At 40.6% G+C, this 144,179-nt stretch overlaps 2 pseudogenes; both read left to right on the top strand.

The window, feature by feature from the left end:
• Positions 1-27,159: 27,159 nt before the first annotated feature.
• LOC112809253 (low molecular weight phosphotyrosine protein phosphatase pseudogene) lies at positions 27,160-113,934 on the top strand (annotated as a pseudogene).
• Positions 113,935-131,865: 17,931 nt separating this feature from the next.
• Positions 131,866-133,179, top strand: LOC112809254 (E3 ubiquitin-protein ligase Hakai pseudogene; annotated as a pseudogene).
• The last annotated feature ends 11,000 nt before the right edge of the window (positions 133,180-144,179 follow it).

Raw genomic sequence — 144,179 nt, forward strand, 5'->3', positions numbered from 1 at the left:
CTAGCATCCATTTTGCCTTTCTAGGCAGTAATTCTCAGGATTCTGGCTACAAAGATGTTGAATACTGCATTTCACAGGACGAGAAACAACCAACCAATCTCAATGCCCTGAGATTGCCAAGACCCTTGAACCACATTCAAACTAGTAACAAAGCTTTCAAAGCCTCTACTCATCTTTAATACAGGCCCCCCTGGAGCCCTTAGCCATCACACCCTCCCCATCAGTGTTTTATGAAAGCTAAATTAAAGGCTGTTTTTAAACTCTTAATTGTAAAGCATTACTTTCAATTTTCATAATGACTGAGACCAAATTTAGCTTCTGGGCATTGCTTAGGCTGTCCCTAGTTGGAGAGAGGCAAGGGCTGTTTAAACCTATAATCTTAGTTTCAATCCACACTCTATAATTTTCTGGAATGACGGCTCTGACAAGAAAAATGCCTAGAAAGACACCAACCTCAGGGTCTCAGAACTCTGCAAAAGCCTTCTGTTGACAGATTTTGACAAAAGGTCCCCTTGGGGCAAGTTTCCATATGAAACAGACAGCGGCTGGTTTGGCCCCAACTTTGTCAAATGCAGGCTTCTGTGCACTATTTAAGCCCCGCTGGCATTGGTCCCCCAATCACAGAACACCAACAAGCAAAGGAACACTTTGTCCAAATTCAACTTTACCAGTAGAGATCTGCTGCCTAATGAGCTCCAAAATGGGAGAGTTACAGTGAGAATCTTTCTGGAAGTAAATCACATGGACTCTAAAGAGTTAGGATCACTTCAGATCATTTCAGGCAAAACCAGCCATCATACAGTACTAACAATCCTGACCACTATCCTTGACTCAGCAGAGGTAGAAGTTACAAAGGAGGAACAAAGAGTTAAGGTAAACCACATTGCAAAGAAAGAAAGTGCACAGGAAAGACCTAAAAACCTCTCCTTCTTCCACCCCCACATAAAAATCTGTCCCTCACAGACCTGCCACAATTCTTAAAATTCCCATCCCAGGAATTACTCTTTTAGGTTAAAGGTATTGAATATCCTTGTTAAAATTTAACTGGGTAACCCAGAAAAGGTAACTCAAAACCGTTACCAAAAACCTTGGGGGGCCTAAAGGAACTTGTTTGCTATATTAGGCAAATTCCTAGAAAAACCTAATAACAAACATAATTTGTAAAATGCTTTATAATGTACACATTGATACTTTGAGAAGGAAATATTATCCTTGTTATTTGTTAAGAAAATTGAGACTCAAAGAGGTAAGGTGACCCCATCCAGGGAGCAACTGACATCAGTGTCCACTGAGAGTGGGTCAAAGGATAGAGAAAATGTGAGAGCAGGGATATGGAAAGATCTTGAACACTGAGGTGCAGGCCATGATGAGGCCCAGGGTGGGGGCACTAAGCCACGAGAGAACACAGACTAAGTGAGATTCAGCTCGAGGTAGAAAGGGGGTTGCATATATAGACAAAGAGGATGAACTTTTCCCACTCCAGAACTTTGCAAGATGGTTGGCTCTTTCAGTGGCCTTAGATCATGCAGAGCCACGTTCAAGGATCTTTCTAAAACACAGCATTGCATGGGTCGGCCAGTGTCCAAAAATAAAATAAAGTAACACAAATCTACTGAGAAGTAAACAACCCGGGTTCTGGTGCAGTCTTCATTAATTACTAGCTGCGTGACCATTTGTGCATTTTTCCATCTATCTCTTGGAACACTGGCAAAAGAAGAGTGGCCACAGAGAATTAAAAAGACCACAGGACTTGTAACATGAAGACTGAGTCTTCAAGATTCAACAAAGCATTTACGATACGGCCATGCACTGACCCATTCTCTGGGGATATAGACCTGAACATGACAGGTAAGACCCCTATTAATATTTAATTTGCATTCTAGTGGCAGTGAAGACAGATGATAATCAAGCAAATAAACAAATAATATGAATGATATGGAGGAATGATATGTGCTTGGCAGAAAATAGATTGAGTTCTGAATACAAAAATGTGGGGCAAGTAACAATCCTTCTGCCGTTCAATCTCCTGTCTCTAAAAAAAAGTGCTAATACCTCAGCCCAGGACTACTGTACAGATTTGCTGTTGGGATCAAATAAATGAAAGAATGGATTCAAAAGCTCGTTGTGAAATGCAAGCTGTTTACATAATCTTTACCAGAAAGGAAAGAAAATCTTCTGACCACTTCACTGCTGGGAGCAAGCAAAGAAACTGAGCACGCAAGAGATTCTGTTGTTCCCAAAGACAAGATATAAAGGGGCATGCTCGATAGCAACATACAAAAGGATACCAATCAGTATAGACCACAGTGGCTCAGTGGGTAACTAGAAATGAGCATTAGAAGAAAATGAATCGAGACTCAAGCTAAATCAGAGAAGATTCCCATTTCACATATTTGGGGGTTTCTCTCTTGTTCATAATATGCATTTATTCTTTAACTTATAAACAGCATTTAATTTGTCTTTCAAAAGTTAATTATAATTGGCAACAGCTTTTCTCAGATACTTCTCTCAGGTCCAAGAAAAAGGAGGAAGGAGGAATTTAGCCCTTCCTTAAAACACACACACACACACACACACACACACATATACACATACATTCTCTCTCTCTCTCTCTCTCTCTCTCTCTCTCTCTCTCAAGAGGAGGAGGGAATGACCTTAACTTGTAATAACATTCCACTGTTACATGATTGTATAAAACTTCCAAGCTGGCTGTTCTTCAGATGCTCTCGCCTGAAGGACATAACAGCTCAAAGCTTTATATTTACACATTCAGAACAATGCTTCTATTTCATTCATAGATTCTCTGAGGCTCCTGCAGAACCACACCACCTTCTGCCAGGGCCCTCTGTACTCATTTCATGGAGTCTGAGGCTGCCTCCCAGGGCGTGGGTTGGTAGACCATGAAGCTGATTCCTGCCTCTAAGGATCCTTCTGCCAGGACTCATCCTTTACTCTCACAGGCCACCACATTTTTGGTGCTGTAACGGTGCTTTTTAAGAGCCCATTCTGAGTGGATGCTGAAACCACAACCTAGCCGCTGCAATTTTCAACAAGTGCTACTACATGATACTGAGTCTTTATAACTCGCAACTCAGGAGAGGGCCACGTTGTCCCCCAATCCTGCTCTCTCCTGGCTACAGCTATGAGCTCCAGATGGTTGGTGAACACTGGATCAAAAGCTTCTTTTTCCAGAGGGTCCACTTCAGGCTTCACCACTGGCTTGGAACTGGTTGACAGCCCTGCGACGGCATACCTGGTGTTCCTGCAAAACAGCCACTTCCAGAACCACCCTTGCCAGCTGCAGCCATATGAACTCTCCATGTTCAGTTTTTATTGCTGGAATTCAGAGGACATGCAAAAGCTATCAGCAAGTGGACTCAAGGCCTGCACCTACAATAAAGGCCAAAACCCTCTTGATTGCTTTAAAGCAGATCCATATCATTCAAACACTAAAACTGAGTATTATATACCACTGGTGGGAACAGAGAACGGAGCCTAGGTAAAAGGACACCCAGGCAAGAGAGCCTAGGTATATACAGGGAAGCTGGCATTATAGGCACATGCTTTCTAAGTAAGGTTATAACCCACAGTTCAGGACAGAGGGAGGGAGGGAACATGGAAAACAAACTCTCAGGCCTATTTTACCAGGACAGTACTAGTCCGCAGCTTGGCAACATACAAGAAGACGACTCATTTAAGTCTTATTTGGGATGCCTTGGTGGCTCAGTCGGTTAAGCGGCACCTTTGGTTCGGATCACGATCCCCGAGTCCTAGGATCAAGTCCCGCATCAGGGTCCTTGCTCAGTGGGGAGCCTGCTTCTCCCTCTGTCCACTGCTCCCGCTGCTTGTGCTCTCTCTGTCAAATAAATAAAATCTTAAAAAAAAAAATTAGTCTTATTATTTCTCTCATTTCTACAAGTAAACTCTATAGCAGTGGTTCTCAACATTGGTTGCACGTTACATTCACCTGGTATATTTTAAAAGAAGCTGATGCCAACAACCACTCTCAGAGACTTGAATGTAATTAGTGTACAGCATGGTCAAGGTGTTAATTCTTATAGGCCACCCAGGGGATTCGAATGTGCAGCCAGATGGAGAACAAATGGGTCTACAACTGATCTGAATGGCCACCTCAGTAGCATCTCTCACTACTTGTGTTCGATCAGACCTTCCAAATACAAGTTAGAAAATCACAAATCAGATAACAAGTCAGAAGATATAAAACCAGGAGCATTTAGTACACAACACATCAGAAGTCCCTCAACCAGACATCTGCTCCTCTGTGACTCACCCCACCCCACGGAGTTTAGAGCTCTCTCAAAACGTGCATCCCATGTGTCTCACATGACTAGGAAATGAATATAGTGTTTCTCCACCCAAGAACAAGGAATGTGGCTTAGCTGTCCCTGTCTCTCACCAAGTGCCAAGATAGAGCCCATGTGGTAAGTACTTTCAGAGTCAGTGTTCACTGACTGGATCATTCCCATCCTTGCCGGAGCCAAATAATGCCTTGTGGATGAGGGCGTGGGCCAAGGGGAAAAGGTGGGAGGAGAGGGAGGAATAGGAACAAAGAAAGTGAAAGAGAGATGGAAAAGGAAGGCATACAAATGGTTTGTTACAAAACAAAGGTAAGGCCACCAGAAATAATTTTTAGAGGGGCGCCTGGGTGGCTCAGTCGGTTGGGCGACTGCCTTCGGCTCAGGTCGTGACCCTGGAGTCCCGGGATCGAGTCCCACATCAGGGTCCCTGCTCGGCGGGGAGTCTGCTTCTCCCTCTGACCCTCTTCCCTCTCGTGCTCTCTGTCTCTCATTCTCTCTCTCTCAAATAAATAAATAAAATCTTTAAAAAAAAAAAAAAAGAAATAATTTTTAGAGCTGGAAAAGACCTCAGAAATCATCGAATCTAGTTTCTCAAACAATGATCCTTAAACTATATAGACCCTTCAAGTTACTTCTTAATACCAAGATTCCCTGGCCTCATCTAAACTTACTGACTCAAAGGATAAAGAAATGAAGGACAACCAAAAAGTCTGCATTTTTAACACATTCCTTGGCACAGTTCTTCCTAGTCTAAATTCACTCATTTTTCAAAAAGGAACAAGGAGATTTGCTTGAGGTCATAATGCTAATTATTGGCAGAAATGGAACTTGAAAGAAAATGCAGTTTTCCAACTCCAGTCTAGGGCTATTTCTACTACTCTATGCAGATGCTGCCAGTGCTGAGTAATATGAACGCTGAGACATACTCTTCTTGTTCCAGAATAAGTCCCTCTTCAGTGTCACATTTCCTCAGACGTCCTATACCTGGTCGCCAAAATACATGTCTAATTAAAAACAACAGCAACAAAAACCTCCATGCAAAGGCAGCCACGACTGATAATGTTCCTAAGTGTTGCCCTTCCCAGCACTATATACATAATCAACTAAATTCCCAAAAGCAGCAGTAACCCAACCACCCAAGTCATGACTCAACACTGACAACAGTGCAGGCATCAAATGAACCACAGTGGAGAGAGAGGTTTAGAGGGCAGGAAGTTTTCTTTCATAGTTTCCATTAACCCCCGATGTGTATAAAGTCACTGCTGATTACCAATAATTTTACAGATGCTAGTTTAAAGACATCAATTTTTCTGTCATTATTATCTCCTGGGGATTCTATGAATCACATTAACTAACATCTTCTTCAGGAGGACTTTAGACTGCTCTCTGGTCATCTCAGAAGGAGTTTCTCCATTCCCTTTCCAGAAGTGGCCATCTGGTACTGAGAAGGCATTTCTAACTAGATTTATGGCTCCGGAACTTGGGTTGATCCATCCAACTGATTACAATTTTATATTATGCAAGATCGGATGCCTTTAGGGCCCAGCCGGCCCAGGAATTTCTAATTGGCATCTGCTGAGATTGACACTCCATTACCTGCTACTGCACATGTATATGAATAACCTTCATGCACTGACATAAACTGTAAATCAAGGACAGGCTGTGGCATTTGGATACATTAAAAAACATGCAGTACTTCAGATTTTGTTCAGAGACCATAGCAAAGAATCAGCAAGTTCAAAAGCACATCTCCACCTCTACTCAACATGTGCGCATTGCAGTGAAACACCAACAACCTAAAGAAACACAATTTTGTAATCATCCAGAAGATTAAAATACATGAAATAAAATATTATATAAATCAGGTATATAATTGAGAAACATAAATTCAACTTCTATATGTTCTTTAACTATATAAACATGACAAAATTTTTATAATTCAAATTCAAAACAAAAAAAAAATGATGAGTATCACATTCTGGAAAAGTCTATTACCATGACAGAACATATACCCAAAATGTGTTTTGGAGAGCACAACCTCTGTTCAAAGGTGTATTGTCCTCTAACTGGCAAAAGGGGATTTATTAAGCACTTAGAACACGAAGAAGTAAAACTCTGGGCACATAACCAAGAGCTATTTATAAATTACTTTGGAAGATACAACATATAGAATAAAACTTTGTTCTGCAGAGTGCTTTCTCTCATAGACAGTGTGACATTTGGAAAGGTTCAACTGTATATTTATTATTACGTTTCATGTATCTATGAGTCTGTTTCTGTTTTGCTCATTTCTTTATATTTTAGATTCCACATATTAAGTGAAATCATACACTATTTGTATTCCTCTATCTTACTTCACTTAGCATAGTACCCTCTAGGTTTATCGATGTTGTCACAAATGTCAAGATTTCATTATTTCCTATGGCTGAGTAATCTTCCAGTGTGTGTGTGTGTGTGTGTGTGTGTGTGTGTGTGTACACACATATACAACATATCTTCTTTATCCATGCATCTACGGATTGACAGTAACATTGCTTTCATATATTGGCTATTATAAATTATCCTGCAACGAACATAGGGGTGCATATCACTTTGAATTAGTATTTTCATTTCCTTGAGATAAATACCCAAAATTGGATTCTCTGGATCATAGGGTAGTTCTATCTTGAATTTTGGAGGGACCCTCCATACTGTTTGCCACAGTGGCTGCACCAGTTTACGTTCCCACTAACAGTGTACAAAGCTTCCCTTTACTCCACACATCTTCACCAACACTTGATATTTCTTGTCTTTTTGACACTAGCCATAATGACAGGCATGAGGTGATATCTCATTGTGATTTTGATGTGCATTATCCTAACGATTGGTGATGCTGAGCATCAATTCATGTCTCTGGTGTTCATCTGTAGGTCTTCTTTCAAAAAATGTCTATTCAAGGCCTCTACCCATTTTCTAATTGAGTTGTTTCTTTTTTGATATTAAGTTGTCTAAGTTCTTTATATATTTTGGATACTAACCCCTTATCAGATATATCATTAACAAATATCCTCCCCCATCCACTAGGTTGCCTGTTCATTTTCTTGATGATTTCCTTCACTGTGCAAAGTGTTTTTAGTTTGATATAATCCCATTTGCTTATATGAGCTTTTGTTGCCCTGGCCTGCAGAAGCCGGTCTAAGAAATTATTGCTAAGACCAATGTCTTAGGAGCTTACTGCCTATGTTCTGTTACTTAGGAGTTTTATAGTTTCAAGACTTACACTCAAGACTATAATCCATGTAGAATTTATTTTATGGTCTCAGATCTTACACTTGAGACTTTGATCAATTTTTAATTTATTTTTATATATAAGATAGTACTCTATTTTCATTCTTTTGCATGTAGCTGTCTACTTTTCCCAGCACCATTTACTGAAAAGTATTTTTCCTCATTGTATATTCTTGACTCTTTGTCATAGATTAATTGACCAGATATGTGTGGATTTATTGCTAGGCACCATATTCTATTCCATTGATCTATATGTCTGTTTTCCAACCAGCACCACACCTTTTAGTAGGATTATTTGAATTCAAGAAAAATTATACCTCCTAGCTTTGTTCTTCTTTCTCAAGATGGCTTTGGCTTTTCGGGGTCTTTGGTGGTGCTACACAAATTGTAAGATGCTTTGTCCTAGTTCTATGAAAAATGCTACTGGTACTTTGATGAGAAATGCATTGAATCCGGGTAGTATGGACATTTTAACAATACTAATTTTTCCAATCTATGAGCATGTATATCCTCCCATTTATTTGTGTTCTCTCCAGTATTTTTACTCAATGCCTTAGGATTTTCAGAGTACAAATCCTTCATCTCCTTGGCTAATTTATGCCTGGATATTTTATTCCTTTTGATGCAATTGTAAATGGGATCATTTTCTTAATTCGTCTTTCTGATAGCTCATTATTAAAGTATACAGAAATGCAAATGATTTCTGTATGCTAATTTTGTATCCTGTGACTTTACTGAATTCATTTATTAGTTCTAATAGATTTTTGGTGGAATCTATAGTTTTCTGTATATAATACCATGTCATCTGTCATTCTTTCTGCTTTGGATGCCTTTTATTTCTTTTTCATGCCTAATCACTGTGAAAAGGACTTCCAAAACTATGCTGAATCAAAATGAGTGGGCATCCTTGTTCCTGATCTTATAGGAAAAACATTTGGCTTTTCACCACTGAGTATTAGGTTAGCTGTGGGCCACACTGGCTTTTAATGGTGGCTGAAGTTTCCAATATTACTAAAACATTAAGACAATGACTCTCATCTCATTTGAGGACAATGGACATAGGAAAATCTTTATGAGAAAAGGGCCTGACATAATCTGTTGAAAAAAATACACCTGGGGGTACCTGGGTGTCTCAGTTGGTTAAGCGTCCACCTTCAGCTTGGGTCATGCATGATCCCAGAGTACTGGGATTGAGCCCCACATCAGGCACCCTGCTCAGCAGGGAACCTGCTTCTCTTTCTCCCTCTGCCAGCCGCTCTGCCAACTTGTGTGCTATCAAATAAATAAATAAAATCTTTTAAAAAAGAAAAAATACACCTGATAATGATTAAGAGCATGAGCTCTGAACATGCCGGCCTGAGTTAATACCTGTGAATCCATATCACTTCCTATCTGTATGGATTCCCTAAAATCTGCACCAGGTAAGCTTCTACCGTCATCAATTCACAACACTACCCTTGTCAAGGTCAAGTATACTCTGTTGCTAATCCAATGGTAAATTATCAGTCTTCACCTTATTTGACTATCAGTAGTATTTAACATTATATCTCTCAAACTTGAAATACCTTCTTTCCTGGATTTCAGGGCAACACACTCGTGGTTTTCCTCCTTCCTCACTGATTTCTCCTTCTTAGTTTCCCATTTTGGCTCTCCTTCCTCTTCCCATTTCTATACACTTAAATGCCCCAGGACTCACTTCTGAACTTTCTTCTCCTCTCCTTCTATATATACACACCCTTGCTGAACTCTTTTAGTCTCATCACGTTGAATCACTTATACCTCCCAAATTTATAATTCTACTCAGTGCACCTCCCCTGAACTCCATATGTGTATATGCAACCACTTCCATAATACCTCCAACTTCACAATCTGATAGGCCTCTAAAACCTAACACACCCAAAACCAAACTCTGGCTCTTCTTTCTCAAACCTGCTCATCCCACCATCATTTCCATTTCAGTTGTTAGAAATTCCCAACTGTTGAGGCTAAAAACACTGAGGTCATTTTTGACTCCTACCTTTTTTTCATATCCCAATCCCTTTGGGTAGCAAATTCCACTGGTCTACTTTAATAATATCTCCAAAATTCAACCTCTTCTCCAGTCCTATACCATCATCACTCTGGTCTAAGTCACCATCATTTCTTACAAGAATTATTTATGATAGCCTCCAACTGACCTACCTGCTCTTGTCACTGACCCCCTATAGTCAGTTCTCAACACAGTAGCTAAGGATCTTATTAAAATGTACACCAGGTCATATCTTCCTCAGCTCAAAACCCTCCTATGACTTTCTCATGCAGGTAAAAGCTAAAATCTTTACAAGAGGCTACTAAGGGCCCTATGACCTCACTACTATCCCTCTGACCTTATCTCCCACTAGTCTTCATCTAACTCTCTCCATGCTAACTATGGTGGCCTCCTTGCTCTTCCCTCAATAAACTAAGCAAGATTCTACCTCAGCTTCTTTGTACTTTCTATTTACTCTACCTGGAAAACTCTTATCACACATATCTACATAGTTCCTTCCATGACTCAAGTATTGCTAAAATATAATTAGAAATGAGGCCTAGCCTACCCCTATTTAATACTGTAACCACACCCTCCATCCCAGGCCTTGATACGCCTTCCCTCAATTATTTTCCTCTTGCAATAAATTTGATTTTTCTGCTTATTGTCTATCCCCAGATGTATATACCGGAATATAAGATACATTAGGACATTAACTATCATCTGCTTTGTTCACAAGCATATCCCCAGTGTCCAGAGTTGTTCCTGGAAGTTAGAAAGTGCTCAGAGCATATTTCTGAGTGCATAAATGGTCATAGGTAAGTTATATAAACTCCCTCTATCATAGTTGCCTCATCTATAAAATGAGATCAGTGCTACCTACCTCGTTCAGTTGCAGTGAGGATTAAATGAGTAAACACATGTAAGGTGCTGCAAAGTAACTAAACACAATAAGGACTCAATATTTGTGCTTATTACTCTTATTAGGAGGATATGAGTAAGTATATGTAGGAAAGGAGGAAGGAAAGACATGGGCCAGGAACTCTGAAATCCAGGCCACTGGTGTCCAGTGATGGGAGTGGGGTAGGCTGGGAGACACAGTGCAAAAAGTCCTCGCTGGAAACTTTGGAAAATGTATGGGATCCGAACAAAAAAGTACATGGGATTTAGGATGTGATACAAGCTGCCTTAAGGTGGTCCTGAGTCTGTCCATGGGCCCACTTTTCCTTTTGGCGACTAGCAGCAAAAAGTGGCTGATTAAGTAACCCTGGCTGTTCCCATGGCTTATATGATGCTGACACCCAGAAAAGAAGAGCTTGTCCAAGCTCTCTATACATCACATGCACACGCAAAAGTGCAACACAATAATCTCCAAATACAAATGGGGAAAATTTCTATAAGGAAAAGTCATAATTTTCAAATAGCAAAAAGCAACTAGAGACCAGGAGTAGCAAATTTTTAAGCATTTAGAAACATGTGAGTGAAAGCCTGTTTGAGGTATTCTGCCTTCCTTAGGGTCAGAGTTTAAATAACGTCTCAAATTCAGCTTTGCAGATTTTGTCAGTGCTGGTTTAGAGTTTGGATATTTTCTCCCTGACTTATTATGCTGGGAAAGGGGCCATGGGTAGTTCTTCCAGCACCTGAAAACATTTCTATAAAAAATTCATTAACCATTAATTTGTTTCAATGACACATTTAGATTTTCAATTCCAAGGCTGCACCTGCTGCCATGGTGTGAAGAAAACACTTTCAGGTGATTTTATTCTGCCTGCTAAAGGGCAAACATGACCTTACCTAACCACTGAGACACTTTATCACAATTTTAAAAGGAGTGGAATATTTAGAAAGAATACACACAGAGGTGAACACATTGAAATATCACCAAAGTCCCCCCTGGGGGGAGAGGATATGGATCCCCAAGTAAGACACCAAGAACACTAGAAATACTAAGGTGGAAAGAAATCTAGAATTGACTGTGGAGGGGAAATGATGAGCATCAGTGAAAGCCCTGAGATCATCTACAGTTGTGGGAGCTGTAATTTTTACCAACAACCTTTTATTTCTGTATTCCCTCCAGGAAGAGAGGGCTATAAGAATCCTGAAAAAAGAATCTGCAAACAAAACATATTTGAAAAAGTGAATCTAAGACAACAAGCAGTAGACACCGTGATGTACTCAAATGAAATATCTAATTTCTGGTTGCTGAAGCAACTGTGCAGACAGGTATTAGTCCCTTCAAAGATTACCTCAATTGCGAAGAGCCATCTTGTCCAAAGTCATGATGGTTCTTAGAGCAGCCCACATCTAATAAATGACTGATGAAGGGGTAAGGACCTGGACATTCTGCCCCAACTCAGGAAAATTCTGAAGGACTTTCTTGTTCCAGATTTCCCTGTGGGGTTAACTGAGGCTACTGTTGAACTATAGCTCAATTCTTCCTCTGTCCATTACTACTTCCTTCCTTTCCCTTCCACAGGTATTGATCCAAAGGGTATTCCTAAATAAACAATTCCTAAATAAATTCCTATAGTCTAAATGCCATATCAGAGACTTCATCCAAGGGAACCCAAACCATGAAAACATAGGCAATACTATAAGAAATGTCCAATGCTGGGGCACCTGGGTGGCTCAGTTGTTTAGTGTCTGCCTTCGGCTCAGGTCATGCTCTCTCATGCAAGGGGAGTGGGAGAGGGAGAAGCAGGCCTCCCACAGGGCATGGAGCCCGACGTGGGGCTCGATCCCAGGACCCCGGGATCATGACCTGAGCCGAAGGCAGATGCCTAATGACTGAGCCACCCAGGCGTCCCGAATAAATAAAATCTTTAAAAAAAAAAAAAAAGAAATGTCCAATGCATTCTAAGTCATTCAACACCCATTCAATTAATGTCCATTAAAGACCTACTGTATACCAAGCACTTTTCCTAGGTATCAGGGATGCAGCACTGAACAAGAGAGATAAGTTTTTGGTCTTATGGAGCCTATTTTTAGTAAAGGGACAGAAGTAATGGACAAATGAATAAATAACATTATTTCAAACAGTGATAAATATTGTGAGAAAAAAGATAAAAGTGACATGACAGAAATTGAATTGGAGGTGTGGCTAAATAAATTGTGTGGTCACAAAATGGGTTCAATGAAAAAGTGACCTAAGAGCCATCCTGACATACACACATATACAGTAAGAGCATTCCAGACAGAGGGAAGCACAAGTGCAAGGTCTTACTGTGCAAATGGACTAGGCATGTTCTTGAAACTGAAAGAAAGTCAAAGTAGTATTGCATGGAGCACTGGGTATTATACGCAAACAATGCATCATGGAACACTACATCAAGAACTAATGATGTACTGTACGGTGACTAACATAACATAATAAAAAAATAAAAATAAAATAAATAAAATAAAATGAAAAAAGAAAGTCAAAGTAGTAAAAGATGAAGGTGGACAGGTGCCCAGGGGCCAAATCACTGTAAGGAGTTTCTGTTTCATTCTATGTATACTTGGAAATTATTTTCAAGCAGGGCAGTGATATTATTAAATTTATATGTTTAATATAGAACTCTACTGTGAAAAAATAGATTATAAAAAAGAATAAAAACGGGAAAATCAATTAGAAGGCTACTGCAGAAGTCCAATGTTAGGGAAAATGGCGGCTTAGTCTGGGTGCCAAGAATAGAGATGAAGAAAGGAACCTGAAATCTAGATAAATTTTAGAGCTACAACAACCAAACTCGCTGATGAATTAGATATAAGGAATAAAGGAAGAGAGGACTTAGAGAAGATTCTGGAGCTAGGACTTGAGATGCTGAATTATAGCTTACTTTCTTGTATTCCACTTGGAACACATATTGAGCACCTTCTATGTATCAAACACTATGTTGAGGGGCACCTGGTGGCTCACTCAGTTAATTATCCAACTCTTGATTTCAGCTCAGGTCACGATCTCACAGGTCATGGGATTGAGCCACGCAACAACGGGCTCCACGCTCAGCGGGGGTCTGCTCAAAGATTTTTTCCTCTGCCCCTCCCCCCATTCATGATTGTGAGTTCTCTAAAATAAAGATATAAATCATTAAAAAAAAACCACGATGTTGAGTACTGAAGATGTCAAACTGATGAATCATGTGTGGCCCACATATTCAAAGAGTTCAGAGACAAGATATAGGATACATATAAATGGTTAATAAAGTGATGAGAGTGTTTGGCAAAGGTCAAAGAAATATAATTTTTATTGTTTTCTACTTGCTTCATACATATTAATCTTGTTCCTCTAACACATATGCGCACTTGCAACGGAGCCAGGCAATTATTTGTTGCTAAAGAAATACGTGTTGGCTGCTGATTAATCCAGCAACTCTCCCCAGGATATTTATGGATGCCCCACTCTTTGAAGAATTGAAATAATTAACTATTTTATACTTGCCATGAAATGCTTCAAGAATCTCAGTTCCAAATTTACGTTCTACCTGAAAGTGGGGGAAATGGATTGCTTTGTCTTAATTCACTGACGAGAGTCTAATCAAAAAGAAAAATGACACTAGTTCAAACACTATAGTACTGACCATGGCAGAGACTAGTTCTTCCCCAATATTTTTTCTCTACATCCTTCTTAAAAATAGAACCTCTAACTTTGTGCTAGTAACATGGTCATCATGGGGGAAAAAAAAAAAAAGGGTATTTTCCATACTGCCCTACAGCAAGGTTTGGCCTCATGACTAAGTTCTGTCCAACAGGATGAAAATAGAAATGTCCTCCAACCACTTCCTCTTTCCAGCTGGCTACAACGTATCCATGATGTCTATAGCTGGAACAACCCTTTTGGACTATGATGTAAAAGTGTTGAGAATTCAGAGGCAAAACACAGAAAGAGACTATTTCCTGGTTGATCACAGGGCTGCCAGAATGCTTATCTAATCATGTAATTTACATAAGAAAAAATAAAAATTTTGTCATGTTTAAGCCAATATTATTTTGGGTTTTCTGTGTCTTGCAGCAAATCCCAATCCCAATACGATGAACATGCACCAATTCAGTTAAAACAAATTAAGTGGTTTGTGTGTTAAAATAGCTTAAGACTGAGACTAGACAAATGTATACAGAACAAAAAAGTATTCTGAAAATGAATATTCCTTTAAATATTTCTATTACAATCAGAATTCCCATATTTTTTTCCAGAAATCCTGCACATGCCAAAAGTTATTTCATCTGCTAATTCTTACTAAGGGAAATGAAGAGAATTCCTACTGCCTCTCCAGAAGGCAACAGAGTCTATAAACAGAGTTAAAAGAACAGGTGATAGGAAGGGGACCATAAGGGAGCTACAGTGACCTTCTCTCTAGAAAAATAACCATCACTGGTGAAAATTATAAAGGACAACCATTTGATGGCATTAGAAATTGTCCTAATGCCATTCAGTAAAAAGACAAACATGTACTCAAGAAAAACTACTAAAACAACAAGAGTGTGCAGCATTTGAGCCATGACCTGCTCTCTCCCATCCCTCATCCATACTCAACACCACTCCTGGTGAATGCAGCAAAGAACACAGAGCTCCCTCTCCCTGAACTTCCAATCCAGAGCTACAGTTTCTCCATAAGAATTCCATTCACCCATAACTCCATGTTGCAGAAAGATTATTCTAGGCAAGAGCAGCTGAGAAGTCTGCAACTCCCTTTCTCCATTCAGCCCACACTGATAAAATGCTATCTCTACCCCAGGCACAGCAAGAGAGGTACACTGGGCTTCAATTACCTCCAAGCCAGTTTGCTCATAGGGCCGTGCCAGGAGAGGCAAGCTGGGATGACCAGAAGCTACCACTCTTGCCTAGTGCCAAACTAAAAAACCTGGAGTGTCACTCCAAGAGAAATGGGCTACTGTCCCACCCTCAGCCCCAGAACATTGGCACAGAGCTTGCGATGGGGGGTGGGCGGTACTTACGAGAGGACTACATAGGTCTCCCCACGGGGGAGCTCTATTTGGAATAAACCACAGAGAATTTCAAGCCTAAGCATGCTATCAAAAACAAGGGATATCATTGCCATAGGAAATTAAGAGGAGGTTGGTAGTTCCACAAGAGCAACAACTTAAACCATACACTAGATAGTAGTTTAATAGAATGAACAAGGGAGAAAACTAAAAACAGTCCTACCAGGGTCAAAATGAGCTTCAAAAATGCCTCCAAGACAATCTCTACAAAAGGGCCCACATTTAATCGGATGAGATGAAGCAATATATGATGTAATTTATCCACATATATGGTTATTAAAAACAATACCCCACATCAAAAACTAATGATGTAATATATGGTGATTAACATAACAATAAAAAATTAAAAAAAAAACAATACCCCAGTCAGCTGACATTAGTTGAGGGTAATGCTAAAAGCGAAACCAACAGAGGAAGGCAGTTTATCATAGATCAAGGAACACAACACACCAAAACATAGGATGCAGAGAAAGTACTGGTAATAGGAAAATTAACAGCTGTACATGTTTATTTTTAAAAAAAGAAATCCCAAAGCAATACCCTAACTTTACACCTTAAGGAACTAGAAAAATAAGAACACTCTAAACCCAAATATAGAAAAAGAAATTAAAAAAAAGAGTAGAGCAGAAATAAACAAAGAATAGAAAACCAATAGAAAAAAATTGATAGAAACAAAAGATGATTCTTTGAAAACGTAAACAATATTGACAAACTTTTAGCTAGACTTATGGAGAACAAAGAGGAAACACAAATAACTAAAACCAAAAATGAAAATAGGGACATTACTACTGATCTTGCAAAGATAAAAGGGATTATAAGAGAATACTATGAACAATGTATACCAACAAAGCATATAACCTAGAAAACATGGACAAATGCCTCCAAACATACAAATTGCCTAAACTGATTCAAGAAGAAATATAAAATTTCAACAGACCTATAACAAAGAGATTGAATCAATAATCAAAAAACTCCCAAGAAAGAAAAGTCTTGGACCTGATGGATTCAGAGGTGAATTCTACCAAATACTTAAATAAGACTCCCAGGGGCACCTGGCTGGCTCAGTTGGTTAAGCACCTGACTCTTGATTTCAGCTCAGGTCTTGATCTCAGGGTCATGGGTTCAAGCCCCCTGCTGGGCTCCACACTAGGCATGGAAACTACTGAAAAAAAAAAAAAAAAGAAGAAGAAGAAGAAGAAGGAAAGGACGCCTGGGTGGCTCAGTCAGTTAAGCACCTGCCTTTGGCTTCGGTCATGATCCAAGGGTCCTGGGATCAAGTCCCACATCGGGTTCCTTGCTCAGTGGGGAGCCTGTTTCTCCCTCTGCCTGCTGCTCTCCCTGCTTGTGCTCCCTCTCTCTCATAAATAAATAAAATCTTTAAAAAAAAAAAGAATTAACCCCAATCTTCCTCGAAACTTCACTCTTTCAAAAACTAAAGTACAGGGAATACTTCAGAATTCCTTCTATGAAGCCAGCATTATTGTGCTACCAAAGACACATAAAAACATCACAAGACAAAGGAATCACAGATTGATATACCATACATAGATTCAAACATCCCCAACAAAAGATCAGTATATCGAATCCAACAGGATTATTCACTAAGACCAAGTGAGATTTAACCCAGGAAAGCAAGAATGGTTCAACATTTAAAAAAAAAAAATCAAACATTGTAAAACATCACAATAATGAAATAAGGGAAAACAAACACATGATAATTTCAATGCAGAAAAGTCACTTGACAAAATCTAACACCATTTCATATTAAAAACTTTCAGAAAACTAGGACTAGGGGAAAAACTGCTCAACAGCATATAGACTATTTATGAAAAAACCACATGTAACATCATACATAATGGTGAAGGACAGCAAGCTATCTCCCTAAGATCAGCAGCAAAACAAAGATACTGGCTTTTATCATTGTTAGTCAACAATTTAGTGGAAGTTTTAGCCAGAGATACAACAGAAGAAAAATACATATAAGACATCCAGATTTAAAACAAAGAGGTAATATCTCTATTTATATTTGACATGATTTTATATATAGAAACCAACAAAGAATCCACGAGAAAACTATTGGAGCTAATAAAAGAATTCAGCATAGATATAGGACACAATATCGACAGGCAAAATTCAGCTGTGTTTCTATACCATTGACCCTTGAATATGGGTTTGAAATGTGCAGGGACACTTACACAGGCACATTTTCAGTAAATACTAGTACTATGAATGTATTTTCTCTATCCTTACAATTTTCTTAATAACATTTTCTTTCTTCTGGCTTACTTTAAGAATACAGTTTATCATATGACATACAAAATATGTGTTAATCAACCGTTTATGTTATTGGCAAGACTTCCAGTCAACAGTAGGCAATTAGTAAAGTTTTTGGAGGAGTCAAAAGTTTATACATAGAGGTCGGTACCTCTAACCCCCCATGTTGTTCAAGTCAAATGTACACCAACAATGTGTAATTCAAAACTGACATTATGAAAGCATGTCCACTCACAGTAACATCTAAAAGAAATAAACACTCAGGAATAAATGAACCAAAGATCTGAAAGTCTTATATACATAAAACTACAAAATATTAGTGAAAGAAATTAAAGAAGACTTAAATATATGGAAAGTCATCCCATGTTCATGGATAGGAAGTCTTAACATTGCTAAATAATTAAATATTATGATACTACCATCAGGACAAATTGACCAAAAGAATAAAATAGGGAGGCCAAAAATAAACTCTCCCACATATGGTTAATTGATTTTAAACAAGGGTGCTAGATTATTCAATGGAGAAAGAATAGTCTATTCAAGAGATATTGCTGGGAAAGCTAGATATTCATATGCAAGAGAATGAAGATGAACAAAAATTAACTCAAAATGGATCAAAGACCTGAGCTCAAGAGTTTAAAGTGTAAAACCCTTAGAAGAAAACAGTGAAGAAAACTGTTTTCTGACATTACATTTGGCAATAACTTCAAAGAAAAGATGCAAAAAGTACAAGCAACTAATTAAAAAAATAGATAAATTGGACTTCATAAAAATTAAAACATTTATCCATGAAAAAACATTATGAACAGAACGAAGATTCAAACTACTAAATGGGAGAAAATATTTATAAATTTAATATTTGATAATGAATTAATGTCCAGAATATACAGAACTCCTAAAACTCAATAACAATAAAAAAACTGATTCAAAAATGGGCAAAGAATTTGAATAGACATTTCTCCAAAAATAAAAATATACAAATGGTTAATAAGCACATGAAACGGTACTTAGTATCATCACTCATCAGGAAAAATGGAAATTAAAACTAAAAGATACCACATTAACCCTCCTAGGATGGCTATAATTTTAAAAAATGGAAATTAAGTTTTGGAGAGGATGTATAGAAACTGCAACCCTACTATAAGGGTATTGCTAAAGGGAATGTTAAATGGTGCAGCCACTGTGAAAAACACTTTGTCTGATTCTCAAAGGATCAAACAGAACTATCATATGACCCAACAATTCTACTCGTAGGTATATATCCAAAAGAATTTAAAGCAGGGACTAGAACAGATATTTGTATACCAATGTTCATAGAACCATTATTCACAACAACGAAAATGTGGCAACAACCCATGTTGTCTCCTGTATGACTTTTATCTCTCCAAAATTTAACTGCTGATAGCTTACGGTTGACTGGAAGCCTTACCAATAATGGAAACAGTCAATACATAATTATAGATATATATATCATGTTGTTTCTTACCATAAAGTAAAAGCTAGAGAAAAGAAAATGTCATTAAGAAAATCATAAGGAGGGACGCCTGGGTGGCTCAGTCAGTTAAGCGTCTGCCTTCGGCTCAGGTCATGATTCCAGGGTCCTGGGATCGAGCCCCACATTGGGCTCCCTGCTCAGCGGGGAGCCTGCTTCTCCCTCTCCCTCTGCCTGCCGCTGCCCCCGCTTGTGTTCTCTATTTCTCTGTGTGTCAAATAAATAAATAAATAAATAAATAAATAAATAAATAAATAAAATCTTTAAAAAGAAAAGAAAATCCTAAGGAAAATACATTTACAGTCCTGCACTGTATTTGTTGAAAGAAATCCACATAAGTGAATCCATGCAGTTTGAACCAGTTTTTGAAGGGACCACTCACTGTAAACAAATATAATTTCTTACTCTAAGAAATAAGGCATTCATAAATTAGAAGGATGAGCAAATGAATGCTGTCTCAACACAGATCCTTCTGTGAAATACTACACAGCAGGGATCAGTAAAGGTTTTCTATAAAGAGTCAGAGCATAACTATAAATATTAAGAATTGCAGGTCATACTCTGTCCATTAAAACTACTTGACTATGCTGTTGTACCATGAAAACAGCCATAGATAATACCTTAAAAAAATGGTGTGAACATTCCAATAAAACATTCACAAAAAGATGTGGTGGCCATATCTGCCTCACAGACTAATTGTAGACTCAGAGATAGACACTTGGCTTACATAAACTACTAATACATTTTAATAAATTCGGACATATTTTTGTTTCGTTCTTAAGGAATGGCTTTGAAGAATACTGATCCTCTATTTCCCTTAAAGAAATAGTTAACTATGACTAGGGAATTTACTGGTTGCTTTTTCCTTGCTAAACCCAATAGCTAATGCTGATGCTTTACCAGATGCGCATGAAGAACCAAAAAACAATTCAGAAACATATATCTAGATCCCTTCATGACATTTTGCCATGTTATGCCTATCATGAAACTAATATTTACTTAACCACTTCCACTGTGGAAATTAATATCTACAAATTACTTAGAGTATTATTATATGGTTCTCCATCCAGGACCCTTTTATTAATTATGCAACAATGCATAATTAGGTACATCACAATAAATTTAATCTGACTTGTTTATCTTTTGTTTTATCAGCGCATTCATATATAATATGGCCATGAGTTACCAAAACGAAAACCTGAATTCCTCTACAATTAGACAGTTGATTAGAGAGGTCTGGTCTTGGCCCACAATTACCAAAGATAGCCACCAAAAGGCACGGTTCCAACAAAGCAGCGGCGACTGCCTACGATTTTCCTAAAAGATTCTCCTTGAGATTTTCCCTCTAGAGCATGTCTTAAACACTCTCCCTCATCCAACACACTCTTCTCAGGCACTCTGCACTGTATTTTTAAACATAAGATGCTTCACAGACCTGACCTAATTGAATTATGGTCAGAATCCCCATGGAATTTATCAGAAATCCAGCATACCAGAAGTTACTTCACCTGCCATTGTTTCTCATTAAGAAGAAAACAGACAAGCTGTTCTGTTCACATTGCTGAGGAAAGACAGTCTCTCCCAGAAACTGGCTCTTCTTTCCTCCACATTCCCCTTGGCATTTTACTGTAGTTGGAAATAAAATTAAAATCCCATTACAATAAATTGAGGGCCTGCCTACAGTTTGTGTGTGTTGATCTGCTCCCCCTTATGTTGTTCAATAGACAAAAATTCAAGCTTATGAAAACAACTCAACTGGGGGGTTATCTGCTTTATTTTCAAAAGGATGAATCAAAGGATTTTGATAACAGCTTCACAATCACCAGATAACAATTCAATTGGAAAATATACTTAAGCTCTCCAAATTCCAGATTTATCTTCTGTATAATCAGGATATATATTTACCACTCACCACCCAGGGCAGTTATAAGATAAGCACTGACCAAGTTGAGCCCCAATTAACAGTAGTAATTCTTACTGAAATGTTTTAGAAATAGTTTCAACCAAAAGAGAAAGAGAACCAGAATTTAAAAGCAATCCTGAAAAATCCCACTAATCATAACCTTCCATGCTTTCCTTCTTCCTACACCCCAGCATTAGGGTTAATAGAGGTTTCCTTATCACAGGTGCAGGAAAAAGTCAAAGTAGTCCAGAAGCAGTTGGCTTCTCTCTTCTGACTCATGTAAAAAATGGAATACCACTTCCAACAGCTATTAGAGCTCTACCTCCCACATTATCCAAACCTGTTTGCAACCAGTGATTTAAAAAAAAAAAAAAAGTCATCTCTCCCAGAAAGCAGCTCTCTGCGGATTCTTCAGTTATTTTTCATGCATTGAGGAGTGGCTGAGCCAATCATATATTAAGATATTAACATCAGACATTAAGCCAATCAGATACCGGGCTCTAGGCTGCTTCTTCCCTAACCTGCTCTTGGCTCCCATAGCTTCCAGACTAGAGAAACAAAATGGGGTGAGCTCCAAATATGAAAGATAGATGGATGCTTAACAACTCTGTGTAAAGCTTTATAGGTAGGGTGAAGCCTCAGTAAAAATGGAGTCTGCTTTGAAAGATTAGTCTTTATTATCCATGACTCATTAGTGTGGTTAGTAAAAAAAAAAAAGAAAAAAAATGATGATACATCTCCTCCTCCTTCCTAACATGAGTCTGGAGGGACACAATATTTAGCGATGCATATGAAATAAGAAGAAAATATTTAACAGAAAACTGAGGGTGGGTTGGGGGAGGACCTGGCTTGATTTTTAATAAAATAGAATTATTGCAGGTTTTTCAACCAATAAACTATTGTATACTTCCAAGAGTGATTTCTAAATTGTCTAAAATCTTGCTATATTTAAGGCTGACACACAAAATACCATCTATTCCTAAGCATTTCATCAAAGTGGTCTTCTATCTGTCACGGGATCGTGAAATTTGATAAATTACAAATGGAGGCAATATTTGCTACTACAGGGCAGACTGCAGATGAAATGGCATCTTTAACCTCAACTCTGTCTCCGAATGATCTTGAAGAACGTATTTCAAGAGCTCTTACTGGAGTTTGCTCTCCTGAAAGAAATCGAAGTTCTTTTTTAACAAAACTATGCTTCTCAAGATAAATGATTTAAACCTTTTCCCCCGAGTCTGAAGCATCAAAAAAGGGAAATACCTTGAAGTTCTTATGGGCTACTCCAAGGTCCACCCTGAGATTTTAAAATTTTCAGATTCTGGACATGAATAAGCATTTTTCCAAAGAAGATATACAGATGGCCAAAAGACACGAGAAAAGATACTCAGCATCACTCATCAGGGAAATGCAAATCAAAACTACAATGAGATAACACCCCATACCCGTCAGAATGGCTAAAATTAACAGCACAAAAAACAACAGGTGTTGGTGAGGATGTGTAGGAAAAGGAACCCTTGTGCACTGTTCGTGGGAATACAAACTGGTGCAGCCACTGTGGAAAACAGTATGGAGGTTCCTCAAAAAGTTAAAAATAAAACTACCCTATGGTCCAACAATCACACTACTAGGTATTTACCCAAAGAATACAAAAGTACTCATTCAAACAGATACATTCACTCTGATGTTTATAGTAGCATTGTCAACAATAACCAGTTATGGAAATAGCCCTAGTGTCCATCAATTGATGAATGGATAAAGATGTGGTATGTATTTATATATATACAATGGAATATTACTTAGCCATTAAAAAATGAAATCTTTCCATTTGCAATGACATGGATGGAGCTAGATTATTATGCTAAGTTAAATACGTCAGTCAGAGGAAGACAAGTACCCTGTGATTTCACTCCTGTGGAATTTAAGAAACAAAACAAATGAGCAAAGGGGGTAAAAGAGAGAGACAAACCAAGAAACAGACTTTTACCTATAGAGAACAAACTGATGGTTACCAGAAGGAAGGGTGGTGGGGGGTGGGGAGATGAGTCAAATAGATGACGGGGATTAAGGAGTGCATATATTATGATGAACACTAGGTGATGTATGGAAATGCTGAATTGCTATATTATACAACTGAAACTAATATAACACTGTATGTTAACCGGAATTTAAATAAAAACTTAAAATTTTTTTCATATTCTTTTCCATTTTGTTTTACAAGATTCCGTCATTTTGTAATCCAATCTCCCTCCATTAAAGGGTAATTGCTCAGGAAAAATGCTAGGATGCCAGGAAACTCTAGATGAATTAGAATTAGAGAATTAGATGCTCTCCATCCTCCTGGTGGAGGTATGTGGGATTTCTAGTGCTCTCACAGGTCTAAAGATCAAGCCTCTTGGGCTTTCCAAGTCAGAATGCAAAGGGTAGAACACAAATGAGAGTCCACCTAAAAGAGAGTAGCAGCCATCAACCACAAAATAGTTTCTGAGTAGTAAACCAAAGCTTAAATAAGATCTGAGACTTGTGAAGAAGAATCCAATAAATGGTGCATGTGTGTACAGTAAGGTGGCCACTCTCTTCTAGGACCAAATTTTAATGAATTGTAAGAGTACACTTAATGGCTAAGAAAAGATATCTATGAAGGGTTCCCTAATAAGCATCCCAGGACATCTTATTTCCCCAAGTATATTGTAGTCATAATAGAGCACTCATTAGGAAGTTTTGCTTCAGTAAATAAGAGCTATTTATTAAAAGCCTCCATTACACTGAGCCAAAATCTACTTTCTCTATAATTTTTATGTATTAGCTCTAGTTCAGCCCTTAAGTACAAAAGAGAGCAATCCAAGTCCCACTTCATGACAATCATTGGATGCTCACATTTTTGAAGATACTTCTCTCATCTCCGTAAGTCTCCTCGCTGTAGGTGAAACAACCTTAATTCTTTCAGCCATTTTTTTTGTATGACATGGTCTGTAGGGGCTCTATGTCATTGTGATTTTGTCCCATAAGGAAGTCTTTAAAAATTAAGACTCATATTATTTAAGAGTTTTTCTAAGAGTACTTTAATTTAAAAAGGACATGTGGACATTTTGCTTTCTGCCTCAAGCCTTATGAATCACATGATTTATAGCTCTCTTCAACTACCTGGTGGCAGAATACTGCTTGAAAATTACAGGGTTTGGTGGCGCCTGGGTGGCTCAGTCATTAAGCGTCTGCCTTCAGCTCAGGTCATGATCCCGGGGTCCTGGGATCGAGCCCCACGTTGGGCTCCCTGCTCCGCGGGAAGCCTGCCTTTCCCTCTCCCACTCCCCCTGCTTGTGTTCCCTCTCTTGCTGTGTCTCTCTTTGTCAAATAAATCAATCAATCAATAAATAAATAAAATCTTTTTAAAAACTTAAAAAGAAAATTACAGTATTGGTTACTAAAGAGTAAGTGAAATGTTGAAACAATAAAAATACTGCAATACTGAAACAAAAACTGCAGTTTCAGAGTGACAGCTTTCGGACATCACCTAACCTCACCACAAATCAATTCCTTAAATTTTCATTAATAAAGATCAGTTGGGGGCGACTGGGTGGCTCAGTCGTTAAGTGTCTGCCTTTGGCTCAGGCCATGATCCCAGGGTCCTGGGATCGAGCCCGCATAGGGCTCCCTGCTCAGCGGGAGGCCTGCTTCTCCCTCTCCCACCCTCCCTGCTTGTGTTCCCTCTCTCGCTGTCTCTCTCTGTCAAATGAATAAATAAATGAAATCTTTAAAAAAAAGAAAAAACTCGGTTTTCAAACTTATTTTTAAAAAGGATGAGACAACTTTTTCTTCAAACAGAAGCAATACAGTATAGGAGCAAAGACTACTGCCTGGGCTTGAATCCCAATTCAAGCACTTACTAGCCATTTGGCCTTGAACAAGTTACTTGTCTGTGCTTTAACTACTTCTGTAAAATGAGGATAATGTCTACTTCATAGGTTATCGTGGGGTTTAAATGAAATAATATTTAGTGTTGAGAACAAGGTCAGGCACAAAGTACTTACTATGTAAGTGTTTGCTATTTTTATAATTCCAACAAATTTTTACCAGGAAGCTAAAGGTATGCATAAAAGATAGAAAAGTGGCCCCACTCTATTTGAATAAAACATGCTTTCCTCCTAACTATACCACAAACCACCCCACGCCTTATTCCATTCAAGTTCAGAGCACCAAAAATTAAAATCTATACTAAGTGATTTTACCTCTTGAGGAACAGTGTCATCAGAAACTTGAAGTCAAACATAAAGCATCTACTTCTACCCCAGAATGAGTTAATTCATCTTGGAAGGATGAGTCACCTTGGAAAGTACAGAATTATGACTCTCTGAAAAGAAGACATACAACAAAGAGCTTGTTTGTTTCTTTGTTTAATAAGGAAGAAAACATCTGGAACATAGCCAATCAGCTACACAGAACAGGTCCGGGGAAAACCACTGTGGGGAAATAACGCGGCGGCTGATGATGGTGAGAGCTATGCTCACTGAGGGTTGACAATGTGTTACGCAAATGTACTGTATCTATATTAACTGGTTAAGCCCCACAACAAACCTATGGGGTGGAAGCTGTTCTCATCCTTTATCATCCCCATTTCACGGACACGACAGACACAAAACGGTTAAATAACCGGCCCAAATTTAGGTAGTCAGTAAATGGCTGAGCTGAAATTCAAACTCAGACACTCCTAGTCATGCATCAGCCCCAAATTAGTGGATGTCTTAAGAGGAGATACAAATCAGTGAGAACACCCAGTTGTGCCCAGTACCACCCTGAGCTTGCGTAACAAAATCCTAAGAGTGTAACCTCTGGAGACAGACAGAAGTATGTTCAAATCTTTGTTCCATCGCTTATAAAGCTGTGTGGTCTTGAGCAAGAAACTGATGCTCTCTGAGCCTCAAATGACTCAATGTTGTCTTGGGGAGTAGAGCTCACGTGTGCGAACAACCTACCATCCGTGCGCAATAGCAAGCTTTCAGCAAGCAGTATCCTTATTGTCAAAGTTCTTTTTAGTGTCAAAATATGGTATCCATTGCTCCTGTCCTCCATCCCAGCTTAGAAATAAAACATCATTCCCGTAGGAAAGAGGACAAGATAGAGTAAGTAATTCACACAGAACTGACAGCAGGTCAGCCCAAGGCAGGAACTCAAATCCAAACTTTCCCAGCATCCAGCCCAATCATTTCAACTTTCAGCCTCCTCTGCCAAATTCTTAAATTGTTCCTCTTCTTCTTAAGTCTGCCTTCCTCACCCAAAGAAAAAAGTGAGTACTTGCAACCAATGTCAGAGGAAAATTAGACAGATTTCCTGAGTGACAGGATGATCCTCTTGCATTTTCTGGGGGAGACTGGAGCCTGACAACCAACTGGCAGAGAAAAAGGTGACAGCAAGCCACATAAGTGCAAGTATCAGTGGGTGGAGAAATGTCAGAAACAAAGAAAACTCTTTAAAATATTAAATGCGAACTCATTGACTGGTGGCCGCAGATAAGATGCAAGAGTTGCCATCGACAGGGACCGTGACAGTGATGAATGAAAGCATTCTGGAACTGTGAAGTAAAGTAGCCACCGAGAAGGGGGGCAGGCATTGGAGGGGGGAGCAGGAGGATGCTGTGGGTGGGGGAACAAGAAGAGAATGAGAGCTAGTTATGTGTGGGCTGAGGCATTTTCAGTGGCAGAACAAAAAATACAGAAATAATGTTGCTGCTGGTACTTAAAAAGCCCAGTCAGGCACCACCTCCCACCCACCCCGAGTCCCCCCGCCCCCACTCTAAATCAGGGAAGCTGTGGCTTCAAAGGAAGAACGATGGGGGAAGGGAGAAATGGGGAAGATGCATTTTGACAAATGAAATCAAACAGGGTCAGTTATCAAATCCCAAAAGGAGGAAAAAGAGCCCATGGCGAACCGGATAATGGATGATGTCATCAGTGAATGCACCACCGGCTATCTCTCAGGACTTAAGAGGGACGATTATCGAAGGACTAGGGAAGTTTGAAAGTCATTGTTCCAAGTTCTTTTCACTGCCCAGTTAAAAGACAACATGCTGCTAGAAATAAAGCGAGCCTGAGTCATAGTTGGAATTGAAAGAAAGTGTTGAAAATGGAAGGCGAATTATAGAAATGGGTTTCTCATAAATGAAAATAAAGAATTTGGACTCACTGCAATTCTCTAAAAGCTACTGAGAAGATGGAGAACTTTGCACACTTCATTTTTAAGAACTTGACTATTTTAGTGAATATAAGCGCATGTTTTAGGTTCACTTTCCCCTTTATTCCTCAACATAGCTTTGGCATTTGTCTTTCTCAAGCAAAGCTACAGCATGTCCTCTAAAATTCTTTCATTTGCCTTGCAAGCATTTATGATGCTCCTACTGGATGACAAGCATGGTGTCAGGAGCTACAGGAGTGGCGTGGAAAGAAGAACAAACTACAGCCTAAGGACTTTAGAGACTAGTTGGAGAGACAACATCAACAGGCATGAAGCAGGTAAATCCCAAATCCAAATTCAAGGGCAAAGTCACCACCAATTCAAGGGCAACCTGACACACAAGAGGCCCCGAGGCTAAAAGTTCGGAAAAGTAAGGAACAACCAGGAAGTGAAGGCAGCTCTGAAAACCACGAAAATCTTCACTCGCTCCAATGGTCCTGGAACACGTATGAGGGGAGGTGAGCCTTGAGGAATGGGTCAGATTTGTACAGGGAGAGACAAAGAAGAAAGACCTTTCCAGAACAGGAAGGTCCTTCTACCACAAGTTACTCTTCTTCGACCTAAAAATTCCTCGCTTGACGAACTAAAAGAAAAAATCCAAAAGGCCAAGTGTTCTAGACTTTTCAAAACTCCTTTTAATAGCCTTATGATCTACCTTTTTTCCTACCTTATGATCTCCCTTTTAAATTAAAAACTCAGTTTCTTGGCTTTTAATCTTTTCCTATTTGAGTGGTCCTCAAGCCTGAGCATGCATCTGAATCACCTAAGGAGCTTAAGTCAACAAGTAGATACCTGGTCTCTAATTGAGGCGATCTAGGGCAGGGCCCTAAACCTGCATTTTTAACCAGATTCCTCCTTCGGTGAATTCTGTTACACGTGGTCCAGAAAGCCACGCTTTGATAAACACTAGGGCTACTCCAACCAAAAACATACCCCATAAGCCTCTTAGTAGCACTAGGCCAGAAGGAACTTGGGAGGAAAAAAATACAGATACTTCAGATATGATCCCACATCCTCCTCACCGCCACCCCCAAACTCCAGCTGTTCTCTTCCATGGGACACCAAAAAACTGAGGAAAAAAAAAATCAAAACAATACACGCACATATATACACACTCACAAAATAAAAAAGGACATCAAACTAATATTGAAAACTTGGCCCAGGTTTAACTCAAAACCCATAAAGTTCACACAGTTTCAAACTCTAACAGAAAAATGTCCCCTCCGTGCCACCTGGGCTAGCTGTCTTACCCTGAGCAGTGACCTCAGGGTTATCAATATAGTAGCAAATAATAAAATAAAAATATAGTTCTAAGTCTCTAAAACCCAATGCATCATGTCTTGATTAGCAGAAACCATGAATCCCTTTCTCCCTCTCCTGAGGTTAGAGAAAACAGCTCAGGACTTAACCCTCACTTCCTAAGGCGCCCAAATAATCCTCCCTGGGCACAGCTCTGAACGAGGTATTGATACTATAAATCCTGCCACCGACAACCCATTGTCTATAGAATAAAATGCTGACCTCTTAATCTGACAGTCACGTAATGCCCTTCATCTGACCTCAACCCACCAACTTTTATTTCCACATCCCCTAATCCTATAGCACCAGACTATTCCCATTGTGCAGACAGATGCTGGACTTTGGCACCTCAATCGGCACTGAACATGCGAGTCCCTCTAGCAGAGTGCCCACACTTCCCGCCCCTGTCCCCTGCCTTCAGATGCCTGCATCAAAATTTCCCTGGCCCCGGGGGGCACCTGGGTGGCTCAGTCATTAAGCGTCTGCCTTCAGCTCAGGTCATGATCCCAGGGTCCCGGGATCAAGTCCCGCATCGGGCTCCCCGCTCAGCGGGAAGCCTGCTTCTCCCTCTCCCACTCCCCCTGCTTGTGTTCCCTCTCTCTCTGTCTCTCTGTCAAATGAATAAATAAAATCTTTTTTTAAAAAAAGGAAATTTCCCCAGCCCCTAGCCAGAAGTAATCACCCTCTCACTGGCGCTTCTACCACATTTGGCAACTATTGCACTTAGTATGTTTGGCCAACTTTATCCCTGAGCCTCTAGTTCTTGTCTCTCCTCAAATGTTAAGCCCCTTGAAGGCAGGCACCATGTCTTATCCCCCACAGCTTCCAAGGCAACTTCCTAGATTAGTGAATTCTTTTCTGCTGGTACAGAAGGGGTTAAACACAGACTGCTATAACTGACAGATGGTCTGAGAAAATCTTTTCCATCAGTAGAACTGGCATTTCTCCAATAAGGACAGACTGGATCTTGCTACTTAAAGCACATTTTCCTACAGATACTATAAGATATGAGTCCTTCCATTTAATTGTTCAGTAAGAATCATTTAAAATTTCTGAGAAATGATAATGTGATGAGAGCAGCCAAGTCTGATGGTCCATCCATCCATCCATCTCCATCCTTCACTTCCCTTGCGCTGGCTCTTATTTAAGACTTAGTAAAGACAGCGCCTTGGGAATTGAAGCACAGGACAACCAATCTTGGTTGAACTGTATCAAAATGTTGCCTCCATGCTGGTTTAGGTATAATGCAAAAAGATAAACCTTCCAATAAATCAGCAGGATTGGCCAGAACCCCCTCAGAGCCTCTCCCGTATTACAGAGCCCTCTGAGAGCGCCCAGACAAGTTGGAGACCATCTTTTTCCTCAAGAACCTCACACTCTAGCTAGAGCCCTAGAATCAATATGCCCATATTTTGTTCTCCTAAAAGACAAATTAACTGAGTATTCACAGATCACTACGGTGATCAGAGTTCATTGGGTTGAGGGTTGACCCTAAACACGGGCTTCGTGGATAGCTTCCTACAGCATGCAGCCCATGGGCCAAGGAAAATGTCTCTACATCAGCCTGCCTTAGGACCTGAAATTCCATTGTTCCCTAAAAGGAAGGCACTAAAAGCACCCATTTAAATGGTAAACATTTCCTAGAGCCAGGAGTCCAGTGAATAATTGCATGGACAACTTTTCACAAATATTTAAAGGCAGTGAGAAAGCAGGCATCTGCTGAACAGGAAGGAAGCCCAAACCATGGCAACTTCTGAAAGGTACATAAGACCACTGCCTTGGCCCTCTCTGTATCACTCACCACCATCTCAAATACTGAATGCTTTTAGTCCCATCCTCCAAGAAGCTCTCGGTCTAGTGGGGAAGACAGACACGTAAATAAACAATTTCAGTATAATGGGCTAAGCACAGGTGCCATGGAACTCAGAGGAGAAACAGAAACCCCCCTGAAGGGCTTGGAAAAATGCTTCTTAGAGGAGGTAGTATCTGAGCTGTGTCTTGGAAGTATAAACAGGAATTCGCAAAGAAAGGTGGACACAGGGTCCGATGCAGAAGGACTTGCATAGGCAAGGACATGGGGGCTGCCTTTTGTGTGTCTAAGAGTGTAGCAGGGGAGGCAAGGTAGAAAGATCTGTAAGCCATTCAATATTACCGGAGCATCAAGTGTGATACAGAAAGTAGGTAGAGGTGAGATAGATCATGGTAAGAAACAGATGGTGAAGGGCCTTATACATCATGTCAGGGAGCTTGGACTTGATGTTCAGCTTAATAGGCAACACTGAAGAGTTTAGAGCAAGGGAATGAGACAATCAAATTTATGCTTAGGAAAATCAATGGTGGCTGTGTGAAAAATGGATTAAAGAGAGGCAGGACCGCCGGCAGGAAACACAATAGGCTGGTTCAATAAGCTCAGATCCCATCCCCTCTGCCTTTCCCCTCTTCACCTCCCTTCTCACCTGCTTCCCTTCTAACTCGCCTGTCCCCTGCCTTCAAACCAGTGTCTCAAGCCTGCCTTGGTCCTTGGCAGAAATGCAGCTGGCTCTGCAGGCTGGAGAGAGAATTTCCCAACGAAGAGTCTTTCTTCATGGAAACTATTCAACCAACTTGGCACCTAGATGCCAACCAAAGTGACAACCACAGGGAGAGCTAAAGAGAGAACAGCAAAATTACCCACTCCCTAGGATGTGGCTCTTCCCTGAAAATCTCCCAAAGACCCTCCTTGGATTCTTCCTTTATTCAGTGTGGCAAAAATAATGTGAGTTTGAATAACCTCTGCTATTTGACTAGAGTGACAGAGAAGTTTAGAAATGAGGCGTCCTATACTGTTGGTGGGAATGCAAGCTGGTGCAGCCATTCTGGAAAACAGTATGGAGGTTCCTCAAAAAGTTGAAAATAGAGCTACCGTACAACCCAGCAATTGCACTACTGGCTATTTACCCCAAAGATACAAGTGTAGGGATCCGAAGGGGTACATGCACCCCGATGTTTATAGCAGCAGTGTCCACAATAGCCAAACTCTGTAAAGAGCCAAGATGTCCATCGACAGATGAATGGATAAAGAAGATGTGGTATATATATATACATACACACACACACACACACACACACACACACACACACACACACACACACAAATGGAATATTATGCAGCCATCAAAAGGAATGAAATCTTGCCATTTGCAACGACGTGGATGGAACTGGAGGGTATTATGCTGAGCGAAATAAGTCAATCAGAAAAAGACACGTATCATATGATCTCACTGATATGAGGAATTCATAATCTCAGGAAACAAACAGGGTTGCTAGAGTGGTGGGGGTGGGAGGGATGGGGTGGCTGGGTGACGGACATTGGGGAGGGTATGTGCTATGGTGAGCACTGTAAATTGTGTGAGACTGCTGAATCGCAGACCTGTACCTCTGAAATAAATAATACATTATATGTTAAAAAAAAAAAAAGAAGATAGCAGGAAGGAAAAAATGAAGGGGGGGAATCGGAGGGGGAGATGAACCATGAGAGATTATGGACTCTGAGAAACACACTGAGGGTTCTAGAGGGGAGGGGGGTGGGGGGGATGGGTTACCCTGGTGATGGGTATTAAAGAGGACACGTACTGCATGGAGCACTGGGTGTTATACGCAAACAATGAATCATGGAACACTACATCAAAAACTAATGATGTAATGTATGGTGATTAACATGACATAATAAAAAAAAAGAAATGAGGCAAACCAAGCTTTTTGTTCATTTATCGAAGAAGCCCTATTTTCATTTCCCCCTGTATTTTGCAAAGCCCTGGTAACCAACTGATTTTCCCTTAATAATGCCCTACTGTGTCCCTTTTTTGCCCCAACAGGCTACCTACAAGCTGCTCACCATTTAACCTGAGCATTGTCTCATAACTGATTTTTCACCTTAGATAGGATCTTTAACTGCAAAACACCTGAGAAAAGTAGCCCAGGCTGAAGGTTAACAACTTCAGTCTGAGCGATACCACCACCCAATGGTGATCCATAGGAGAATCTTAAAGTGAAGCTGATCTTAGCCTAGCTCAGTTCTGCTCGGCTGGACGCGCTGTCAGTCTACACCCAAGAAGAGGCCCCAGTGGCTTCCCTTGAGGCTGACCGAACCTAATACAGTGTTTCCCCAAATAAAATGAGCCCCCAGCACAGGGACGGTACAGGCAGAGAAGCCTTAGGTTGCATGAGAACATTCTTTCACCTTCATCAGTCCTTAGGGATGGAATCTATTACATTGGGCATATTAGATAGATTTTACCAGATTGTATTATTAGTGGGGCAGCAAAAGCTAGGAAAGAGAGTGGATACCTGGACTCCAGTGGAGACAAAAGTCAACTCCAAACAGTCTCTGGATAAGTTGCTGAAGCCCAAAGCCCAGTCTTCACTCCCACGAGTATGTGATTAGTATTTCCTGGGTGCCCAGCTTTGTGCCAGGAAGAGCCCACCTGGGCCCTCAGGTGATTACAATCTAGGTGATTTGAGAGACACCACCATAAAAAACCTAGAGCTCACCTGGCAATCACCTCAAATGTGCCAAGCAATGTGACATCAAAGCAGGCAACATGAGATGGGGGTTCAAGAAAAGGTCTTCAAAGGTGTGATGGATTAAGAGAGATTGGCGAGGTTTTGGGGGGAAGACAAGTAACTTTTTCAAAACCTACCATTTATTGAATGTTTATCATGTTTCAGGCAATATGCCTTCACATTATTTCTACTGAGCACGTATCACTTTTATCCCCCATTTTACAGATAAAAATCTGAGGATCAGAGAGCTTATATTAGTTGCCCAAGCTCACATAAGGTGATATGTAGTGGGCCCAGAAGTCAAACCCAAATTAGCCTGACTCTAGAGTCCATGCTCTTAACTACACTTTTTTCTTTTAAGATTTTTTTTTTCTTTAATTTGAGAGGAGTGGGGGGAGAGAGAGCCCAAGCGGGGGTGAGGGGGGAGCAGAGGGGAGAGGGAAGAACAAGCAGACTCGGTGCTGAGCATGGAGACTGACACAGGTCTCGATCCCATGACCTGGGCCAAAACCAAGAGTCAAACACTTAACCGACTGAAGCACCCAGACGTCCCTTAACTACACTCTTGCCTCCAAAATGATCCTCTAGTCTGGGGCAAAATGGCTGAGCGGAATGGAAAGACTGAGTTGGAAAAGATCTGGAAGAAGATTGATTCACACACGCAGGCATCTCTCTCTCCACTGATATCAAGAGTTAGGGCAAATCTGACTCTACAGAGTCCTTGTGCCTTCTTTCCCCTCAGAGCACACAGACTCCACTAACTGCCAGTAGAATGGAATGCCAGGAAACTCTCCCCCCGTTTTGATACAGTTAGCACAAGTTTCAAACAAATCTAAGAATTTTTAGTTCAAGCAACAATTCTGTTTCTATGGAAACATATAAGGGCAGACTGTAGGAACTACAGCACAGGCAGGCTTCACCTCCACCCTAGGAGCTACAAAGCTCTTTTTCCCTTTAAAATAAAGGAACCCTGTGTAAACAAGCCCTTATGGCTGGCAGCTTGTGGGTTGTTGGGAAGGAAGGGATTTAACAATAATGGAATTATAAGCACAGCTTGAATTCAACAGAGTTCCAAGCCCTTTGAACTATTTAACTCAGGCCTCTCCTTTGATATATCAGGTTTCCTTGGTGTATAAATATCAGACTCCTCAATCTCTAGCAAAACACTACTATGAAATGCAATTATTTGTGGACAGTAAGGGGCTAATTTGTGCCTGAGCTGAATCATCTGCAACCTCATATGAAAGCCAAACCTCAGTTACCCAGAATCCAATTAAGTGAGGTCCTCAGCTAACTGCATCCAACTTTTGCAGAGAGACAGTGCCCATGATAAGAAAAAAACTATCACATAAACTTAGTACAAAACGCGTGTATTGGCAGGAGGTAACCTGTAGAGCTGTGTGATTTGATGCAACTTCTTTATACTCTCTGGTCCTCTATTTTTTCATCTAGGTAGTGGTTGTTACCAGGGTTAAATGACAACCGATGTAGGGTACTTCACACAGCAACTGGAACTTAGTAAGAACGCAAATCTTAGCATATATTTATACTCTATAAAGTCATCCAAAACCATCTTCCAGAGGACATTTTGGTGTGAGTCCCCATCCATCCCTCTCCTTTTCCATACCCATTTCCAAGAATAGACAGTGATCTCTGATAGTGTGAACAATGCTCCTGATGCCTAGCAAAGGCTTTCTTTATCATCGAAGAATCTGTGACATTACTTTCTGAAGCAAGAAAGAGAACCTAAACATGTCTGAATATCTGATAAGGAGTAAAGCCAAAGTAATATTCAGGTTCCATTTGCCTTCAGACTTTTAATCTCACTGCCCCTTATTCCCTGATGAACTGACCTTTAGCCTGTGTGACGTGGACCACACATTTAGCATCAACTGACTTAGTATTACCATTGAATAACCCGGTCTCTATAACTGTGTCTTAGGCTCAATGCAGAAATGGATACGTCTGTGAAGTTCTCTTAAGTACAGCATCATGCCCAATTAGGCACTTAATTGGGCACCACTTGCTGATAATTATCATTATTATCCCCACTACCAGCCTGAGGCAAAACTGTTGAAAAGGCAAGTTGTTTTCCTAGCCTCAAACACCCAATGGGCACTTTTTTCCCCCTAGTCTGTCCTCTCCTTGTTCCCTCAGGTGACCAGTGCCCAAAACCTTCTCCCACACCCATTCACACTGAAGTATAGAGGACAGGACCAGTGACGGTTAAAAGTGGATTTAAAGAGAGAGATGGAGGGAAGGGTCTTCAGATGAGTTACAACATCACTAAAAGTATTCCAGGAGATAGTAAAAAGACAAAAAGACCTCGGGGAACCCGTGATCTCATACAACCTAGGCTTGTGCTCCTCCAAAGTCAGCAGAATCAGCCTCAAAAACTGAAGCATAGAGCTACACAGTATACTCTGAATTTCTCAACGAGTCAACATTACACCAAGAAGGGCTAGGAAAATTAAACCAATATGCAGATGATGGCAACTGTTACCTGATGTCACAGAAGGAATACCAAAATATCTAACCCATTGGTCATCAAGGGCAATTTCAAATGGTTAAGTTATATACGTGATATGTTAAATCATTCAGAGCCATGAAAACCATAGTTCAGATTTTCCTATAGGTTCCCAAGCGAAGAAAATACCCTGGAAGAGAAGGGATATCAGGAATGGTCTGAATTTGAGATCACAATTTGTGGGGGAGTTACGAGGCTTGAGTGCCTTCCTTCTTCCTTCCTTCATTCCTTCTAGCAGTGGGGGAAACAGGGCAAGATGACCACAAAAGAAAACTACTTCCGTTTGCTTCGGACCAGGCCTGCCCTGGACTCAGGTCTCCTTTCTCAAATTAGTGGTCTACCCACACGCTTTCATTCCTAACAAATCCCCCAAATCCACTTAACACAGTTAAAAATCTCCAGCTGAGTTTCCATCGGCACCCTGTGGAAAGAAGATACCAAATGAAAGTGAAACTGTGCACCTCTGGCCCCATGAAGGCTGAAATATCTGGATAATGTATTGGACATTTCAAATACCTTCCATTTTCTGCTGAGCCAGCTGACTTGCTGGGAACATGTTCTCTGAGAAGTAAAAAGTTAAATGCTCTATTCCAAATCCTCAGTGGGGCAGTGAGCCTGACAGAACATCAACCAGAGGAACCCAATTAGCGTAGTTTTTACCATGACAACCAGTGCATCTTCCTAAGAAATCAGTGGGGTTCACACACTGAAGGGGAAGGAGGGAGAAGAATGTCAGAGAATGTGCTGACTTGGAAAGACCCCTTTCTGAAATGAGCCAATATTAGTCATTTCCTCAAAGTGTCTAGAAATGGAGAATTATTCCCATCGATGACATGACATTTGTTTAGCTCATGTATGCATAGTTTCTGGATGGTGGAAAGCATCAGCAAGAGCAGGAATCCGAGAAAGTGCCCCACAAACAAGCATGGTTTATAAATCACCCGGAGCAAGAGCATTAGGACAGCAGCGAACCAAACACAGCTCTCTGCAAATATCACTCAGCTGAAGAGATGTGGAAATCACTGACATTTTAATCCATGAATTAAAAGACATGATCTTTATTCATTCGTTCATGAATTACCAGCACTGCTAAAAAAAAAACTTCCCCATCTCAAATGCTCTCCTCTCCCCTCCCCTACATCAATCCAAAACTCAAACTCCTACCCCATGAAGCCATCTTTCCAAAATCATCCCAGGTTCCACTGATCAATCTTTTTTTCAGAACTTATTTGAGATAAGGAGTCCACACCACAGACCTGAATATTAGATTCTATATTATTTTATAATACTATCCAGTGTATTCATGTTGTATTTCCCATTGTGACCATAGTTTCTTCATGGGCATACTACTTCTGTACCCCCAAAGCAAAGCACCACACAATATTAGGTTAGAGTAAATACCTAATAAAAATGTACATGGTGCTTGATTACTTAGAGAGTTCGTGCACCTGAATCTAATTTAAGGCCGACTACATGACCTTGAACTTAGTGCCTCTATTACTGCAGCAGGAAGTAAGACTGCCCTTCTATGTTCTCCAGAGAAAACGAAGGGGAAGGAACACTAGTCGGTAAGAATTTGCTACCACTGTGGATTTCCTTACTGCACGTTGCTAGGATTAAGAAGAAAAGGGGGGCGCCTGGGTGGCTCAGTCGTTAAGCGTCTGCCTTCGGCTCAGGTCATGATCCCAGGGTCCTGGGATTGAGCCCCACGTCGGGCTCCCTGCTCCGCGGGAAGCCTGCTTCTCCCTCTCCTGCTCCCCCTGCTTGTGTTCCCTCTCTCGCTGCGTCTCTCTCTGTCAAATAAATAAAATCTTAAAATAAAAAAAAAAAAGAAGAAAAGGATGACTCATCACTTGCAGTCCACTCTCAGTAGGTATTTATAGCCGACTCTAGAAATAGTGTTCTCACAACTGCAGGCCTTAATTCTATCCTTCCTTCAAGGCTCAGCTTAGCTGTTACTTCCTCCATGACTCCTTCCTTACTTCTTCATCCAGGATTCTTATACTCTTCTGAAGTACCAGAGCATTTTCTCTTTCCTCCTTTCACGACACAGGACCTTCTGCCTTGTGTTGTTTCTATTTATGTTCTTGTTTCCTCTCCCCGGTAGACAGACACAATGACATGATAGATACGATACACCATACTAGTAATAGCTAACACTTATTGAATACGTACTATTTCCTTGGCTAAGTGTCAGTTAATATTCAAAGCCATCATGTTGAGGTGAATATTATTATTATTCACAATATCTCAGTTTTATAAAGGAGTAACTAAGGCTTGGGAAGATTAATTTTTTTTTAAGATTTTTTATTTATTTGACAGAGAGACACACAGTGAGAGAGGGAACACAGCAGGGGGAGTGGGAGAGGGAGAAGCAGGCTTCCCGCCGAGCAGGGAGCCTGATGTGGGGCCCGATCCCAGGACCCTGGGACCATGACCTGAGCCGAAGGCAGACCCTTAACGACTGAGCCACCCAGGCGCCCCGGAAAGATTAATTTGTCCCAGCCATACAACTACTAAGTGTCATAGGTAGAATTTGATTTGAGAGTCAACAGTGTTAAAAACTATGTTACAATGACTCCTTATAAATGGTGAATGAGCCTTTGCCCTAGGGGGACTCTGGGTGGCTCAGTCACGATAAGAGTCTGCCTTTGGCTCAAGTCATGATCCCGGGATCCTAGGATCGAGCCCCGCATTGGGCTCCCTGCTAAGTGGGGAGTCTGCTTTTCCATCTCCCTCTGCCCTCCCCCACCCCCGCTAGTGCTCTCTCTCTCCCTCTCTATCTCTCTCTCTCAAATAAATAAATGAATAATCTTTTTTTAAAAATGGTGAATGAATGAAGGAAGAAATGTAATGAGTTAAAATACAGAACTGTCTTACCCAAAACAGGCTTTCTAGCCATGTGTTCTCCTTTAGGCTAAGACTGATCAAGGGTCTGGTACCACTTACTAGTAAAAGAATCATCAGACCCAATCTCAAAAGCAAGAGATCAAACAATAGTCTTTAATGTCACCTGTTATTTATCCAAACAGAGGCCTGGGTTATGTTTTCAGCAACTCCTTGATCTGTAAACTACCCAAAGTTCGTATCTGAAAATTTTGCATAACTGCCCACCAAGAATACATTGGAATTTTGGAACTATCCTCACTCCTCAGGCTGGGTAATCAAGTTCTGGGCAAGCTGAGTCTACCAAGATCAGTTACAATTTCATTATTTTTCATAAAACTACTGAAATACAATCCCACCATCAGTGTTTAACTCTAGAGCCAGCATAAGATGAGCCCTGCCAGAACATATGCCATACTCAGTCTATCAAATACCAGCATTTTCACTGACTCAATCAAAAGTAGTGACCAAAAGAGGAGACCTACAAATGTTTGGTATAAAAAACAAGTACAGGGACCCCTGGCTGGCTCAGTCGGTAGAGCTTGAGACTCCTGATCTCAGGATTGTGAATTCGAGCCCCCACATTGGGTGTAGAGATTACTTAAGAAAATAATATAAAATAAAATAAAATCAGGGTGCCCAGCTGGCTCAGTCAGTGGAGCACGCGACTCTTGAGATCTTGCGGTTGTGAGTTCAAGCCCCACTTTGGGTGTAGAGATTAGTTAAAAATAAAATCTTTAAGGGGCGCCTGGGTGGCTCAGTCGTTAGGCATCTGCCTTCAGCTCAGGTCGTGATTCCGGGGTCCTGGGATCGAGCCCCGCATCGGGCTCCCTGCTCGGCGGGAAACCTGCTTCTCCCTCTCCCACTCCCCCTGCTTGTGTTCCCGCTCTCGCTGTGTCTCTCTCGCTGTCAAATAAATAAATAAAATCTTTTAAAATAAAATAAAATCTTTAAAAAAATAAAATCTAAAAAAAATTTTTTTAACTGTACTACTTTAGCCTTTATCTGAAGTCCTTTACAGTGGCAGGCCCCACAACTGACCATGCACAACATCCCTCTGGATGGTTCAATGTGGCTAAGTATGAAAGAACACAAATGCTTCTCCAGAAAAATATTCTGTTATCTGGCCATTCCATTGTACAGATAGTGCAGTGTGTTTCAGAGGACAGATGCTGATGCCACTCAGGCTGGATTCAAATCCTGGCTCTACAACAATCTTTAACTACTTAACCACTCTGTGCCCCCATTACCCTGTCTCTAAAATGGGATGATGGGGCACCTGGATGGCTCATTCAGTTAAGCGTCCGACTCTAGTTATCAGCTCAGGTCTTAATTCTGGGGTTGTGAGCTCGAGCCCCGCATTGGGCTCCACGCTGGGCATGGAGCATACTTAATTAAAAAAAAAAAAAGATAAAATGGGATGATAATAATAGTATCTACTTTACAGAACTGCAAGGATTAAATAAGTTACATATGCAAAACACTGGCCAAAGTGTTATAGAAGTACTGCTATAATTATTCTGATATATAAGTACTTCCCAATATTCAAGATCTCTATGGTTTAGTAGTCCTCAACCAAGGACTATTTTGCCTCTCAGGGGACATTTAGCAATCTCTGGAGATATTTTTGTCACCAAAAAAGGGGGTGGGAGGATGCTACTGGCTTCTAGGAAGGAGCGTCCAGGGAGCTAAATATCGTACAATGCACAAAACACACCTCTACAACAAAGAATGATCTGGCCCAAGATGCTACTAGAACCAACGTTGAAGACACCTGCACAGAGGCAATCACCACTTTATTGAAAACTCAATGGAGCAAAACTCCAAGGGACAAATGCCAATAAATAACAGATGATAATTTCATTTCAAAAAGTCTTTACCAAAGGATCTTTTCAATACCAGAACTCAATACATTTATGGGTGGCTGACAGATTAGTCATAGCTTCCTTCATAGAATAGATTTGATTATAAATAGAGACATATTCTTACATATTTTATAAATATATATCAGGAGAAATTTTATAAATTTAATCCTAGTTAATATATTTAAGGCAAACTGTGCATAGAAATCTTGTCAGTGATTTCAAAATGCAAATCGTTACTCCCTCATTTCAATATTTTATGGATTTAGCTCTTCTTAAAGAAGTCACCTGTAATTGACAGGGAAGTGAGTCACATTTGAAAAACTTAAAGCTAACATCTTTTTTTTAAGATTTTATGTGTTTATTTAAGGGGGAGCAAGAGAGAGCACGAGCAGGGGTTGGGGAGAAACAGCGGGTGGGGACAAAGAGAAGCAAGCTCCCCACTGAGCAGAGCTCGATCCCAGGACCCCAGGATCATGACCTGAGCTGAAGGCAGACGCTTAACCGACTGAGCCACCCAGGCGCTCCTAATGCCAAGATCTTATACATCATTGTCAGTCGAATACAAAGCACATCTGAAACAATAACCAAAGTTAAAGAGCAAAGAGAGGGTCTGCATCAACATCTACTTCACAGGATCAACTTGCAGAATGTGGCTCCTCTATAAAGCCAACTTTATTTTTTTTTTTAAGATTTTATTTATTTATTTGAAAGAGAGAGAATGAGAGACAGAGAGCACGAGAGGGAAGAGGGTCAGAGGGAGAAGCGGACCCCCCTGCTGAGCAGGGAGCAACCGATGTGGGACTCGATCCCGGGACTCCAGGATCATGACCTGAGCCGAAGGCAGTCGCTTAACCAACTGAGCCACCCAGGCGCCCTAAAGCCAACTTTAATTACCTAGATATCGTCTCATCTACCTTTTGATTGGTTACTGACTGAAGGATTCAACCAACATAGTCAAAACACTGTGTGTCCGAGATGCCGCTACATCGCTGGTCAATCAATGAAGAAAAAAAAAAATCAACTACATTATCTTCTTGCAGAGTCTCACCCCAACTCTTCCCAAACAGACCATATACCACACTTATTTGGATTGGTTTTAGGTCTCATCCACTTGTTTGGGCTTTAAGTAAACAAAGACTCCTTGTTCCAGGAATTTCCATTTTCAGAACCACAGCTTGATTTTCCATCTTCTTCAAGGTGAACTGTATGTCAAATGTACCTCTTATACACCCAGCATTATATATAAAAGAAGTTTAGTCTAGAGGTAAAAATCAAGCTTATTCACATGAAACAAACAATATACGAGAGTGTATATTCAAGTTTTCGATTCGGTAGTTCAGACTGTGCTTGTGAGTTCAGATTATTAACCAATTTACAGAGCTAGAGTTCTCAAAGTGGGCTTTAATGAGCTGGATCTTGAGAACTAGAGGGCAGAATGTAAATTGGACTTTGAAATAATACTGACAATGAGTTCAAATTCCAACTCCACTATTCCTTAGCTACTTCACGTTGAGCAAGTTACTTAACCTCTCTGAACCTCAGGATCCCCATCTGTTTTAGAATGAAGATAACGATATCTCCTCACTGGGTGGTTGTGAGGATTAATCAAGATAATGAAGATTAAATAAAATAGCATAGTGCAAGTCACATTATATCGGGTGGCCACAGGTCCCTGTGCATACCAGTTACACATCACCTGTACGTTCCCTTCCACTGCATAAATTTAAATTTTCTTCATTTTTCTGGAATATTCCTTCCTGTTAATGGTTGGAAATCATTTAACCAGTACCTGAGAGCTATTTTGGGTCTTAAACTATTGTTCTACAGACTCCTTATGCATAAGATCATAAAAGAAAACATTTTCTCAAAAAGAGAGATCATTGAGGTAACTTCTATTTAGTGTGTATAGGGACTGTGTGACAATTCTTTTAAGTAATCATTAATTGCAAGCCATTGTTTTTATTATCCTTGGTGTTTTGTCGTTCTTCAGAAGAGAAGAAGGATTGCAAGAAAAATGGAAAGAGAAAGAGGTGGAGGAGAAAGAGAGAAAAAGGAGAAAATAGAGAAAGGGAAAGACACAGACCGAATGATAACCCAGGCAAAGATCAGCATAAACAGAAACAAAGAAAAGAATGAGGAGGTTAAGCATAAACTGACCCGTCTGATTGGATCACAAGGAGCATTTCCAGTACAATGAGGCATCTTTTTTTTAAAGATTTATTTATTTGAGAGAGAGCACGCATGTGTGAGCAGGGGGAGGGGCCAAGGGAGAGGGAGAGAATCCTAAAACAGACTCCCCACTGAGTCCCATGCAGGGCTTGATCTCAGGACCTGAGCCAAAACCAAGAGTCAGATCACTTAACTCAGCTACCCAGGCACCCCAGGAGGCATCTTTTGCTGCACAAAGAGAAGGGAAGTAGTTACTTGTTCTACTTTCCTTTTGGGGAGTTAAAACTTTGAAGTAACACATGTCAGCTCCTCTGTAATTCTCTCTTCCTTCTTGAAAGGAAAAGGCAAATGCCCATTAATTTTGGAAAGCATATTCAAAATCTGACAGGCTCACCACCAGTCCTGGTCAATGAACTGACTGCCCCCAGGTACTTGTCCTTGGACTAAAGGTCATTGGCTTCCCACTACTCTAAACACCTGCCATCAATTTCTACTCACAGGAGGTTATGCCACTCCTCCTTGAAATGTATTACCTTCCTGGGTAAAAAGCAAGAATGTTGATAAACTGTCAATTAACCCATAATGTCCACCACCTCAACATCTGTGAAAGCTAACACAAGCCAGGTATGTGAATTGATTTCCCCCACAATCCATCATTTCCTTTGAGTTTCAGGCAGTTTATTAAAAAATCGACCACAATTACCTTTGTGTTTTGGCTCACTTCCCATTCGAATTGCACCAAATAGAATAAATTACCCAAAAAGGTTTTCAACATATTTATTGCTGAGGGGGGGGAGAGAGGGGGGGAGAAAGGGAAAGGGAGAGGGAGAAAAAGAAGGAAAAAGGAAGAAAGGAAGAACAAATTTCATATTATGAATTAATCTGAGGGTTTTTTCTTGTGGAACCAAGCAGATAATCCTAAATTAATGAAACTATTTCCCTCAACTTACAATCCTATATAAGCACTAACTCCCAGCACCCTGACCAGCTTACACAGAGCAGTCGTGAACAACAGAGAGCCACCTCCCAGCACAGACACTGATGCCTGTCCATCCTAGCGCCCTCTCTGCTCTCAGTACTTACTGAGCCATAGACTTCTCAGAGGTGGACAGCCTGACTCTTCCGGGTGTAGCACAACCTCCAATTCAAAGGGCAACAGAGCTGGTACTTGGCAAATACGTCAAGCAATGGAGTCTATTTTTAGTACCCATACCACCTCCCTTATCCATCTGTGCCCCCTAAATTGCCAGCCCACTACCACCTGTGCAGCACTCTATTATATGTAAAGTTTGGGGGCCCTGGAATCAACAATATGGATTTGTTCTACCACTTAGTATGTGACCTTAGTCATGCTGCTGACCTCCCTAAGCCTCATTTAGTAATCAGTAAAATGGAGATAATACCACCTGCTTCCTGACATCGTTATGTCAAGTAGAAAAAAATTTTTTAAATGCCTAACACACCACTTGGCACAGAATGCTCAAACAATAAATGGTAGCTATGAGAGCTATTAATACTACTGCCCAAGACCAGCCCCCTCGCAACAGCAGGCATGCCTTCCCAGGAAAGGGCTCCATCAGTCATTCGTTCAAGGGGAATGAACTGAAAACCTACTCTGTGTCAGGGACTATTCTGGACATCAGAAGTATAGCAATGAACAAAAAAGGTACCTGACAGTGAGAAGCTCACACTCTAAACAGAGAATTATAATTCAACCTTGTGATAAGAGAACCATAACCAGAATCTCAGGATACAAGAAGCACAATTCAATCCCACGAAGGTGAAGGAGGGAAACTGGCAAGAACCAATCAGGGTTCATCTGAAATTCAGAAGTTAGCAGGCATGCAGAGACTCCTTAAGCACCCAGATGTTCTGAGGTGGGGCCTGTGTGCCCTCTCTCTCGGCCCTCTCATTACCAGGCTTGGGAATCAAACCAAATTAGAGCTCCAGGTAGTGATACAGAACCCACAGTGGTCAGTTTTGATGCTAGGCAGGACCGTGCGGGTGGAACCCTGAGGTTTAATGTACCTCAGCTCTAATGAGGATGAAAACCAGAGTCTGACAACCTGTCAATAAACTAATGGTGTTCGACGATACAAGGCCTATAAATATGTACAAAGTAAATATGAGCACAGAATCATTTCGTCAACAAATACTATTAAACACCTATTATAAGTCAGGAGCTACAGTGGGTACTGAGTAAACCAAAGGAGACAGATCTTCACCTTCATGGAGCTCACAGCACAGTGTGGCGGACAGCCGCCAGACACATGGACAGATAAATAATTACAGACAAGGAAAATTCTACCCACTACACCTCCCTCACTGCAACCCAAATTCACCCATTCCGTATACTATATATCCCATTCCCAGCAAAATCCAAGTGCGTGGGGGAAAAGCGATCATTTGGAGGGCTACCTCTGTCAGGTAACATATGTACAATTTTAGGAGTGGCCATTTGGAGACAGTATTCATCCCAGAGAAATGGCTGTGATGGTGGCAACAGCGTGGTACCCCAGTGGAAGTTGTACAGTTTAGGCCCTCATTTAGCACACCTCACAGCACAGTGAGGACATCTGTTCCTGCCCTAATGCTCCCTAAAGGGTTGACAGGGGAGGGAGCTGAGTCAAGTGTCGAGCATGAACATATTTTCATGCTCTATTCCCTTGAGAAAAGATAACAGGTCTCTGATATGGGGATACATTTTTATTTTGCTGGTCATTCATTTATTTATGCATTCACATATTCCACAAATAACTTACTGAGTGCTTACATCATGCCAAGCACTGCCAGGCACCAGGAGCAAAGAAAGAAATGGTCCCTTCCCTCGGGGAGCTCAGAGTCTATCAGGAAGATGGACCACTAAACACACAGTTATAAGAGAGTATGATAAATCCTAGAATGAAATAGTCAGAAAGTGCTGAAGACACAACGTTAGAACAACTTGATTGAGCCTGGGGGGAAAGGAAGAGACTGAGCAGGAGGGCTTCACAGAGCAGGAAGCATTTGAAAGATTAGTAAGAGCAGGCTAGACAAAGAAGGAAACATTTCGGGCAGGGGAACAAGGCAAAGAAATGGATACAAGAGAGACAACACATCATGTATGTATGGGTAGGAAAACCATGCCTGGTACCCAAGATAGGCCCAATTTACTTCTGTTACCCAGGCAGAATTATAAAGAGCAGCCTTTTTTCATTTTCAAAACTGTCCCAGTTTGGACAATACATTATGCAGTCACCCTGCATATATGAGGAACTCCCAAGTAGTTGGGAGGGGCAGCATGATAAAGCAGAAACAGCACAGACTCCGGAGTCCTAAGTCTGAACCAAAACAAGGCAAGATAGTCACTGAATGACTCTAGGTTTGATTTGCCATTTTTAAACTTCTAACCACAAAGTCAAGTTTCCAGCCCATGCATGCTACCTGCCTTCCTACACAAGTCTCGGCCATCAGATTCTATTAGGATCAGCTCTGCCACTTACTAACTGTAATGGCCCAGCGCAAGTTGATTCAACATTCTGATCCTCAGCTTCCCACCTATAGCATGAGTATTCCCTCAAACATTCAGCAAATAATTATATATTGATTTTAATGTGCCATTTACTGTGCTAGAATTATCTCTAAATATGGTTTCCTTACCTCAAGGAGCTTATAATCTAATGGGGGAGACAGATATAGAACAAGCACTTTTAAGTTTACCAATTTATTTTATGAGGGTAGCACAACTCTGATAGCAAAAATGATAAAGCCAACATTCGATGTGCACGCACACTCGTACATAAGGCATCGACCTATCTCAGTTATGAATAGATCTAAAAATGCTAAATAAAGTACTAGTCAATCAAATATAGCAGTATATTAAGATTAAAGTACAATGACCCAAGTAAGGTTAATTCCTCAAATTCCTTTAATGTTAGCAATCTGCAATCACAATATATCCCACATCAATACAGCAATGGAAAAGTATCTATATAACCCCCTTGATGGATATCAAAATATATTTATTGAATCCCAAGTGTAGTAAACTTCAAATAGAAGAATAAGCACTTAACATTATAAAGAATATTTTTATTTTGAACGAAGAGCCAAGAGCTAGCATCCCAATCAATACTGAACCTAGAGCAGTGGTTCTAGAATACCTAAATAGAAAGATTATTTTCAGAATTAAAGATATTTAAAGAGCTGGTACCTTAAAGATGGTTAATAATTGATAACCGCTAGTACTAGTGGGGATTATTATTATTGTTATCATAATTATTGTTCAAGCTACAGCACAAGGCAAATGAATACTGCGGCATGAGTGAAAATTATAGGGATAAGAGCCAGATCATGGAAGGCCCTGTGTGCTCTACTGAAAAGATGACGTTTTGTGCTATATATGAAAGGAATGGCGAAACAGAGCAGTTACACGAGCACAATGCAGTTGCATTGTAAGAAGGTTAAGGGTAGAATCAGGAAAACCAGTTAGTCACCCAAAAAATGAACATAAGGTAAAGAAAAAATGGTAGCTTGAAATGGAGGCACTAGAAAAACGGTGGCAGAGATATGTAGATATGTTCAGAATATATATCCAGAAGGCAAAGTATCCATGACTGTCAGTGGACAGGACATGGGGAAAGAAGAAAAAGGAGAGGAAGTATAGAGGTAGACAAACTAGTCAGGGTTTTCAGGGCATGTTGAGCTGATTTATATTTACTCCAACAGCAATGTGAGGCCACTAAAAGAGATATAAGCACGAATTTGATGTGATAAGGTTTATGTCTTCTGTAGCTCTTTCAACTGCTGGGTAGAGAATAGTTTGGAGAGGAACAGGGGTAGAAGCAAGAAGGCCACAGTAAGGAGGCTGTTACAATAGTCAAGGAAATGACTGACACTGATTAGCGCCTTTCTGGAGGTGGGTGGTCATCTTCCAAAAGAAGAAATTCGGGAAGGAAAGTAGGTTTCAGAGAAAGGATTAGGAGTTTTGTTTTGCAGCATCCAAAAGATGTCACATAGGTAGTTGTACACATGGGTCAGAAGCTCAGCCCAAAGCCTAGGCTGGAGATAGAGACAAGGGAGTCAAATCACACTGGCTACAGTGAAGAGTGTGATGGGTAGGGCACAAAGACTGGGACCAAAAAGATCAGACCCTCCCCAGCCCCCGGCTCATGTGCCTTCTCTCTCTCTAAAATAAATAAAAGACAGGGAATATACAAGAAATCCCAACAAATGATCAGCCATGGAAGTAAAATATATAGGAAATTTAAAAGGACTACCCTATGGTGGCACTCTACACACAAAACCTGTTCCCCAAGGCTCTCAGTCCAATTACAATAGTCTCTGTACTCTCCTTCTTAGGAACAAAGGGTGAAATTGGGTTGCTGATACTCTTAGACTAAATTTCTGAGGGTGAGGGTGAAAGACAGAGATGCAACATTCTAGATTACAGAGCTGATAATATGATAATTGCAAATTTCAATTCCCCCCCCCCCCGCCCCGCCCAGAGTAGCAGCCACAGAGCCCTTCTAATTGATTAGGCTGAAAGAACTGAGGCTTTGGCAGAAGCTACTCTCTCCTTCCTCCAAGATTCCCATTGGAATTAACACCCCAATGTCCAGGAGAGTACTAGCATCACAATAAGTAGAAAAAAATCGGGGCACTTGTGACACTCATGAAAATCATATACGGTAAGAGGTTTCTACTGATAATGAGAAACTCAATGAATAAAGGGCGGATAGGTCAAACGTCCAAGAATGAGGTTATCATCGGGGCGCCTGGGTGGCTCAGTCGTTAAGCGTCTGCCTTCAGCTCAGGTCATGATCCCAGGGTCCTGGGATCGAGCCCCGCATCGGGCTCCCTGCTCGGCGGGAAGCCTGCTTCTCCCTCTCCCACTCCCCCTCCCACTCCCCCTGCTTGTGTTCCCTCTCTCACTGTGTCTCTCTCTGTCAAATAAATAAATAAAATCTTTAAAAAGAAGAATGAGGTTATCATCTATTAAAACATATTATGTAGTTCAATAGTTTAAACCATTTGTTAATAAAGAAAAATTAGACACATAGATCACTGAGAGAGAATAGACAGAATGAAAACAGATCTAACCAAAATATAGAAAGTGTCTGAGATAAAAGTGGCATTCTGAGTTGGTAAAGAGGGATTATTCAATAAATAGTTTGCATCAAGTGGCTAATTATTTGAAATATGAGAAAGGCTGTACCCCTACCCCCATTCCTTAAATCCAAATAAATTCAATTGGATTGAAATACCTACAACACTAAAAATAAGAGAGATCAGGAGTTGTGGAAAGAAGATAATTTCAGCTTTCGGGTGCCTTGGACCATCCAAGTTGAGCTACTGGGGAGGTACTTAAGATGAGTATGACACTCAGGAAAAAGGTACGAGCTGAAAACAGAGATTTCGAAATCATCTGCATATATAGGGTAATTTAAGCCATCAGGACAGATGAGATTGAGAAATTATGTGGAGTGAGAATGGGGTCTACAACGGAACCCCCCAAACAACACCTACATTTAAGAGATGGACAGAAGAGGTAGCAACAAGGAGAAAGAGCTCCTAGAACTATAGGTAAGACGTTTGTCCAAGGTCCTAGGAAAAGAGGTGTGAGAAGGGAGTGTCCAGTCATGTCAAACGTGTCTAGGAGGACAAGTAAGATAAAAAAGAGAAAAGCAGGGGCACCTGGGTGGCTCAGTCAGTTAAGCATCAGGACTCGTGATTCCGGCAGAGGTCATAATCTCATGGGTCATGAGATCGAGCCCTGTGTCAGGCCTCCACGCTCAGTGCGGCATCTGCTTGAGATTCTCTCTCCCTCTCCCTCGGCCCCTCCCCGCACTCGAGTGGGCGCTCTCTCTCTCTCTCTCCCTCTCTCTCTCTCTAATAAATATCTTTTTAAAAAAGAGAGAAAAGTATCCACTGGGCATTGTACAAGGAAGATAGTAAAAGTAGATTTAGATGAGTGATGACAGTAACAGCTTATTTAAGTGCACTGAGGACTGAAAAGTATAGACAGTGAGTACAGAGAAATCATTCCCCAAGTGCAGAATTAAGGAGTAACCTGATTATATATTACAATATACAAAATTACATATTACAATAATATTGTAATAACTTTGTATGGTGACAGATGGTAACTACGCTTGTTGGGGAAAAAAAGAGGAGCATTATACAGGGCAACTAAAGATGGTGTTGTGGGTTGACTCGTGTTCCCCAAAAAGATATGCTGAAGCCCTACTCCTGAGTACCTCAAAACGTGACCTTATTCAGAAAGAGTCACTGCAGATGTAATCAGTTAAGATCACATCATGGAGTAGGGTAAGTCCTTAATCCAAAATGATAGGTGTCCTTATAAGAAAAAGAAAATGCCATGTGAAGACAGACACGCACGGGGAGAATGTCATGAGGAAAGAGGAGCGATCAGAGGGCTGCAGCTTACAAGTGAAAGAACACCAAGGATCCAAATGGCTGCCACCAGAAACTACGGCAGAGGCAAGGAAGAATTCTAGCTAGAAGAGAGTTTCAGAGGGAGTGTGGCCCTGTCAACATCTTGATTTCAGAGTTCCAGCCTCCAGAAGGGTGAGAGAATCGATTTCTATCGTTTTAAGCCACCCAGTTTGTGGTACTTTGTTACAAAAGCCCTACGAAACTAATACAGAGGGGGATGCAAAGAAAGTGCCATTGTTGCTTGTTTTGTTTTAAAAATTGGGAGAAACTTCATCATGCTTTTAAAAATCTGATGGAACGAGCCAGTCTAGAAGATGACGGTAAAAACACAGCAGATAAAACAAACTAAATAGGATGAGAGAGACTGGCTACATGTTTGCCATTTCCTTTCTTGTTGGGCATGCAAAAAGAATGCATTTCTCAGACTCCTGTATGGTTATAAGTGGCCATGTGCCTGGGTTCTGGTCCATTTTCCAGATCTGACCCATACAAGCTTTCAAGCATCATCTTCTCTCCCTTCCCTCATCTGCTGGCTGGATATCTCTAAACGCAGGGCAACACTAGAAACCGCCTGCTGACAAGGAAAGAGCCTATGTTAGCCCGAGTCTGCAAGGAACAGAGCAACTTTCACTCCCGCCCCACGTTGCCCACTGGATTTGACCTGAGCGAGACATAAATGTATTTTATTAAGCCAATAAGCTTTCCAGGTTTATCTATCACAGGAGCTACCATTATCTTAACTAATATAACACAAGTCCCTGAAATGACAGGAAGTGAGAGGCTACAAAGCGAAAATTGGAGGACTTGGCCTTAGACAGAAAAGGGACACTTCTATTGTAACAGTAGAGAAATAAGAAAAGATGAAAGCGAATAAAAGTCTGTGGGTTGGAGAGAGAGGTTGAGGAAATTCCCATCTGATGCCTTCTATTTTTTTCTGCAATGTAGGAAATGGCATGTTTTACTGCAAAGATTGGAGGCTCAAGGAGAGCGAAGAAGTAGAGTAGAAAAAGTAACTCATGTGGTGAAAAGGAGAAAGAACTGAGTGGGGAAACAGACTGACAAGAATCACTGTAGGCCTGCAGTGTTTATGTTCCCCGAACAAACATTTACTGACCTCCTCTATGCAAAGCACCTGTTCTAGGAGTTAGCGTTACCACAGTACACAAAACAAACAAGAGGCATACTCTCGTGAAAAGACAAACAGAAAGGAAAATAACCTATAATAAAATTACTCATTGAGTTACCAAGTTCCATTCAAGCCAGATACCAATGGGCATAAATACTATTTGAATCTAGATGACTTGTGAGATGATTCTTACAAGGCCTATCACAAACCCCAGAGGAACAAAATAAACAGAAGAGTTCCTATAGGTCACACACGTCCCAAATATCACGAGGATTTGCACTCTGTCACTCTTAACGTTAGCTGGCTGGGCCATGGAAGTGTGTCTAACTTCAAGTCAGCTTGGCATGAATGCAACCTCAGCTTTATCATCTATTGAGCTTTAAATTCTGTGTTTGGGCCTCAAGGTAAGAGGGTCTAGTTGTCCTTGGTCTGAAATGTTAAGGAAAGCTTTGATATCCTTGGTTTCTTATGCCATCTACTAAGTCTTCACCTGAGGTCTTTTTGAACGTACATATATAGTAAAATGAGCACAGGTGTGAGAGTCTCATAGATTTGGACTTAAATCTAGACTTGCACTTAGCCATGTGGCCTTAGGCCCATTGACAAATTTGCATCTGACTTTATTATTTCTTCTATAAAATATGGACTCTCCATAACAGTTTGTGAGGATTAAATGGGACTACATACGTTAAACACTCATTAGGATTGTTCATTCAGTTCCCTCCTTATATCTATAATCTCTCTGCAGGTAATGGAAGTCTTCTTAAGCACACTCCCCATCTCACTGCCTTTGGTCCTGAAAAGACCACCTTCAATCCTAATCTAATCTAATCCTAGCCTTCTAGGACTTGACAACCAGACAGCTTGGAAATTTTATCATCTTAGATCCCAGATATCTCTAAGCCTTCATCTTTAGAGATAGAATTCTTAATTTTAAAATATATGTAAATTCTTCAGTTAAAGCAAAGTTTCAAAAGTGGCTTCTCAGGACAAAATTCAACCTCAGTTACTTAAAGCTACACACAATTACCTACCTTTAAAAGAGACCTCAGGTCCTTGGGGGAACCCTTCTTTTCTTTATGGGGGCATCTGCATTCGGAATATTTGCTGTTTTACCAAAGGGGGAAAAATGGGTTAAAAAATAAAAGATCATTTTATAAAACTACATTTTAACACTTTGAAAATTGGAATTTACAAAATAAATTACATTGGAGATACTGAGAAGCTGGGGAATACCCAACACTCTCCAGGAGTTAAAAGAAAGCCTTTGTCCCTTCTGGAACGATCTGCTAAATAAATACTTCCTACTGTGTAACTTTAGGAGACACATTACAGTTAAAGGAACCCAATACCTGCATTGAACTGATAACACACATCTCTGTAACTTAGGGAAAAAAGTATTAAGTACGGCTGTGGAGCCCTATTCCCGCCGTGTCTACTGGGAAAGATAACTTTTTACGCAAACTCATTTTTCATTTCTACCACATTGTCTTCCTTTTCCAAACAGGATATAAAGTGATTTCACAGGCACCTCTCAAAATGAGCACTGAGAAAAGCTTCCCCTCACACAAAAGCCTACCCACCTCTTAAAAGACTCTAAAATTAGAAAGGCATTCTCTTTCACAAAAATGGAAGCAAGGCTGCTAACCTACTTTGCACAATTCTTCAAGGCAGGCATAACTACCTTTCCTCGGCTTCCTTGAGCTATGACATTCTGTGAAATACTTCAGCCTACCAAGGCACTAATTGGCCCCTTGGAAAGACCATGCTCTTGCCATTAATGTTCGGCTTTCGAATGATTCGAGCCTTTCCAGAGTTCCTCGTTGGAGGGTAGTAGACTCCTTTCCCTGGCCTGGTTTGCAGGCACAATCCCAGCTGTGGCCTGGGGAATTGAAAATGATCTTTTTCCTCTTTCAAGGGGGCAATTTTTTCATTTCTCCTGGTACACTGAAGTTACACCCAAGAAATGTGACTGAAGAGGCAGCACCGTGCGGTGGGAAGAGAACTGACCCTTTAAGAGTTACAGGCTGCAGTTCTAGCCCCTGTTTACGAACCACATCATCATGGGGAGTACTTTTAATAAGACTCCCGAGTTTCCTCCACCATCAGTAAAGACAATGAAAACTAGAGTCACGCACACAGTACTGGGTCTATCTCACGGGGTAATCGGAAGGATCAAATGAGATCATGTGACAAGAAGAAGAAGAAAAAGTTAAATTTGCAAAATGCTTATCAGTTACAGAAAGCTCCTTCATATGCACTAGTTCATTTAATTCTGTAGGAGCACTATGAAAATTATAAATAGCTGTGTTAGGCATTGCAACAATCACATGCATGAAATTACTCTGAAATCAGCCACGCCCAAAAGGCATAGCAAACCTCTTTAAATGTTTATGGCATTCATTCCAATTTATATATAATCCCGTTTGTTGTTCTTTCATTCCTTCTAGTGTCATTTTTTTCTTCTAATGTATTTCAGGAGGGTAAAAACCTTACCCTTCTAGGACAAGAAATCCACATTAAAATATATCAGCTTAAACAGCTCAGATCCTTATTCATTTCTTTTATTGTTTTATTGACATATCATTCTATATTTTTATTTTTTTTAAAGATTTTATTTATTTATTTGAGAGAGAGAGAGAATGAGAGAAAGAAAGCACGAGAGGGAAGAGGGTCAGAGGGAGAAGCAGACTCCCTGCTGAGCAGGAAGCCCGATGTGGGACTCGATCCCGGGACTCCAGGATCATGACCTGAGCTGAAGGCAGTCGCTTAACCAACTGAGCCACCCAGGCGCCCTCTATATTTTTAATTGTAAATTGTAGCATATATGCAGACTTTACGTATGACTTGTAAAAGAGACTGTTGCAAAAAATGTGGACGAAAATCTACCTCACTGCTTCTTAGGTAAGAACAATCGTCAGTCATAATAACACCTCACTGCTTCTTAGGTGAGAATAATATTCAAAGGCATAATAATAATAGTGTTATATCAATAAACACATTCGAAACATGTGGTATTCATTAGTGCTGCTCACCAAATATTTATATTTCTCCTCCTTCCCACATAGTGGGACTGCTTTCCCTACACACATACACACATTAGGTATGGCCATGTGACGAGCTTCGGTCACCAATGCCCAAGTGGAAGTGACATGGCTCACTTCTGGGTGGAAGCTCAAAGAGCCAGTGCATGATACATCACCCACTCTTTCTGTCAAGGCAAGGGAGCCCACAATACCAGAGATGGCAGTTACCCTGTCAACCTGGGTCCTGGAATGCTGATGCCCGGAATCAGACCCTCAAGCAACCAAAACCATACAGCCAAGACAAGAAATTAACATTTGTTACTTTAATCCCTAAGACTCACGGTTTGTTCCTGCAACACAATGTCCTATACTAGGTAATACAGATTTAATGATTACAAATTTGGACTCTGAAGTCAAAAAGATCAAGTTGAAGTTCCATTTCAGATGTATCTTAAATGAATGATGGAAACTCACTGAGCTGATTTCTTCATATGTAAAGGGGGCAAGAACAATACCTACGTCAGAGGGTAGTTTTGAGGATTAAATGAAGGAGTATAGGTCTAGGCAAAGTGTCTAGCACATGGTAGGTGTTCAGTGTTGATTATGTGATTCTCATAATCCTGCAAGGTGAAAAGGCGCCCACATCAAAGATGACAAAATAGAAGCCAACAAAAAATAGATTTGTCTTGAATAACGTAAGAGTTTGTTACCAGCACAACTACACCTAGACTGAAAATCTCCTAATGCCTAGCCCATTGTCAATTTTAAAATGTAAATTATACCCTGAATTTAGAATAACTGTTTTAAGGTTATGATTAATAACCTAAGGGCTCCTAACACCCAGGAGTCCATAACAGTAGTAATAAAAAGTCTGGGATCTCTTTTACTACTTTCAACAACCTAATATATATCATACATTTACCCACAAAAGGACCCAACAAATTTACAAAAACATCAAGTTTCTTATCTTTAGCAGCAATCATATACGCTCCACTTGGAAACACTGGTTATCTAATGATGAACAAAAATGTTATCGATGGGGCACCTGGGTGGCTCAGTCGTTAAGCGTCTGCCTTCGGCTCAGGTCCTGATCCCATGGTCCTGGGATCGAGCCCCATATCAGGCTCCTGGCTCAGCAGGGAGCCTACTTCTCCCTCTCCCTCTATCTCGCCCCCTGCTCATGCTCTCTCTCTCTATCTCTGTGTCTCAAATGAATAAATAAAATCTTTTAAAAAAATGTTATTGATAATACCTATGCCTGTGATTTTAAAAGAATGAGAACAGTAATCAATGAGTGAATGAATGCCACCTGTAATAGGAAAAAATGGTCAAACCAGGATAACCAAGGGGGAAAAAGCGAAGCAGGTAACAAGAAGAGGCATGCTAGGGGTGCCTGGGTGGCTCAGTCAGTTAAGCGTCTGCCTTCAGCTCAGGTCAGGATCCCAGGGTCCTGAATCGAGCCCCACTTCGGGCTCTCTGTTCAGCATGGACCCTGCTTCTCCCTCTCCCTCTGCAGCTTCCCCTGCTTGTGCTCTCTCACTCTCCCTGTTAAATAAATAAATAAAATCTCTAAAACAAAACAAAAAAAAAGTCATGCTTACTAGTGAAAGGGTTGTGGACCACTATTTTTTCAAGCATCTTTGAGATGTAACTCATATACCATAAAATTATCCTTTTAAAGTATATAATGTAGGGCGCCTGAGTGGCTCAGTCGGTTAAGCGTCTGCCTTTGGCTCAGGTCATGATCTCCAGGTCCTGGGATCGAGCCCCACAACAGGCTCCCAGGTCAGCGGTGAGTCTGCTTCTGCCTCTCCCCCTGCTTGTGCTCTCTCTCTCTCTCTCTCTCTCTCTCTCTCAAATGAATAAATAAAATCTTTAAAAATAAAATAAAATATATAATGTAATGGTTTTTACTATATACACAGAGTTGTGTATCAATCACCTCTATCTAATTACAAAATATTTTTATCACCCCAAAAACAAACCCCAGGCCCTGGCAAACACTAATCTACTTTCTATCTCTATAGATTTTCCTATTCTGGATATTTCACATAAGTGGAATCATATAATACGTGGCCTTTTATGTGGGGGTTTCTTTCACTTGCCATAATATATTCAAAGTTCATCCATGTGGTAGCATGCATCAATACTTCCTTCTGTTTTATAGCCAAATAATATCATATTATATGCATATATATTTTGTTTATCCATTCACCACTTGATAGACATCTGGGTCATTACCACTTATTGGCCATTATGAATACTGCTGCTCTAAATATGCATGTACAATATTTTTATGTAGACATGTTTTATTTCTCTTGGGTATACATCTAGTAGTGGAATTGCCTGATTATGTTAACCCTGTGCTTAACTTTTTGAAGAACTACCAGACTGTTTTCCAAAGCAACTATGCCATTTTACATTTCAAACAGCAATGTATAAGAGATTCTAATTTCTCCATATCATCACCAACACTTGTTGTCTGTCTTTTCTTTTATAGCCATCCTAGTAGATATGAAGCCCTATTTCATTGTCGTTTTGATTTGCATGTGTGGGCCACTATTTCAAAACTAAACTGTTTTAGTAGAAACTGAATGACAGAACCTAAGATACCTTTCAGAACCAAACACAGAAAAAGGAAAAAACAAGTTACTTTACAGAAGAGTCCACTGCCCTTCTTCCAAGGGTAAAAAAAAAACTGGGTTTACATAGGTCCAATAAATAAGAACTATTTAAATAACTACTTCTTTGTTTATATTTTAATTTACACCCTACCTCATTCAAAAGAAGTGAAAGCAACTAAAAAAAAATAGACAGTTAGGGTACAATAAGAGAAAAGATTAAAGTGAAGGAAAAACTCCAAAGTAAAATGAAGGCAAGGGTAACACAAAACTCTTACAAACACAAAAGTGTAAAACAGAAGGTTCTAGACAATTGTCAAAAGTAGGCCACAAATGTGGTGTTTGTAAATTAATGAGGGATACATGTTAACTTATATAGTATTCATATCGTTACTGCGTATCAGTTACCCAGAAGAAATAAAGTTTTTCCTGGTACTAAAACTTGAAGAAATAAAAATCCCTGCAGATTTTAAGGAAGAGACATAAGAGAGCATAAAACTACTAGTGGGTGGACCTGCATCACCAAAATCACCATGACTACTTGTTATAACAGTACTTGTTCCCAGGCAGTACCTCAGATCACTGGTTTACAAACACCTATGATGATTCTTTTATACAATCTGGCCTTGAAACCACCTATGTGGTGTTATAATAGGCTCAGAAGTATCTAGCAATAAATACAATAAATTTCAACAGCTGCTTTTCACAATGCTCTTCAGTGCAAATAAATGAGATACAAAACTAAAGCGTGCCCTGTGAAAAAATGAGACAATGGCTGGGCACTACACAGCTTTCCAATGGTATGGCCTGATCCAGGAGTAAAATATGTTAGTAGTATGAGGGCGCCTGGGTGGCTCAGTCGGTTGAGCGACTGCCTTCAGCTCAGGTCATGATCCCGGAGTCCTGGGATCGAGCGCCACATCGGGCTCCCTGCTCTCGGGGAGCCTGCTTCTCCCTCTGCCACTCCCCCTGCTCATCCTTTCTCTCACTCTCTCTCAAATTAAATAAATAAAATCTTGAAAATATATGTAGTAGTATGACCTAAAAAATATTCATACCCACAAACTCAAAATTTTACATAAAATTTCAGTAAGTGTATAGACTTCCTGAAGCCCAGCCCCTTTTGAGGCCCTTCCAGTAAGGAAGGACCTCTACTCTAAACTAACTCCTTCTCCAACATTAATGTGCACACAAAACACCGACAGGAATCCGGTTAAAATGCAGATTCTGATACAATACTTCTGAAACAGGTTCTGAGATCCTCCATTCCCTCCAAGCTCTCAATTGATGCTGATGTTTCTGGACCTCCAAATTCTTTTTAGAAGGACTGATCCTGAGGAACTGGATATCTCTGAGACAATCCTCCAAGAATATATGGTCTTAACATTAAGCTTTCACAAAAAGGTCAAAATTCTAATGTCAGAGAAAAACCTGGAACTGCAGCTACACTGTGTTTCCATGCCAAATTAAATGTTTGTGTTAAGTTTTTGGTTCCTATCTACATGACAGAGAAAGAGTTTTCTGAGAATGTATATATAAAATTCTCAGAAAACTATATATATATACACACACGCTGAGCCAGAGCAGAGCAGCTATGGAGCATTTGAGTCCTTAATACAACCACTGCAATTACACAGCTAACCATTCTATTGCACAGACTGGCCCAGTGGGGTTCTCGGGGTCCTTACATTTTATACCTGCTATCTTCTCTATTTTAGCCACTATCCAATCAAATACCAGGGTACACATTAACTATATTTCATCATAGTTACTATGCTTTTCAGTAATTTTGGTAGTTGTCAACAGATTTTTTCAAAGCTTAAGTAAAATATGTAGAGAATAATTAATTCCACTTTTTTCACCAATAAACAACCTAGTAGAAATCTTCTACAAAATGTATTTATTGTTTAATCCCACTAGTCTAAGGTTCATTTGTTTGGAACATCCAGGATGTACAAAAATGGGTCCTTAATCAAAACTTGCTATCATGATTGCTCCATGCAGGCACTGTTTTATTTACTTACTGATGAATCTATTCTTTCAATAATATTATAAACCCATGATCCCACTAACTCAATCTAAGAACTAGAACATTAGCAATAACTTGTAGCTATCAGCTTCTCCCTATCCTACTCCAGGCTCTTACTGATAACCAACCTGCATTTTATGATGTTAACCATCTCTTACTTTTTCTTTAATTTTAGTTCCTATGTGTATGTGTGCCTGCATACATGCTCATACAAGTAAGCAATATATTTTTCTGGGATTCGCACTTTATATAAATGGGATGATACTGTAGAGAGTATCTTGTAAGACTTACATCTTTATATTTTTAAGATTACCAAGGATAGGGGCGCCTGGGTGGCTCAGTCGTTAAGGGTCTGCCTTCGGCTCAGGTCATGATCCCGGGGTCCTGGGATCGAGCCCCGCATCGGGCTGCCTGCTCCGCGGGAAGCCTGCTTCTCTCTCTCCCACTCCCCCTGCTTGCGTTCCCTCTCTCGCTGTCTCTCTGTCAAATGAATAAATAAAATCTTTAAAAAAAAAAAAAAAAGATTACACCCAGGCTATTAAATATTGTGTAGTTCATTCATTTTTTTAGTACTTTATAATATTCTACTCTGTCAATATATCACAATTTACCCATTCCTTTTTTTGTTAAGATTTTATTTATTTGACAGAGAGAGACACAGCGAGAGAGGGAACACAAGCAGGGGAAGTGGGAGAGGGAGAAGCAGGCTTCCCGCCGAGCAGGGAGCCCGATGCGGGGCTCGATCCCAGGACCCTGGGATCACGACCCGAGCTGAAAGCGGACGCTTAACGACTGAGCCACCCAGGCGCCCCTCAATTTACCTATTCTCCTCTTGATGAGGATTTGGGCTACTTCTGGGTTTCTTACTATTATAATAAATGTTGCTGTGAATATTTGTGGATATGACTCCTGGTTTACAGTTACTAACATATTTCCTAGGAATATACCTAGGAGTGGAATTGCTAGGTCATAGTGAATGTGAATATTCAACTTTACAAGATAATGCCAATTTGTTTTCTGAAATAATTATAACCAATTTATAATTCTAGCATCAACATACAGATGATATTGTTTATCCTCCTCTTCTTCAACATTTGGCAATGTCAAACTTCTTAATCATTTTTAAATGAGTAGTAAAAAATATTTTATTTCTTGATTTTAATTTTTCTAATAATCAGTTAACATTGACTGGCTTATGTACTATCCTTATTTATTTCCTCCTCTACAAAATTTATGACGTTTGTCCATTTTTCTGTTAGGCTATCCTTTTGAATGATTTTTACAGGTTCTTTATATATTCTTGATACCAACAATGTGTTGATTTTTATGTGTTGGAAATAATTTCTCAGAATCTGTAGATTATCTTTTCACTTTTGACAAGTTGTCTTTCCATTAACAAAAATTTATAATTGAATGTGATTTGTTTTATCAGGCTTATTAGCTTCTTGATTGTGCTATATGTCATGTTTAGAAAATAGTTTGCTACCCCAAGATCAAGATGTTCACTGATGTTTTTTACTAAAACATGTAGTTTTCCCTTTCACATTTAACTTAGTAATTCTTCTGAAATTAACATTCATACATCCCATGAGATAGAAATCCTTATTGTTTCCATTTTGAATAACCAATGTTTCCTGCTTCATTTATTTAACAGTCTCTCCATAACAGAGTGCTCTCCACTCCAAATCAGTCATATGTCAAAGTTCCATATATAGGTGAGTTTGTTTTTAGACTGTTTTCACTTCCATAGACTCATATCTCTGAGACAAGAATCTCACAGACCCATAGACTCCTGTTTTCTGTTCTATTTCTCCATTCTTGACAAATACCACACTATGTTTTACTGGATACCCTAAGACGTTATAAACCTAGATATTGGGCGTCTGGGTGGCTCAGTCGTTAAAAGAGTCTGCCTTCGGCTCAGGTCATGATACCAGGGTCCTGGGATCGAGCCCCGCATCGGGCTCCCTGCTCAGCGGGAAGCCTGCTTCTCCCTCTCCCACTCCCCCTGCTTGTGTTCCCTCTCACGCTGTGTCTCTCTCTGTCAAATAAATAAATAAAATCTTTAAAAAAAAAAAAAAAAGTCTGCCTTTGGCTCAGGTCATGTTCCTGGGGTCCTGGGATCGAGCCCCGCATCGGGCTCCCTGCTCGGCAGGAAGCCTGCTTCTCCCTCTTCCACTCCCCCTGCTTGTGTTCCCTCTCACGCTGTGTCTCTCTCTGTCAAATAAATAAATAAATAAACCGTTTTCAAAAATAAATAAATAAATAAAAATAAACCTAGATATTTGATGGCATACAAATGTTCTTGCACTGTTCTTCAAGATTTTTTCTTAGTGAACTTAGGGTATTTATATTTCCACATACATTTTGTTTCAAAAGATTTTATTTATTTATTTGAGAGAGAGAGAATGAGAGAGAGAGAGAGAGAGAAAACACATGAAAGGGGGAGGGTCAGAGGGAGAAGCAGACTCCCTGCTGAGCAGGGAGCCTAATGTGGGATTCGATCCTGGGACTCCAGGATCATGACCTGAGCCGAAGGCAGTCGCTTAACCAACTAAGCCACCCAGGTGCCCCTCCACATACATTTTAGAAACAGCTTATCAATTTCCATTTTTAAAAAAAGAGCTGGGATCATGATTAATTTTCCTTCAATCAATAGATCAACTTAGTGAAAACAGACTTCTAAAAACAATAAACATATTATTCCTCACATTTATTTATTCTCTCACCAAAATTTACAGTTTTTGTTTAAAAGACTTGATCATCTTTCATTAGATTAATTTATGTCTTTTGTCCTAGGTTGTGACGTTTTTAGATGATTCTGTAAGATCAGTAAAATTAACAAACTTCTAACACAACTAATAAAGAGAGAAAATAAATATTAATATCAAGAATGAAAGAGGGCTATTACCACAGGTCTCATAAACATTAAAAGTATAACAAAACTATACTATGAACAACTCTATGTACCAAAATTTGACATCATAGATAAAATTAACCAATTCCTCAGAAATCACATACTATGAAAATTCAAGATGAAGTAATCTAAACAGTCCTATAATTTTTTTAAGATTTTTTAAATTTATTTATTTGAGAGAGAGAGAGCACGGAGGGAGAGGGAAAGGGAGAAGCAGACCCCCGCTGAGCATAGAGCCCAATGCGGGACTCGATCCCAGGACCCTGAGATCACGACCCGAGCCGAAGGCAGACGCTTAACTGACTGAGCCACCCAGGCGCCCCTAAATAGTCCTGTAATTAAAGAAACTGAGTATGTAGTTGTGAAACTTGTCCAAAAATGGTATCTCTGGGGGGCACCTGGGTGGCTCAGTCAGTTAAATACCCAATTCTTGATTTCGGGTCAGGTCATGATCTCAGAGTTGTGAGATCCAGGCCCCTCGACTAGGTGCTGGGCGTGGAGCGGGCTTAAGTTTCTCCCTCTCCCTCTACCTCTGCCCCTGCCACCCACCTCCACTCATGCATGCATTCTCGCTCTCTCTCAAAAAAAGTGGGGGGGCACTTGGGTGGCTCAGTCATTAAGCATCTGCCTTCGGCTCAGGTCATGATCCTGGAGTCCTGGAATCAAGCCCCGCATCAGACTTCCTGCTCGGTGGGAAGCCTGCTTCTCCCTCTCCCACTCCCCCTGCTTGTGTTCCCTCTCTCACTGTGTCTCTCTCTGCCAAATAAATAAATAAATAAATCTTAAAAAAAAAAAAAAAAATTGGGTACTCTAAGCCCAGAAGGTTTCACTGGCAATTTCTACCAAACATTTAAAGAAGAAATAAGGCCAATCTACACAACCTTCACTAGAAAATAGAGGAAGAAGGAATAATTCCCAACTCATTTTATGAGGTCAACATTATCCTCATACCGAAATCAGACAATAGTACAAGAAAGGAAAACTACAGATCAATATGCCTCATGAATACAAATGTAGAAATCCTCCACAAACTATTAGAAAATTCAATCAGGCAATATATAAAAATAGTATCTTATAACCAAATGGGGTTTATACCAGGAATACAAGTCTGGTTCAAAGCTCTAAAATTAATCAATGTATCCAACATATTAAATGGCTTAAAGCAGAAAATCACATTATCATATCAATGGATGTAGAAAAAGCATTTGACAAAATTTGATATTAAAATGTGATTTTTTTTAAACACACCAAACTAAGAACAGAAGGGAATTTCTTCAACCTGATATAAGGCATCGATAAAATCTACAGCTAACATTGCACCTAATGGAGACAGAGTATATGGTTTCCCTCCTGTGATCAGGAATAAAGCGAGGATGCTCTTGCTCACATCCTAGGCAGTACAAAAAGGGAATAAAAATAACATGCATACCTACTGGAAAGGAAGAAATTAAATGATCCCCATTTGCTAATAACATACTTGTCTAAGTACAAAATTCCAAACAATCTAAAAGCAAACACCACCAAAAAGAGCCTCCTAGTACATGTAATAAGATTGTAAAACAGAAGGTCAGTTAACAAAAAAAAAAAAAAAATCTATCACATCTCTATATACTAGCAATGTACAATTGGAAACTGAAATATTTTTTTATTTTTATTTATTTTTTTCAAAGACTTTTATTTATTTATTTGACAAAGAGAGACACAGCGAGAGAGGGAACACAAGCAGGGGGAGTGGGAGAGGGAGAAGCAGGCTTCCTGCCGAGCAGGGAGCCCGATGTGGGGCTCGATCCCAGGACCCTGGGATCATGACCTGAGACAAAGGCAGACGCTTAACTGAGCCACCCAGGCGCCCCCTGAAATTTTTTTTAAATTCCATTAAAAATAGCTCTAAACCATGAGACACTTAAATATAAACCCAACAAAAAATGTACAAGATATAAATGCAGAAAACTTCAAAATTTAAATGAAAAAAATCAACAAAAACCTAAATAAAGGTAGAGACACAATGTTTTCATGGATGCAAAGACTCAATATAGTTTAGATGCCAATTATCCCCTAAGTGATAAGTTTAATTCAATCCCATTAGGACTTTTGTAGATGTAGACAAGCTGATTCTAAAACTACACGGAAGTGTTAAAAAAAAAAAAAAGAGTAGCCAAAAATACCTTGGAAAGAAAAAAAACTAAGTTAAAAGACACAACCCAAATTTAAATTTTTCATTTTTTAATAAAGATTTTTATTTATTTATTGAGAGAGAGAGAAAGGTAGAGAGAGAGCATGAAGAGGGAAGAAGGTCAGAGGGAGAAGCAGACTCCCCACTGAGCAGGGAGCCCGATGCGGGACTCGATCCCGGGACTCCAGGATCATGACCTGAGCCGAAGGCAGTCGCTTAACCAACTGAGCCACCCAGGCAACCGACACAACCCAAATTTAAAACATGTTATAAAACTACAATAATCAAGATTGTTTGGTATTGGCAAAAGGATAAACAGATCAACAGAATAAACAGTCTAGAATTAGATCTACACACACGGCAAATTTATTTTTATAAAAGGTGAAGGGGCTCCTGGGTGGCTCAGTCGGTTAAGTGTCTGCCTTCGGCTCAGGTCATGATCCCAGGGTTCTGGGATCGAGCCCTCCATCGGGCTCCCTGCTCCAAGGGGAGCCTGCTTCTCCCTCTCCAGCTCCCCCTGCTTGTGCACTCTCTCTCTCTCTCTCTTTCTCTCTCTCTGTGTCAAATAAATAAATAAAAATTCTTTAAAAAAATAAAGTAAAATAAAAGGTGAAAATGCTGTTTTGTGGGGAAAATATACTCTTTTTAAGAAAAATGGTGCTGCAGTTCTCAAAGATATTTACACTATATGCCCATGTTCACAGCATTAGTCAAAGTCTCGAAAAGGCAGACAAAACCGAAGTGCCCAACACATGAACGGGTAAGCAAAATGTACTGTGAACATAAAATAGAATATTATTTGGCTTTAAAAAGGAAGTAAATACTGGGCTTCTGGGTGGCTCAGTCGCTTAAGCATCTGCCTTCGGCTCAGGTCATGATGCCACCCACAGTCCTGGGATCAATTCCCACACTGGGCTCCCTTCTCAGCAGGGAGTCTGCTTCTTCCTCTCTTGCTGCCCCTCCTTCTCCTCCCTGCTTGAGCGCGGGCTCTCTGTCAAATAAATAAAATCTTAACAAAAAAAAAGAAGAGGTAAATTCTGACACATGCTATAATACAGGTAAATCTTGAAGATATTATAAGTGATAAGTCACAAAAAAGACATATACTATAAAATTCCACTTATATGAGGTATCTATAGTAGTCAAATTCATATAAACAAAAAATAGAATGGTGGTTGGCAATAAATGGGGGAGAGAGGAAATGGGGAGTTGCTTAATGGGTATAGAGTTTCAGGTTTGCAAGATAAAATTCTGGAGATTGGTCACAGAACAATGTGAATATACTTAACCCTATTGAACTGTACACGTAGAAATGGTAAGATGGTACATTTTATGTTTATTACTATTTTTTAAATTGTTAAATTAAAAATGGGTGCTGGGGGCACCTGGCTGGCTCAGTCAGTTGAGCATGTGATTCTTGATCTTGGGGTCCTGAGATCAAGCCCCATGTTGGGCATAGAGCTTACTTTAAAAAAAAAAAAAAAACAGGGCACCTGGGTGGCTCAGTTGGTTAAGCGACTGCCTTCGGCTCAGGTCATGATCCTGGAGTCCCGGGATCGAGTCCCACATCGGGCTCCCTGCTCAGCGGGGAGTCTGCTTCTCCTTCTCACCCTCCTCCCTCTCATGCTCTCTGTCTCTCATTCTCTCTCTCAAATAAATAAATAAAATCTTAAAAAAAAAATCAACTAATAAAAAACGTAAAAATGAAAAATGAAAATGGGTACTGGAAAAAACTATCAAAAACCTGGGGGCACCTGGGTGGCTCAGTTGTTAGGCATCTGCCCTTGGCTCAGGAATGATCCAAGGATCCAGGGATCGAGCCCCTCGTTGGGCTCCTTGCTCAGCAGGGAGCTTGCTTCTCCCTCTCCCTCTGCCCCTCTCTGCTGCTCGTACTCTCTCTCTTGCTCCCTCTCTCTCTACCTCAAATAAATAAATAAAATCTTTAAAAAAAAAAATCTGCCAAAGTTTCCTAGAGAGGGGTTAAAGATCAATGAAGATAAATAGTAAATATGCATGAGGAATCTATGCGGATGATGAATATATTATGAAACTATTCATGGGAATGGTTGGAGAACTTGGGAAATTTATTTTTTTTAATTACTGAACTGTGTATGTTTTTTTAAAGATTTTGTTTATTTACTTGACAGAGAGAGACACAGCGAGAGGGAACACAAGCAGGGAGAGTGGGAGAGGGAGAAGCTGGCTTCCCCGCTGAGCCGGGAGCCCGACTCGGGGCTCGATCCCAGGACCCCGGGACCATGACCTGAGCTGAAGGCAGACACCTAATGACTGCGCCACCCAGGCACCCCTGAACTGTATACTGTAGAAGGGTGAATTATGACATGTAAAATATGCCTCCATAAAGGAATTATTTTTTAAAAATGATGCAGGAACACTATTCCTACGCAATCTCCTATCTGCTTTCCATTATTATAAAGTATTCTTAGATATGATACCAAATGCATGATCCATAAAAGAAAAACCTGATAAAGTGCACTTTATAAAATTTAAAATGAAAAACGTTTTCTTTGCAAAAGACTCTGTGAAGGGCATAAAAAGACAGTTATAGACAGGGAGAAAATACTTGCAAATCACATATCTGACAAAAGACTTATATCCAGAATGTATAAAGAACTCTCAAAGCTCAACAGTAAGAAAACAAATAATCCAATTTTAAAATGTGTAAAAGACTTGACCAGACACTTCACCAAAGAAGATATTCAAATGGCAAAAAGAAAAAAAAATATGTTCAACATCATTAGCCACTGGGAAATGCAAATTGAAACCGCGATGAAATATCACTACATACCTCTTAGAATGACAAAAATTAAAAAATACTGGCAATACCAAAAGTTGGTGATGATGCAACTATAACTCCCATGTACTGCTTGTAGGAACGCACAATTGTATGGCCTCTCTGAAAAACGATTTGACCATTTCTTTTTTTTTTAAGATTTTATTTATTTATTTGACAGAGAGAGAGAGACAGCAAGAGAGGGAACACAAGCAGGGGGAGTGGGAGAGGGAGAAGCAGGCTCCTGGCTGAGCAGGGAGCCCGATGTGGGGCTCGATCCCAGGACCCTGGGACCACGACCTGAGCCAAAAGCAGACGCTTAATGACTGAGCCACCCATGTGCCTCTTTTCTTTTCTTTTTTTTTTTTTTTTTTGGACCATTTCTTATAAAATTAAGCATACACTTAACTGTATGACCTAGCAAACCCACTGCTAGGTATTTACCTTAAAGAAAATAGGTGTTCACAGCAAAACCTCTACATGAATATTTATAGAGGTTCTACTCATAACTGCCCCAAATCAGAAGCAATGCAAATGGCTCTGAACAGATGAACGGATAAACAAACTGTGGTATATCCATACAGTGTAATACTACTCGGCAATAAAAAGGAATGAGCATGCAACAACTTGAATGACTTCCCAGAGAATTTTGCTGAGTGAAAGAAGCCATTTTCAAAAGGTTACATACTGCATGATTCCATGTATTTGACATTCTGGAAAAGACAAAACTATGGTGAAGAAAAACTGAGCACTGCTTTCTGGAGGACAGAAGCGGGAAAGGGTATGCGAAGGAATAGCAGGAGGAAGTTTTCAGGGGAGATGAAACTGTTCTGTATCCTCGTCACAGTGAGAGCTTCATGAACAGGAAGCTTATGTGTTAAAATTCATAGAAGCGTGCACTAAAAAAAGACCACTTTCACTGAGTGATAATTTTAAAAATAAAATTAAAAACAAATCCTGGTTCAAAATGGTTAAGATGGTAAGTTTTATGTTATGTATCTTTACCACAATAAAAAGAAAATCAATCAATCCATCCTAGTTCAACCACTTACCAACTCTGTGTCCTTGGGCAATTTTACTTCATTTTACCAGTATTTAAGATGTAAAAAATGAGTGGCATAGTGGGTTAAGCGTCCAACTCTGGTTTCGGCTCAGGTCATGATCTCAGGGTCGTTGAGATCGAGCCCCACATCGGGCTCCACACTCATCTTGGAGTCGGCTTGAGATTTTCTCTCCCTCTCTCTCTCTCTGCCCCTCCCCCTAGCTCTCTCTCTCTCTAATAAATAAATCTTTTTTAAAATGATTTTTTAAATGTGAATAATAAAACTACCTACCTCATAGGCGTCTCATGAGAATTAGATGAGAACTTTATTTTTTTTAAGATTTTATTTATTTATTTGACAGAGAGAGAGAGAAAGCGAGAGCAGGAACACAAGCAGGGGGAGCGGGAGAGCGAGAAGCAGGCTTCCCACTGAGCAGGGAGCCTGATGCGGAATTCGATCCCAGGACCCTGGGACCATGAGCTGAGCGGAAGGCAGACGCTTAATGACTGAGCCACCCAGGTGCCCCAGATGAGAAGTTTATATAAAATGCTTGGCATACAGTAAGGTCTCAGTAAGTGTTAGCAAATAATTTTTTACCCTGTAGATACTAATATCTCCCCCACTGAATCCATCCTAAACAAACTCCGTGAGATCATTTTTCTTAATCGCCACTTTCATTATTTTCCTATCAAAGTATGTCTGCACCTTGTCCATTCAGCAGAACAGATGGGCCCTCAGGAGGAGCACAAATTCCTGCTAATGAGTAAATCCCTTAATTCATATCCTTGGGCATACACAACGGCCTATAATGAACAAGAATTTGCTACATCCTCAGGATATCATGCTTTGGCTGCTGCCTACTGTTCTTGAGACAGAGCCACCATCCCTGCATCCCTACAAGTTACTACTGGGGTCTCAGTGTAGACTTAACAGAGGGGGATTCTTGATTGCGCAGGGGACAAGACCAAGAGGGAAGAGGGAAAACCAAAAGGAAGGTGGAAAAATAACAGACATATTTTGCCACATTCGCAGTTGGCCAATGGCCAACCATCTCAGCCCATTTTTGTTTAACAGTCCCCTCCCCCAAACTGAGAAATGGAATCTTACCTCAATTCACCCTAGCATGTAGGAAAATCTTTGGAAAAGTAGAACACAAAGTGAGGCAACTGGGTTTGATACTGGATGCAACATTTCTGCAGGCCACAGCTCCAACAAATCTATGTTATTCAATAAATTATTTCCCCTGCTTTAGCCCATCCTGTCCTCTGCCCCTCTTGCAAAAACATGTTTTGGGTGCTGTTTGTTCCATTATGTTCCACTGAAAAATGAGGCATACATCATGCCCCCGACAATAGCTCCCAGAACTTAAGAGTTGCCTGCATCAGAAACCATCACAGAGAAGAGAAAGAAATTTCCATCTCCCGCCCCCTCATGATCAAACTGGGGCTTCAGCCCACACAGATCTGTCACTCTGAGAAGGCTCCCCAGTCACAGCATCATCTTTGCCAAGGAAGAACAGAGAAAATTGCATCTCACAGCTACACAAAGTTAACTTTTCTATTCTAGCCTGTATTTTAGCAGCCCTTCCTCCTTAGAACAATTATCTCAAAAGTACAAACTCGGTTTTCACCTGGAGTGGAAATCTGACTTGGGAAAGGAGTCTCCTGAGCTAAGTTCACATCGGAGCCTAAGATCATGCTGCAAAAGAGCCAAACTGTAGCACTGGGCAAGATGTGACAGGATTTTAAAAGCCTGCTTTGATAAGCCCCTTCCTGAATTTGTCACCTGAGATGGCGAGAAACGCTCTGGGAAAAAGAATTAAATATGGGGTTTCTATCATGCCCTTCTGCCATCCCAGGATATCCGCACTAACCTTGACTCACACACACTCTGCGATCGAACTCTTACCCATTCTCTAAGGCTCAATTCAAATATCATCTTTCAGGAAGCTTCTTTAAGTAGCCAGGCCTATATCTCGTTTTCTATCCCAACCTTCTCAGCATAGATTTATAACCATGTTGTGTGCTTGCTCAGTCAAGCTAGAAAAAAATGTTAGGCTTCTCTTCCCAACTAGATGGTAGGCTCAAGTGTAAGGAGACTGTATAGAACATCCCTGGTATGTGGTAGGAGTTTTACAAGTAGTTGCTAATCAACCATAAAACACTGAGGTGCTACAGGAGCTTAAGCAAACTGGCCCCCACTGGGTCCACAGGAACTCATGGACACAGGGCTACCTGTTAAACCATTTCAGTACTGAGAAGGCACCTATCAACAATTTATATACTCCTGAAAGCTCTTTTGCTACCATATAAATGAAAATAAGTCCAAAATGGTCAGTCCAAACATTTGAATCAGGAAATTCATGGACTCACAGGGAGAAAAAGGCTCAGGCAATGCAGCCCATTGAGAACCTTAAATGAGAAAGGTGTCAGAGAGGACACAGGCTGTGGGTTGGGAGGCTTGCCTTGCTCATCATGTCTTCTTTTTCTTTTTCCTTTTTATCTTATTATTATGTTATGTTAATCACCATACATTACAGCATCGTCATGTCTTCTTTCACTGCCCATATCCACAAATTAAATATTTTGCAAGCAACAGAGCCCAAAAGGCCAATATTTCCTCGGGTCAGGTTTTGTTCCAACAGCCTGACAGTGGGTGTTCCTTTATGTTCATAGGAGGAAAAGTTCCAGGGCCACAGATCCATCTGCAAGTCCTGCTGCGTCACTGCCAGGACTGTGGGTACACAAGGATTACAGAGACAGGGCAGGCTGCCCAGACCCAGAAAGCCAAAACAGAGATGAATATACAGGGTACAGGGCAAAGTATAGGTCTCAGCAAGGGAGCTAACTGAAAGCAGAAGGTCACAGTGGACTTGAGGCACAGCTAAGCAAGCACTGGAGATCAGAACCTGGCAGGGGACAGAAATCACACCATGAGGAGTCTGGAAGCACATGGGTGCCAGAGAGCAGGGCGTGGATGGGGACTGCGTAACTAAAGCACAGCGGATATGGAAGCAACCCAGCGTCCCAGTTATTATACCACTTACTAGATCTGTGGTCTCTGACACCACTGCCTTAAATTCCTTTATGAAATGGACAATTAAACCTATTTTCACTGCCTACATGTCAGAGTTTGTTAATAGGGATCAAAGCAGATAAAGTATGTCAGAACATGCCTTATAAACTCCAAATCACTGTTCAAATGTGTGTGATGGTTATTAAATGATTATTATACGTTTGGACAAGGATCCGAGATATATAGCACTAACAAGAAAGGCAAGCTGAGGAGTGAGTCCAGAACCTGCACCAGAGACACAGAAATGCAAAAATAGATCAGAGCACCAAAGGAAAGGGTCATAAAGTAGTAGCAACAAAGAGGCCAGGAAACGTAGATCCTTTCCACTGCAGGAAGTTATCTTATATAAGCTGAGGCAGGACACAAAGAAAAGGTAAGACCTTCTCCTCTCTCTTAATGAGTAGAATTGAATAAATGCTCAGCATTTTTGAGCATCTACTGTGCACCCACACGGGATTGCAGGGGGGGAGGGGAGTGGAAGAGAGCCATGAGAGAGTGGGCTTACTTCTCCGTTTTCTGCCTCAGTGAATGGCACTACCACCCACGCGGTGCTCCAAACCAGAAACCTGACAGTCATTCTAGACTTCTCCTCCCTGTCTCTGGCTCTCTGTCTCCAATCGATCACTAAACGCTATCTATTTGGCTGCCTACCACCTTTAAAACCTGTGCTTCCTCTCAATTCCTATTGCCATGGGTACTCACTGCATCAGTCCCTCATTATCTCAACCTCCTAATCAGCCTCCATGCCATCTATCAGAGTAATCTTTTTCCATCACTAATCAGACCATGTAACTCCTCCACACAAAACTCCACAGTGGCTCACCATTGCCTGTAGCCAAAAGTTCAATGTCCTTAATGTGACAAGGCTGTCCAGATTCTGGCCCCTAACACTTCTCCAGTTCTCTCTCTCCCTACTTGATCTACCCACCTCCACCCAACTGCCTTCTAGTCATGCCAAACCACCTATAGTTTCTCTAATGTTTTATCCTTTTGCAAGCCTCTGCGACTTTTCTCCTGATGCTCTTACTGTTTGGAATATTCTTCTTTTCTCCCAAGTAAAAATGGACTATGTGTTGAAAACTAAGCTGAATCAATCACCTCTATTATGAAGCCTTTCCTGCTTCAAGGAGAACTGGCCCCTATTCCTTCCTTTATGCTTTCCTTATACTCTCTTTTGACTCCTATCCTAGCACCTAGAATACATTATTACACTTATATGTTTATTTATCTCCCCTTCTAGACTGGGCACTCCTTAAAGGCAGGCATTGTGTGTCAATCAGTATCTTCAAAGATCCAGGACCTACTATATTAAGTATTCCATCAATGTTTGTTGAATAGATGAGTTAATAAAGTAATCGCCAGGAGAATTATAAGATATGGACTGAGCCCTCTAAGAATTTACACTCCAACTGGAGAAGAGAGTACAAGACAGTATAATAAGCAAGTATGAGACTGTGTGTTGCAGACATTATATACCGTAGGAGAGAAGAAAATACACTGCAGGTTCCCTAACTGGAGAAGAGTCCATGGCGAGGATAAGCCTTTAAAGTGAGCCTCAAAGAACTACTAGAATTTGGAGTTGCAAGTATGTATGTGTGTCTGTGTCTTGAGGACGTCTGTGGGGGTCGGGGTGGGAGAGTTGCAGAGAGATTCTGAGAAGGAAAATTAAACCTCAGGAACAAGATGAGCTTCCTAAGATTCAGAGGGATAATGTCAGCCCCCACACAGCACCAAATAAGCACATCTCCAGTTAATAAGGTGGCTTGCTCTTTGCTTTCTGAAAATGGAGAAATAAAATTATCTGGTTTGGAAACGCTGCCTCAGAAGCACTTGGCACACAGACTGAATATGGAGCCACCATCCTGGCAGAAGATAAATCAAACACAGAACGGCTCTGACAAAGCTCAGAACACGCAACGAAAACTGAGACAGGACCTGGATTCCAGCCATAACCAGTGAGTCAAGGTCTCTGAGGGGCAGCTGCAAGCAGGATGCTCAAAGAAAGAAGAAGGAAGCAGTACTTTTTAAAGAGACTAGCATCTCCAGAAACAACTCCAACACCCCCCCCCCCAGGAAACAGAGCAGCAATGAGATGCATTTAAAAAGTCCTTTAATATGCAAGTGAGACAAAGAGCAGGCAGATGTGCAGAAGCTGACATAGTTGTTTCTGGAATTTAAAAACTGGGAAGCATTTGGAGAACTGAGTCATTCCAATTCCTGGTACTGCGACATCCGCATGATACCAATGTAACTGGCTTGAGTTGACAAGTTCGTGCAATCATCCTGACTTTTTGCCCATTTCTAGGATACCCAGGAGGTAGTTTTCATCGGCAGTTTTTACTGACATGACTATCAGTCAAGTCAAATTCATCTTCTGGAGACTCTGGTGTCTCTCTCTGCAAAGTGAAAAGGAAATACCCCTAGCTCGTGAAGCCAACGGTGGCAAAACAGCCCGCCTTCCCACACCTCGCTCCGTGGTGCCCAAGTCAGAAAAAGAATCTGAGCCCGAGAAGGACACACAGAAAGGAAGGATCTGGGAGGTGTATAGCATCGGAAATCCCGCCTAGGACTTCTGGAGAACAGATCTAGATATATAACAGATGATAGTAAGAGGTGATAGAGGTAGATGCAGACCAAAATGATGAGATAGAGATCGACGACAATATGGGGGTCACATGTCATTCTAATTAATTTAAAGATACACCAACTTGCCCCCCCAGGTTGTATCTTGGCCAGCTGATGAACTCGAACTGGACTTCCTGCCTGCAGAGGCGTGAGTATCTAAATACCTTTCACCTCTCCAATGCAGGCCGGAGAGGAAGCTCCTGGAGCAAGTACCTCCCGACACGGCACATGCACCCAAACACAAACACCTTTCTCCCCTGCTCAGCCTTTTTCTCCGACTTTGCCCAGAATATCCTGAATCATATGACTGTTTTGTCAAATCTAATATTGATGCCTAGGCTTGGATCTCCCCAAAATATTGCAAAGAAAGATATAGAATTGTTTCACAGAGCACCAAAACTGAAGGCAGGTCCTCACTTGCCGCGATTCATGGCCTCAGGGTCTACTGTCCTGCCTGAAAACAGGCACAGATGTGAGACGGCTCTGTACCTTCCTCAGGTCTATTCTCTCTTGCTTAGCCAAGGCTGGGTCCATTGAGGGCAGAAGGTAGGTGTCTTTATACCTTGACAAGTTGAACAAATCCACCTCACTGCTGTAATTCTATGAGAGTTACTTTACCTAACATCAGGGAGTACTTGTGGAAGAATCACGGCCTAGGAATGTTGGCTTACCTACTTCTGACTGAAAGCTGGCTCAAAAGTTACTTGCCTCAGGAAAGCCTCCCAAACTAGCTCCCCCATTAAAAATAACTGAACACATGGGACTCCTGGGTGGCTCAGTCAGTTGAGCATCCAACTCTTGATTTCAGCTCAGGTCATGATCTCGCGGTTGTGAGATCGAGCCCTGCATCGGGCTCCGTGCTCAGTGCAGAGTCTGCTTGAGATGCTCTCCCTCACCCTTGGAACCCTCCCCGAGCTTGCTCTCGTGCACTCTCTCTCAAACAAATAAAATCTTTAATAATAATAACACATTGTCCTCTTTTTTCACAACACAATTGTTATTATCTAAGTACTATCCAATAGAACTTTCCATGATAATGGAACTGTTCTCTATCTATAACTGTTGTCTAGTACACTGGCCCCTAGCTGCAGGTCACTATTGAGCACTTGAAATGTAGCTAGTGTGACCAAGACACTGAGTTTTTAATTGTATTTAATTTTAATTAATTTAATTTTAAATTGTTGCTCTTAGCTAGTGGCTATCATTGTAGACAGCACCAGCAATTAGATTCTGTGTTTCATGAGGGCAAGGATTATTCTGATATTTTTGGAATACTGTACCCCCAGAGCTTGCACAAGTAAGAACTCAATGAATACTTAATTACTTGATCAGTTAATCAGTCTACTGTTATTTATTTAGCCCACGTATTAACTCTCTTGGAAACTACTTCACAAATGACTCCACAAGATAAATCACTAGATACTCAGGCTGAGTGGGAACGGTGTAAACAGAGCAGGTAAGGGAGAAGGGAACAGAAGAGGAGGACTACCCAAGTTCACATTCTAGTTCAGATACTTACTAGCTACATGACCTTTAAGTCATTTAACCTCACTGAGCTTTACATTTCTCATCTATACAATTTGGACAATAATATCTACCTGCCTACCTACATATCTATCTATCTAGGGTTGTTGTGATGGTGAAACAAAATAATGCATATAAAGCACTGTAAATATTAAGTGGTTATCTATATTGTTGGGTTTTTGTGGTTTTTTTTTTTTTTGGAAGAGGATTAACCAGACAAGGATGGCATAACCCAAATAATTGAATTCTGTACAATAAAGCATAATTCCTAGCATCTCTCCTGAGAAATTCCTTTCCTTCCTCTTTCAACCAAATCCAAATAGGATTCTGTATGCTACCCTCCAATCTCTTCCCTCTTCATATGGATGATGACTTGGCCAATATCTAGCCACCAAACCCATGAATCAATGGCATCTTATACAGTGACTTTTTTTCCACCACATACAGGCTTCCCAAAAGCTCCACAGTCTCCTCTACATTGGCCACTGTGAAGATGTAGCCTGGTCTGAGTACTTATCATCACAACGGGTGTCTTTGTCTTTGGTCCTCTCTATCTTACCAACACAGCCATCAGAAGAGATGGCAGCATTTCAGGCCATGATGCTTAGTATGAGAAACAGCCTTCACAGTTAAGAGACTTGCTGAGCCAAACATCCATTATACTGCTTCTTATAACCAAGGACAAGGTTGCCATATAACTCATCAGCATTGCAAAGACCATCCAGCCTTCCCATTTCAAAGTGAAGTTGAAAAATATTTCAGAATTTGGAAAATAAAATCCAAAGTAAATTAATCCTACTTTTTAAAAGATTCTGGACCTAAAATATAAAATAAAATAAAAATAAAGGGGCGCCTGGGTGGCTCAGTTGGTTAAGCGTCTGCCTTTGGCTCAGGTCATGATCCCAGGGTCCTGGGATTGAGACCCGTATCAGGCTCCCTGTTCAGCGGGGAGCCTGCTTCTCCCTCTCCCTCCGCCTACCACTCTGCCTACTTGTGCTCTCTCTCTCTCTTTCTGTCAAAAAATAAAATCTTTAAAATAAATAAATATACATATAAATAAATAAAAATAAAGATAAAAACCCAGGATCCAGATCTTAATGAGATCCTGCCTTAACTAAGGCATAATATAGCTTCCAGTTTTATTTGTCAAATGATGTACAGAAAGGTGACAGAACATATTGTCTGTGCTCAAAAGGCCTTTAGAAACCATTTAATCCAGCCTCCCTGTTTTATAGATAAGGAACTAAAACTCAGAGGGAACATGACTTTTCTACAGGCACACAAACTATTAGCCGAACTTTGGACCCAAGACTCCAGATTCAGAGGCATATGGTGGTATAGTGAAAATTACATGAAGACTCAGACCTGAATTTAAATACTGAATTTTCCTTTCATTAGCTGAAGTCACTTAACCTCTTTGATCCTTATTTTTCTCATTCATAATATGGGACAAATAATAACCTACTTGACATTGTGAGGATTAAATAAAACATAACACACATACCTTGTGCTGGAAAGTAAAGGACAAATTCAGTTAACATTGGTTTCCTTCTATTCACCCTCTGGTATAATATTCTTTTCGTTTAGCTATGCCATATCCCATCTGCTCCATGGCAATAACAGCAGTAGTTTTATTTTTGTGAAATATGAGATGGAGACAAATTTGGTCACTAGTTTCTCTGAAGAAAAGCACGGTCTTGGGGTGCCTGGGTGACTCAGTCCATTAAGTGTCCAACTCTGTATTTCAGCTCAGGTCATGATCTCAAGAGTCCTGAGATCCAGCCCGGGGCTCCATGCTCAACAGGGAGTCTGCCGGAGATTCTCCCTCTCCCTCGCCCTCTGCCCCTCCCCCTGGCTTGCCCTAAGGCTGTCTCTCTCTCAATAAAATAAAATCTTAAAACAAACAAACAAACAAAGAATAGCACAGTCTTGAACTGGAAGACTGCCTTGGTACGTGCACAAAGCAGGATGGAAAGTCACCCTCCTTACCACCATCCCCACCCCAAACCAAAAACAGCAACAAAAACCCAACCCTGGATAGCCAGGTAGCATCAAGTCTGAGGGTGGGGAAGCAGTTGCTCTCACTGAAATGGGGAAGGAATTTTGTTGGTATCTTAAAATATGAGTAAATACGAAAGGAACTGTCAAAGTAAAAAGAAACCAGGTTCAGATGACAGGGCTAGTGAAACTCCACAGGGCTGTGGTAACAATGGATAGTTAAGAACTGCCTACAGTACATGTTAGTCATTTACACTGCCATGTAAATTATTCTCCATATCCTCTACAAAATTTCAGTAAAATCTATACTGCTTAGAAATGCTTTGTGCAAATAGGTTATTTGGAGGAAACTGGCATTTCTAGGGATCCAGGGGAAGGCTTTGAACTTACACAGACCATGGAATGGGCAGAGATTCGGGCTAATTACAACTAGGTCTGACATCAAGGATGTAACCTAACTTCTGAGGCAAGAACATCTCAAGCTTTATAGAATAGGATGTTTATTAACTGAATCCATTTCTCTTCACTGTCTTGTCACTCATCTGGCCTCCACTGAGATGGGATTTAATCTCTGGGGGCTAACTGCTTCTGTGAGAGGTAGGTTGGTTGTGAGACAAAGACCTGAAAGCCAAAGCTTCTGAAGGGCCCTCAAGGAAAGGGACAAAGCCATTAGTCCAAGTAACATTCACTAGCTCCAAAGGAGGAAGAAGGGGAGAGGTGAGCAATGGTCAAATACAGCTTCAATGGTTTTGCCCAAGACCTTTTTAAAGGGCTAATTCTAGGTTAGTTTTGATACTTCCTCCCCCTAAAATGATATATTCCTCTCCTCCTTGATTCATCTTTCACATATGGTCCCCATAGCCTCCAGGCTTTCTGAAATTTTCATTGATACCTCCAGATATCCCAAAGATAACTGGAATATTCGATTCCTGTTATTTTCTGCTAACACCAGGTAGAAAGTCCCTGAGGAGAGAACAAAAACTTAACATGATATAGACAACATGAAAAAAAAAAAAGCCCCCCCTTTCTAGTACCCTGAGGTCCCTGTTTCAGTGGTTCTCAAATTTAGTGTGTGTAAGAATCACCTAAGGAAAACACAGAGCTTCCCTGAGCCCCAACCAGAGAGATTCTGATTAAAATTGAAACAGCACTCAGGAAACTGTATTTTTTTTTTTAATTTATTTTTTGACAGAGATAGAGACAGCGAGAGAGGGAACACAAGCAGGGGGAGTGGGAGAGGGAGAAGCAGGCTTCCCGCCGAGCAGGGAGCCCAATGCGGGCCTCAATCCCAGGACTCTGGGATCATGACCTGAGCCAAAGGCAGATGCTTAACGACTGAGCCACCCAGGCGCCCCAGGAAACTGTATTTTTAACAGGACCTTTAACTGCTTCTTATATAGATGATATATTAGTTTGCTAGGGCTAACACAACAAATGACCACAGATTGGGTGGCTTAAACAACAGAAATTTATTTTTTCAGTTTGGGATGCTGGAAATCTAATATCAAGGTGTTGGCAGGTTTGGTTTCTCCTGAGGCCTCTCTCCTTGGCTTGCAGGTGTCCTCACATGGCCTTTTCACTGTGCACATACATCTCTCATATCTCTCCCTCTTCCTATAATGACATCAGTCTTATTGGACTAGGAAGCCCCTTCCCATGACTTCATTTAATGTTAATTACTCCTTTAAAGGCCCTATCTCCAAATAGAATCAAATTATTGGTTAGGGCTTCAACATAGAAAGTTGGTAAAGGATACAATTCAGTTCATAATAGTCAACAAACTGTACTTGGAAAAATAATGATGGCTGAAATATAAAATATGGAATTAGTCAATCAGAAATAGCTACCCAGAAGCCATGGTATGCAGATTCTAGGCTAATGAGAGGAGAAACTACAAAAGTAATGACAATGTCCCGGGTTTCATTCTAAGTCCAAGGTAGAAGAATTTTATAAATACACTCACAATATTGACAAGTGCCAAATAAATACAGTGATCATATAATTTTTCATTAACAGATATAAACTGAGAATATCCTGAGGTAAGCCAGGCCCTCTGGTCATCGTACAGGTATCTTCTTCTTAAATGTTCAGGGACAAAGCCAGCTTTAAAAGGTAGTTAGCAGGGGCACCTGGGTGGCTCAGTCGTTAAGTGTCTGCCTTGGGCTCAGGTCATGATCCCAGAGTCCTGGGATAGAGCCCCGTGTTGGGCTCCCCGCTCAGCGGGAGGCCTGCTTCTCCCTCTCCCACTCCCCCTGCTTGTGTTCCCTCTCTCGCTATGTCTCTCTGTCAAATAAATAAAATCTTAAAAAAAAAAAAAAAAAAAGGTAGGTAGCAGCCTAATCCATTTACTTTTACTGCACACCTAATACAATGACTTTCTTCCCGGTGACTCCATCTTAGGAAATGTAAATAGTACTTGAGAGGGTATATGTGTATTAGGGTTGGAGGGAAGGGAGTGGCAATGCATGAAATCATTATCACTTATTAATGTCTTAGCTTGGATTAGTTTTCCTGCTAGAAAAGATATAGAATAGGTGGGCTTTGATAAAGGAAAAGGGAAAAGGGCATGGATGAAGAATCTGAGGCTCCAAGATTTGCCCAAGGTTACACAACCCTTAAGTGAAAAAGTGGAGAGGCCGTTTGCCAACCCAAAGCTCTGCCTCCTCTTCTCTAAATTACACTTCAAGATCTTTAGGAAGTAACAGTCTTACTTGCGTGTCAGGAATTCTGGGCAGCCAATGCATAGAATACAAGCCTGGAGCCCTGGACATGTATGGTGACAGAATGTCCTCCCCCCACCACCCCGGCCCAACTCACCTGCCTACCACTGCAAAGATGTGCACACCCTAACCCTCAGATTCTAAGAACATGTTAGGCTATAGGGCAAAAGGGAATGAAGGCTGCAGATGGAATTAAGGTTGCTAACCAGCTGACTTTATAAAATAGAGATTATCCTGGATTAGTTGGGTAGGTCCAATATATAAAAAGGGTCCTTAACAGTAGAAGGGGGAGGCAGGAGAGTAGTTCAGAGTGATGCCACATGAGAAAGATTTGACTAGTCACTGCTGGCTTTGAATATAAAGGATGGAGCCATAAGCCAAGGAATGAAGCCTCTAGAGGCTGGGAAAGGAAAGGAAACCGATTCTCCCCTACAGCCACTAAGGAAGGAATTCAGCCCTGCCAACAATAACTTGGATTTTTAACCCAATGGGACCCATTTTGGACTTCTGACCTCCAGAACTGTAAGATAATAAATTTGTATTGTTTAAGCCACTAAGTCTGGGGGCGCCTGGGTGGCTCAGTGGGTTAAGCGACTGCCTTCAGCTCAGGTCATGATCCCAGGGCCCTGGGATCGAGCCCCGCATCGGGCTCCCTGCTCGGTGGGAAGCCTGCTTCTCCCTCTCCCATCCCCCTGCTTGTGTTCCTTCTCTCTCTGTCTCTCTCTCTCTCTCTCTGTCAATTAAATAAATAACATCTTTAAAAAAAATAAAAATAAAAATAAAAAAGCCACTAAGTCTGTGGTGACTTGTCAGAGCAGCAATGGAAATGAATACAACACAGCAAGAAGAGTATTAAGGTGAGACAGTAAGTATAATGTGGGGTATTTGTGAGAGAGACAAAGTGTACCAAACACACACACGCACACGCACACTACATAGAAACCCAAAAGAGTTGAGGTAATTTACCTGCTAAGGCAAACTTTGTCTACTCTGCTATTCTGTCCGACAGGTAAAATTAGTAGGCACTTTAGAGAACAGTTTGGTTTTAATATGCTCTTCTCTCTTTTTACGTTAAGTAACCTTGGAGGAGTTTTCTAGTATTCAAAATCTGCATGAATAAATCACTTATTTGATAATGCTACAATTGTTCATCTGATCTCCAGGACAGGTGCAAAGTCTCCTCCTTCCCAATACATCTCTCTGCAAAGAATCAGCATTTTAAAACCAGAACTTCAAATAGAGTAAATAAGAGAAAGGAGATTGAAATAAAATGTTTCCCTTCCAGACAATTTTCCTCTGCACAGAACATCTCTTCTGCGTGACCCAAGGTTGATTTTGCCAGTGACTTGCACAAGCATGAAATTCTATTTACTCTGCATTTATTTTTCTATTACTTGATTCCATGGAGAAAGAAGAGTGTTAACCAATTACAGAGGAAGTGAACTCTAAAAGTGCTTTTCTCAATTGACAATCAGATTTTCAGGGCCAGGCCTTCAACTGTGAATATATTGCATGGTCTCAGAGAGGGACCCAGAGCTAGGCTCTCACATATTACCAATTCTGACAATATCAGAATTCTAATAGCTCTGCAAATTTCACTACCTTGAGCACTGTAGCAAGAGCAGTGCCTTATCAATCTGTAAACCAACAACCCAAAAAGGGATTTCTCCTCAACTGAATGTTAAGCAGTTGGATGACTTGCTCATGGGGCTTAAGATTCTCATCAAACACAGTCTCTGACCAGAAAGAATTTGGTTCTAAGATCTCAGCAGTTACTATCCACAGCAGGGAGGAAAATGTAGCCAGTTCATGAAGTAGGATTCAGTTGACATGTCCGTTGGAAAGGGAAATCGTTTTCTTAGCTTATGTAAGAATCTATAACTTGATTTCAGGCAAGACTAACCTTATAGACGGTCTTCACCCTTAGACATTCCATTTGTCTTAGGGCCTTGTGACTCTATGAATATTCCAACCAGTGCCATTAGCACCATCAAAACAGGATTAAATCTGTAAAGTCCACTTCAGTAGTAGATTGTGATATCCACTGGCTAGCAAAATATTCCTTCCCCCTTTCTTCTTATAACCAAAAATGCTTTCCTATGGGAAACCTCAATCCAAGAGGTTTAAGTGAGACCATCATCTCATAACCCCCACCCTCCAGACCCGCAAAGTTGGCATACGACCCATCCCACTTCATCTATCTGGCCACTGTGATTAGTTCAGACATGGGCACCTGAAGCAAGCTAGAATAAGTCTCCCCCAAGAGTTAATATGTAACCTATGAGAATAAACAGGTTTTGGTTTTTTTGTTTTACTTTCTCCAAGACTACAAACTATAAGGATCATACAAATCCAAAGCTGGTGGAGAAGGCTTACCCAAGAATGTAACCATATAAAGGAGAGTCAGGAGATGTAAAGAGAAAGTGATATCCATGATTGCACTGCTTAAGGCCCTAAATCCAGACATGTCTGAACTCAGACAACCCCTGGACATCTTAGGTAAACCAATAAATTCCTTTTTGCTTAAGTTAGCTTGGGTTTGTGTAACTTGCAATCAAAATACACTAATACAGCTTCAAAGAGCCTTTTTTATCTTCTCCACCACAGCAGTGGCTCTCAACCTTGGCTGCATGTTAGATTCACCTGGGGAGCTTTAAAATCCCAATGTCAAGGCGTATCTCAGACCAATTATGGTGGGATCCAGGAATCCGCAGTTTTGAAGTTGCCTGGGTAGTCCCAGTGCATAGCCAAAGTTGAAAATCATGGTCCTAGAAAACAAATGCCACTAGGTGACCTTTGGTGTGAAATCATTATTTCCCAAGTTTGACTGGGCATCCGAATTGCCTGGGGACAACATTTTCAAACCAGAAGCTCCCATGTTCTAGCCATGGAGATTCTAATTCAATAGACCTGGGGTAGGGCACAAGAATCCAACTGCCTTTTGAATATCCCAAGGTGGTTCTAATGCTCAACCCAAGTCTGAGAACAGAAAAGGAAAGAGTAGCGGTATCAAAAGTGGCTTACGTGTACTCCACAAATAATGAAAATCACCAATCCATTGGGGTTTGGGAAAAGAATATTAAAATTTCTACATATAATCTATTTTAATTTCTATTTCTGTTTGTTTTATCTTGTTCATAATACATTAAATCAGTTTTATATGCAGCAGTTTGTAAATAAATGCATATATAGGCATGCACATATTTATTGACAGGAATGATCAAATAAGTTTGGAGAAAACTGGATTAGAGTCCTGTAAGCCTCATAATCATACTTTGGCCTTTACCATGATTAGCTGAAGACTCCAAGCATCTAGTCCATATTTTCAAACATGAACATGCTTTTACCTACAAAAACGGAACTTCATATAAAAACAGTGATATCTAGGGGCACCTGGGTGGCTCAGTTGATTAAGGGACTGCCTTCGGCTCAGGTCATGATCCCGGCGTCCTGGAATCAAGCCCCACATCGGGCTCCTGTTCTCTGCCACTCCCCCTGCTTGTGCTGTCTCCGTCAAATAAATAAATAAAATCTTTTAAAAAAAATAATGATATCTAGGGGTGCCTGGGTGGCTCAGTCAGTTGAGCAGCCAACTTTTGATTTCGGCTCAGATCACAATCTCAGGGTCGTGAGATCAAGTCCCTTGTCCCAGCTCCACACTCGGTGCGGAGTCTGCTTGTCCCTCTCCCTACCCCTCTGCTTCTCCTCTCTCTCTCTAATTAATTATTAATTAAAAGGGATCAACTCTTTTTCCTACTAAAAAGTCTAAACATTGCCATTTCTTAGAGGTAATGTTTTCTACATTATCTTCAAGAGAGCCTTATTAAAAAGTAAATGCCCTTGAGACAAATAAGACATTAATAAATTAGTATGGAAGAGTTTGAAAAATAAATCAAACCACTTTTCAAAATGCCAGCTAGCTGAAACCTGGGTCCCAAAAGCCGGAAACTCAGAGTAAATAAACTCTGACAGGAGGGTCAGTTTAGGGAATGATCTAGACTTAAGAGCATAGAGCAGTGGGTCTCCTGTTCTCGGCTTAAGTGTCACCAAATGCCAGATGCAAATTCCTGAGCCTCACCCTCAGAGATTCCAACTCAGTGGTTCTGAGATGGAACCCAGGAAAGTGATTTTTTTTTTTTAATTTAAAACTCCCCCAGTTAGGGGCGTCTGAGTGGCTCAGTCAATTAAGCATCGATTCTTGGTTTCAGCTCAGGTCATGATCTCAGAATCGTGAGACAGAACTGTACTTCAGGGGCGCCTGGGTGGCTCAGTCGTTAAGCGTCTGCCTTCGGCTCCGGTCATGATCCCAGGGTCCTGGGATCGAGCCCCACGTCGGGCTCCCTGCTCAGCGGGAAGCCTGCTTCTCCCTCTCCCACTCTCCCTGCTTGTGTTCCTGCTCTCGCTGTCTCTCTGTCAAATAAATAAATAAAATCTTTAAAAAAAAAAAAAAAAAGAACTGTACTTCAGGGTCCGCGCTCAGCAGGGAGTCTGCTTGTTCCTCTCCCTCTGCTCCCTCTACTCCTCCCCCCCAATCGCACTCTCTCTCTCAAATAAATAAGTAAATCTTTAATAAAATAAAATAAAACTCCCCCAGATAAATCAGGGACATAACTAGATTTGAAGCTACTCTCAGAGGGTATTGCCTAGAGAAGGTAGGCATTCAGGGAACAAACTAAACGTTCTGGGTGCAGACTGGCCATCACAAGAGAGCAAGGTCCTCATAGAGCCCAAAGACAAATTATTTACTCGCAATTTCACTGAGCTGAGACCAGACTATAGATGTCAGTAAATGAAAGCGTTATTGATTTATTCTTATGCTAAAGCTTCCTAATTTAATAAATTTCAATTCAATAAATATTTATTCAGAACACACTACTTCTAAGGCCCTGGGGTAGATGCTACGGTGAATATGAAGAGAAACAAAGCAGTAAGTACGTGCACTCCAGGGACTCATAGTCCACTGAGGGCAACAGGCATTTACTCAAGTAAACCAAAGCAGAGTCTGGTAAGTGCTCTAATACCGGTGCGACCAACATGCTGTGGAAAAATAAGGGACAAAGGAATTATTCTAACCGGAGGCCTCTGAAGAGGCCTTTTGAAAAAGCTATTATTTGAGAAATGTCTCCAAAGGCAGGCAAAACGGGCTATTTCTGAAAAAGAACATGGCATGGGCAGAGGCACCAAGATGGGACAGAGCTGGACCTGTACAGGAAAGGCAGAGCTAGCTGTCTCACTTGGTTTGAGTTTAGAGCACCTTACAATACTGTCATCTGAGGATTATAATTCTGTGGATGGTAGAAATTGTGTTATGTAAAATAAAGTAGAAATGAAAGCAGAGATCAAATTGTGAGCTCAAAAAGAAAGCTGGACATTCTACATTTAAGGGGGCACCATTCTGAGGGGCAAAAGGACATTGTCAGATCTATTGCTTTTGTTTCATTCAGAAAGTTACTCTGGCCTTAACGTGAAGGACAGAAAAAGGGAAAGACCAGTTAGGAGTAGATAATCCACACCAAAGGAAGTAAGAACCTCAGCCTCAGTCATGGCACCGAGAGGGAGAAGATAAGAGACACCAAAAAGGAAAGAGTCATAAAATGTCTAGTAAATTAACTGTGGTGTTGGAAAAGAGTGGATGATGGTAAAAATATAACCCTAATTTATTTCCAGAACTTTTAGTCCTCCACAGGTTACATTCCTAATAAACTAGGAGAGGGAAGAGCGGACTAAGTCCACTAAAATGCCTCTTTATAAAAATAATTCAAACCTGGGGCACCTGGGGGGCTCAGTTGATTAAGGGACTGCCTTCGGCTCAGGTCATGATCCCGGGGTCCTGGGATCGAGCCCCGCATCAGGCTCCCTGCTCCGCGGGGAGCCTGCTTCTCCCTCTCCCACTCCCCCTGCTTGTGTTCCCTCTCTCGCTGTGTCTCTCTCTGTCAAATAATTAAAAAGTCTTTTAAAAAAATAATAATAATTCGAAACCAAAGAAAAGTAGGCTGGTTACTTTACTACCTTTTTTGGAGGAGGGACTTGCAAGAAATTAGCCAGCTTGATGACCAACCTGATTCATTTTGAGTCACTTATCCCTTTCTTTGGGCTGTTTCTAAATATCAGATCCACATTCGAAAAAGAAAGATTAAGGAGCGCCTGGGTGGCTCAATCAGTAAAGCGTCTGCCTTTGGCTCAGGTCATGATCGGGGTCCTGGGGTTGAGCCGCACGTCGGGTTCCCTGCTCAGCGGGGAGTCTGCTTCTCCCTTCTGACCCTCCCCCCTCTCGTCTTTTCTCTCTCTCGCTCTCTATCAAAAAAAAAAAAAAAAAAGATTCAATTTCCACTTCAGGCCAAGATAGAGTAACAGGGACTTAAATTATCCGCTCACCTGAAACAACCCATAAAACAGACACAGTGAAAAGCAACAGTTTGCAAGACACAGGACACCAAGCAACAAAGAACAGCAATTCATAAAACAAATGACTGTACTAGTTTACTGCCTGGAAAGAGTTTTCAGGACGCGTACAGGATGCAGAAAGGGAAAACAGAAGAGATGCCTATTGGATTCCCTGAGTTAGAGGAGAAGAAACTGAGACTACAAGAAGAACAAGAAGGGGCGCCTGGGTGGCTCAGATGGTTAAGCGTCTGCCTTCGGCTCAGGTCATGATCCCGGGGCCCTGGGAGCGAGCCTCGCATCCGGCTCCTTGCTCAGCGGGGAGCCTGCTTCTCCCTCTCCCTCTGCCCCTCCCCCTGCTTGTGCTCTCTCTCTCTCTCTCTCTCTCTCTGTCAAATAAATAAATAAAATCTTTAAAAAAAAAATAGAGCAAGGAGAAGCGGAGGCAAAATGGAAAATGATCTCATCTATAAAATGAGGGTATTAACATTTACCTCGCAAGGCTACTGTGAGTCTAATATAGAGCCATCACAATGCCTAGCATATGGCAGATGTTTAAACAATAAGCTATTTGAAAACAAGGAACAGAAAAGCAGCATATCTGGTAGCAGTAACAAACCAGAATGCTTGAAAAGCACTGGGGCACAGTGAAGAGAGAGAAGGCTTTGCATTCAGGGAGACCTGGGCTTGAAGCATTTACTGTGTGACCTGGGGCAAGTTATCTCCGCTCTCTGTTCCTCAGCTTCCTCCTGTATGTAGCGGAGATAAAAACACCAAGGTTGCAAGATTTAGAAATAGTGTATAAAATGTAACTGTCACCTGGTATGTCCTGATAACTGATAGCTATTTTTATTTTTATTATTATTAATACAAGTGTTAAATTTGCCTTGAATTAGCCTCAGGCAAAGTGCCACAGTATAGAAGACTGATCCATAAATTCTTCAGTTCTTTGGCCCTTTGGCTGAAAGCACGGAAAGAGAACTACTCCCGATGCCTATTTGTAGATAGCAGGAATAACAAGACGCCAGGACGCTCCATCCAGAGTTACAAGGCATTCAAATCAATTACAAGAACGAAGTGTCACAGGCCAAATTAATAACAAACTAGAATGTTCTCCTGTATAAGATTCTTTCTCAGCCTTCATAGCACATACTAGCAGAATGTCTACACCTAAACATACTCCAAGTTCCTATTAATAACTACTTGAGCCTTCATTTCTATTTTTTTTTTTGCTATTACTTTTCCATTAAAAACACTCAAATCAGTTCCTCATTAGAGGCACCAAGAAAATTAAATCTCTCTCTCTCTGTCACACACACACTCATCAGAAGCTATATCCAATTTACCTTCTTTCCGTTAAGGCTAAATCAGATATTCTTTGCCAAATTTCCCAATAAGTCAAAGATACAAATAACAAGAACACACTGAACATTAGCTCTCATCAGAGGTCCATGAAAAAAAATAAACTGACACAGAGAGTCATATCTGACTCATTCACCAAGGTGATCCATACATATCAATTTTTTATAAACTAATAGGACATATAGCCTGGTAAGTATGAGCATACTTACAGGGGCAAATGGTAGAATTTATAAAATCACTCTTATCTATTCACTTTTCTACCTAGACCTTGGACAAGTCAATGGCCCTAGACTAAGAGAATATTTTAATTGATCTCTGGGTACTGACTTTGCACACTATGTAATTACTTGGGCTAAGGGGAAGTAAACAAAATGTAACTGCTACCAAAAGGAAAAAAAAAAAAAAACCACTAGAGATCCTGGAAAAGAGAAATCTACTTGGAATAATGCATCAGGAGAGAACAGGAAACTGTACAAGCCCAAAATGAATGCCTGGGCATTCTCATCAGTCACAGAGAGAAAAAATAATGGACTTTATAAAACAACAATCCAGAAGGAAAAAGTGGGGGGCCAAAAGAATTTTGCTACAGATGAAACCAAATAGACTAATTTCATGACAAATGGGAAAGGTGGCCTCACAGCCTTGTAACATCTGTTGTTAGAATAAGGATCAGTGGTAAGATGGATTTGGGCTACTTATGGACAGCTCTCTGGAAAACAAGGCACAAAAGAAATTTATTTGCTAGTAATCTGAAATTAAAATACAGATGACTTCTCCAACCTATACTCAGAACCTTTCTAGCTAGCCATGAGTTTAATTTAGTATAGCGGAAAGAGCCTTCCACTAGCATTTAGATTACCTGATTTTTGATGCTTCCTCTATACTGACTATTATTCTGTGGCTTAGTGTAATATGGCCTATGCCCAGATACAATTCAGCCACCTTGAGGGGTGCCTGGATGGCTCAGTCAGTTAAGCTTCCGATTCTTGATTTTGGCTCAGGTCATGATCTCAGGGTCGTGAGATCAAAGCCCCGTGTCAGGCTCTGCTCAGGGGAGTCAGCTTGACATTCTTTCTCCCCCTCCCTCTGCCCCTCCACCCCTCCCTGCACTCTGGTTCTTGTACTTTCTCTCAAATAAATAAATTTAATTTTTTAAAGATTTTATTTATTTATTTGAGAGAGAGAGAACACAAGCAGGTGGGAGGGGCAGAGGGAGAGGGAGAGGGAGAAGCAGGCTTCCCCACTGAACAGGGATCCTGACGCAGGGCTCAATCCCAGGACCCTGAGCTGAAGGCAGACACTTAACTGACTGAGCCACCCAGGCACCCCAAATAAATAAATTTTAAAAATAAAAAGAATTCAGCCACCTTGAGACTACTTATGACTTTTTTGCTCATTATAATTAAAAAGATACTAATTATAATAACAAATAGTGGGGGTGACATCAGTGAAAATGGTGGAGTAGGGGATCCCAAGGACCCATCCCTCTACAAAACACCCAAAGAGCTGACAAAAATGATCAGAATTAATTTTATCAGAACTCAAGAAAACAAAGTTTATAGCAACCAAGTAATGCTTCAACAAGAAAAAGGTGACTACAACCAGGTCAGAGAGCTTTGTGGCATTTTACATCACCCATGCTGCATCTACACCTTCCAAGCTTACTGGAGGCCTTGAATACATCAGTCCACATTCCAAGAACGAGTGCCTGGTACCAACAGAGTGGACCTTGTTCTCAAAGAATTGTAATTATTGGTTTTGACCTGGCTGGTGGTTTCTGGAAGGACTAACACAAAAAGCTTGCCCTTTTTTTGCCCCCCCCCACATGGGGCGGGGGGAGAGGCAGAGGGAGACAGAATCTTAAGCAGGCTCCATGCCCAGCACGGAGCCCGATGAGGAGCTGGTTCTCACAACCCTGAGATCATGACCTGAACCAAAATAAAGAGTCGGACACTTAACCAACTGAGCCACCCAGACAGCCCCCCAAAAAACTTGCCTTTATTTTGCCTTTTCCAGGAACTGTCTCAGGATAGAGAAGTGAGTGCAAGGAAGGCAGCATTTGTCAAAAACATATTAAAGGCAAATGAGTGGACAATTGTACCTGAGATAATGGATACCAGTTGGGGGAAACAATAAACACAATGAAAAACCAGGTAGGAAAGACTAAGATACTTTGGGAAATGAAAGCTCCCACAAAATCCTAACAATTTAAAAGGCCATGCCTATGTCCAAGGCGAGATGCATATGCCCAAAGGAGACACATACTCAGGGAAAACCTAGGAAGTCCCTAAGCTCTTCCCTCTGGCTGACTTTCAAGCTCTGCATGAGTAAAAATGGAAGGCAAAGGCAGAGTGGTAAACTGTCTGAGTGTCGAAGGCCTGCACACAAAGAGCCCAGCTGCAAAGACAGAGACATGGATTTTTTTGGCTCCAGAGTTTTTTTCAAAATCTGTAAAATCACGAGCTAAACACTAAGCTAACATAACAGAGACCTGAGTGACCTCATATGACAAATATACTGTCTTTAGTAATTTTTCTAACATATTTTGTAAATAAAGCACTAGAAACCATAACTGAAACAACCAACCCCATGAGAAGGGGGAAGAAATCTGCTATTCCATGTTAATACATTGCAATGGTCAAAATGTCCACTTTTCAACAAGATAAAATTATGAAGCATGCAAAGACATGAGAATATATGGCCCATTTACAGGCAAAAAAAAATTAAAAGCAACCATCATTGAGAAAGCCCAGACATTGGACTTACTAGCAAAAGTTTATTTTTTTTTTAAGATTTTATTTATTTGAAAGAGAGAAAGCCTAAGTGGGGGAAAAGACAGAGGGGGAGGGAGGAGACTCCCTGCTAAACAGGGAGCCCGATGCTGGGCTCGATCCCAGGACCCCGAGATCATGACCTGAACTGAAGTCAGATGCTTAACCAATGGAGCCACCTAGGCGCCCCACTAGACAAAAACTTTAAGTCTGTCTTTGGGCGCCTGGCTGACTTAGTCAAGCATGCGACTCTTGATCTCAAGATTGTGAGTTCGAGCCCCATGTTGTGTATAGAGATTACTGAAAAATATGGGGCACCTGGGTGACTCAGCCGTTAAGTGTCTGCCTTCGGCTCAGGTCATGATCCCAGGGTCCTGGGTTTGAGCCACCCATAGGGCTCCCTGCTCAGTGGGAAGCCTGCTTCTCCCTCTCCCACTCCCCCTCCCCCTGCTTGTGTTCCCTCTCTGGCTGTGTCTCTATCTAATAAATTAAATCTTAAAAATTAATTAATTAATTAATTATTAATAAATAAATAAATAAAAATGGGGCGACTGGGTGGCTCAGTTGGGTAAGGGTCCAACTCTTGGCCTCAGCTTGGGTCACGATCTTGGGGTCCTGTGATCAAGCCCCACATCGGGCTCTGGGCTCAGTGTGGAGTATGTTTGAGGATTCTCTCCCTCTCCCTCTCCCTCTGGCCTTCCCCCAACTTGTGCACTGGGCACTCTCTCTTAAATAAGTAAATCAATCAATCAATCAAATATGCTGAAAGAACTAAAGGAAACAATGGAAAAGAACTATAGAAACGCAGAACACTGTCTTACCATAAATAGAGCACATCAATAAAAAAAATAAAAATTATAAAAAGGAACCAAATTCTGGAGCTGAAAAGTACAATAATTGAATCAAAACATTCATAAGAGAGGTTTAACAGTCAGAAGAAGTCATCAGTGAACTTGAAGGTAGGGCAACTAAACTCATCCAGTCTGAAGAGCAAAAAGTAAAATAAAGAAAAATTAAGAAACCAAAGAGACCTGTGGGACATCATCAAGTATACCAATATGTGTATTAGGCCCAGAGGAAAGGAGAAAGCGGAAAAAAGAATATTTGAAAGAATAATGGCTCTGAAAACATCTAAAATTTAATGAAATACGTGAATTTACATATCCAAGAAGCTCAACAAACTCCAAGTAAAACACATTCATTTTTTTTTTTTAAGATTTTTATTTATTTATTTATTTGACAGAGAGAGACAGCGAGAGAGGGAACACAAGCAGGGGGAGTGGGAGAGGGAGAAGCAGGCTTCCCAGCTGAGCAGGGAGCCCGATGCAGAGCTCGATCCCCTGACCCTGGGATCATGACCTGAGCCGAAGGCAGATGCTTAATGACTCAGCCACCCAGGTGCCCACATTTATTTTTTCTTAAGTAATCTCTATGCCTGCCTTGGGGCTCAAATTCACAATCCCAAGACCAAGAGTTGCACATTCCATTAACTGAACCAGTGAGGCACCACCTTTTAGGTTTTTTTCTCAAGTAGGGTAAATTTAAAGAGATCCACACCAAGATACATTATAAACAAACTGTCAAAAGACAAAGACAAAACCTTCAAAGCATCAAGAGAAGTGACTCATTACATACAAGGGAACATCAATTAACAATCAGTTCTCATCAGAAATCATAGATACAAGAGGCAGTGAGAATATACATAAGGGAAGGAATGCGGGTACCTGGCTGGCTCAGTCCTAAGAGCATGTGACTGTTGATCTCAGGGTCATGAGTTTGAGCCCCATGTTGGGTGTAAAGGCTACTAAAAAAAAAAAAAAAAAAAAAAAAAAAAAAAAACTTTAAAAAAAATAAAGGAAGGAAGGAATGAAAATAATTGCCAATCAAGAATTCTTTATCTTGCTTAATTATTCTTCCAAAATGAAAAAGAAATTAAACATTCCCAGATATACAAAAGCTGAGAGAGGTAATTGCTCATAGACTAGTCATAGCAAAAAGCTATAGCAAGTCATTCAGGGGAATTGAACAGTAACTTAAAGTAATATGAGGACAGTAACTTAAAGATTATCTTTCACAAATATAGACACAAAATCCTCAATAAAACACTAGTAAACTGAATTCTGTAGCATATTAAAACTAAAATTAAAAATTTAATGTTATATACAATGACCAAGTGGGATTTATCCCAGTAATCCAAGGGTAGTTCAACATAAAATATTAATCAGGGGCACCTTGCTGGCTTAGTCAGTAGACCATGTGACTCTCGATCTCAGGGTTTTGAGTTCAAGTCCCACAATGGGTGTGGAGCCTACTTAAAAAAAAATTAACCAATATACCATATAAATAGAATTAAGGGACAAAAACATGATCATCTTAATTGATGCAGAAGAACTGACAAAATCTAACACCTTTTCATGATCTAAACACTCAGCAAACTAGGAATACAACTTCCTCAACATGATAAATGCCATAAATGAAAAACCTCCAGCTTACATCATCTTCAATGGTAAAAGACTTTAAAAACTTTCCCACTAAGATCAGGAACAAGACAAGGATATGCCCATTTTTACAATTCTACTCAACATAGTATCAGAAGTTCTATCCAGAGCAATTAGGAAAGAGAAATAAAAGCCATCCAAATTGGAAAGAAGTAGACAAATAACCCCTCTTCACAGATGGCATGATCTTATGTGTAGAAAACCCTAACTATTCCAAACAACTCTTTTAGGGCTAATAAATTCACCAAAGTAGATGAATACAAAACCAATATGCAAAAATCAGTTACATATCTATACACTACCAATGAAATATCAGAAAAGGAAATTAAGGAAACAACTCCATTTATAATAGCATCAAAAAGAATAAAACACTTAAGACTAAATTTAACACAGGAAGCAAAAGACTTATACACTGAAAACTATAAATAAATCATATACACTGAATAATAAATCATAAATAACTGGAAAATTCCTCTCCCGTGTTCACGGATTGAAGACTTAATATAGCTATGGTAACAATTCTACCCAAAGTGACCTACAAATTGAAAGCAATCTCTGAACATCCCAATACGTTTTTTGCAGAAATGGAAAAAGCCATGCTAAAATTCATACAGAATTTCAAGGGACCCAGAATAGCCAAAACAATTTTGAAAAAGAAGTACCACATGGAAGACTCATCCTTCCTGATTTCAAAACTTGCTATAAAACTACAGTACTCAAAACAGTTCTGTATGACCTTGGAATAGATAATGGTTTCTTAAACATAACGAAAACACAAAAGAAAAAACAGACTTCCTTAAAATTAAAGCTCTTGTGCAAAGGGCAATATCAAGAGAGTGAAAAAAACCATCCATAGAATAGGAGAATATATTTGCAAGTCACATAGCTGACAACAGTTTAATATTTAGAATATATAAATAACCCTTAAAACTCAACAACAAAAAGACTAAAAAAATTTAACGGGCAAAGAACACTAATAAAGTTTCTCCAAAGAAGATACACATGACCAAAAAGCATGTATCATTAGTCAGTAGGGAAATGCACATCAAAACCATCTCATTGGGGCGCCTGGGTGGCGCTCAGTCATTAAGCGTCTGACTTCCGCTCAGATCATGATCCCAGCGTCCTGGGATCGAGCCCCACATCGTGCTCCCTGCTCGGCCAGAAGCCTGCTTCTCCCTCTCCCACTCCGCCTGCTTGTGTTCCCTCTCTCGCTGTCTCTCTCTGTCAAATAAATAAATAAAAATCTTTAAAAAAAAAAAAACCATCTCATTGACGATCACTTCACATTTATTGGGTTGGCTATAATTTTTAAGAAAAGGAAAATTAACCAGCATTGGTGAAGATATGGAGAAATTGGAACACTCATACATTGCTGGTAAGAATGTAAAATGGTGTAGCCACCTGTGAAAATCAGTTTAGTGGTTCCTCAAAAAGTTAAACATAGAATTTTCATATGCCTCAGCAATTCCACTGCTAGGTATACAACCAAAAGAATTGAAAACAGGGACTCAGATACTTGTACACCAGTGTTCATAGCATCATTATTCACAATAGTCAAAAGGTAGGAACAATGCATGTGCCATACAGTGCGAGATACTAGAAGAGAGTAGGAAATGAGAATTTAAGGGTGCCTGGGTGGCTCAGTTGGTTAAGCGTCTGCCTTCAGCTCAGGTCATGATCCCAGGGTCCTGGGATTGAGCCTGTCAGGCTCCCTGCAGGGAGCTTGCTTCTCCCTCTCCCCATCTGCTTGTGCTCTCCCTTCTCACTATCTCTCTCTCAAATAAATAAAATCTTTTTTAAAAAGATAAAAAAAATAAAAAGGTTTCACTCTGGATTATAATTTTCATCCTTTTTGGTCCCTCTTAAAAAACTATTAAAAACAATACTGCCAAAGCTTGCCTTAGGGGGTGGATTTCTTAGGGGGTAGACTAGCCTTATCCCGATTATATTAAACAGTGCCTAGAAAACTTGCTTCACTCAGAACTTATAAAATGAAGAGAAGATGTTAAGAACATACCAAATATGATGAGAATATACACTTAACATTCATGCCTAGATACTGAACTACAAATACAAAGGATTCTGACTTCAGTTGTCAGCTCTTCCTCACATGGTAACAACCATGTTCTGGTTATCAGTTGGCTTCATAATAAACTACTCTCAAACTTGGTGACTTAAAACAACAGTTTTAGGCATTAGGAATTCCAGCAAATCTTGACAGGGTGGTTCTTCTAATCCATGTGACATGAACTGGAGTCACTTAGTGGTACACAACTGGTAGCTTTACGTACGCATATTCCTGGTGCCCCGTCAAGGTACAACCAGAAGACTGGTCTCAATGGGACACCTTGGTCTCTGTATGAAGTCTCAAGGCTACTCTACATGGTCTCTCACCAGGGTATTGAGCCCTCTTACGTGGTGCCTCAGTCCTCCATGAAACCAAAGTAGACACTGCCAGTCCTTACTGGTTAGACCTAGAACTGGCATAGCATCACTTTCACTACTTTATTAGCTAGACAGGGACTATCCAGACCAGATTCAAGGGTAGGGGAAATAGACACCAACACTTGCTGGAGAAGAGGCAAAAAATTTGAAAGCCATCTTTAATCTTCCATAAACACAACCAAAATGGCTAAGGGGCAATCTATTGCAATTCACATCATCTCCCTTCCCAGTCTATTCCAGTCACTTTTGCCCCTGGGGTGTTTCCCTTATACTTTAGGACCCGTATTACTTATGGAAACCAAGTGCATGGCCTAAAACTCAGACCTTAAGATATTTTTTGAAATCTTTGATGAATAAAAGGGGTGGACAGAAGTTTCAGTCACTTCAAGGACTCCAAGAAGTTCTCTCTCTCTAAAGATTTCAGTTCAGCTTTTAGACAGAATACCCCTTCATTTTATTGTTGGGGGAAAATATGTAGTCATTATTAACTTGATTAGAGAGACTACAGACTAAAATTTCAACTATACTGCTTAATAAATTGGGTGTATCTTTAGCTGGACTACACAGAGTTAAAAAATATTTTTTAAAAGATTTTATTTATTTGACAGAGAGAGAGAGAGAGAGAGCACAAGCAAGGGGAGTGGCAGGCAAAGGGAGAGGGAGAAGCAGGCTCCCCGCTGAGCAGGGAGCCCTATGTGGGGCTCTATCCCAGGATCCTGAGATCATGACCTGAGCTGAAGGCAGACACTTAATGACTGAGCCACCCAGGCACCCCCAAAAAATTTTAATATAAATTTATATTGCATTGTCTCTGAAAATTATCTTTGGCTTCTAAGTAGGTATTTTTGTCCAAATACTTTCTTCCAGACAATTGGGATAAACAAAACCATGCCAAGAAGAGTATGTAGATCTGATCATTTCTTCACCTCATACTAGAATAAAGGCTGTAAAAAGCAAATGTACATGTTAAATGTTTGATTTTGAAGTTTAAATTGTTGTTCATGGTTGAGCAAGGACACGGTTTCTGATGTTTTATGCAACCTATGTTTGAGTAGAAAACGCTGCTAGACTATGTATGACAGCATTCGCATTATACCTGAATAGTTCATTAGGACTATAGAAGTGAGCACGGACTTTGATTTTTGTTTTAGTTTTGTGTTTTTATTAAGAGAGGTTATGAGACTTTGTGTGCAGCAATATGTCTTTGGTGCCTAGGGAATTAGTGTGACATATGGCTGGAAAGACAACACATTCTCCCCACTTCCACAAAGAGCCCAGCATCTCTCTTACTCCCCAGGGAAAGGTACTTTCAGAAGATGGCACCGTAGGCACAGATGCAGATAATCTTCTAATCTTCTGAAGGATGATAACCGCAATACAAGCTATAGTGAGGTGCTACTAAATTACTCCAAGGGCCGTGGTTACTTGCTAGAGGGGAAGGTGGAAGAGAAACATATCATGGCACTTGCAAAGTGGTAATGTAAAAGACAGACAGATTTTTGAACACATTCACTGCTGACTTTCAAGACTCCCAGATAATGTGAGGGGAAAGGTGGGGCGCCTGGGTGGCTCAGTTGGTTAGGCAACTGCCTTCGGCTCAGGTCATGATCCCAGGGTCCTGGGATCGAGCCCCACATCGGGCTCCCTGCTCGGCGGGAAGCCTGCTTCTCCCTCTCCCACTCCCCCTGCTTGTGTTCCCTCTCTCTCTGTCTCTCTCTCTCTCTCTCTGTCAATTAAATAAATAAAATCTTTAAAAAAAAAAAAATGTGAGGGGAAAGGTTGCTAAGGTCAAGACAGACCAATGGGAGTTCAAACAACGGTAATTTGAGCACTAAATGTTAGTATCAGGGAAGGATTTCTTTCTTTTTTTTTTTTTTAAGTAAACTCTGCCTGGGCACCTGGATGGCTCAGTCGTTAAGCATCCGCCTTTGGCTCAGGTCATGGTCCCAGGGTCCTGGGATCGAGCCCCGCATCAGGCTCCCTGCTCTGCGGGAAGCCTGCTTCTCCCTCTCCCGCTCCCCCTGCTTGTGTTCCTTCTCTCGCTATGTCTCTCTCTCTGTCAAAGAAATAAATAAAATCTTTAAAAAAAATAAAAATAAAAAAATAAACTCTGCCTCCAATATGGGGCTCAAACTCACAACCCCGAGATCAAGAGTCACACGTTTTACCAACTGAGCCAGTCAGGCACCCCAAATTTCTTAAACAAAACTTGAAAAGCTTAAATCATAAAGGAAGATTGGCAAATATGAACACATTAAATCAATAAATTGTGATGATCAAAGGTCACCATAAAGGAAGTAAAACAAGCCACAAACTGGAGAAAGATGTCTGTAACATAGATAACCAACAAAGTATTAGTACACGATTACATTTAGAACCCCTAAAAAGAAACTAAAAAACAATATCCAGTATAAAAAGGTGAAACCTGAATGGCCAATAAACATATGAAAAAGTGCCTGAATTTATTAGTAACCAAAGAATTGAAGAGTAAAATCACAATGAGTTAATATATTTACCAAATTAAAGGAAAAAATAAGAGTTTTATAATATCAAGTGTTAACAAGAATGCCAAACAACCAAAACTTTCATACATGCCTGGAAATATAAATATGTTAAATAATTTTGGAATACACAAAATTTTGTATTATCTGGAAAAGTAGAAGACATGCATACCCTACTATACAGCAATTCTATTCCCAGCTATTTGCCCTATTATTACACTTCTAATAATATTCATAGTAACATTCTAAATGTTCATTGACAGGAAAATAGACAAATTGCAATACGGTCATATGATGGAATATTATACAACAGTGAAAGGGAATCAAGTCTAAATACATGCAACATAGAATAATCTTAGACTATCATTTAAAGTATTAAAAAAGCATGTCCCAGAAAAATACAAATAGCCTTGATGACAGAGCAGAAGACAAACTGAAGGCAAAGCACAAGCTAACACCCCACAAACACCCCCCCCCACCGCCCTGTCGGCCCTGGTGAGATATGTGTGACATTCTTCAGGCACTCCTGGCCGCCCTAGAACAAGGAAAGGGAAAAACAAGCAGTTATCTGATGGAGATCACAGTCATGCCGGACAGGAGTCTCCATCAGTTTGCAACTGTCTTAATGATTTACAAGAAAAAAACAATCTCCACAAACCCATAGACTCAATTCCCTGGAGCCATAACATCACCCTCCCCTCCATAGGATAGAAAATCTTATATAATCAGCCACCCCTCACAACCCCAGTGCAGCTCCTTCTGCCCACGGATACTGTCCCGGTGCTTTAATAAAACCACCTCTTTGCACCAAAGATGTCTCAAGAATTCTTTCTTGGCCATCGGCTCTGGACCCCAACACTCCAAAACCACATCACACCACAATTTTTATGAAGCTCAAAACTTAGCAAAAATTAACCAATAAATTGTTTAGAGATATCTACGTGTTTGGTAAAGCTCCAAAGAAATTCAAGGTAAATACAAAATGTAGAATTCAGGACAGTAGTTCCTTCTGAGACACGAACAGTGATGAGTTATCAGGGAAGAACACACTGGAATTTCGACAGTATTTCTAACTTGCTAGTTCTGTGGTAAGGTGGTGGTTTAGAGTTGTTCTATTATGATGATTAATAACTCTCATATGTCTTACATATGTTGTTTTGTGTGAATCATATACTTCACAGAAAAAAAGGGAAAAAAGTTAATGTGATCACATTTTACCACAGGCTTGTGATAAAGCCTAAACATACCTTGGCTAAGAGACTATTTAGAAGCCCTATTATTTTATAAAAGAAAAGGATGCTCACTTTCAGCACCATAGCATGTCATTTTGGAACAAAGACTACAGGCTGGTTCCCAAGAGGCCTCACAGGAGGGTGCTCATTACTTCTGTGAATTAACCATGGACCTGAGTTTGGCCCTCTGCCTTGCAACCTCTGAAGTCAGATATTACGTGCTCACCAAGAGCAAATCTACCTCTCAGCAATGCATGCATACTAATTAAGCTTCCCAGACAAAGACAGACATCAAAATGCCAATTCATTTATTGACAAAGCAAAATATGATCCTCACATGGACTGGAATAATCAAGTCAGCATGACGAGTGAATTTTCTCCCTGTAGACATACCACATGGAAGGCCCAATCATAACAAAAAAGGTCTTTTTTTTTTACTTTACACTGACAATTAACTGTAACGGACATCAGATTATTCATAGTTTATATGAATAGTGGATTTTTCTCCCCGTAGAAAGCCACATCAAACTCAGAATGTTATCTGAGGAGCTTGAAATTATAAAGAGGATTAATAATCAAATTGATCAAATTCTTGAAATCACAGGGTACCTTGATATAGCCATCTCATTCAAATGCTCTCAATAGGTCAAAATACTAGAAGTAAACTATCTCAGGCTTTCTTGCCTTGAGCATGCTTGGGTGGACACAGCTAACATGTAACTCCCCAAGTCTCCTTTTTCTATGCTTACTGAATTGACTAGACCCTCTTTTTAATTGATATGGTCTTTATTTAGATATATTAATACAATATACCACGAATTCTGGTCTTGAAGCCCTCTTCTCTCAGGTGGTTATACAGATCTACCTGGACTTACATGTTGATTTCAGAGGGCAATCTGCCCCCCTCATTTTTCCATATTCTTGGAACTCTCATTAAAGCTTTCCCCAAGTACTTATACTTTCTATTTCCTAATGAATTTATTTTTTCCCTATTTCTTAATGAATTTAAAATAACTTCAGTAAAATATAAATATCCACCAAATAGTTCAATAAAGATTAAACAAATTAATGAGAAAGGGAGTTATAGTTATATCAGAAACTAAAAATGACATCATTACTGTGATTGAGGGGTTTTTTTAAAGATTTTATTATTTGTCAGAGAGAGAGAGAGAGAGAGAGCGCGCACAAGCAGGGAGAGCGGCAGGCAGAGGGAGAAGCAGGCTCCCTGCTGAGCAAGGAGTCCAATGCAGGACTCAATCCCAGGACCCTGCGGCAGGCAGAGCTGCCCCGATATATTTGCTCTATTTTAAAACTCAGTTGGGACGCCTGGGTGGCTCAGTCCGTTAAGCGTCTGCCTTCAGCTCAGGTGGTGGTCTCAGGGGAGTCTGCTCGTCCCTCTGACCCTCCTCCCTCCTGCCCCATTCTTGCGCACGTGTGCCCTCACTCTCTCTCTCAAATAAATAAAATCTTTAATAAATAAATAAATAAAGCAAATATATCCTGACAGCCAGGTCAGAGAGGAAAGGTAACAAGTTGTACCTCCCAAAAGAGGAAATAAATATTCTCTGAGAAGTATTAGAGTCCATCTAGTAATTGAGTTGGCTTTTTGTCCCCTTTATAGACACTACTACTGCTCTTCCTAAAAAAAGAGGACACAACTAACCCAAGATCAGTAGACTAAACTATTCTGCTGTTTGATCAGAGTCAGCCATCTTACCTTAACTGACCCTCAAAATACTCATTGGTGACCAAGGTTGTTAAGTACCATCTAAATTTTAGAAGACAAGGTAACTGTCCCCCCACAACAAAACTTGGGCCATGGCTTCCTTAGCCCCAGGCTGAGCAAACCACTGAGTTGGGTGGCCTTATAGTACCTAAACCCTGAAGTAGTGAATCTTGGGTATATATATATAGCACATAAGGAGACTCCATAATCCTTAGGAGCCCACAGACAGTAAAAGATAAGGAATGCCCAGAGATAAAAATTTAAGAGTCGGGTGTTATGTAAGACTGATGAATCACAGACCTGTACCCCTGAAACAAATAATACATTATGTGTTAATTAAAAAAATTTAAAAATAAAATGCTCGAAAAAAAAAATTTGAGAGTCAATGGATAAACACCAATGCCACAGTCCTATTCATGTAACACATGCTCCTCAGGAAACAACACACGCAAAGACGCAAACACATTTCAATAATGGGGTAATGTTTTTAATACTGAATTTATCAGAGTCCCTCCTCAGGAAATGGCACACTCAAAGGACAATTTAATAAAAAGGACTATTTCTAATGTTGTAGGAAAAATTAAGCAAAATTAACAAAGGAAAGGGAAGCATTCCAGGGCCAGAAAGAGAGACCAGGTAATTTAACACCACACTTACCTGAAGGGGCAAGGGAGAGAAGAGGAACCAGAACCTGTGGAGAACTTCAGGGAAAAGCTACCAGACAGGAGCTGAGGTATTCAGCAGAGGAACAAAGCCAATTCCAAACTACCTCCGGACAAAGTCTGGAATAGTGGTCCCATTCTCTCTTTTCTTCCACTCTCCAGCTTCCTGTTGGTACCACCCATTGACTAAAACCAATCAAAAGCCAGAGGGAAAGGGAGCCCGTTAATGCAGTCAATAAAGACCAGCCTCACAGGGCACAAAGCAGGTGAAGAGGAGGAAGAACAATTTTCCCTTTACCCTTCTAGGTTTTTGGCTGAGACGCCCCCAGCCCCTGTAAGAAAAGACAAATGAACAGGAAAAAAACAGAGGTTTAATAGCAAATAAATTTCCCGAACACACAGGAGCCCCAGGAAAACTACTCCCCAAAATGGCGCAAGCCATTAACCACCTTAAATACCACCTCCAGTTAGAGACAAAAGAAGATGTCTAGGGGGTGGGGAGCCGGTGATGCGAGGCCACCGGGCAAAACACAGTAAACCTCAGGGTAGGGTTGTTATGCAGATTTGAGTCCTTGCCTCCTCCATTAATAAGAGTTTCTAGAGATAGACTCATCCCCCCTCTTCGGGAAGAGAGAGGGCGATACCCTTACAAATGGAGATTTCCCTTGTAAATGTAAATGCACCTAAAAGGGTAACTTTTACTTGGTTTGAAGAGATTCTCTGGTGACTATTCTTTTTAAAAAATAATCAGCTCTGGACAGGGGTGGGGGGGCCTGGCTGGCTCAGTCGGTAGAGCCCAAGACAAGACTCTTGATCTCAGGGTTGTGAGTTGGAGACCCACGCTGAGGGCAGTAGAGTTTACTTTAAAAAAATGTAAAAAGTAATCAGGTCAAAATCATCCCCATGCCAAAGACGCATATTTGGGGGTGACACAGTTGCTTCCACCTCACAGATAAGGAAATTATGCCTCAGAGAGATGAATTGCCTAAGGTCACACAGGTACTAAATAGCAGAGGCAAAACTTGAATTCAAGACCTCTGATTCCCAAACCCAGTTCCACTATGAAACACTGAACGCTGGAAATCCTACTCGATGAATCTCAGGTTTCCTATGCCCCTCTTTAAAGTATAACTCCCAGAAATTAATACAGTATTCCAGAAGTGATTTATTTAATTTTTTCCCAAACTCTTACTGTACAATAGCTGAATAGCTTATACCACCCAGGTAATATTACTACATTTCAAAGGAGTCCTGAATGCCTTAACCCAGCATTTTCCCAATTGCGCCCTGTGGAGATGCTTCAACCACACTAGCTTTGCTTTCATCTGGTTTTTTTTCCTTCATTTTATACTAGGATTCCATAAAAGTTATCACACGACAAATCAGTTTATCTACTTTACAACAGGTTTGGAAACTACTACCTAAAGCTGAGGAATGATTAACAATTGGTATTTTATCCACCAATTTATTTTTTTTTAAAGATTTATTTATTTATTTATTTGAGAGAGAGAATGAGAGAGAGAGAATGAGAGATAGAGAGCACTAGAGGGAAGAGGGTCAGAGGGAGAAACAGACTCCCTGCTGAACAGGGAGCCCGATGTGGGACTCGATCCCGGGACTCCAGGATCATGACCTGAGCCGAAGGCAGTTGCTTAACCAACTGAGCCACCCAAGGCACCCTCCACCAATTTATTTATTGCCCATAGGCCAACAGAGCAAATATTTCACTATCTTTCTATGGCCATTAAATCCTAGATTTTTTTTCCCCCTTAGCTCATTGGTTTGTTTCTGCTGCTTTAGCATGCTCCTTGACTCACCTTATGAGTTGGGGTAAGACTCTGACCCAGAACAAAAAACTCTATGAGGAGCCCATTTAAACATGGCTTCTTTTTGCCTCTCACAATTTCTCAGAGAAGGTGGTTGTGCTAAAAATATGAGTAATGAAATCACTCTGACTGATGTCTCTGTATTCATACATGCGTTTCGGTTTACTGATTGTTTCTATAGGACAAGAGTCTGTGCCTATCCAGCTTCCAGAGTGGCAGCGGACTCCCTCACAGGGTCCTCTACCCACTTTTTGGTACTTTGCCAGTTCTTAAAACAGGACTTCCTTTTCCACTCTGCTGAAGCATGGCTTATATGGTTTGATCTTAAAACTCTGGACAAGGTGGAGATCAAAAAGTAATTGTCACTAAGGACTGAAGGGATGGCAAGGTTTGGAAGAAGAACGAGAATGAAGTTCTTGACAGCTCTGCCTGAGTTCCCCACCCCCCTTTGCCGCTTTATGCACAGAGGAAAGAAAAGAGCAAAAGAGCAGGAGACATGAAGCGAAAAGAACTAGCAGAACAGGGGTTCTCAGGGACTAATAAACATGCAATCCAGCACTCAGACCAACTTATAATGCAGAACATATTTATATTGACAAAGCACTAGAGCCAAAGGTTTACACACATGAATAAGCATATGTAACATATTGGGACATTTTCTCAAATATGCCAAGATTTCGGAAGTCTGGCAACAATCCTTTTGCTTTTTCTTATAACACCTGCTAATTCCCTCTGTGACTTCTAACTGAAAGTTGGACAGTGTAAATGTAGGAGATACTCTATTCCAAGAAATAAAGTTCAAAAATGGAGGGCGCCTGGGTGGCTCAGTTGGTTAAGCAACTGCCTTCGGCTCAGGTCATGATCCTGGAGTCCCGGGATCGAGCCCCGCATCGGGCTCCCTGCTCGGCAGGGAGTCTGCTTCTCCCTCTGACCCTCTTCCCTCTCGTGCTCTCTCTCTCTCTCATTCTCTCTCTCTCAAATAAATAAATAAAATCTTTAAAAAAAAAAAAAGTTCAAAAATGGAGCTCTCCCTGGGTTAAATCCAATCACGCCAGAAAGGTGTCCTTCTGCTTCTGTTCCTTCTGCATTCCCTCTAGAAACAGAATCACCAATGCACTCTAGGTTTTAGCCTTAGCTCTAAAATAACTTGCTGTCTGAAGCTACTCCCCCCTCTAACTCTTAATTCCCCCTAAAGTGGGTCTACAGGATGAGATGATTTCTAAAGTTCAACCCGATGCTGCCGTCATTGGTTCCATAGTTCTAATGTTTAATAATTACCTAGGGCTATGAATTTACACAATTCTTCGTAATCAATCAAAAAGAGTCAAAAAGCCAATTTTATTTCCTAATGGACCCTTAGGTAGAAAGAATTTAAATGATATTTTAATAGAAACAAATATTCCCCCTCCCCCAGCATCAAAGTCTGGTGAAAAAAATTTTTAAAAGAATAAACCAAGGGTGCCTGGGTGGCTCAGTTGGTTAAGCGACTGCCTTCGGCTTGGGTCATGATCCTGGAGTCCCCGGATCGAGTCCCACATCAGGCTCCCTGCTCGGCAGGGAGTCTGCTTCTCCCTCTGACCCTCTTCCCTCTCATGCTCTCTATCTCTCATTCTCTCTCTCTCGAATAAAAAAAAAAAAAAAGAATAAACCAAGAAAGGGTACCACTGACAATCTTTAAAGAAATTCCTGTAAAGTAAAAGCATATGGGGGGGGCACCTGGGTGGCTCAGTCGGTTAGACATCCAAGTCTGGGTCTCGGCTCAGGTCTTGATCTCAGGGATGTGAGTGAAAGCCCTGCACTTGGCTCCATGATTAAATTAAAAAAAAAAAAAAAAGCAAAAGGGATTAGTGAATAACCAGAGCAGATGGAACCCCATCCCCAGGACAGCAAAAGTAAGTACACTTCTTCTAAAAAGAGCCACAAGTGAAAATTTAAATAGGAGCCAATGTAACCAAAAGCTGACACTGGGCCAAGGAGCATTCACCAGTTTATTTCATTTAATAAATTGCATTCAAAACACCTGGACCAGAGACTCTACCACCACCACCACCACCATCACCCCCCCCCCCTCCCCCGCCCAAGACATAAAAAGAACAACTGACAACAGTGGTTTTCGCTCCTAGGACAGTGGTTCTCAAACTTGAGTACATCAGAATCACCTGGAGAAATTGTTAAAACACAAGTTTCTGGGATTCATCTTCCAAATTCCTTATTCAGAGTGTCTGGGATGGGGCCTGAGAATCTGTACTTCCACCAAGTTTTCAGGTGATGCTGAAGATACTGGTCTGGGGACCACACTAGGAGAACCACTGTCTTAGAATAAAACCTAAATATCTTATCTTTTAAAAAGAGGTCAATGTAGGGATCACTTCTAATATGGGTGTTTGAACCTGTCAGCAACATTGCTCAGAGCTTGGAGTAATACAGTTGATAAAGGAAAGGTGAATAAAGGTAAATAAAGGAAAACTGTTTCTACTCAGGAACAATATACATTAAGTCACGTGAACCACACTTCCAGTAAGTCTGTCTCACTTTACTTTGGCAAATGTGGGTAGCCATTGTGAATGTACCAGCCTGATTCCTGGTCCCAAATGCTAGGAAACTCTGCCCATCAATACTCCACGCACACTTAACACAGAATCAAGTCAGCCATCCCTTTCAAAATGTTCATTGATTAAAAAAAAATCTACGTAACAAAGGGGGAAAACTTACTTACGCTAACCAATATAATCCTTTACCCATAGATCTGAAAGGACAACTAATGATAGCCAGACATTTGAGGAAAATAGCCTCAAAGAAAAGAATCAAGATCAACATAAAGATCCAAAAAACAAAACAAAAACAAAAACAAAAGATAAAGAAATAGGAGAGAGGAAAACTGAGACAAAGAAGTGATTCAGGGATAAAGACAAATTTTAAAAAGTGAACATCCTTTCCTTCCCCATATGGCCACCAAGAATAATAAAAAAACAAAAAACAAAAACCCAGAATGCAGAGGCGGCAATGCTTGTCTCTTGCACAACCACACACAGCCCACCAGGGAAAGCAGCCCTCCTGGGAAGCCTTTTAGGACCTGGGGCTGCCCAGCCGCCGAAAACAGACAGCCAGACCTGGCACCGCAGTCAGCAGTGGTCATGAACCCAGGATAAGCCAGAAAAAAATATTTAATATCCTTATAGCATTTTTTTAAAATATGACATCCATAAAAAAGCACATTCTAATACATAAAAAGAAAACCAAAGAAGAAAAATGAGGTTTTTTATATTGAAATTATGATGGCTCCAGAAATATTTTAAAAATCTATGGATACGGTGAATAATAAGGTGATGGCTGAAACTATCTACAAAATGAAGTTGAGGAAATCTCCAAGAACATAGAGGAAAAAGGCAGATGGAAATTATGAGGAAAAGAGTTAAGAGAATTGAAAGATAGACTGAGGATATCCAACAAGTATTTCAAATGAGTTCCAGGTTGGGGCGCCTGGGTGGCTTAGTAGGTTAAGTGTCTCACTTAGGCTCCGGTCATGGTCTAGGGAGTCCTGGGATCCAGCTGAGCAGGGAGACTGCTTCCCCACTCCCTCTGCCCCACCCTCCGCCCGCCCCGCTCATCCTCTCTGTCTCTCTCTCCAATGAATAAATAAAATATTTTTAATAATTTTTTAAGGATTTTATTTATTCATTGGAGAGAGAGAGAGAGAGAGAGACAGCGAGAGAGGGAAAACAAGCAGGGGGAGCGGGAGAGGGAGAAGCAGGCTTCCCGCGGAGCAGGGAGCCCGATGCGGGGCTCGATGCGGGGCTCGATCCCGGGGACCCTGGGATCAAGACCTGAGCCAGAGGCGGATGCTTAACAACTGAGCCACCCAGGCGCCCCATGATGAATTAAATCTTAAAATATATATATATATAATATAATGAGTTCCAGTGGGCCCCTGACTGCTTCAGCCAGTGGAGTGTGTGGCTCTTGATCCTAGGGTTGTAAGTTCAAGCCCCACACTAGATGGAGAGATTACTTAAATAAATAAATTTTTTAAAAAGGAAATAAATACAATGAGTTCCAGAATGAAAGAATAGAGGCAATGAAACAAGAAGAACAGAAGGAAACTTCGCTGAACTTTTTAAAACAACTTTATCTTGAAAGATGTCACCAAGTATCACTTAAAGCGGGAAAAGTAGACACAGCCTCTTGAAATTTCAGAAAGCCAAAATGAAAGAGAAGAAACAATATAAAAAAAAAGAAAAAGCTATCGAAAGAAATAAGATCCAGATCAATATGTACAGAGGTCTTGTGTCCTTTTATATCCTGACTAAAAGCATAATTTTTCATGTATTTAAGAAGTTTTAAAAATCAAAACCCATACTTAATGTCATAAATAGATGAATTCTCCTCAAACTGATCTATAGAGTCAATGCAGTTTCCATTCAAAACACAACTGTTTGTTGAGTGAGAGTGTGAGAGTATATGTGTCTGTGTCTACAGAATTTAAAATTTTGATGATCAGGAAGTTGTGAGTTCCAGCCCCACACTGGGTGTAGAGATTACTTAAAAATAAAATAAATAAATGAATAAATAAAATTCTGCTACTAAAATGCATTTATTAATATCACAATATTATATAATAATGTGATATTAATATTAGTATATAATTGTATAATGTTAGTAACTATTATTCACATATTGTTATTTACAATAAATATTGATGTGCTATATTGGTATAATATCAATAGTATTATATAGTATTAATATATAATTATATAATGTTAATAAGTAAGATTAACATATTAAAGATAAAGAGAGGAAAAAATTAAAAAATAAAGATAAAGAAAGGAAAAATTAATAGACACATTGTTAAAATGTCTATGCTGCCCAGAGCAATCTATACCTTCAAACGCCATCCTGATCAAAATTCCAATGACATTTTTCAAAGTGCTGGAACAGTCCTAAAATTTGTATGGAATCAGAAAAGACCCCAAATCACCAAGGAAATGTTGAAAAAGAAAAACAAAGCTGGGGGCATGACGTTGCCTGATTTCAAGCTATAATGCAAAGCTGTGATCACCAAGACAGTATGGTCCTGGCACAAAAACAGACATATAGGCCAGTGGAACAGAATAGAAAGCCGAGATATGGACCCTCAGTTCTCTGGTCAAATAATCTTCGACAAAGCAGGAAAAAATATGCAATGGAAAAAAGACAGTCTTGAGGCACCTGGGTGGCTCAGTCGTTGGGCATCTGCCTTCAGCTCAGGTCGTGATCCCAGGGTCCTGGGATCGAGCCCCACATCGGGCTCCCTGCTCCACAGGGAGCCTGCTTCTCCATCTCCCATTCCCCCTGCTTCTGTTCCCTCCCTCACTCTGTCTCTCTCTGTCAAATAAATAAATAAAATTTAAAAAAAAAGTCTCTTCAATAAATGGTGCTGGGAAAATTGGGCAGCGATATACACAAGACTGAAACTAGACCATTCTCTAACCCCATACACAAAGATAAACTCAAAATGGATGAAAGCCCTCAGTGTGAGACAGGAATCCATCAAAATCCTAGAGAAGATCATAGGGCAGTAACTTCTTCGACATCGGCCACAGCAACTTCTTTCAAGATACAACTCCAAAGGCAAGTGAAACAAAAGCGAAAATGAACTTTTGGGACTTCATCAAGATAAAAAGCTTCCACACAGCAAAGGAAACAGTCCACAAAACAAAGAGGCAACCCACAGAATGGGAGGAGATATTTGCAAATGACACTACAGATAAAGGGCTGATATCCAAGATATATAAAGAACTTCTCAAACTCAACACCCAAAAAACAAATAAGTCAAAATATGAGCAGAAGACATGAACAGACACTTCTCTGAAGAAGACATACAAATGGTGGTTAACAGACACATGAAAAAATGTTCAACATCATTAGCCATCAGGGAAATTCCAATCAAAACCACACTGAGATACCACTTTACACCAGTTAGAATGGCAAAAATTGACAAGGCAAGAAACAACAAATGTTGGAGAGGTTGTGGAGAAAGGGGAACCCTCTTACACTCTTGGTGGGAATGCAAGTTGGTACAGCCACTTTGGAAAACAGTGTGGAGGTTCCTCAAAAAATTAAAAATAGAGCTACCCTATGACCCAGCAATTGCACTACTGGGTATTTACCCCAAAGATACAGATGTAGTGAAAAGAAGGGCCATATGCACCCCAATGTTCATAGCAGCAATGTCCACAATAGCCAAACTGTGGACAGAGCCGAGATGCCCCTCAACAGACAAATGCATAAAGAAGATGTGGTCCATATATACAATGGAATATTACTCAGCCATCAGAAAGGATGAATACCCAACTTTTACATCAACATGGATGGGACTGGAGGAGATTATGCTGAGTGAAATAAGTCAAGCGGAGAAAGTCAATTTTCATATGGTTTCACTTATTTGTGGAACATAAGGAATAGTATGAAGGACATTAGGGAAGAAAGGGAAAAATGCAGTGGGGGACCTCAGAGGGGGAGATGAACCATGAGAGACTACGGACTCCAAGAAACTGAGGGTTTTAGAGGGGATGGGGGTGGGGGGATGGGTTAGCCCGGTGATGGGTATTAAGGAGGGCACATATTGCATGGAGCACTGGGTGTTATATCCAAACAATGAATCATGGAACACTACATCAAAAACTAATGATGTACTGTATGGTGACTAACATAACATAGTAAAACAAAATAAAATTTAATAAATAAATAAATAAATTCTGCTACTAAATGTATTTATTAATATAACAATTAATATTATATAATATTATGATATTAATATATAATTATATAATGTTAATAACTATTATTCACATATTGTTATTTACAATAAATATTGATGTGATGTATTGGTATAATATCAATAGTACTATATAATATTAAAATATAATTATATAATGTTAAGAAGTAAGATTAACATCTTAAAGATAAAGAGAGGGAAAAAATAAAAAAAGAAAGAAAGGAAAAATCAATAGGTCAATGGAACACACTAGAGACCCCAGAAATAAGGACCAGGCAAATCCAGACGCTTGTTATTTTATAAAGGAAGAATAGCAGAGGAGTAAGAAAAAGAGGATCTCTTCAATAAATGGTGCTGGACCAAATGCGTGTCCCTAGGGGGAAAAAAATGACATCGAATCTAATGCATACCAGATAGAGAAATCAATTCCAATAGAAGAAAATCAGTTCCATTATAGAATATTTTTATGCTCAAGTTAAGGAAAGGTACCTTACAACACAAAAGTACTTAATCATAAATTTGGGGGGGGTGGAAGGGAATTGGAGGAAGGTAGACAAAAGGTTGCAGTTATAAGATAAATAAATAGTAGGGGTATCATGTACAACATAATGATTATAGTTAACACATTGCTGTATGATATACAAGAGAGATGCTGAGAAAGTAGATCCTAAGACTTCTCATCACAAAAAGAAGTTCTTTTCTTTTTATTGTATCTACATGAGTTCATGGATGTTAACTAAACCTATTGTAGTAATCATTTCACAATATATGTATATCAAGCCATCATGCTGTACACCCCTTAAACCTAAAAAAAAAAAAAAAAAAATCATTGGCCTAACTCAAGCACCAAAATGCCATTAAATTTAGAATTATATTAAGAGGCCCCTTAAAGGGCGCCTGTGTGGCTCAGTTGGTTAAGCAACTGCCTTCGGCTCAGGTCATGATCCTGGGGTCCCGGGATCAAGTCCCACATCGGGCTCCCTGCTCAGCAGGGAGTCTGCTTCTCCCTCTGACCCTCCTCCCTCTCGTGCTCTCTATCTCTCATTCTCTCTCTCTCAAATGCATAAATAAAATCTTTAAAGAAAAAAAAGAGGTCCCTTAAAAACTTGTGATAAAATTAGGTAAAAAAAAGTACTAATCATAAAATAAAGACTCATAAATTGGATATCAAAAATTAAGAATTTCTATTCATTAAAAGATACCATAAGGAAATTGGGACAATGGAAGAATACATGTGCATCTTATATTACACAAAGGAAGAGTATACATAAAATATACACAACTCAGGGTGCTTGGGTGGCTCAGTCGGTTAAGCGGCTGCCTTCCGCTCAGCTCATGATCCCAGGGTCCTGGGATCCAGCCCCGCGTCAGGCTCCCTGCTCAGCGGGGAGTCTGCTTCTCCCTCTCCCTCTGCCTGTCTCTCTGCCTACTTGTGCTCTCTATCTCTCTGTCAAATAAATAAAATCTTTAAAATATATATATACACAACTCCTACAAATCAACATGAAAGTTCATGAACAAACATTTCACAGAAGAGGAAGTGTAAGTTTTTAGTAAACAGAAGAAAAGATTCTTAACTCCATTAGAAAGCAGGGAAACGTAAATTAAGACCACAATGAGATACTATTTTAAACACTCAAAATAAGCAAAAATTAAGAAGTCTGACAGCTCCACATGTTGCCAAAGATGCAGATGAAAAGGAACTTTCATCTATTGCAATGGAAATGTAAAATTAAAAATCCACTTTAGAAAAAAGTTGGGTATTAACATTTTTTTAAAGTTTTATTTATTTAAGTAAGCTCTACACCCAACGTGGGGCTCAAATTAACAACCCAGAGATCAAGAGTCACATGCTCTTCTGACTGAGCCTGTCAGGCACCCTCAGTTTGGAATTATCTTTTAAAACTGAAAATTTGTGGGTTGACTGCCAGGCTTAGTAGAGCATGAGACTCTTCATCTGGGGGTTGTGAGCTTGAGCCCCACTCTAAGCAATAGAGTTTGCTTAAAAATAAAATCTTTTAAAAAAAATTTTGAAAATTTGCTCACCCTTAAACACTCTAGTCAACAAACACAAAACTGCTCATGGAACATTCATCAAAATAGGCTACATTCTGGATCAAAAAATAATCCTCCATTTTTTTTAAAGATTTTATTTATTTATTTGACAGAGAGATAGAGAGAGAGCACAAGTAGGCAGAGTGGCAGGCAGAGGGAGAGGGAGAAGCAGGCTCTACACTGAGCAGGGAGCCGGACGTGGGGCTGGATCCCAGGACCCCAGGATCATGACCTGAGCCGAAGGCAGCCACTTAACCAACTGAGCCACCCAGGCGCCCCTCCTCCATTTTTTTTGAAATTGAAATCATTTATAGTATATTTTCTGACTGAAAAGTTACTAAAGTAGAACTAATAACAAAAAAAATCAGGGAAATCCTGAAACATTTGGATATTAAACAACAAATTTCTGAATAACTCATAAAACAAAAACACATCTATCGAAACTTGTGGGATGCAGCTAAAGCAGTGTTTAGAATGAAATTTATAGCATTGAATGACTATAATTAGAAGAAAAGTCTTAAACCAACAATGTAAACTTCACCTTAAGACAAGAAAAAAAAATTAAATTCAATGTAAGCAGAAGGAAGAAAATAAAGAAAATACAAATGTCAATGGAAACAGAAAAACAATACAAAGAATCAACAAAACCAAAAACCATTTTTTTAAAGATTTTATTTATTTATTTGAGAGAGAGAGAATGAGAGATAGAGAGCACGAGAGGGAAGAGGGTCAGAGGGAGAAGCAGACTCCCTGCTGAGCAGGGAGCCCGATGTGGGACTCGATCCCGGGACTCCAGGATCATGACCTGAGCCGAAGGCAGTCGCTTAACCAACTGAGCCACCCAGGCGCCCCAAAAACCAGTTATTTGAAAAGGTCAAAAAACCTGACTTTTGGGCGCCCAGGTGGCTCAGTCGTTAAGCGTCTGCCTTCGGCTCAGGTCATGGTCCCAGGGTCCTGGGATCGAGTCCCACTTCAGGCTCCCTGCTCTGTGGGAAGCCTGTTCTCCCTCTCCCACTCCCCTTGCTTGTGTTCCTGCTCTTGCTGTCTCTCTCTTTGTCAAATAAATAAATAAAATCTTTAAGAAAAAAAAAACAAACCTGACTTTTATGACTCTTAAAGACATAAATGAAGGGCTCCTGCGTGGCTCAGTCAGTTAAGCATCTGCCTTCGGCTCAGGTTGTGATCTCAGGGTCCTGGGATCGAGCCCCGCATCAGGCTCCCTGCTCAGCGGAGAGTCTGTTTCTCCCTCTCCCTCTATTGCTCCCCCTGCTTGTGTGCTCTCTCTCTGTCAAATAAATAAATAAAATGTTTTTAAAAAAAATTTTTTTTTAGGCGCTCAGTGGGTGCCTGGGTGTGCGCGCAGGAAGATAGCTGAGCAGGTGCCAAAGTCTGTGCTCTTCATGTGTCTGGGTAACATCTGTCGGTCACCCATTGCAGAAGCAGTTTTCAGAAAACTTGTAACTGAGCAAAAGCTTTCAGATCATTGGCGGATAGAAAGTGCAACAACATCCACGTATGAAATAGGAAACCCTCCTGACTATTTAGGGCACAGTAGCATGAAGAAGAATGGTATCCCCATGAATCACACTGCCCGGCAGGTTACTAAGGAAGACTTTGCCACATTTGATTATATACTATGTACGGATGAAAGCAATCTGAGAGACTTAAATAGAAAAAGTAATCAAATTAAAAACTACAAAGCTAAAATTGAACTACTTGGGAGCTATGATCCACAAAATGAGCTCATTATTGAAGACCCCTATTGTGGGAATGAGTCCGACTTTGAGACTGTCTACCAGCAGTGTGTGAGGTGCTGCAGAGCCTTCCTGGAGAAGGCCCACTAATGCCAGGCCCGTTCTCCCCACAGCCCGCAGCTGGGCCCTGCAGGCTCTGCTGTAAGGCCACAACTGTTCCTTCAGTTGACCCCTGGTTTCTTACCTTAAATAACTGTAGATGGAAATCAGTTATTGTATCTGACAAATAAGTAAAAATGTTTCATCCAGACCAAAAAAAATAAAATTTTAAAGACATAAATGAAACAAAACCTTAAGTATTAAAAGAAAATCATCAGTAGCATCCTTCCTCTCCTTTCCTATAAAAAAAATCAGCTTCCCAGTCATAGAGGTCTCTCCATCTTTGTGCTCACCCCTCCACCCAAGAAAAAAAGCAATAGGAACACTCCTATTGTATACCCAGGCTAGCCTCCACATCCTTTAGTGGCTAATTGTTTAACAGTCAAATCTATAGAAAAGTATACCTTTACACCATCAGTCCCTCAAGACTTCCCCTTAGGGCAGTGACTCTGAATTCAAGGTAAGAATGTTGTTAAGAGTACAATTTCTGGATAAGAGAGAAATGAAGTGATGGGAGGATGGGTTAGCCTGGTGATGGGTATTAAAGAGGGCACGTTCTGCATGGAGCACTGGGTGTTATACGCAAACAATGAATCATGGAACACTACATCAAAAACTAATGATGTACTGCATGGGGACTAGCATAACATAATAAATTAAATTTAAAAAAATTTTAAATTAAAATATTTAGGGGCGCCTGGGTGGCTCAGTTAAGCGTCTGCCTTCTGCTCCAAGGTGGTGGAGTTTGTATTGCAATAGGGATGAGAGCCATAAATTAAAAGAACCAACCTAGAGATAAAATGTCATAGAACTACACACACACACACGTTAAAAACTAGCAAAATTTGAATAAGGCTTGGAGTCCAGTTAACAGTATTATAGCAATGCCAAGTTCCTGGTTTTGATATTGTACTATACTTTATGTAAGCTATTAACTTCAGAGAAAGAGTGAAGGGTACATGGGATTCTACTACTTTTATAATTTCTTGTGGTCTAGAGTTACTTAAAAATAAAAGGTTAAAAAAATCTCAGTAGAAATAAATAAAATTAAATCAAGAATAAGCCTCTACTGGGCACCTGGGTGGCTCAGTTGGTTAAGCAACTGCCTTCGGCTCACGTCAGGATCCTGGAGTCCAGGGATCGAGTCCCACATCAGGCTTCCTGCTCAGCAGGGAGTCTGCTTCTCCCTCTGACCCTCTTCCCTCTCGTGCTTTCCATCTCTCATTCTCTCTCTCTCTGAAATAAATAAATAAAATCTTTAAAAAAAAAAAAAAAGAATAAGGCTCTACTGCTGCTGATGAGAAGCCAGGCTCCCTAATCCCTTTAAACTCACACACACCATAAGGGTAGTCAACTCTGCTCCCACGTAAGGTCAGCCTTGGCTGCCAGGAATCCACTGTAGTTATACCAAATGGACCATTAGATAGAAAACAGGGGCCTAAATTTCTCCCCTAGCATTGATGCATAGCTGACAGGAAGCTCCAACTCAAACCAAATTCTTTCCTAGTGAACACGACATATGTCACATAGGGACATCCTACCACAACCACCCTCATCCCTGTATCTTGCTAGGTGTGTCCATCACTATCCATGAAGTCCATATGTATACAGGAGCAAATAAAGATGGATGAGTTTTACTGAATTCTTTTTTTTTTTTAAGACTTCATTTATTCATTTGACAGAGAGAGACACAGCGAGAGAGGGAACACAGCAGGGGGAGTGGGAGAGGGAGAAGCAGGCTTCCTGCCGAGCAGGGAGCCCGATGTGGGGCTTGATTCCAGGACCCTGGGATCATGACCTGAGCTGAAGGCAGACGCTTAACGACTGAGCCACCCAGGCGCCCCTACTGAATTCTTGTTATACATAGTCTGATGTTCTAGGAGGAGAATTGGCCATGGAATCAGAAAGCCCAACGCTACAACTTCGTAGCTTTGTGACCTTAAGCAATTTCACGCAGCTTGACCTCAATTTTCTCTTCTATAAAATAGGGACACAAGTTTACATGCTCACATGAGACAGTGGCTCAATCACAATTAAATCTGACAGGACTCGTCCTCCTATAATTAAACACTGAGGGTTGATTTAAACAGAACATCTACTGTCCTGGGTACTGCACACTGTATGTGCAACTAGCAAGTGACAACTCAAAAGGCTTAGGAGGTTATTTCCCCAGTGCACATTCACAAATCTCCATGCACAAACGCGTTCAGGTATCCTCCATGGTCTGGATTTGCATGTGGATGTATTTTAGCTCCCGGTCCAAACTGTGTGTGATAAAATTAATCCCTGGAACTGCTGAATTATAAGGCTGGAAGTTTCCATTGGAGGTCCCAGTGTTAGTCACAGCTCTGGATTTATAAACTCAGAAAACATTAACTGCATTTCTCTGTGATTTGCATCTGATTCTGTTTTTCATACATGATGCATAAGTGAAGTATGTTATCCCCAGATGACATCCGTGCCCTGATAAACCTATAAAATTGCTCTTGTGTTTAACCATCTTCACACCCTAGAGATATAAAAACTGAATGATATGAAGGAGAATAGGAAATCTATAGATTTCCTAAGACTATTGGTTTCACTGTCCTAGGCTATGGAAGGAAGAGTATAAGTGGGCCAAAGCCTGATGTTAGCTAACTGAACTTTATCAAGAGAAGTTCAGGGCGCCTGGGTGGCTCAGAAGGTTAAGCGTCTGCCTTCGGCTCAGGTCATCATCCCAGGGTCCTGGGATCGAGTCCCGCATCAGGCTCCCTGCTCTCTGGGAGCCTGCTTCTCCCTCTGCTTCTCTCTCTTTCTCTCTCTCTCTCTCTCCCTCTCTCTCTCCCTCTGTCTCTCATGAATAAATAAATAAAATCTTAAAAAAAAAAAAGAGAAGTTCAGGTAGGATGTTCAGGCTTTCTTAATGTTCTCCAAGTAACCTTTATTTTCTATTTTATACATTGTTTTGAGAAAAATTGCTATCAGCATTTGCTGTACTGAAAGTTAACCATCTCTCAGGCCAGGACCACGGTAGCAGGTGGGTAGTACTAAATTTCACAAAGCCTTGAATTGAGAAACACCGTGTAACTGATGGGCAAGACTAAATCCCCAATGGAACACAGAGGGGATTCCTCATGTTTGTACATTTGCCATCAAATTCAAAAAAGGCAAAAAGGACAAAAATGAATCAAGCACTAGGGCCCCTGCAGCTTGGTACAAAGCCAGACTTGGGCTACAGAATCCCCAAGGTCAAAAAAGAACCACAAGCATAAAGAATTTCCCAAGAGCCCAGGATGGGAAAAGGGAAAAGAATAAGGGAGCAGATGGAAGAAGAAGGACCTAACAGAAGGGAAGAAGAGACCTTCAGATGCCCCAGGGAAAGTGAAGTAATTGCCAGCTGAAGGGCCAGCAGCTGAGCAGCACGGGAATTCAAAAGGACGGAAAAACTTCGCCCCAGCTCCTTGCCATATACTTTACCATTCAAAACAGAAGAACCCGGGGAATAAAAAAAAGATGTTCTTAATAATTATACCAGAACTATAGGTGCATATTGAGTTTATCACTGGCAGACTGTGATGTATGGTCAACCTTTCCATACGCTCCTCTCTGATCAGGTTAATACCTACCTGCCTCCTTATACTCATCCTACTCTGTGAAGCCTGCTCTCATGTACCTCAGTTATCCTAAGAGCAATAGCCAACTTCTTTGCCACAGAGAAACTCCTGCCTATGTGGCATATGCCACACTCAGGACCCCATGCTGATTAGGTCAAGTTCCCAGCCCCACCACATAACAAGCTTAAAAGTAAAATCGCCAGGCCTCACCACCACATTCTCCTAGGTCATTCTGATTCAAGTCCCTCAGGTCTCAGCCTGCGGATCAATCCAGTAAGTTCCTTGCTCACATGCATGCTTCTATAAAGAACATGGGGTTAGGGGCGCCTGGGTCGCTCAAGTCGGTTAAGCGTCTGCCTTCGGCTCAGGTCATGATCCTGGGGTCCTGGGATCGAGCCCCACGTCTGGCTCCCTGCTCAGCGGGAAGCCTGCTTCTCCCTCTCCCTCTGCCTGCCACTCTGACTACTTATGCTCTCTCTCTATCTGTCAAATAAATAAATAAAATCTTAAAAAAAAAAAAGAACACAGGATTGGGGAGGCGCTGACAGAGCCCCAATAAAGGGTTGGAAAGGGGGGCAGGGGAAGAACACAAGGGACACCTGGCTGGCACAGTCGCAAGAGCGTGTGACTCTTGATCTCGGGGTCGTAGGTTCAAGCCCCAAGTTGGGTGTAGAGGTTATTAAAAATAAATAAATAAACTTAAAAAAAAAAGATGCTCTAAAAATAAAATAACAAAATAAAATGAACAAGTGCAGAGGAGAGCTAAGGACAAGTGGATTCCCTGTTGGCTCCATTTCTCTCTACCCCACAACCAATGAGCCCCACTTGGCCAGTCACCATTCTGTCCCTACACTCTGAACACAACCTCTGGGAAAGGAGTGAACTAACAGAAACCCATTTACCTTAGGAACTTGTACACATCTGTCAGTTACTTTCGACCCCATCCTATTTGTATCAAGGTGTCTGAATTACCATCTATCTATTGAAGAGTAAATGGGACATTAGGGTACCATCCATGACTAAGACTAAACCTCATAGTCCAGGAATAGGTAACAGACACTGCCTCTCCCCGGATCATTAGAAGGACCCTGGAGCCCAGTCCTCCAGGGCCTGTCATCTTCTCTTGTCACAGCTCTTTGCTTATTCTTCCTAAAGGCAATTTTCATCCCCTCCATTTACCTAAACTTCCAATATAGGCTGTTCTGATCTGTTCCTTAGACTCAAGGGCTCCAGCTATCATTTTGCTTTGGACTCTGGTTATCAAGACACTGCTATTTCTTTTACTGTGGCTTCCTGGCACTACTCCTGTGGAACGTTCATGTGTCTCAAACCTTTTTCACTTAGTTCCATTCCAAGAGACCCTGTGGTCGTTTATATCAACTGACTCCTGGCAAATCTTATAGTCTTTCCAGATGTGCCCAGACATGTCCAGTTAGTAGGGTAATATTACCTTACACTCCAACTGGGACCATCAGCTACACTTACAATAACTCTATGAATAAGAAAAAAAAAAAACCTCTATGAATAAGGAAGGTTAAGTCGTATCTCCATTTTACAGTTGAGCGAACTGAGAGTGAGAGGGTAAGCATGTTAAATACAGAGGCAGAACCATAGTCTAACAGTACTTCATACTCACCAAGAGAGAAAGCAACAACAAAAAAAACAGTAAATTTCATGAAAGGAACAAAAATGTCGGGGTTCAGAGTCACGTTAAGATGTGCCACTTTGGCATACAGATTATTTTCAGCTGAAAACAGTCAAGGCCTAAAAGACTCAAGAAGAAACCGTGACCTCCCCGCCGACTGCCTGTAAAAGAATCTCGATGGAGGAGCTGCTCCAGGAAGACAGCAATCACCATAAGATATAACTATGAACTAGGGGTTGGAGAGAGGGAGGCACCTAAGAAAACCTGTTTGTTAAAATTCTTCTCTTCTGTCCCATGGTTTCTGTGTGGTCTGGCAATCATCTATTTACCAAATATTTCCAATTTTTCATCTTCCTGTGAATGGCTTTCCTTCCCTTTGAAGCCCAGGCCCCTGTCCCCTTCTCCTTAGTTCGGGATGACACACCCAGACTTAGGAATCTCATGTTTATGTGGATTTCCGGTAGCTATAAAATTAAATCTGATTTTCTCCTGTTAATCCGTCTCATGTCAGCTTGATTCTTAGACCAGCCAGTAGACTCTTGAGAGAGTAGAGGAAATCTTTCTTCCCCCCAAATAACAAAGTCAGTGAACCAGTTGTATACAGACCTAATCTAGATGTTCAACATCTCAGTATCTTCATTTTAACCCACCAACTGTAATACTTAGATGTGCCATACATACCTGTCAGTTGTCTCGTGAGTATGGTGGCTGTAGTGGGGCTTTGTTTCTTGTTAAATACTTCAACCAAAGGCGTGGCAGGGTTTGTCAGACTGTATATCTTCCTTTAGCTTCAAATAACTCACACTGAAGGCCAGCAATGCATTTCATGATTGAAAATGAACCTAGAAGTGCAGCATTTAAAAGAGTCCATTAGAAACATAGCAGAGCTTGAAACCTCCAGAGTAAGGAAGGGAAGGAATATACATATTCATCTCCATAACAGTCAAAGGCCTCACAGCCCAAAGCTTAGAAAAACCGGGATAAAATGGCAACGATTATCAGTCCTGTGTTGAGGTTATCAAAGCACAACCTTTCCCACAGTAAGCACTGGAAATCCCAGTCTCCACCAGTCTGTGCCCACGGAAACCATTCTGCCTGCAGAAATTGTCCCCACCAGAGAATAAGCTAACACAGCTCCAAGTTGCTCCTCTAAGCAGTGTGAGGTCAAAATCACTGACCTTGAGCCCTGTGACTCACTACTGGCCCATGATTTGAACATTTGCTTCCCATAATCACTCCCTTATCCCCCAAGAAAGGAAAAAATTAAACTCTGGACCCTCAAAGCAAGTGAAATGATGGGTCAGTCTATCTGAACAAACAAGAGGTGATTCATTGGTTGATTTGTCCTCCCCAAGTGGCAGAGGGGAACAATTTATTGCTTGTCTCAAGCATCCTTCAATCTGACCTGCAAAGCAAGCAGATTTAAAGTAACCTTAGCCAGGTGCTAAGGAGTTTTTGGCCCAATTCCAAAGCCACTTCCATTATTTGCATTTTACACACACACACACACACACACACACACACAAGTGTCTTTGCCATACCAAGGTCATTCAATATCAAGATCATTAAATTAAATTCTCTCTAAAATGAAGCCCCATTATCAAGACTAATTAAATAATGACTAAATACACCGAGCAGTGCCTCTGCTTTAGGAATGCTTATTCACTGTTCTGGTGCTCCTTAGCAAAAAGCTGGCTGTCAATAAGGAAAAGTTCTTTGCATCTTTAGGTTAAAATAAAACCCTTCCTCTCCTCCCTCAACCCCACTGTCACTTACACGCCCACCCAGTACCACCATAAACTCGGGTCTGGACAAGTCTGGAAAAGAGTTAGACTTTAAGGTCTAGTGTTTGGTTTTTTGTAGTCATTAGCATGGGCGCATTAAAATGCTTGTCTCTCATTTTCCAGCACTCTCTCTCTCAGCCAAAGTCAGCTCCCATTCCACAATTCCACGGGCTGCATCATTATGCATGGCTGATAGCGCTTTAAGGAAAAGGGTGGAATGTAAATAGTTCCATCCAAGCACACACTATCAAACAGAGCGGGCAATATGGGCGGGTGATGTACAACCTTGGCCGTGACATCACTGTTTAAGATGGAAACTTCTCCCACAAAATATGGAAAGAAAGGAGAAAGAAGACCAGGAATTCCATTCAATATCTCAGAAAGCCAGGGCAGGTTAAATTCTCCCTGCTGGCGTGGCCCTGCTAGGGTCAGATTTTGACACGATAAAAGTAACTCTCTTTGGATTTTTGAAGTCCAGGAAGGAGGCTTCTTTGTCTACCTGACACAAATACACGTAGGACTAGACCATTCTCCTCCTGCGACTTGATGCTCTTAATACTGTATGGCTATCCTACACACAGGTGGACCCCAACATATTGCCAACAACGAAGAATGCCAACACTGCCTTCTATTGTCCAGGTTTTCAATGGCTCCAGGAGAAATGAGAGTAACAGGACAAAAAACAAAAACTCAGTCTCAGCCACCGACTCTCTGCTACCCTAGGATCCATGCAATTTGAATCCTTTACTGTTTTATGAGTCACAATTACCCGGATAATGCCCCATAAATAACATCCATTCCTACCTCTGTGCCTTAATGCATTCTGATTCTTAAGTCTTCTTTTCAAAAGTCCATCTTGTTCCTGGATTTAGGTCATCTCACCTTCCCTGTGAAGTCTTCTTTTCTGTTCCAAACTTCCAGGGTAATTTTTCAAACTTTAGCCAGCAAGAAAGTCCCCTGCAAGGCATGTTAAAACAAAGGTTACTGGGGGCGCCTGGTTGGCTCAGCGGTGAAGCGTCTGCCTTCGGCTCAGGTCATGATCCCAGGGTCCTGGGATCGAGCCCCACATCGGGCTCCCTGCTCCGCGGGAAGCCTGCTTCTCCCTCTCCCACTCCCCCTGCTTGTGTTCCCTCTCTCTCTCGCTGTGTCTCTCTCTGTCAAATAAAGAAAATCTTTAAAAAAAAAAAAAAAAAAAGGTTACTGGGCGCCACCCACAGACACACTGAGCCAGTAAATCTGGGGCCAGGGGCTGAAAATGTGTGTTTCTGTCAAGTTCTCCAGGAATGCTGGTGGCTTGTGTTCGGTGTATCTAGCACTTGATTATATATGGTCATTTATTGTGTTTTCCGTTGATTTATGAACATATTAGGTAAGACTTTATGCTGGAAAAAACCCAGAAAACCCAATGCAAACTGACTTTAAACAAAAAGAGGATTTATTTCCTCACTTAACTAAATCATCCGGATGTATAGTTGATCGAGTAATTCAGTGAATATCTTCAAGGACTCAATCTCCTTACATCTTTCTGCTTTACGCTCCTCAGTGTCAACTTTATCCTAAAACTGGATTCCATCCTGGCGATAACAGAGCTGCCGGCTACAATCAAGACCATATTTTTGTGACTAATATCCAGAGGGATACACAGAACTTCTTACCGCATTCCAAACAAGAGGACTAAAATTCACCCTGATCAGGTAGCCTGAAGCAAGTGACCTGTGACCAAGAGGGATGGACACCAGTAGGCAATGGTTCCCGGAATGCAGCCGGCAAATGCCTGCTACCAACAACCCAGCAATGGCATCAGCTACCCCTCTTATATCATACATGGAGCACTCAAGAAACACTGGAGGATTCACTGCCTTTTAAAAAACAAATTTCTCTCTGGGGCACCTGGGTGGCTCAGTCATTAAGCATCTGGCTTCAGCTCAGGTCATGATCTCAGGGTCCTGGGATCGAGCCCCAAGTCAGGCTCCGTGCTCAGCAGGGAGCCTGCTTCTCCCTCTCCCTCTACTCCTCCCCCCCATTCATGCTCTCGCTAATAAATAAATAAAATCTTTAAAAAAATAATAAAATAAAATGAATTTTTATCTTAAACATTCATAAAAAAAGGGCGCCTGGGTGGCTCAGATGGTTAAGCGTCTGCCTTCGGCTCAGGTCATGATCCCAGGGTCCTGGGATCGAGTCCCGCATCGGGCTCCCTGCTCCTTGGGAGCCTGCTTCTCCCTCTGCCTCTCTCTCTCTCTCTCTCTCTCTCTGTCTCTCATGAATAAATAAATAAAAAGTTTAAAAAAAAAACATTCATAAAAAAATAGTTCTACTACTTCAACCAAAGGTCTAGGGTCTGACTATTAGGACAGCTCTTACTGCCACGCACTACTGTAATGTTTGAAAGCTCTATTTTTAGGGGCACCTAGGTGGCTCTGTTGGTTAGTCATCTGACTCTTGATCTCAGCTCAGGTCCTCGATCTCAGGGTCGTGAGTTTAAGCCCTGGGTTGGCTCCACGCTGGGAGTGGGCCTACATTAAAAAAAAAAAAAAAAAAAAGGCTCTATTTTATATATTGAACTAAGAATCAGTTTCCTTATAACTTTTACTAAATGATCTGAATTCTATTAAGGGCTACACCAAATGAGTCTTAGGGCACTGCCTGTATCTTGGGACATATATTTGAATGTAGATGTCTTTTTTCTTTTTTTTTTTTTAAAGATTTTATTTATTTATTTGACAGAGAGAGACACAGCGAGAGCAGGAACACAAGCAGGGGGAGTGGGAGAGGGAGAAGCAGGTCTCCTGCCGAGCAGGGAGCCCGATGCGGGACTCGATCCCAGGACCCTAGGATCATGACCTGAGCTGAAGGCAGACGCTCAACGACTGAGCCACCCAGGTGCCCGAATGTAGATGTCTTAAATGCTGAAAATAAACAAGACCATTTTTAATATGCTACTTCAAATAAAAACCGATTTAGGAAAACATGGTAAGCTATTGGATTAGTTTCCTAAGCTGCCATAACAAAATACCACAAACTAGGTGGCTTAAAACAACAGAAATTCATTCTCTCACAGTTCAGGAGGCTGGACACCCAAAATTAGGCCCACACTCCTTCTGAAGGCTCCAGGGAAAAATCTTTCCTTGCCCCTTCCTAGCTTCTGGTGATTGCCAGGAATCTTTGGCATTCCTTGGCTGCATCACCCCATTCTCTGCCTGTATGATCATATGGCCTTTCCCCTTGTGTTTCTCTTCTGTGACTCTATGTCAAAATCCCCCTCTCCTTTCCCTTATAAAGATAACAGTCACTGGATTTAAGGCCCACCCTAATGCACTAGGACCTCAACCTAACTGCATTATACCTATTAAGCCCCTATTCCTAATAAGGTCACACTCACAGACACCAGGAATCAGGACTTGATCTTTTTTTGTGGGAGCACAGTTCAACCCACTACAGCTGTGTAGGGCACCAATCTTCTCAAAAAATTATATAAGTCTGTGTGCTTAAAATACTTCACAGCTTTTTCTAAAGAAATTATGTGAGGGGCACCTGGGTGGCTCAGTCGGTTAAGCATCTGACTCTTGACTGTGGCTCAGGTCATGATCTCAGGAACATGAGGTCAAACCCCACATCAGGCTCCCTGCTCAGCACAGAGTCTGCTTGTCCCTCTCCCTCTGCTCCTCCCCCAGCTCATGCTCATGCTCTCTCATTCAAATAAATCAATAATCTTAAGGAAAAAAAAAAGAAATTATGTGAGTAGAAAGTAAAATTAGGTCACATAAATATACCAAAAAACAAAAACTAACGAAGAAACAAAAAAAAGCAAAGGTGAAGGGTGCCTGGGTGGCTCAGTTGGTTAAGCGACTGCCTTCAGCTCAGGTCATGATCCTGGAGTCCCGGGATCGAGTCCCACATCGGGCTCCCTGCTCAGCGGGGAGTCTGCTTCTCCCTCTGACCCTCTCCCCTCTCATGCTCTCTCTCTATCTCATTCTCTCTCTCAAATAAATAAATAAAATCTTAAAAAAAAAAAAAGCAAAGGTGAAAACCCATTTTGCCAGTAAGAAATAGTTCAAATAGTAATGAACACTTATTGAGTGTTTGCTACATGTCACATCTGTATTGAGCCCTGTACATACATTAGCTCATGCATTCCTCACAAGAATCATATAAGTTAGATGTGGTAGACAGAACAGTATAATAATGCAATCTTCCTTCCCACCCAAAAGATGTCCACATCTGAGTCCTCAGGACCTGTGAATATGTTATTTTGCAAGGCAAAGAGAAATGTGCAGAAGTGATTAAAATTATGGGCCTTAAAATGGGGAGATTATCCTGGATCATCTGAGTAGGCAAGATCTAATCACACGAGCCCTTAAAAGTGGAAAACTTTTTGAACCTGGAGTAAGAGAGAAAAGAGGAAAACAAACACAGAAACAGACAAAGAATAATGTGGTGGGAAAAGGAGCAAGAAAGATTTGAAGAGTGAGGAGTCAACCCATCACTGTTGGCTTTGAAGATGGAGGAAGGGAGTCATGAGCCAAACAATGCAGGTGACCTCTACGAGCTGGGATTTGCCCTCAGGCAACAGCCAACAAGGAAACAGGGATCTTAGGCCAACAACTGCAAGGAAACTGAATTCTGCCAACAATCTGAAAGAGCAAGGAAATGGAATCTCCCCTAGAGCCTCCAGAAAGGAGCACAGCCTTGCTGAAAGCTTGATTTTAGTCCAGTGAGAGCCTTGTCACACTTCTGACCTACAAAACTATATGATAATAAATTTGTGTTGTTTTAAGGCACTAAGTTAGTGGCAATTTGTTATGGCAGCAATAAAAAACTAACACATTAGGAAAATAATAATAATGATATTATTATTATTACCACCACCATTTAAAGATAGAAAAGAAAATAACAAGTCTCAGAAAGATTAAATAATATGCCTAAGTCATAAGGTATAATACACAGGTAATAAGAGGAAGAGCAAGAATTAAAACATAAGTATGCCTGTCAGGGGCGCCTGGGTGGCAAAGTCAGTTGAGCATCTGACTCTTGGTTTCTGCTCAGGTCATGACCTCAGGTTCGGGAGATCAAGCCCCGTGTCAGGCTCCATGTAGAGCCTGCTTAAGATTCTCTCTCTCTCTCTCTCCCTCTCCCTCTGCCCTCCCCTATTTGTGCTCTCTCTCTCTAAAAAAAAAAAAATCAATCAATCTTTAAAAAAACTAAGTATGCCTGTCAGCAGAGGCCACGCTTTTTATCACAACGCTATACTGCCCATCCCAAGAAATGGTAAGATCCCAAAGAAGTGAGTTTTAAAAGTAAAGGGAACAAAAATTATGTTAACCCTGTGCCTCATCTCACCAAATACCAACAGCGATGCCAGTAAATTTAGGAAGGCAGGTTTTCTGGACTTTGGCTTCCAAGCAGGGTTGACTTTTAGAAAAAATGTGACATGAGCAAATGTGTATTTGTAAACCTTATTGTCTCCTCTTGTTTTTCCTCAGAACTCCTTCATCCCTCTAATATCTCACCAGCCTAAAATATCTTGACAAAGCAAGATGATCCTGAAAAATAATTTGGAGAGACTTGCTCCCCTCTCCAAAACCTTAAAACCTTATAAAGCCACAGTAATTAAGATGGGATAGGAAAATAGACCAACATAATAGAATAAAGAATCCAGAAACAAACATATATATGAAAGTCTGACATATCACAGAGTTAGCAGATCAGAAGGAAACGAATGTGTTATTTAACAAGTGGTTCTAGGATAACTGACTCTTAACCTTAAGACATAAAACTGTCAGCTATTTTACCAGCAAAATGGTTTTATTCAGGAATAGCAGAGAATTGCACTTCGGGACACACAAGCTAAGACAAAACCATAGGCAAGTCCAGAGAACAAAGGAGAGCAACAGTCTTTTTGTTTGTTTGTTTTTAATAATCTCTACCCCAACGTGGGGCTCGAACTCATGACCCCAAGATCAAGAGCTACACACTTCACTGACTGAGCCAGCCAGGTGCCCCAAAGAAGAGTAACATTCTTTTTTTTTTTTTTAAAGATTTTATTTATTTATTTGAGAGAGAGAATGAGAGAGAGAGAGAGCATGAGGTGGGGAGGGTCAGAGGGAGAAGCAGACTCCCTGCTGAGCAGGGAGCCCGACGCAGGACTCGAACCCGGGACTCCAGGATCATGACCTGAGCCGAAGGCAGTCGCTTAACCAACTGAGCCACCCAGGCGCCCCGAAGAGTAACATTCTTTTACAGAGAAAAGGGGGGAGTTGGGGGTGGCTCCAATGAACAAAAAGTCCATTGGAGTAAACTGGGAGTTTGAAGTATAATGGTTTTTCGTGGGCTAAGTTGTGAGAGTTTCTCACTGGCTGGGCTATTGCCAGGCCAGGAGAAAATCTTCCATCCTCCTGCTGGTGTAGTGAAGAACTATACAGGATTCTTCTTGTCAGGAATGTAAGGTATATCTCTTCCTGTTAAGTCACAAAGGGCTGTAAAAAGTGTTACACTGTGGGATGCCTGGGTGGTTCAGTCAGTTACGCACCTGCCTTAGGCTCAGGTCATGACCTCAGGGTCTTGGGATTGAGCCCCACCTTGGGCTCCTTCCTCAGCGGGGCACCTGCTTCTCTCTCTGCCTCTGTCCCTCCCCTCTGCTCATGCTCTCTGTCTCTCTCTGACAAATAAATAAATAAAATCTTTAAAAAAAAAAAAAGTGTTACATTGTGAGAGCTCTGCCTCCTGGCCTCCCAACTCCATTTTATTTTTTATTTATTTACTTTTAAAGAGATTTTGTTTATTTATTTGAGAGAGAGAGAATGAGCAGTGGGGAAGGAGAGAGAGAAGCAGACTCCCCACTGAGCAGGAAGCCCGATGCTGGGCTCCATCCCAGAACCCAGAGATCATGACCCAAGCCAAAGGCAGATGCTCAACTGACTGAGCCACCCAGGTACCCCCCAACTCCATTTTAACTCAGTTTCACATGACTTTTTATATAGAGGAGAAAAAACATATCCTGACATTACAATATACAAAATCAATTGCAATTCAATTAAAGATGACTGCATTTGAAAGGCCAAATAAAACAAAAATTATAAGGGAAAATATCTTTTATGACCTCAAGTTAGGGAAAACATTTTAAGCATTTCAGAAAAGCACCAATCATAGAAAAAAAAAACTGATAAGTCTAATAAATCAAAATTGAGAACTTCTGGGGCACCTGGCTGGCTTGGTCAGAAGAGCATATGACTCTTGATCTCGGGGTAGTGAGTTCAAGCCCCACACTGGGTGTAGAGATTACTTAAATAAATAAAAACATTTTTTAAAAAGTTAAGAACTTGTATTTACCACATCATAAAGAAATGAAAAGGCAGCTTACAAACTTAGAGAAGACAACTGCAAGTCATATAACTGGCAAAGAATTACTATCCTATCAATCAGTAAAGAAAAATACAAATTGTTCAATAATGGTCCAATGATACAAACAGATACCTGACAAAAGAGGAATTATAAATGTCAAAAAAAACATGAAAAACTGCTCAAACACACTTGTAATCAGAGAAACACAACATAAATTTGGGGGCACCTGGCTGGCTCACTTGGTGGAGCATGCAATTCCTGATCTCAGGGTTGTAAGTTCAAACCACATTGGGTGTAGAGATTACTTAAAAAATAAAATCTTTTAAATAAATAAAAAACTTTTAAAAATTCTTTTAAAAAAACCCCATAAATTGGGGTACCAGGGTTGCTCAGTCAGTTAAGCATCTGCCTTCAGCTCAGGTCATGATCTCAGGGTCCTGGGATCAAGCCCCACATCCGGCTCACTGTTCAGTGGAGAGTGTGCTTCTCCTGCTCCCTCTCCCCCAGTCCCCGCTCTCTCTCTCACTCATGTGCTCTCTCTCTGAAATAAAATAAATAAAATCTTAAATAAATAAATAATTTAAAAAAACATAAATTTTACAACCACCAAATTTGTAATAAATTAATAGTCTGTTAATAACAAATATTGGTGAAGATGAACAACAAAAACTTTTATAATCCACTGGCAAATTAGTATGAACACTTTGGAAAAGTTGAATATGCTCATTCTCTATGATCCAGTACATCAATCCTATACACATCCTCTAGAGAAATTTTGGAACATGTACAAGAGGCATGTACAAGAATATTTCAAAGCAGCACTTATAATTGCAAAACGTTAAGAACAACCCGAATATTCATCAGTAGGGGAATATTTAAATTATAATACAGTCAGACAATGGAATACAGTACTGATAAGGAATAAAATACATGCCTTAACATCAAAGTATCTCAGAAATAAAATGTTAAGGGATTAAAGAAAGTCACAGTGTCATTCCAAACCTACAACGTGAAAAACATGCAAAAGTAACTTGTATTTTGTATAAAGAAATACACATAGGTGATTTTTTTTTTAAGTGAAAACAGCAAAAGAACGATACCCAATTCAGTATCGGGTTTTCCTCCTGTGGGGGTGATAATGAGTGAGGGATACAGCGGGATTTTCAAATGCACTGATAGTGCTCTATTTCTTAATCTAGGTGGAAATATATGAATGCTCATCTATTTTATATATCAGTTTAGAAAATGCATGTTTGAGGAGTAGTATTCAAACTGTGTTCCACTGAGTGCGTGAAAGGGATACCAGAGCTGGACAGTGTTAAGGAGGTAAGACTCTGGGCTCCTCAACTCCGACTTCACTCAGAGCAGCTGTGCCCTTCTGATTATAGAGAAGGCTTGAAACCCCACTTCATTTGACACAGGATTATTTTGCAGAAAGGAGGGCACATACAGAGTCACGAGGTCCCCTTGCACACTTATGTATTTGTATGCCATTAGCTGTTTAGCAGAAGCCCAAAGAAACCAAAAGCTTAAGTATCAATAACCATTGCCCAAAGGCGACAAATTCAAAATAAAGACAAAACAGTCGTGAAGTGATATGATAGGTCAAGAGGAGAAAATTGGTACCTACTAACATGCAACTTTTCAGGAATTCATCAATAATGAAATGGATAAAGAGGGTTCCTTCTCTCAACCAGCTGTAAGATTCATAATCATTTCCAACATAAAAAGGGGGGGCTTGTCTCTTATTCTTTTTAACCCTGCCTCTGTTGCTCATTCACTTTCTTGCTCATCTTCTCTGATAAAATGTCCCGTGTGGTTATATATTTTTTCTTTTATAAAGTGTGTCAGCAAATGTGAAAATTTGTCGGGCGCCTGGGTGGCTCAGTTGGTTAAGCGACTGCCTTCGGCTCAGGTCATGATCCTGGAGTCCCGGGATCGAGTCCCACATCGGGCTCCCTGCTCAGCAGGGAGTCTGCTTCTCCCTCTGACCCTCTTCCCTCTCGTGCTGTCTATCTCTCATTCTCTCTCAAATAAATAAATAAAATCTTTAAAAAAAAAAATGTGAAAATTTGTCAACGCCCCATTATTTCAGAGTTTCTCCAAATCCCCAGCACTGATCACGGAGCATAATTGCAAAAAATACTCTGATCTAGCTATATGCGTCAGCAATTCCAGTATCTAAACGGAGACCATCAAAAAATGTTTTTATGGTTTTTATTTTTCTTTTCTCTGTAGCATTTTCAACCTGGTGCAACATCCCTGCTGACTCTTTGTTTGGCAAAGGTCAGCTTTGACTATGCCTTGGTGTTTCAGCAGAGATGGATAATCTGCTTATGGAGGGCAATTTCCTGCTCTGACCTATCCTTTTAATTATTTTTTAATCATATATTTGGCATATTTGGTCATAGTAGTTCATTGCTTCTTTTGCAAAGTTCTCTTGTAAATGACAATGAGCACACTTATTCTGGACAGTGTGGAATGAAGCTACCACAGTGAGGGTGAGCCTCTCTTTACAATAGACTAAGTTCCCAAAATGTGAGTACAAATGGCATTGCTGTAAATCCAGCCGTATCTTTCCATAAACGAATGATCATTTATCACATGCTTCATATTCATCTTTGAGTGATCACTGATTTGCTCTTGAATTTTTTTTTACTTAGGTCTCTCCTCCAAGTTGTTAATGTTCTATAAATGCACATCAAATATGCCAGGAGGATGTAATATTTAAAGAACCGGAATTAGAAATTGGGGGATATGGGAAGGCATTTTATAATGTGACTAATCATCTTCCTAATTTGGCTTCCTGGGGTATCACTATTACTCAAAGGCTTTAGGGGCAGGGAGAAATTCAAGTAATTTAACTAAGTAATTAAAAGCAATATTTTTTTATTAAAATGAACCAACATTCTAAAATAAAGTAAAATAAAATAAACCAACATTTAAAAAAGTTATCTTCATATAATTTTAAGGTAACGTACAACTATTCAAAGAACTAGTTTGCTTTCAGCGGTACTTAGAACTTTGCCCGCTCACCCTCACCGTTAAATTTAGTTTTCTCCAGGATTAGGGGAACTTCGGCAGAAAAAATTTGAGAAGCCAGAGCTACAGCATCTTGACAAGAAGCTATCCAGTGTCTATCTGAACATTTCATATAAAGGATGGGCTTTCACCCAAAAAAGGAAAGCACTTGCATTATTCAAAAAACCTTTATGAGTGCACTGGCTGCCTCACCTGCCGCAAGTCTATGCCTTCGGGTATTACTGCGCCTACCCGCTCTCTCCCCACCCCTCGCCCCCTTCCAGATTAGTCTCTTTCTCCAGTTAATGGCTACTTTTTCTTGAAGCATAAAAAAAAAACGGCAGTCTAACCAAACTCCGCTCTGAAACACTTCCTGTTTTTCCTGCCAGATTCCATCACTGGAACGGGGGTATATAAGAAGAGTTCAACGCGGGGGCAACCCGCTTGCACTTCCACCTCAATGGTTCAAGAGGGTAGGGCGCATGCGCTCCCTGGGTCAGTGAGGCTGACTTCCGTTCCCATCGTGCCCTGCAAGCCAAGAGCTGAGTCATGGAGCGTGCTGAAGGACTCCACCTTGGTGAGGAAGAACGGTACGACTTTAATAGGGGCGGATCGTTTAGAAATGAGCAGAGATCTAGTAAAGATATTTTCTGGGACTTTCAGATAAACATCTTAGGTGAAAAGGATGACACCCCGGTTCATTTCTGTGACAAATGCGAATTGCCAATTAAAATCTATGGGCGAATGATTCCATGCAAGCATGCTTTTTGCTATGCCTGTGCTATTTTGCAAGAAAAAGAAGGCGATAAGTTGTGTCCAGGCTGTAGTAAATATGTTCACCAAATTGAGGAGCATGCACAAGGTTCTCTAGTCATGTGCAGCGCTGTTCAAGGATGCAAGAGAACATACTTGTCTCAAAAAGATTTAGATGCTCATATCAACCACTGCCATATGAAATCTGGAGACCTTGCTGCCGGTCCTTAACTTGAAAACGTTCATCCTACGTATTGTTCCAGCGCCACATGAAATCTCTGATCATTTTATAAGGCTACCAGACAAGCATCATATGAACCGTATTCCAACAGGGCAGCATATTATACCACCACTTCCTTTCCAACATGTACTGCACAAGCCATATAATCAGCCGTAAGAAGATATTTGTGCTCCTACAGCAGAATTCATTGTATACAGCTTCACCCCAACTTCCTTCAGCAGTCAGGAAACCTTTGTATTTCAACAAGAAAACATAGCAGCTTCATAACTGTCCCTATTCAGAATGACTCAAATTCAGGTGTTTAAGAACCACTACCTCCTTCCTGTCTCCACGCCTGAGCTCACCATCATCCTGAATATCAGGGTCAACCAGTGGTATTGAACTCTCATCATATCATGCCTCCAGAGCAACATTTTGTACTGTACTCTTACCTCCACCACCAGTAAGCAAGCCATCAAATACCACATCCTTCCCAGATTGCCAAGTACTTCTCACTTGATTCACAGCCAAGCTTCAGGTCTACCAATGACTTCTTCTCCATCGCCTTCTCCACAGACATATTATTGCTCAGATGCTACCTTATATGAAATATTTTCCTCCAGGACCTGTACCACTTCAACAGGATAGTTCACTTGTAAGTACACACCCTCTCACTATTGTAATTCACACTCTTTACCCCAATTCACTGAAAGTCAAGGAAACTCTTGAGTCCTCCGTTTATAAAACTAGGGGAAGGGGAAGTGAGTATGTAGCCTGCACCCAGAGGGCCAACCCTTCCTCTGTGAGTGTAGGGTCGATCTTCTCAAACCCTACTTTTTGGACTGGATCATCCAGACCAGACAAGATACAAACTATATTACCAACGATAATAGTATTTGGAACAGAAGATAAGATGAGGAAAAAAAAACTTAAATATTGTCAACCTTCTAATTAAGCTTTGACCATTTGGAGCAGGAAAGCACCTCTTACAGAGGTGGCTATAAAACACTTAAAGTCTTGTCTCTTAAAATGATTTTAAACCTTGATCTTAGGAACGTTTTCAGGTACGTTACAATTGTGCAGAAAAGTGGCTCAGTGGAGCATAGCTAATGCTTTAACAACTTTGCTCCTCTTCTGTGGTAAATTGACCCAGAAGCAAGCCTTTGCAATATTATTTCCTGAAAAAGAAAATTGTGTTCTACTTTCAGAAGTGTTGTTTTTGTCAAACGTGCTTAGTTGTTGTTATTGTTGTTGTTTAAGATTTTATGTATTTATTTAAGAGAGACAGCGAGTGAGAGAGAGAACAAGAGCAGGGGCAGAGGGAGAGGGAGAAGCTGAGCAGGGAGCCCAATGTGGGGCTCGATCCCAGGACCCCGAGGGCATGACCTGAGCCGAAGGCAGACGCTTAACAACGGAGCCACCAGGTGCCCCAAACATGCTGTTTTTCTTGTGATATATTTTGTTAACTGGGGTAAAAGGAGTAAATTTCAATATGGTTATAAAAAACACTAATGCCTTTATACACAAATCTGTTTCTCTATAACTTCTAATCTTCTTGTTTCTAGGCCCAAATTACTTTTTCTTTTTAAGTAGGCTCCACGGTGGAGCCCAGCATGGGGCTTGAACTCACAACCCTGAGATCAAGACCTGAGCCGAGATCAAGAGTCAGACACTCAACCGATTGAATCACCCGGGTGCCCCCCAAATTGCTTTTTCTTTAATGTAGCTGAGGCTTTGTGACCCAAACTGTCTGCAGGCTGAGCCCTGTCCTGGATTCTAGAGGCCATAGTATCTAAGTAGCTCTAGCCCTAATCTGTCAAACCCAGCATCAGATCCCTCTTGCTACTCCAACCCTGACCTTACGTACCATTTATAATGGGGCATTGCCCCTTTGCTGTGTTAAAAGATAAACTGAGTTATATGCAACTAATGAATCATTGAACATCATATCAAAAACTAATGATGTATTATACTTTGGATTTTTTTTTTAAGATTTTATTTATTTATTTAACAGAGAGAGAGACACAGTGAGAGAAGGAACATAAGCAAGGGTAGTGGGAGAGGGAGAAGCAGGCTTCCCGCAGAGCAGGGAGCCCGATGTGGGGCTCGATCCCAGGACCCTGGGATCATGACCTGAGCCCAAGGCAGATGCTTAACGACTGAGCCACCCAGGCGCCCCTATTTTTTAATTTTTAAAAAAAGATTGTATTTATTTATTTGAAAGAGACAGAGATAGGGAGAAAGCGCACAAGCAGGGAGGAGAGGGAGAAGCAGGTTCCCCACTGAGCAGGGAGCCCAATCTGGGGCTCAATCCCAGGATCATGACCTGAGCCGAAGGCAGACGCTCAACCAACTGAGCCACCCAGGTGCCCTATACTTTGGATTACTGAATTTAAATTTAAAAAATTAAAATAAAATATAACTTGAACTATAAAAAAATAATCTATTCATTAATACTAAAAAAAAAAAACTGAGGAGGGGTGTCTTGCTGGCTCAGTGGGAAGAGCATGGGACTCTTGATCTTGGGGTCATGAGTTTGAGCCCCACATTGGGTGTAGAGATTACTTAAAAAAAAATGAACAAACTTTAAAAAAAGATAAACTGGGGATGCCTGGGTGGCTCAGTCGGTTAAGCGTCTGCCTTCGGCTCAGGTCATGATCCCAGTGCCCTGTGATCGAGTCCCACATCAGGCTCCTTGCTCAGCAGGGAGCCTGCTTCTCCCTCTGCCTGCAGCTCCCCCTGCTTGTACCCTTGCTCACTCTCTCTCTCTCTCTCTCTCTCGCCCACACTCTCTCTAACAAATAAATAAAATCTTTTAAAAAAATAAATAAATAAAGATAAACTGAGGCATATTAAACGTTTTAAGAGTTTATTTGAGCAAAAATCAATTTGAATCACACAGTATCTAATTTTGCAGGTAGAAATTGCTCTGATGAGCTATATAAAATGAAAGACTTATATAGGTAGAAGGCAAAAGGGACAAGGAAGTTGTAGTAGGCAAAAAAGCAGACGGGTCATTGCAAGGTTACTTTCCTTTAGGGGATGGCAGGGCTCTATCAGGCCGATTACTTAACTAGTGCTGGTCAGGTGATTCCTGATTGACTGGTTTAAGATTGCATTTCTGGGAGAACTGAAACTACAATTAAGTTATGTCTTGGTTTGGTGACATGGGGCTTAGCATAAATGACTCCATTTGGTTGTCTTGTTTTTACACCTGAAAGTCAGAGTTCACCTCACACTCTAGATCCAGCTACTAAGGCCTTTTCTTCTTCCTGTGTGTGAGACCCGATCTGGGTAATTTACCAGGTACAATAGGCCCTCTAGGATCGTGGGCTTGACTATTCTTTGCCAGCGTAAGGGTAAATCTAAATAAAATTACTTTAAAAAATTCCCTAGTGCAAAAAGTAGAGAACTTTCCTCTCCCCCGCCTCCACTTTTCTCTTAAAATTTCCTTCAGAAAATGAGATTATAATTGCTAGCTCAGCCTCTTTAAAATGCATGTAAACGTTTTTCAAAGCTAAATAAGCCTCTTTCAGTTTTGCATACCAGGAATGTCATTGCTGGAGGCCAAGGAGCCATCTCTTTGAATATGAACACCAATATAGGTTAACATGTACAGGAAAGGGTAAGAGGGTTTTTTTTGTTTTTTTTTTTTGGTCTATAGAATCTCTTTAGCAGATTGCCTGTCGATGCACGTTGTAGTCTCGTTTAATGCTTATTCAGTAATAAAAGCATATCATTCTTGTCTGTGTTTTATGAAGAAGTTTATTGGCTTGGCAGGAAGTTTTATATTTAATTATATTTTCCCAACGATTTGGCAGTAAGGATTTATCTGGCAATTCCTGAATTGGGTGGATCACCTGAAAGTCTTGCAGACACACAACAGTCAGGTAGGAAACCCTGAATTAAGAAAGTCTCCTTTCTTGCTCTCCACTACTTTGGAATACTAGCCAGATGAACTACCCTCTCCAAATTCAAGATTTTATTATCGAGTAAGCATAGGTGATACCAGCTCTAAAATCCCCATCAGGATCACTATTAACTTTGATGGTAGAAAAATTGTAGAAAGCCAGGAATGTTGCCTGCGGGGCTTTTTCTTAAATTGTGAATATCTCTGTCACATTTGGAATGGGTGTATATATAAGAATCCAGTCTTATGGTGGTGATGACTGTTTCTTTGATTTGGACAAATGAACATATTTGCAAGGGTTATTAGACGTGCCTCATTCGAAGCAAATGAATTAGTGCTATTTACTGGCTGACTGTCATTCTAAGGAGAATGTAAAAAGTGATGTGGTAACCAGAAAGACTGAGAACAATGAAAGAGCAAATGGAAAAACTAAAGCACTTTCTCTTCCAGAGAACCACCCTCTTTTCTGTGCTGTACCCGTTCTCTCTGCATCTCTTAATCTTTCCCTACATCATATTGACTCCTGAGAAGAAGGAAGCAACGATCTTTTAGATGGCGGTTCCCATCGTGAGTAGATATCCCTGCAAGGAAAGACAAGGGCACAACTTCTCCAGCTGGTACCTAATTATGTGCCCTGTTTGAGGGCACATGCTTGTATGCCTGGCATCCTAGCCTGATACTGCTTCATGTCTCAGCCCTGAAATCCACTTCCAAGAGTTCCTTAGGAAACACACAACATGTAGCTAGGAAAGCAAGCATGATAAAGCAACGTGATCAAGAAATAATCGGGGGGGATGCCTGGGTGGCTCAGTCGGTTAAGCATCTGCCTTCGGCTCAGGTCATGATCCCAGGGTCCTGGGATCAAGTCCCACATCGGGCTCCTTACTCTATGGGGAGCCTGTTTATCCCTCTGCCTCTGTCTCTCATAAAATCTTTAAAAAAAAAAAAAAGAAATAATTGGGAATTTGGATAAAAGATTATGTCTCTGTATGAAGGCAACAGGATAGAATGGCTGCATTGGTCACATGGAAAAAGACAAAAAGTGTTAGGCCTGATAAATATCAACATGAGAAAAGAAACCAAAGTGCTATATAATCCTACGTTTTTGTCTCAATAGGCATACCTCCTTTTATTGTGCTTTACTGCGTTTCACAGATACTGCATATTTTACAAAATGAAGGTTTGTGGCAACCCTGCATTGAGCAAATCTATTGGTGCCATTTTCCCAACAGCATTTGCTCACTTCGTGTCTCTGTGTCACATTTTGGTAATTCTCATAATAATGAAAAATTTGAAATACTGTACTTTTTATGGTGATCTGTGACCAGAGATTTCAACTCACTGAAAGCTCAGATGATGGTTAGCAGTTTTAGCAATAAAGTATTTTAAAATTAAGGTATGCACGTTGTTTTTTTAAACACAATGCTACTGTGCACTTAATAGACTACAGTATATTGTAAACATAACTTTTATATGCGCCAGGAAACCAAGAAACTTATTTGACTCACTTTATTGTGGTATTTGCTTTATTGCAGTGATCTGAACCAAACCTACAATGTCTCCAAGGCCTGTATAAGGAAAACCTGCCCTTCCTCTTCAGATCACCTGTGAAGCTGATGCCATGGAGAAGCTATTCAGGCCTCCCAGGTAATCCACTTGCCTTTCTCACCAGATGATATTAGTCTTTTTTTTTTTTAAGATTTTATTTTGGGGGCGCCTGGGTGGCTCAGTCAGTTAAGCATCCGACTCTTGATTTCGGCTCAGGTCATGATCTCAGGGTCATGAGATTGAGCCCCACCTTGGGCTCCACACTGGGCATGTAACCTGCCTCAGATTCTCTCTCTCTCCCCCTCTCTCCCACCCCACCCCCTCATGCTCTGTCTTGCTCTCTCAAAAAAAAAAAAGATTTTATTTTTAAGTAATCTCTATACCCAACCTAGGGCTCAAACTCACAACCCCAAGATCAAGAGTTGCATGGCCCATCGACTGAGCCAGGCAGGCACCCTATTAGTCATTTAAAGACTTCTTTTTCCGTGCCCAGAAAGACTCACAGAAGTGCTCCAAAGCATTTTCAGTTTGTAGCAGCACATATGGGGATGTGCACTGGCTGCTAGGAATTCTGCTACCAGCATACTTCACTAAGGTCATTGAGCAAACATGTTGGAGACTAGAAAATGACACACCACAGTGTGTATCATGGCCAAGGGAAGCTATCAACCACCTTTTACAACTATAGAAGAACTAACGGCTTTAGAAACCCGTCAAGAAGGGTAACTTAATGCCTTTCTGCTAATGACGAGCTGGGAGACACTTTACCAAGAGGTACCCAGACATAAGTGAGTTCCCAACTGATTTTCATTAGCAATCCGTTGCTTTTTCAACATTGACTGGTATGGAAGCAGGAGCAGATCAAAATCACCCTCTAGTACTAGTCACCTTTGTCTTGGCCATCTTGCCAACTCTCCAGACTCAAGTTAGGGAAAGGTAGTCACATATAGCCTGAGCAGGCAAAAGAACTTAGGGTTAGCATTATTAGCTACTCAGTTTTGTGGCAATCTACAGAAAGACAAGAGAAAAAATGAAGAACCACAGTGTTAGCTACTAAACACTTTACTAAAGGGAATAACCCTACTCTGGTCAACCTATGAAGGGAGCAAAGGAAGAAGGGAAAATTGCATATCATTATTGCAGAAAGCCAAGACACTGGAAAAGAGATGGTAGGAAGTGACCCTAGAGGATGCAAAAATTCTAACAAGAGAATCAAGAAAACCCAGAAAGACAAAATCTTCAGCTAGGAAATAAGTGGCAGATGGCTCAAAACTTGATAGATTGGGGGAATCTTAGGGGGAGGAACTGAGGAAAATATGCTTCACTACCTTTCTCTCAGGTTAACCTGTCCTTGCCTTTTCTGGTAGATATGGGTGCTACTTATTCTGCAGTTAACTTGGAAATTTCTCATTTTGTATCTGGGTGCTACAGCAATACTGGTTATTGGTATTTCTTTTTCTTTTCTTTTTTTTTTAAGATTTTGTTTATTTATTTGAGAGGGAGCAAGAGAGCATGAGCAAGAGAGAGAGCACGGGAGCAAGAGGGAGGGGCAGAGGGAGAGAGAGAAACAGACTCCCTGCTGGACAGGGAGCCTGATGTGGGGCTTGATCCCAGGACCCTGGGGTCATGACCTGAGCCAAAGGCAGATGCTTAACCGACTGAGCCACCCAGGTGCCCCAATAATGATACTAGATTAATTTGAGATAGAAACCCAGTAAAAATAGCTTACCAAAAAGGATAAGCCATGGCCATGTGTAAAACAATACCCTTTGTTTAGAGTTCAACTTGAAGGAATAAAACGTGTTACATTTTAAAATTAGGGGAAAAAATAAAATAAATCTTACAAATAAGTAAAATTAGGAGAAAAAAGGAGGCATAATTTTGAAAGTGCATTCACCTTGTAATAGTCTCATACTTCTGGTAAAGAAGAAAGATAAATTTGATACAGATGGTTGACTACTATGTACATTTGTACAGTATCTTAAACAAGTAAATAAATTTTGTTCCTTAACCTGTGTAGTCCCTAACCCTGCACCTATTCTGACATCAGGACAATTGTCTGCAGAGTTTTTACTGTAATTGATCTGTATTGTCCCCCTCCCCCTTTTTTTTTTAATTTTTGCTATTCTTCTGTGGATGAGTCTATATTCTTCTTTGCTTTTACTTATGAAAAAGTCATAAGTAAGTCTTATGAAGGTAGAGAATTCCAAAAGGCTTTGAGGACTCCCTTACTATTTTCTGTAGTCATTTACAGGAAAACAGAAATCCGTCCCATCAGGAAGATCTGTGTTCAATATGTAGATGTATTTCTGGTAATTTTAGTAATGTAAAACCGATACTTTGGCTTCAAAGGGGCTTAAGGCCACACTGAACAAAATGCAGTATTGCCAAACTGAAAGAAAAATTTCAGGCATCTGTTGTCACCTAAAGGCTACAAAGTGTTGTAATATAGAAGTCAGCAAATTATGCAAATGAAATGACCTACTACCAAAAAAACACCTAGACAATTTGGGGGTCTAGCAGGATAGTGTCAACAATGAATCCCAGCTTTTGCAGAGCAGGGAAAAATCTCTGATGATGCATTTGCTTAGTAATTGCCTCGAATCTTCTGGTTTGCTCCCTAGAATCTCGATAGGAATTTGAATGATTAAAATTGGCTATAGTCCCTCCCCCAGCTTTAGGGATTCCAAATTTTGAAAACTTTTCCATTTGTTTTGTACTAAAAATAAAGGTACTGCTAGAATTTTAACTCTGAAGTCGGGATTAGACTATAGACCAATCTGGATGCCAGGGCACCCTGAAAATACCTGAATGTTTCTAAGCTGTGGTGTCAGTGACCGCACTTACTGAAAAGGCTCAAGCCCTTCCAGTGGATTCCTGGATTGACTTGAGTATCCCACATGTGTTGATACTTATCTCACAAGTATAAGACCCAGCATTTGTTGGTACACTCTCAGACTGGCTAGGAGCAAGCATTATTCTTCAATCTTAACACTGTGATTGGAAGATGCAACTTCCTAAACCTGGTACTTTTTTACCAGATTAGGAAATCGAATGGATGATCACGATTGTACAACTGTAATAGAAGAAAACATTAAGCCTCAATCTGATTTATCTGGTCATCCTTTTCAAAATGCAGATTCCATAATAATTCCTGATGGGTCATATACGTGGGACAAAAGTGGCCAACTCCAGGCTTTCTTTTTTTTTTTTTTTTTTAAAGATTTTATTTATTTATTCATGAGAGACACAGAGAGAGAGAGAGCGAGAGAGAGGCAGAGGGAGAAGCAGGCTCCCAAGGAGCAGGGAGCCCGATGCGGGACTCGATCCCAGGACTCTGGGATCATGACCTGAGCCGAAGGCAGACGCCCAACCATCTGAGCCACCCAGGCGCCCCCAGGCTTTCTATGTTGTGGTGACTTATCATAAAATCTTAGAAGCTTGTATTTTGTCTGGAATTAAGTTGGGTAAAGCACATAAGTTAGTAGCAGTTACTAGAGCTGAGATTCTTGGCTCTGGACAGAAAGCAAATATATACACTGATGATAAATATGTTTTTGGTGTCTGTCATGCAACAGGGCAAATTTAAGAAAAATAGGGAATTGTTGACTTCAGTGAGGACTAAAACATCTCATGAAGAATTAAAAGCTGATTTGTTAGAAGCTTTACAATTGCCTACTCAGATTATCAGTATCCATTGTAGAACTCACACAGGTCAAAGTGACAAAATTTCTAAAGGCAATGATTTTACTGAAAGAGCTACAAAAGCTGCTGTTAAAACATGACAGACTCCAAACTTAGAAGCCCCACTTTTAATACTACAAACCTTTGTTCATTTTCAAAAATAAGCCTCACAAAGGGAAATGAACAAATGGATTGAAAGGGGGAGGGGGGCTAAAAGAAATTCAACTGAACTATAAAAATTACCTAACAAAATAATTCTTATACCACAGCCTTTATTCCCTTGATTAGTTTATTGTTATGTTGTCAACATCATCTAAGAGGGATTTTTAAAGACACTAAACTCGTACGATACCTATCAAATAGCTGAAATTATGCGAAACATATTAAAGCGTTTTGTTACTTGTCAGAATTCTTTACAGACCACTTCTAAGGTAGGTGCGAGCAAGCTTTCCCTGACCAACTTTACCAGGAACCTTATGGCAGTTAGATTTCATAGAACTAATGCCTATGGAAAGTAAGAGATTTTTGTCTAGTTGTGGTGTGGATGATGTCTGAATGGCCTAGTCTTTCCCTCTTCAAAAATAAATGCTCAGGCAGGGATAAAGGCTCTCTTCCTGCACATAATCCCCACTTTTGGGACCCCAGAGGAATCAGATAGAGGAAATCCTTTTATGTTCACTGTTGTCCAGGAATTATGCAAATGTTTGTGGATTCCTAAAAGCTATCATACTCCCAAGTAGAATGGATGACTCAAACTCATTGGCTAAGATTCAGCAAATCTAGTGGGTTAAAGTAGCCTAGAGAGTTACTACCATCTTTGTTAAAAATTAGAGTGATTCTTGCAAACAATAGTGTTATCCCTTTCTTTGAACTTATGTTCGGCAGTTTAGGGGCCAAGGGCAGGCCACCCCAAAATATGCCACTTTGGCACAGCAATCATTTTAAATAAAGGTTACTTAAGAGAGAGCCAGTGCAGAAAGAACTCTCTGACCCCTCCTTTGCCTCCACAAAGCAAGAAATAAATGTGAAAGGTACCCTCCCTATACCAGGAGGTAAAGAGATCAGTATCACCACAGATAAGAAATTTAGAGCCAAGAAGGCTAACCCTTTGTTCCTTTTTACCAATTTACTACCACAGCCCAAATTCTGTTTTGAATTTCTTACTAACTGAAGCTCCCAAAGTTAAGCTTTCTTTGTCCTATCAATTCCTCGCAGATTTTTTTTGTCTTTTTGTCTACAAAGTATAAAAACTGCTTGCCTTGGTGATTTCTTTGAGTCACAATTTCATTATTGGACCTCGGTGCACATGTAATTAAACTTTGTTGGTTTGTTTTTCCCCCTCCTGTTAATCTGTCTCATGTCAATTTAATTCTTAGACCAGCTGGAAGAATATATAATTGAAGGGCAGAAGTAAATTTTCATCTGCTACGTCGGAACTGTGAATTTGGGTCTGAAATCACTTTCTCTCCCCGTTTAACTGAATTCTCTCATAATCATGTTCAATACTTAAAAACGGCTTCTCTCTTTCCTAGAAACCCTGAGACATAAAGTCTGAAGGGCCTGGAGGGACCTACTGGAAGAAGTCTGCCCCCGCCCCCCCATCACAATGAGCAATTTATTTTACATAGAAGTGTTCTAGAGAGAAGATGAGGCGTCACCACATGGAGGGACAACTTGAAGTCTGCTGATCACCCATATGGCTGTCAAAGTAAAAGATAACCCAGATAGATTCATGCTTCCCCTGTGAAGCCAGCTTCTCAAGAGGACTAGATTGTGGTTGCCACAAAGGCTTTGAAACTTAAATTTTTTTGAAAGACTGATAATGGTACTGAACTCAGCTGAAAGGAGGTATTCTAATGAACTTAATACAATTCTCAGACTGCCTTGTCTTATTCACAGTAGTAGTTATTTCAGTTACTATAAGAAATGCATTTTACTCGAAAACAAACCTGTTGTTTGTTACATTACTTTTTCTTTCTGTACTCCCATGGTTCCTAAAGTCACACATTTTGATCAGCTTCAAATTATACTCCCAGTATGGACACTGCCTGGGCTTATAAATCCAACAATCTGAGTATTGGCAGAATTAAAAATAAGACCATCCTCATTACTAAATTGTTTTAATAACATCAAAGTAAAACTAATATGCATCATACTCGGGCCCCAAATTTGACACACAAAAAAATGTTTTGTTAACTAGTTTGATGAGGAGGATGGTATAGAAAAGGGCCTGATTAATAGAAAAACAGAAATCTGGCATTTATGGATAGAAACGACAGAAGACAGGTCTAATGTTACTGTTAACCACTTTGGGGATACAAGTTTTTTCTAGTCCTAGTATAGATAAATACACCTGCTGTATTATCATAGTTAATTAAATATCCATGGATAACTACTGATTTGAATGGAGGCGAAAAATGGCCTTAGATAAACTTAAAATGATTGAACCATGTACACTAAACTCTGGAAGTTGAAGGGGAGCAGAATTTGCTACCCCCAAATATGCTTCTTCGGTATAAAGATTATCTTTAACTGGTTAGTTTTAAGAAATAGCAGACATAGGAGAAGCTCTAAAAACCATAAAGTTACCATTTTTTGTACAAAACACTTACATAAAGAAGGCAAATCTCCATTTGTAAGGCTGTCTCCCTTTCTGTACCAGGAAGAGGAAGATGACTAAATCCCTAGAAACTCTCATCCGGGGAGAAGGTAGTGACTTAAATCTGCATAACAACCATACTCTCATTT

Source organism: Callorhinus ursinus, unplaced genomic scaffold (genome assembly GCF_003265705.2).
Source record: "Callorhinus ursinus isolate GAN/ISIS: 27379988/994484 unplaced genomic scaffold, GSC_fseal_2.0 scaffold33, whole genome shotgun sequence".
Taxonomy (NCBI): domain Eukaryota; kingdom Metazoa; phylum Chordata; class Mammalia; order Carnivora; family Otariidae; genus Callorhinus; species Callorhinus ursinus.